We start from the raw sequence: 110,940 nt of genomic DNA on the forward strand, positions 1-110,940 counted from the left end.
ACAGATGGATTGCCAGAGTGGCACCCTTTGTTATTCCTGCAAGTCCCTGTTGTTCTCTGTGCCTTTGTGTGCTCACTCACCCACATCTGCTGACTTCATTCAGAGCTATCACAAGAGCTCTGCTGAATGTCTGAGTCAACAAGAGATCAAAGATAAGGAGCAGTTTTAGAGCACAAAAAGCCAAATGGTATCAGACAAGGGGAATTTAGCTAAATGATCAGGCAGTGGGTTCAGACTAATCTTAAATACTTCTTTTTCACCAACAAATATGCACCACACTTGGTACAAGCTTCCAAAATAATAAAAAACTCTTCCAGAGCTATTAAAACCCAATGTGGTTTATGAGGAAACAGACATGGATCCTTGGAAGTGTCACAGAAGTGTCACTGGATGTGCCTTTCTGAAGGATCTGGAAATAAGAGACTCTCCCATGATTAACCTGTTTCTCACAATTGCCCCCTTCACCCTTTTCCTCTCCTCTTCCCCAGATTAAAGAAGTTCATCTCCCCCCACCTGATGTGCCACAGACCCCTCACCACCTCCATCACCCTGCATTGGATTTTCCAGTTTTTTTCACAGGTATCTCCCAGGAGAGGGGTTGGACATCTACCAGAAGATATCAAAAAGTCAGAGTTGTCTGGGCTAAGTCACCTGACTGACTATTCCCAGCTGGGAGACACCAAACTGTGGGGTATTTGCTATTTAAAGCAGACGAATGCTAACAGGGATATTGGGATTCACTGTGTCACCTCATCCACTGAAACGGCAAAGCAGAATATTTACTGATCTGGTCAAAAAGTGTCTCACCATGACAGGAATGAAAACAGCAATAAAATACTTTTATCAGCAATTCTGATTCCAGTGCCTGATAGTGCAAATATCCCAGGCAGAGGAGAACATGGGATTTGTCTTTCAGATTCCTGGGAAAAAAAAAATAAAACAAGTTAAGATCCTGGAAAGATCTAAAGATCTAAGAGTGTTTCTATCTCGACCCTGATATTTTTTATCAGAACATGCAAAATATTTAATGCAGATTCTCCTTGGCTGTGCCATTGCTTTTACAGACTTTTTATTGCTTATAAACCAAATCATGTCATCGCTGATACTTTCTCTGACCCTTTAGTTAAAATGTTACCCCAAGGACAATCATATCTTTCTGTGCTCAGTTTTTGCTGAGTACTCCAGGATCCTTGGATTTGCATGGGGTGGGAGCAGAGGCCCACCCAGGGATAAGACCAACTCCATCAACACTGCCTGCAATCATTCTGCATTTTTGCCACGAAAAGCATTGAAATTTCCTCCAAAAAAGCTTCATTTGAAATTAGCAAAAACTTCTGTTCTTGTCTTTCCTAGGTGGGGGGAAGTCAGAAATTCACTGATATTAAACAGACAAAAAGAAGGGTGACTGAGCACTGGAATGGACTGCTCAGGCTGTGGAGTCTCCATCCTTGGACACATCCAAAAGTCATCTGGAAATGGTCCTGGGCACTCAGGTCCCAGGGAGGTGGGACTGGATGACCACCAGCATCCCTTTCAACCTCAACCACTCCAGGATTCTGTGAAGAAATGGGTTTGAGCCGTCATATTTTTGTACATTTGAAAGGAAGAAAATTTTTTTGCTGCAAAAACAACTTCTTTTCCTGCTCACCTCAAATGCTGTCTGGATTTATCCCTTTATGGAAAATTAAAAAAAAAAAAAAGGGGAGGAAAAAGCAAGGGTTAACAAACGCTCTGAAATACAGGAAGAATATGGGCAAACCAGGACGTGATAATTGCTGGATGGGTGGGAAGACACAGGTTAATGGGAACAGAAGCAGATAAACACACCATTTCTGGATAGAAGGGATACAGGAGAGAGACTAGAGGGTAATGTGGGTGGGAATTGGAAAGAAATGATGGGATTAGTATTTTAACAGGATCTAAAGCTGGTTGGTTGAGAACACTGGTGGCTAGCCCGCCAACCCTAACCCCTAACCTTAACTTCTGCCCTCCTCCATTGCCACTGCTCTACCACTATTGTCTCCATCCTAGGAAGCACCACGGTGAGATTGCACTGCAAACAGGAGGTCGAGGTCAAGGTCATGCTCAGGCAGGCTGGAAAACACCTTTCTGAGGAGAGAGGTCTTACCACAATGCAATTTTGCATTCTTTCCCAAACTGCATTTGTGGCCTGTCACCATCTTTGGAAGGACAGCTTGACTCGCATGCCCTTGCTGCCCTCTTGAGTGTATCTGTAGGTACTTCTGGCCATGACTGCCATTTTGAGTGTGGCATGATGCAATTTCTGGTAAACGCTTGCCATCTTGAGAGTGGCACTATGAGTTTGTTCCAGGTCCACCATCTTGAGTGTTATGGCACATGGCTTCCCGTCACAGTCGCCATCTTGAGAGTGGACTGATGCCAATTCTTGGCTCCTCTACTGTCTTGAGCATATTGCCACGTGACTTGCTGCAGCCCAAACCCAATGGCACTCGGCAACAACCCTGCTCCTCCTTTGGCTCACTGCAACCCTCGTCCGCCACTGTCACTGCAACTGGGTCCTGCGCTTGGTGCTCCTGCATGCTCCAGGGCCAGCAGGAGGCTGCGGCAGGCATAGAGCGCCACAGTAACACTCCGAAAGATCACTGTGCGTGCCCACATTTTTTAGTTGCAGTACTTGTTTTTAGCTGCAGGTGGCATCAGCAAGTCGTTTAAGTCATGGTACATATGCCCGTTTGTCGTGGGTTGACACTGGTTAGGCACCGGCACCACAAAAAACCTATTCACTTACTTGCCCCTACTGTAGCTAAGCAGAGAAGGGGAAATTGAAACTTCATTTTTATGAGGTGAAATGAGGATTATTGAGGAAAACGGAAAACCTTCAAGGCGAAACAGGCTCAAACATACAGTAGAATAAAGAATATTTATTACTAACAGAATCAAAAGTGGTTAAAAGTTTTTCTTTTGGTTAAAAAGAAGTTAATAGTTACTTGTTATACACAGTTAATAAGTTGATTATTATTGCGAGTGTACGGGTGTAATGCTGCTATGTGATCGCTAGATGGTGACACCAAATGGGGGAAGAGTGGTAGGCCTACAGAAAAGTGGGGAATGTTCTGGAATGTTCTTAAGATGACTTAATGATTTATGATGTAAACATCTTGAAGGATTATTGGTTAGAGGGCAAACCAATCACTCGACGCCCCAGAGATTGATGGAGCTGAACGCCAATGAGGACCCTAGCAACGAGCCACCAGAGGGAGGATCGGAGCTCCACCAATCATAACATCAGAGGGACTATAAAACAGCCCCGGGGGCTGAGCCCCCGCGCGGCGGAGTCTTCCTGAGGAACCTGAGTCTGAAGGAACGCCCTGTGCGCCGTACTGTTGTTTTTTTTTCTGGGTTGCCGAGTGGGACTCGGGCTTATCTCGAGTCTCCGCTCCTGGTTTTTCTTTTTAAATAAACGAGCAGACTTTTGTTTCACCCAAAAAGTCCAGGCTCCGTTTATAACAAAACTGAAAAGAATAATGAGAAACCAAAGCAAGCTTCCAGAACACCTTTCTCTTCCAGTACCTTCCTCTTTCCACCAAACTGCACAAGGGAAAAAAACATGGGGTTTTGGTCAGTGTTTCACTTCTTAAGAGTCTTTATGTTTAAGGAAAAGAGTTTCTCCTGCTGTGCTGTGGGATTCTTCCCACAGAAGATAGTTCTCTGCGAACTTCTCCAGCGTGGTGTCAAAACTTTGTGACAACAGTCCGCCCGAATCTGCTGCAGTGAAAAATATCCCTCCCATGAATCTTGCACTCTTCCCACACTGCCTTCATGGGTCATAACAGTCATGGGGTTTTAAAGGATGAGCTATTCCAGCCTGAAAAAAAAGGCTATCTTCTTCAATCTCTAAAAGCCTTTCACGGCATCTATAAGCTATGGCACCTTCTTTTCACGAGCTGCACGTGGATTTCTGCATCCCCCATGTCCTTCATCTCATGAATTATAGGGGAAACAAATTACTGTATTATAGTCCTCACCACAGCTTGTAAGGAGAATTTCAGCTCCAGTGCTGGGGGTGCCTCCTGTGCCTTCCCCCACTGATCGTGGTGTGGCCATGTTGGGCTCTTCTCACATGATCTCACTTTTCCTTTCTCTCTGACTTTTGGAAGAAAGTTGGTATCAGTTAAGTTGCAGCTGAGAAGTTGACCTTGTCTGGGCTCTGCATCAGGAAAGACTTGTCCTGTCTCTCATTGTCGGCTGCATGGGTTGGTTTTTTTCTTCTGATTCAGCGTGAGCCATGCCGGCTGCGGGGAGAGGCCCACCGGCCCTGCGTGGGCTGTGCCAGCTGCAGAGATTCGGGCTGCGCGGCCGCTCAGGGCTGTTCTTGGCTGCTTGCAGCTCCGGGGTGGTTTTCTCCCGGCAGCCCGGCCCCGAACCGCAGGGCCGGGTGGGGGGGGCGGCCCAGGCCTGCTCCGGGATGGGGCTCGGGGCCCCCTCCCCCGCCACCCCTCGACGGGGGAGCAGGAAAACGGAACTTCTCGCGTTTCCTCGTCTTTAAATAGGTACGTCACGGAGGCATTACCAGCTTATTTAACTGGTCTAACGACCTGTCTATCAACCACAGGCTCTGTGCCGGTCACAGAAGGTTTTTCCAAACGGCTAAACCACCACACCATTTCTTAGTTGCAGTACCGCTTTTAGTCTGCAGGTGACACTACTGAGTGATTGAAGAGCGTATATGCGCAGTATCTCGTGCTTATCACCAGGTGGCAGCAGCGATTTAAGTGCCAACCAAGAGCTCAGCCTTTGTCTTAGAGTGACACAAAAAAGCTCTGAATACGCAGAGCTATTTTCTATTGCCTTCATAGAGATCATCTTTTCACCCGTTCTCAAGCCCTTTATTGTTTAATTTACATATACAAAAGTTACATTTGTATTTTCGAACCCTAAATATCTTGATTTTCTTTTTGAATTTTGAATTTCTTATACTCTAAGATCCTGCATATAAAACGGTAGATACAGGGTTGTATTTGGAAATCAATTTTTATAAAAGTTTATATATATAAATAAAAATTACCATTTTTAACTACCCTAACTACTGCCCTAACAATTTCCCCTTACAAACTACATCTAACCTAGCAATTCAGTGTCTCAGGGGCAGTTCAGAGGCAGCTCCCAGAAGTCCAAAGCCAGCCAGAGCCATAGCTACTGGCAGCTTTCATCTTGTAACAATCCTCCGACATTCACAATTTTAGGAGGCAGAATCCCACTTTTAGCCCCAGGAGCATGACAGCTCTTTTCCACAGGAAGGAAAGCCATGCAACGCACTGTCTCAGGGGCAGTTGCGACACAGTCCCTGGGAGTCCAAGGCCAGGCAGATCCTGGCAGCTTTCATCTGGGAGTAATCCTCCAATGTTCACAAATTTAGGAGGCAGAATCCCACTTTGGGACCAGGACGCCTGACCACGAATGATGGCCCTTTTCCAGAGGAAGGAAAGCCTGGCAATCCAGTATCTCATGGGCAATTGAGTTCCAACCCAAACCACTCCATGATTCTATGATTGGTAGTGCTTCAAGAAGTCCTGTTGAACAGGTTCAGGGATAGAGGTGCCACTGCAGGCCAGTAACTGCACCATCATCCCGGTTCCTGTGGCTGGGCATGGGTCAAAGGGCCCTTCCTAGGTTTGGTGAGAACACCCAGAAAACAAGTTGATCTTTCCTCCTGAACATTCACAGCACAATACAGAAATGAAGTTGACACTAACATAAATGAAGGTTTTATCTGGGTCTGCAGCTGTTATGAGCTCCACCCATTTCCTGATGCTCAGTCTTTTGGTCAGTGCCCGGCCCCAGTCCCCCACACTCTCCTCCCTGCCCACACCCAGCACCATCCAGGATTGAGGGTCACCACTGAACACAGGGCAGCAGGGCAGTTCAATGTGCACAGCATGGGCATAGCCCTGTGAAAAGCCTGCTTGGTCATAAACACCCAGGATGTGTATCTGGAACTGCACACCAGACCCAGAGCCACAGACGTGATGGGCAGACATTGAGCCAATGGTATTGGCCACTGTTTGTTCTAAGGCTACTTTCACCACGTTAGTGTGGGCTCTGGTGACTTTACCATCGTCATCCACACCAAAAACTAAATATCCACTCTCAGTGTTTGCAAAGGCAGAGACATATTTAGGAAGGTTTTTTCTTATTTATTACAAGGTACTCTTTGTACTGTATTCCTTAAATTCAATGTGTGTTGCCTCTGTGAAAGCCAGGACCTCCCCAAACAGCACTTCATCTCTCTTTCTAAACCTGGCCACGGCCTCTTGGGTGTTGTGCTCCTGGATGTTCAGAGGAGTCTCTTTTGCTCCCCCATCAAAACTCAGCTGAGCTCTCTTGGGGCTCAGTCCATTCTCATTGCGGCACTTGGCAGAGTCTTTCCTCCTCAGGAATTCAGGGGCTTCTCTGGAAGTCACAGGATAAACCAAAGTGCCGGACCTATAAAACAAATCAGTGCTCGAGCTGCAGAGGTGCAGCTTTGTGGCTGCAGCTCCCTGTTCCGGGCTCCACAGCTCCATGTTTTAACAAAAAACAGCAGGTGACTCCCCTGCTGCATCCATGCAAAGTATTCAGAGGCCTTTGTTGCTGCCAATGCAACCCTGAGGCTCGTCTCTTATGTTAGTGTCACAAATGCCATGCTCCCAGAAGCAGTAATTCCTGTCCTCACTCTCCATCCTCACTATTCGTCCTCCTGAATTCAGCAATGCACACACTGCTATGGAAAAGACCTTTTGCTCTGTTTTCTGATTGCTATACTTCTTCCTTCTGGAACTCTTTCCTAAAAGAGTTAACTACAATCAATAACCAATAACTACATCACATCAGGATAGCTTGTGTTCAAATCAATCAGCAGCTGCCCCTCCTGGCTGGCCATCCTGATCCTGAAAGGATACATTATTAAAAACACTTCATGATTATCAGAGAATCGTTGGGGTTAGGAAAGCCCTTTGAGACCATCAAGTCCAACTGTTCCCACAGCACTGCCAAGGCCACCACTAACCCATGTCCCCAAGTGCCACATCTACACATCTGTTAAATCCCTCCACAGATGGTGATTCCACCACTGGCCTTGCAGCCAGAGCTGGACAGCCCTTCCACTGAAGAAACTTTTCCCCAGTATTCAACCTAAACCTCTCCTGGGACAACTCGAGACTGTTTCCCCTCATGTCACTCCTTGTTCTGTGGGAGCAGAGCCCAACCCCCACCTTGCTGCACCCTCCTGTCAGGGAGCTGTGCTGAGCGAGAAGGTCCCCCTTGAGCTCCTTTTCTCCAGACTGAGTGCCCCCAGCTTCCTCAGCCGCTCCTTATCAAACGTGCTTCGGACCATTCCCCAGCTCCGTTACCCTTCACTGGACATGCAAAGAAGGGGACAGGCACGGTATCGGGACCAAGAAAACCTGGGAAAAAAGGAAACATTGGAAAATGAAAGTGAAAATGAAAATCATTTATTGCAAGGGCAGTCAGGTCCGAGCGGGCTGGTGCGGAGGCCGCGGGTTAATGATGGGAATTGCTGGGGCGCTCTGGCACTGCCCTGAAGTCACGTCCAAAGCACATCCCCGATCCCCGCAGCCGCGGCCGATTCCTCCCGGCCCCCGCGGCCCCTGAGGACGAGGAGCCCCGCGCCGCGGGCAGAGCCGCCCGGGTGGGCGGGGACGGCTGCGGAGCGGGCAGAGCCCGGGGCCGGGGCCGCGGTGGGAGCCGCTGCACAGGGCGGAGGGGCCGCCCCGCGCTCCCTTCCCACCCGCCCCGAGCCGGCCCCGCCGGGCGCTGCTGCCGCCTCGGCTCGGGGCCGCCCCCGCCCGCTCCGGACAGCGCCGAGCACCGGCAGGGAGGAGAGGGTGGGGAACCGGGACCGGGCGCTGACCGAACTTCCCGGGGGATCGGGCTCCGGGCCGGCTCCGAGTGGCGGCACCGGGCCCCGTTTAGCAGAAACTTCCCTTGCCTTCCCTTCCCTTCTCTTCCCGCACCGCACAGCCCTTCCCCACGCCACCCGGCCCTGCCCGGCCGACATCGTGCTCTGCATCTGTATTTCAAATAGTTTAATTTTAAAAATATTCTATTCAGTGCTAAAATAACTTTCCACTTCCACGCGCGGCCGCGCCTTCGGCTTCACCAGGCTCGATCACGGACTCGGCGGGACATGCAGTGGCGGCGGGGGGAGAGTGGGGCTGGGGGGGGGCAGCGGGTATTGGGGGGCGGCAGAGCCCCAGGGCGGGAGCACTTCCCGGGGTTCCTTCCCCTCCTACCCTGCCGCTTCCTTCCCCGTCCCGGGGATAGCGGGTAACTAGGCCGGGACAAGGACCCCCAGCACAGGGCAGCGGCTCCCCCTGCTCTGCCGGCTCCTGGGGGACTGCAGAACCCACGCGGCTGGAGCTGTGCCCTGTGGCAGAGCCGAGGCCAGCTAGTACCTGCCCTCCGGGAGGGGAAAGCGCTCTCCTCTCTCCCAGCATGAATGGCTTAAACTAGCAGCTTATTGCACAGCGTCCCAGTGGGTCCCTGCTGGCCTCCCCTCACTGCCCCCCACACCCACCACCACCTGCTCCCACAACCGAGTGGACACATCACCTGGAGCAGGTGGAAGGTGGCTCTCCTGTTCCCAGCACCCAGGGGAAGGGCAGGCACGGGAGCCACAAGCAGGCAAACAGCATCTGCCAGTGTCCTGGGGATGCATGGAGGACCATGGAGAGCAGGGAGCCCTGTGGAGAACCCCCCCACGCATGCAGCCCACCCAGCGGAGAACCCCCAGCTCTAGGGCAGGGAGCAGGGAGAGAGGGAGCCAATAAATAGAGGCAAATTTGCAGGTACTGGCAGCAGCCCCATCCGTCGGGCAGGGCAGGGCAGGGCAGGGAAGGGCGCACTGGATGCAAGTGGTGGGAGCCCCAACGCTGGGGAAGGGGCAGGCTGGAAGGAAGCGCCGGTCCTGGGAGGTCCAGGCGGCTCTGCAAGGGGCTGGCGAAGGTGCCGGGCCAGGCAGGTTAGCTCTCCGAGGCCGTGTGGCACACAGAGTTCTGGTCAGCACAAAATCTCTTCAGAGGCGGCGCACCGGAGTCCTCCTCCTCTTCAGTTACCTGCAAGAGCCAGAGGTCACAGGCAGTGACACTGAGCGACGCACACCTAGACAAGGCTGTGACACACCATGGGGACACCCCAGGCTGTCACCTGTGCACAGACCCCAGGGCACCAGGATCGGGAACCCACTCCAGCCCTGGAGCCTGCCAGAATTGTTAACTTTCCCACAGCCTCACATCATTCCCTCACACTTCAACACTTGATCTGAACCAGGGAATAGCTCAGGAAACCAGGAGGTTCCAGGAGCTCCCAGGGGGCACTTCGGGACTGCAGAGCAAGTCCATCCACCAAGACGTTTCTGCTACAAGGAGCAGCAACAAGGGTAAAAGGGCCAAGGGCACATTTAGAAGTGGTTTCAATTCCCCTCCCCTTACCTGAGTCTCAAGGGGGACTGGCTCTTCCTTTGTGAGAGTGGGAGGCTCATCTGCCACTTCCGAGGAAGGCAGGGAGGGCTCTGGGGAAAACAGGTGGGTCAACAAAAATGCAGACCCAGCACCCAGCTCAGTGCTGAGTGAGGACAGAACGTCAAGCAAAAGAAGTCCCCACTGCCCTGTCAGCTTCCAGCAGTGCCAAGTCCACCCACCAGACCACCAAGAGCCCTGCAAGAGCCTTTCCTGAACCCATAAATATACGTCCTCCCTTCCCAGCCCAGCACCCACCTTCCAGAGTCTCCTGCCCCAGGGTGGGAGGCTGCGAGTCGTCCGTGCGGAAGTCAGACGTGTGGGCAGGACTCATGGACTCGCTCTGCTGGGGACTGGGGCTGGAGTTGGGGCTGCTGTCCACCTTGAGCTGGTACACGTCAGACAGGGAGCTCTGGTTGCTGTTCTCATCTGCAGAAACAGCACCTGGTGAAGAAGAGCACCTTGACCCAGGGGCACAAGCAGCTGAGGGCAGCACTGCAAGATGGGGTCTTGCCATGAAGACAGAGCACAGTCAGAGAGTCAAACAGGGAATTCACTGTTCCACATCAGCCCAAGGGCTGTCAGGCACAGGACTGCCCTCCAGAACACAGTGGGAATCACATACACAACTGGCCATGGGAGAGGGAATGCTCCTGCCCTGGGAATGAGAATGAGCACTGCCAAATCGCACATGTGCAGCTTGGGAGGGCCCTGGGCATCCGAGGGCAGGAATCTCCTGCCATGTACCAGGGTTTTGTTCCTCCTCTGTGAAGCAACACCAGGATCAGTGCTCAGCACCTGTCTCCCAATGAGGAGGCAGGCCTGGCACACGCCTTTCCAAACTGCAGACCTGCAACATAACCTCACCGCATCTCCTGGAAATGCCGGCACACTCCCGATTTTCCTTAGCCACACGAAAAGCAGAGGCTGGGCAGAAGTGTACAATCTGCTCCAGCAGTGAGTCCAGCGCTGCCGGAACCTCTCCTGACTGTACAGCGCCTGGACCAAGAGCAAGGCCAGGGACATCCTTTGCCCCTTCACACTAAGGTCCATGAAGGTTAACTGCTGGAAAAGCAAGCTTGGCTGCAGGTGGCTACTGGCCTCTCCCCAGCAGAGACTGGAAAGGGGGGAGCAGGAAACCCCACTCCTTCAGTTGGCTGTGAAGCTTCCCACAGAAGATACCAGAAACAGCCCGTTAAGACTCTCTGATAACAAAAATGAACAGTTTGGGCAGGGACAATCCAGAAGTGGATCAGCCCAACTCCCAGCTGCTGTACAGCCTCGGAGTCTTTCCCCACACTGAAGGCAGCTCAGCCAGACCCACCTTGGAATTCCAGAAGGAGGGAGGAGTTGGCAGAGGTGTCAGCTGGGAAGCCATTGGGTTCTCGGACGGTGCTGCTACTTGATTTGGATTTCTCTTTCTTGAGGACAGAAAGAAAAGCACAAACACAAGGTCAGAGGAACACAGGCTGCTCCAGAGGAGCCATTTCCCTTTCTGTCTCCAGAAGCCCAGAGGGATGTGCTCAAGCTGGCCTTTTCTCTTGGCTTTGGGGGCACATTTCTAAGTGAGAGGCAAAACTCCATCTGTAAAGAGACTGGGAATCAGGAAAGAGAGGAGGAGCTGATGCCCAGGGGGCTCAGCAGGGGCTTTGTAGTTCTGGGGGCCTCAAGTCGGCTGAAGGGGCTCGTTGGGGCTGGGGGGGGGCACGAGGGGGGGGCCAAAAAAGCCTTGACAGGGGCTCCTGGGGCTTCAGAAGGGGCTAGGTGGAGCTTGGGTGGGCTCGGGGGGGCTCAGGGCACCTCGATAGGGCAGGGGGAGCTCGGTGGGGCCTTAAGGGTGCTCAGCAGGGCTGGGAGGGCTCAGCAGGGGCTCGGTGGCTGGCTCGGGGAGGCCTCAGCAGTCGACCTGGAGGGGACTCAGGAGGGTTTGGAGGCGTTCAGCGGAGCTGGGGGGCTTGGAGGTGGCTCGGGGGGCTTCGGTGGTCGGTGGGGCTGGGGGGGCTCGGCAGAGCTGGGGGAGGCTCAGGGGTCAGCTTAAGGGGAGTTGTTAAAGGGGCTAGGCTGGGCTGTGAGCGGTGGCTCCCAGCTCGTCTCCACGCGCGGTACCCACCTCCTTACTGTCCGCCACCGGCACCCACTTGAATATCCGCAGGGACGTATCGCCCACCGTCACCCACTTCTTCTCCCTGCGAGACACAACGCTGACAGGCCAAGCCGGGCCTGCGGCACCGTGGCAACAAACCCCGCCACGTTCCGGTTGGCCCAGAGGAGCATCAATTCAGCAGCCCGCAGCATCGCCCCGCCCGCCGCGCTGTGACGGGCCGCACCACCCGCCCATCACGGCCACTTCCGCCCCCCCGCCCCGCTCCCATTGGCCGCCGCCCCCCCGCCCCCGCCCGCTGGTTGGGCGCGCACTCCCGGGTCGCACCCCGCGGCGCGGTGATTGGCTGCGCGCGGGCTGCGGGGCCCTCCCCCCCGCGGGCCCGCCCTCACCATCTGCGGACGCGCTCGATGGCTGCCATCACCTTCTTGATGTCATCCTTGGCGCGGCTGCGGGTCTCGGCCCGCACCGAGCGCCCCGACATGGCGCGCGCAGCCCCGCAGCACCGGCCCCGCTGCACCCGCCGCCGCACCCGGCCCCGCGCACGCGCCCTGCGCGGCCCGCCCGCGCGCTGCGCGTCCTGCGTCACCACGCCGGACACGCCCCGGCTGCTGCGCCTGCGCAGGCGTACCCGCCCCTCCGCGGGCACGGAAACGACGCGCAGGCGAGGCGACGGTGCGCCGCCATCTTCCTTTGGGGCAAGTCCCGCTCCACGCCCCACTGAGACCACCCTGAGACCCCGGGCCGGGGGAATGGGGCCACCTTGGGTCCGCTGCACCGTTACGGCACCGCCCCGTCCCCTGCAGCAAAAACCCCAGCATTTAGCATCAAAGATTGAGCTTAGGCAGCGCCCCTGGAAAAAAACCTACCCAACCAAAAAACCTACCCTAAATCCACAAAAATCCCATTTCTAAGCTCAGGAAAACTCGTAGGCGCTGCCTTAGCAATCACTCCCATGGGATATTGATGATCCAAGCCCGTGGGAGAAAACAACACAAGACTGTGATACTGTGAGTCCCCACTGTCCCCAGCCCGGCCCTGCCCCGCCCATCACAAGAGCACACAAGGAAGGACCGGGCACTCTTTTATTACTGCTATTCACAGTTATTAAAAAAAACCATCCCCAAATGCAGAGCACAGCTGCTTCCTGCTGTACGGATAGCTTAGTGCTTCTTGCCATAGATGGCAGCCAGCGCTTTGCGAGCGCTGGAGATCTGCTGCTCCAGCCTCTCCCGCGTGGCTTTGTTCCCAGTTTTTTTCAGGATGGCCTCCATCTCCTCCACCACAGCGCGGTGCCCGGCAGTGTTGTGGAAGACACAGATAGCACGGTCCCCACAGGACACGAGATAGCGGCCGGTCGTGTCAAAGGCAAGGTCAGCGATACGGTGGCTGTGCACGCCAAGAAAACGCTCCTCCTCCTCGCCGCGCCGTGTGTTGTACACCACGATGTCTGTGCCGCCTGCCACAGCGACCGTGCGGCTGTCAGGGGACAGGGCAATGCGGCACGGCTCCAGCACTGCACACTGCCCTGTCAGAAGCAGGTATGGGTCCTGCTGCTTCTTGTACTCCACATCTGTGTCCCAGAACTTCCACGTGCCATCCTTTGACACGGTCGCCATCCTGCAGCCACGAGAGAGCACGGTGAGTGCATGGAAAAGGGGCAGCACCTCTTACCCTGCCCTACCCATGAACCAGGAATACTCTGTGGAGAGAGATCTGTTCAGAAGGGTGAGTCTGTACACACGTACAGTCCGCGTTCTCTTCCCAAAGCAAAAAAGCCTTCCACTAGACCAGGCTGCTCCAAGCCCCTTCCAGCCTGGCCTTGAGCACTTCCAGGGATGGGGCAGCCACATCTTCTCTGGACAACCTGTGTCAGGGCCTCACCACCCTCACAACCAAGGCTTTCTTCCCAATATCCCATTTAACCCACCCTCTGTCAGCCTGAAACCATTCCCTTATCTTGTCACTCCAGGCCCTTGTAAATAGTCTCTTTCCCATCTTTCTTGTCAGCTCCCTTCAGGTCTTGGAAAGCCACAATTACATCACCTGAAGCCTTTTTTTTTTTCCAGGTTGAGCAATCCCAACTCTCTCAGCCTTTCCTCACAGCAGAGCTGCTCCATCCCTCTGATCATCTTGGTGCCTCCTCTAGACTCATTCCAGCAGCTCTGTGTCCTTCCTGTGCTGGGACCCAGAGCTGGAGGCAGCTCTGCAGGTGGGGTCTCACCTGAGTGGGGCAGAATTCCCCTCTCCCCTGCTGCCCACGCTGTGGGATCAACCCAGGGCACGGGGAGTTTCTGGGCTGGGTCATGTCCAGCCCTCACCCACTAGCACCCCCAGGCTGCTCTCCATCTGTTCATCCCCAACCTGGATTGATACTCGCAGTTGCCCTGGTCCAGGTACAGCATCAGCATTTGGTCTTGTTAAACCACATGAGATTCCTATGAGCAGGGAATATACAGGTGGCACGAGCCAGATTTGGCTCCCCAGGGTGGTGTTTTACTCCCCACAGCTCAGTGATACAGCTGGTACACCCTGAAAGAGATGAGCTTACATGTCCTGAGGGTAACTCAGAACAGGTAACACACACGTACCTCCTTGAGTCGTTGGAGAAGGAAAAGGATTGTACACCAGCAGTGTGGCCTTTCAACTCAAAAGCCCTGGTCACCTCCCTGAAGTCTCCGTTCTTGCCAAAACACACCTCCCACACCTTCACATCGGGGGTAAAGCCACAGGATGCCACAAACCTGCATGAAGGAACAAGCAGAGACTCTTGAACAAGGAGCTGCCTCTTACACAGGACCTGAGCAAGGCAGGGCTGCAGCTCTGCAAACCTGTCCTGACTCCTGCACTCAAGTCTGGTCAGCTGAATTTCCACTTTTCCCTGAAACCTGGCTGGTAAAGGGAACACTAACGAAGGGCACCAGAACAACTCAGGAATGAGAAACTCTCTGGTCAAAGTAAAGGAGCTAAATGCTTTTGATCCCCAAACTCCTCACACCAGGAGCAAGGCAAATCATCCTGTAGCTGCAAGTGATTTTCCCAATAAACAGATCTCCCAGAAATAAAACCTTTAATTTTATAATTAACCTTTAAGAGGTCACAGACAAGTTCAAAGTGCTGTTTTCTTTGCATAGGCCATTTGCTCTGTCCCACCTCTGCTACCTGAGGCCAAAGCTGTTCTCAGGTTACCAGAACAGCAGCACTGAGGCAGGATGGCAACACAGGAGTGCTTGAGCCCACATCAGCTCCATCTCCCAGGGGGACAAAATACCTTTTTAAACTGTGGAACCCTCAGAAAATTGCATTACAATAAAACTAACTGCCGATGGTCTGAACTGATGCTATCTTGTGCAAAGGAGCAGCCTGGAATCCTGCCTGTCACTCACCTTCCACAGGGTGAAACTGTGGCATAGGCATTGTTCATCTGGTTTGTGTTAATGCTGGCCAGGACTTCTCCCTTTGGGCTCCAGATCAGGATGGTGGTGTCACTGGAAGCTGTCATGATAAACTTCCCTGGGGAAAAAAGGCAAAGATCAGGAGAGCCCCCAGACCTAACACTGCCATAGTCTTAACGAAGCCCCAGGACAACCTCTCCCTGCAGCTGGAGAAAACCAACGGCAGCACCAAAATCCAAGGAGTGTCAGTCTCCTGGGACAGAGTAAAGAGCAGTATCAGAAGACTCAGTTCCTGGTTATGCCTCAGTACTCCCCTGGCTCCCGAGTAGACAGCAGGCACTGAGCCCACGTGTGCCCTGTGCTCAGGACCCTGAGCCCCACGTGCAGAACTCAGCACTGGGCTGTTCCATAAACAGGCACAAAGCACACTCCACCTGACCTGCATGCCCAAAATCAGCTCGAGAATAAGCACCTTTCAAGCTGTGGATTGCAGGCAGGCAACTGAATCCCAGTCACACCACCATGATCCACGGTTGCTGGTTGTGCCCATGCTGGACTCCTGCTTGTTCCCACTTCCCCTTTGCCATCTCAGCCCAGGCAGGGAGTTGCCTGTTTACCTTCCAGCTAAAGGCAAACCTTGTTGCAGGTTTAAGTTTTCACTTTCACAGCTCCAGTCTCAGTTAACATCTTCCCTGCTCTCCTATTACAGAGGTGAACTCGTATCCACCTGCTTCCAACTGCCCACTGGCACATACCTGACAAATTAATCCATCAAGCCCTCACCGCTAACACATAATTTCCACCCACCCACCCCCACCTCTGTTCTAGATGATCCCAGAAGTTCAAGATAGACCATTTGAACTCACTAGAGAGATTTCTGACTGGTTAAAGAGAGACTGGCGGCCCAGAGAACAGCGATCCTCTCAATATTGAGACCAGACCTCTTTGCAACAGCATCCCTGAAAATGTAAATTAAGAAACTGTGCATATCGGGGAGCTGGTTACAGGGACATTATCGGTGTGAAAATGACACCTTTTGGTTCAGTCAGTAGTAAATTAAGTAAAAAAAACCTAAGAGACTACAGAGTTCAGTAGTGGTGCTGTACACAGCCTTGAGAATGCCAAGAACTCCAACACTTTGAATCCAGTAGCTTCACAAGGAAATCAAAGCTGATCTGGAGAGGTGAGCAGCTCATTTCCATACCTGTCTCTGCAATCCCTATGTTAATGACAGGAGCCTTGTGCTTCTTTGGGAAGTCCCCAGAAGTTGCAGTGAAGGTGAAGCTGCCATCATCCTTCTTGGTCATCTTGTAGACACGAATAGTCTCAGCATTGGCCAGCCAGACAATGAAAGCCCTGTGGAGGGACAGGCTCTGAGCCTCAGCTCAGCCCAGGTCACTCAGGGGCACCTGGGAAGAGGGATACGCTGGCAGGTAAAAATATTTACAAGGGCACCAAGTTCTCTCCCTGTGTTGGCTCGACTGCAACACTGAATGAAAAAGAACAGAATTTATTACCCACACCAGGAAACGAGATCACTTCCTCTCTTTCTAAAAGAGGCCACTTCAAAAAGTCAAAACACACTTTTCCACCAAATTTCCCACCCAGTGAGAGCTCCCCCCGACCACTGGAGAGGCTCAGCAGCACATTCCAGCTGCAAAGTCAGCTGGCAGGGACCTCAACAGACACCTTCCATGGGTGCAGCAAGCTTGGGACTGGGATATTTGCCCTGAAAACCATATTAACCCACCAGGAGCTGGACTAGATGATCTCCAGAAGTCCCTTCCAACTTGAACTACTGTGATTCTGTGATTAAGTGCCATCTGCTTTCAGGAAAGGCCACGGATCAGTGATACCGTGATGACCCAGTGAGAGATGCTGCCTGCACCCGTGCCAGAGCAACACCACCGATCCCACCGCAGCTTGGCCGTGAGACTGGTGGCTCTGCAGGACATCCTGGTGCCGGTACGAGGTCCGGCCGTACCGTGAGTCGGGGCTGAGGCGGACGAGCTCGGCGTGGTCCAGCCCCACGTTGGCGCGCAGGCAGCGGTGCTCCCGCCCCACCAGGTCCCGGGTGCTCCACAGCCGCACCGTGCGGTCCTCAGAGCATGACGCCAGGTACTTGCCGTTGCTGCTGAAGTCCAGGCAGGTGACCGGGCTGCTGTGGCCCTGCGGACAGAGAGTGGTCACGGAGGATGAGGGAGGAGGAGAGGGAGAGAGTGGGGTGGGAGGGGGGCGCGGTGGGACACCAGTACGGGGGTAGGAGGCGGACACCAGCACCGGAGGGAGAAGGGGAACACCGGCACAGGCGGGACACCAGTATCGAGAGGGACACCTGCACCGGCCCCGGCAGGACAGCGGCACCGGAGGGGACACGGTCACCGGGGAGACACCAGCCCGGGCATCGAGGGGGACACGGGCATCGAGGGGGACACCGGCCCCGGGCAAACGCGGTACCTTTAGGGCAGCTACCAGCAGCCGGTGTGCGAAGCTGTGCTGCCGCTGCTTCTCCCTGCGAGCCCTCGCCGCCGGCTTCGCCTTCCGAGGCTCCTCCGGCCTGGCATGCCCGTTCGCCCTGGGCCCTGCGGGAGTGGAGGGGCCGGTGGGTCCGGTTCAGCTACGCTCCGCTCCGCGCTGCCCGGCGCCCCACCGTCCGCACGGTACTCACCGTCCTGCGGGGCGACGGGGGTCTCCCGCGGAGCGGAGCGATGCAGCACGGCCGCCAGCAGCAGGACAAGGACGAGGAGGATGAGGACGATAAGGGCGCCCGGCAGCCCCGACCCACCCAGCGCCGCCGCTGCCTCCATGTTCCCGCCGCCGCGTCAGCGACCGGCTCCAGGAGGGGGGGAATTTTCGTGTGCGCATGAGCGGCCCCAGTGATCCACGTAGGGCGGCCCCTAGTGGTGGTACTGCACCCCCCCGCCTCGGCCGTCCCCCTTTCCAGCCACGGACACGCCCCAGCTCCCACCTCCCTTCACACATTCCCCTCCCCAGCCCCGGACCACTCCCTCCCCCCAGCCTCTCCCCTCACTTGCCCCCAACCCCGGTTTCCCTCATCCCCCCCCAGCCCCTGGCCCCCTCCCAGTCCCGGCTCTCACCCCTTCCGGTCTCAATCCCCCTCACGTCCTCGTCCCCTTCCGCCCTTCCCGGCCGTGCCCAGAGCGGCCCCGGGGCTGAAGAACCACGAGGGGTCCGTGGGACAGCAAGTTCTTTATTGCAGGGGGACGGGGGGGGGACAGCCCTCGCGCAGCCCGGGCTCCCCACGCGGGTGCCCGTAGGACACCCTGGAGCAGTCAGGAGGAGGAGGAGGAGGAGGAGGCGCCGGGGCGTCCCAGCGCCGCCACCGCCCGCGCCGCCTGCTCGGGGACACGGGCCGGGTCGCTGAGGATGGAGGTGGAGATGCTCAGCTGCCGCAGGGAGCTCAGGACGGCTGCGGGGACAGGAGACAGGGCTGGAAGGCGTGACCCATTCTGAGGAAGACGGCCCCGCTCCAGCCCCCGGAAATGTGGGACTGTGCGCTCCCGTAGCCCCAGTAGACGAGGTGAAGGGAAACCCACCCTGAGGGGCTTTGGGGAACGCTGAGCCTGCCCTGCCAGGACACGGGGTTAGGGTAGGGCACTGCCGGCTCAACTGGGGCGTGGGTGTGACAGGAGCACGGAAAAGCACTGAGCACGAGCCCCAGGACATTCCACAGATCAGCCCTGCCATCCATCAGGACACCCCTGTCCTTTTCCCCTGTGCCTTTCCCTCAGTCAATGGCCAACCCAACATGCACGGAGTGCCACAGCCAGGCACAGGGCCACCTACTTGGCCGAAGCGCTGGGAGGGAGCAGTGCTGGTCCAGCCAGGCGAGGGATGTTTGGGTGAGGCTCTCCATGCTGGCTGTGGACACCATGCCATTGAAAGACTCAAAGAGGGGCCGGATGATGATACTGAACTGGTGGGATCAGAAGAATTAAGGACCAGCTTTGCCATGACGATGGTCTCACTCCTCCCAGGTGTGGGCATCACCCTCCTATGGCAGCAGGACAGACTTTCTTGTCTGGACATGGAGCAGAACTGCTGGGACTGCAGGACGGGCCATGGAACAGACCTGCTGGGTGCCTTCCCAGCACAGCACCACACCTGGCACTAGCCCCAACTGCTGGGATGATGGCATGAGTGTCACCTGGGTAGTCGGTGGAAGAGATGCAAAACCCCTGTCATGGCTGGGGCTGCCAGAAAAGGTTGCCGAGACAGAAGACATCTCTTCCAGAGCAGGTCAGGGAACCAGCTAGCAAAGTGCTCAGGGGCAAGGCAGGACACCAGTGTGTCCTATAATCTACCAGCCTGCAGGGACCAGCCTGGTGATTTTATGCAGGCAGTAATCCACACAGATATCTCCACCACAAGCATGTCCTGGAGCCCATGTTGGCTTTATGATACCCCATGTCTTGAGGAAGGAGCTCCCCAGCTCTGTGTCGGAAGTCACCTCTGCCAGACATCCTGTGCCGGATGGGACCATGGGCAGCAGTGCCTTTCATCCCTCTGCCACTTGCACTCACAGACCTCACAGGCTCTGCCAGTGAGTCCCAGTATGTCTAATCCCTGCTCACAGAGGAGCAGATCCAGCCCTTTACCCACAGGTTCCTTGGCCCTTGATCCTCTCCACCCCTGTGTTTCCAGGGTATGCCATGCAATCACCAAGACCAAGCCATCATGTCCCTAGCTTTGTGTCTGGACCTTTCCTAATCCATGGCTACTGCCTCTCAGAGCCAGTTCCCATGTCATCAGGGGCAATTCCCTCTGTAAGCTTAGCTCCACTTCCCTTCTCCCTGAGGACCATTTATCCAACTGGTTTTGATCCTTTGTAGCAGAATATCCCTCCTAACCACAGCACCTCAGTGTGTTCCTACCATGTGACCTTGGCTGGGAAACATCTCCCTGTGGTCTCCAAAGCCCTCAAGTCCTCCCGAGCTTGAGGGACCCCAAAGACCCAGTAGCAGCATATGAACCAGAGCACCTTGTGTCTGGTGGAGGGTCAGAGGGAGCAGCGGGCACAGGTCCCAAAGGATACGATCCAGAACTTCCAGTTCTGCAGTGTGGACGAGCGAACGTACTCGTCGAACATTCTGCGCATGTGGTCAAAACGCTGGCGCGTGATGGGCACCCCTGTGGCCGGCAGCTGCTCCTGGCACAGGCTGTGGGGCACAACCAGTGTTGTGGGGCTGTGTTTGGGAGGCTGGGAGCCACGGAGGCTCAGCAGGAGTTGCCAGCCAATGTCCCCCTCCCAGCGCAGGTATTGGGACCTGGCCCCACTCCAGGGGCATCAGCCCTCCCGCAGAGAGGGTTTGAGGAGGGACAGTCAGCTGGGAGGTGCTCCAGGGAGACCTGCTGTGTCCTGCTGCTGTCCTGGCACTGCTGCTTGCCATGCCTGGCAACCCCAAAGCAGGCAGTGCTCCCCTATCTCCCCCCACCACAGCCCCCTTACTTGATGGAGCCATTGAGCTCCTCGATCTGCTCCCGCAGATGCTGCGCTTCGTCCTGCAGAGCTGCCCGCTCCTGCTGCAGCTTGCAGATGTACTCGGCTGTCTTCTGCAGGGTGGTGGCCTTGCTGACCTGGAGGGCCATGGGGTGAGAGGGGAAGGGGGCCCAGACCACCCTGGCACAGCCGCACTGTGTGCCTGCTGTGTGCTCCAGCCTCCCGCACCACAGGCTGGGGTGCAGGAGAGGAGCCCTGTGCTGTGGGTCACAGCAGGGATGCAGTGTCTCCGGGTGATACGCCATGTCCCTGCATGCCCAGGGCTGGCTGTGGGTGCTCACCTTGATGCTGGGCTGAGCACTCAGTGTGCTCACCAGGCTGTGCAGCATGGTGAAGCCCAGCTTGATGTTGAAGCGTCTCTTCTGCTCAGCAGAGATGTGTGTGATGCGGCGGCTCTCCAGCTGCAGGTCAGCACCGTCAGGCACCTCCCAGCAGTGGGGACAGCCATGGGCCACCAGCCCCACTGAGGACAGGCTGGCCCAAAGCTTTCAGTGAGGGTGGATGGTGTCTTGGGGGCAAGGAGGAAAGGGGGGTGCATATGGAGCTGGCAGGTCCTGCCATACCTTGCTGGACTCGGGCCTCCCTGGACGGGACATGGGGTGGTGCAGGGAGATGCTAGTGCCCAGCCTTGCAGTGGGTCCCGGGGAAGCCTGGCTGGGCTTGGGCCAGTCACTGCCTGAAAAAGGGAAGGTGCTGCTATGAAGAGAGGGATGGCAACAGTACTCATGACAAGGTGACACCAGGGTCCTGCACTGGGATGGGCAGAGAGGGGCATCCCACAGTGCTGCCCTCACCCCAGGACAAGCCACCCCACTCAGCTGATGGGGATGCTCCACTTCAGCCTCCAACCACACATTATCCCAAATCCCACTCATTTTACAGCTGCTCAGAAATGGGAAAATCTGGGATTTGACATTTTAAATTCCCATCATTTCTTGGGCTGCAAATCGCCTGGAAAGAGTCATGAGGGTTGTGGTGTTCAGTTCCCAACTGAACTGGGAACAACACCAGAGCCTGGTTTCCAGCAGCCACGCTGGTTTCTGCGGGTGAAAGCGGATGCTTCTTGCTCCAAAACCAGGCTCCGGGGTTTCAAAACCACAGTCTGACATTTTGCTCCATTTTTGTCTTTTCCTGTTCCTGCTTTTGCTGCTGGAGAAAGAGGCAGGTGAAGGGGCACAGAAGGAACCCTCCGTGCCCAACTGCATAAATGGAAATAGCCGGGATTGAAATGAAAATTACCACAATGTTTGGTCCGAGCTCTCTGCAGGAACCCCAGTGCCCTGCGGAGCTCCTTGGGGTGCTCCAGACTCACCACAAGCTGAGGTGGGGGACAGCTGCTCTGCCTTGGGGACTCGCAGGGGGCCCGGCTGCGTGCCCACTGTGTGCAGCACCACTTGGGAAGGGCTGGAGCCAGGAGCCAGTCCTGGGCTCATCTGGGCCATTCTGGAGAAGAAGGTGGCAGGGACTTTGGGGACAGTGCTTTGCTGCTGGGAGAAGGCAGAGGGAAAGGGATTTGGGGGATCAGCAACCAGGTCGGCCATTGCCCAGGCACTGGCAGCCAAACCCCCATGAGGGGATGGAGAAGGGGGATGTGCAGCCCCATGCCACCATCTGCAGGGGCAGCCCCAGCCCCAGGGCCCCAGGAAAGGGGCGTTGCAAGAAGGATGTCACTCACCTCTGCCTTGGTTCTTTTACAGGAGAAAAAACTCAGGCAACTCCTGCCACCCCCAGCCACCCAGCCACGTGCCCCCTCCTTCCTTCCATATCTGTCCAGCCCACAGCAAAGTGTGACCCCCAGAGCCCATCTCCATCCCTTCCCCAGCAGCAAGGAGAAGGCAATTCCCAACCCAGGGGGGTGGTTGAGTGCTTACCGGGGAGACAGGGGCCGGAGGCATGAGTCCTGCATCCATCGGGCGAGGGGTATCCAGTGCCAGGTCCTGCTTGGCTGAGGGGGCAGGGAGCAGATGGGTGCTGCTGCATGGGGCTCTTGGGGCTGGGGTGGCCTTTCCTGCCCCAGGGGACAGCCAGCCCCTCCCTGCACCAGAACTGCTGGATTGCCCCAGAGAACAGGGATGCACCTCTGGAGGGAGGAAGTGCCTGTTCTCTTCGCAACAGGGATGTTCTCAGGAGCCTTGTGCAGGCAGGGAGCCCCAGCCCCTCCTCAAGCAAGCAGAGGGACATGACCGTGCCCAAGGGACCTGTCCCATCACACACCCATGGGCAGCATATCAGGCAGGACACCAGTGACCCTCTAACCCATTGTGCCAACAGGGCCATAGAGACCAGACTGGGGACACAGGAACTTCCCATCTGTGCCAAGTCCTGGGGCTGGGCCTCATCTCCCTCTGAGGCCACTGAAGCCAGGGCGATCCCTCAGGCACGGCTTCACCCCTGGGTTTGGAACTACCCCACTATGGGGACCTCCATGTGCCCTGCCCAGTATTCCCTGTGTCCCAGCCCCAGGGAGAAATGGGGTCCCTGCTCTGATCCCCACAATAGCATGCCCCCCACCTCACCCCTGTGTCCCCCCACAACCCCCCAACCCCATTACCTGCGGTCAGGAGCTGGCTCGGGCAGGGGTTGGGCTCGGGCAGGTGAGACAGGGGTTGTCCTGGCAGCCTCCTTGCCTTGGTGCCACTGGGCTTCGCCTTGGGCCGCCCACCCCCACCCTGGGGCAGCCCCTTGTGGGGGGCAAACTTGGGGTTGCCCAGCAGGGCAGGGGGCAGGAGCTGGGAGGCAGCAGGGCTGGGGTACCCCTGGGTTCCCATGCCTGTGGCACAGCCCAGCCCTGGGATGTAGGGGGTGAAGCAAGGGCTTGAGAGAGGGGAGGCAGGGTGGGTGACAAGCGAGGGGTCAGGTGAACTGGCGTAGGGGAACTTAGAGCGGGGGGCGGAGGCAGGAGAGAAGGGGGGTTCCGGGCTCAGCAGTGGTGCCCGGGGGCATTGGATGGGGGGGACATAGTGGGGTGCTGGCGGCTCCAGGCTGAGGCACTTGCCAGGGAGGTCGTACTGCAGTGTGGGCTTGTGTCGGAACTGGGGGCTGAGGCTGCTGGGTGCCACGTCGGGGGGTTCGGGGGGCAAGGGGGCCAGGGGCCGCTCAGAGCCCAGGAAGGCGCTGTGGAGGCTGAGCTGGGAGGCACCACTGGGCTGCAGAAGACATGGCAGGGTCAGGGCAGGTGACTGGGACACCAGTTAGCCGTGGGCTACAGGCTGGGATCCCACTCACCTGGAGAAGGGTGCCAGGTAGGAGTTGGGCCTCAGGGCTCGCAGGCAGACCCTGAGCACCCATCAGGGATGCCCCACTGCTGAACAGGGGCTCGGCCGTGGGCAAGAAGCAGGATGGATCCTGGTAGCCTGGTTGTGTCTGAGATGGGGGTGGCCGGTGGCCGGTGAACATTTCTGCAGGACCAAGTGGAGACACAGTGACCGGCATAAGCAGACCTGCCCAGAGAGAAGGGGGACACCCTGGGGCACGAGGGGTGGAACCATACCCTGTTACTGGCACTCTGCACTTTCTGGGGCCAGGGCAGCTCCAGCAGATTTGCACCCAGGGCCGGCGTTGCCACATGCACAGGGGCAGGAAAACCCTGGAATGCCACCTGGAAAAACCCTGGAAAAACCTGGAATGCCACCCAAGTGTGGGGACCCCATCCCTGACACCCAGCTGAACTCCACGTGCTCCAGCCCCAGAGCTGTTCCCAGGGGTATGTGTTGCTGTATCAGCCCCAGGCTGGGGCAGGGACTATGACACCCTGGCTGGAGGGGCAGCCACAGCGGAGGGGCCGGACAATCAGGTCACGGCATTCCCAGGCCACGGGGATGGTCCCCTGGAGTGGTGGCAAGTTCTGTGCTGCCTGCTCCAGAGCTGCAGTGCGTGCAGCCTGTGGCTAACCACATCCCATGGCCTTCCCGAAGGCGAGCCGCGTGACCCTGCTGTGACTCCCGCTCCCTTCCTCTCTCCTTCCCACAACCCTGATCCTTCCGCAGGCCCAGACACCACAGCACAAAGGGCTGGCAGCTGTCTCCCTGGGCACATCAGCCCCATGAATGCCTTGGTGCAGTCCCTGCATCAGTGCCGGCTCTGGCATCGCCATAGGGAGGGTTTTTCATGGAGAGGATGACTGTGGGATAGGGATGGCACTGCCAGATGCTTCCCTGTAGGATGGATTCACTGGGTTTGCTGCCTGGCAGCTCCTGGCACAGGCTCAGTGCCTGAGCAGCCACCGGGCACAGGCACTCGCATCTCCTCTGGGAAGCACACAGCTGTGCTCTCTCCAGCCCTTGGCTGGCACTGGCAGTGCCACCTCCAGGCCCTACTGCCAGTTCTGCCTGTTCTGCCTGCCTGGTGTGCACAGCCAAGCTCAGAGCACTATCTGTGGTCCAGGCTCCAGCACCTGGGGTGCCCTGGCTGGGACCCACAAAGGCCTGAGATCCTGCTGAATCAACACCAGAGGAGCAAACATGCCAGCACTGTGGGATGCCATGGGACTGGGCACAGTGATGATTCCAGCATGCCATGCACTGCCATCTGAGGGGAACACTGATGTGAGACAGGACAGGGCCACTGCTGAGATGTCCCAGTCAGCCCTCAGACTGCCCCTTAGCCCTGCCACAGCCATGGTGAATCCCTGACAGCATGGCAGGGCCATCCCTGCCCCTCCACAGGCCAGCACTCTGTGTGTGCTGCAGTACTGCCAGGCAGGAGCTTGGCCTTCCTGGGATGCAGTCCAGCGCCACATTGCCCCCACCTCAGCCATGCCCACACCAGGATGTCCCTGCCACCAGCACTGAAGCTCTGCAGGTATTTATAGGCATTTGTGGTACCTAGCCTGTCAGATTTGATTGTGCCTCCCACTGTGCCTGTCAGACCCTCTTGTGCCTCTCACTGTGTAGCAGGGATGGAAGGTGGCCGGCAGTCCCTGGGAGCCCTGTCCTCCTCCCTTTCTCCTGCCCCTTCCTCAGCCCGTAGCTCTTGCTCATGCTTCTCCTCACTGTCGTATCGCCCCGTTTCGCTCCAGGCAGTGTGGCATGGCCAGGGCACAGCCCTGCTCAAGGGAGAAGAGCCTCTGCATGGTCTGCAAACCACACCTTTGGTGTCCTGTTCAAACCTGGGCGTGCTCTCCAATGTGATTGGGCTTTCCCAACCCAAGGACCCTCCAGCACTGGTCCCAGGCTTTGGGGAGAGCCCTGCAGTGCAGCAGGGCATTGCCACCCCACGGGACGGACAGCCCAGCCCCAGTGCCCAGCACAGATCCTACCTGGAGCATGGTGGCAGCAGGGCACAGGGTCGAGCTGCTCCCTCGCCTCTGCCATCAGGACTTCTCCATCTGCCTCATACCACACTCCAGTACCCGCTACAGACACAAGATGCTTCCTCATTTGGGGATTGGTTTGCAGGCGCTGACTGACAGGCACCGAGCTCTGCCGCACCACCCGACACAATGACAGCCCTGTGACCCCATGCTGCCCACCCCGCATGCCTGCCCTGTGTAGCTCTGCACGAGGCTGCTGGGCGATCCTTGCTCCCAAGCCACAAAAAGCCATTGCCTGCCCTGCTTGTGTGTGACAAAAGTGACTTTTTGGGACATAATTGGGTTGGCTGGCACCCAGCATTCCAGTCTCCTCTCCCCACAGCCCCAGGGGTACATGACGCGCACAGTGCTCAGATGTAACACATCGCCCAGGGAGCTGCTCCGTCCAGGACAAAACTCACACCGACAGGTCTCCAAGCACCCCACGGGATGCTGCTCTGTCCCAGGACACACCAGCCTGGCAGACCAGGAGCCACAGCTGGACTTGGGACCCTCCCCAGCTCCAGTAGTGTCCCCTGGCTGAGGCACTGGACATGGTCAGAGCAGGAAGGGACGTTTCCTTTTGATACTGTAGTCTGCAGTAAAATCCATCCCATTGCCAAGAAGCACCCTGGAGCAAAACGCAGGCCTTTTCCCAGGAAAAAAGCCAGCCTGACTGATGTATGGGTTCAGAGAGGCACCACCGTGCTCCTGCCATCTCCTGCTGAGCATGAGGCCATGCTGGGCCCTCAGAGAGGTGCTGGAACTGCTGCTGTGACACCATACAGGACCTCTTGGGGTAAGAGACACTTATCGAGTGTCAGTTTGACCCACTCGGAGCTGTCACACCTTCCAGCAACCGATGCCTGCTTAGGGCACCAGGGGACAGAAAGTGAAGCACCAGCCATGGCAACAGACCCTCTTCCTAGCACGGCTCACCCTGATGGGGTCTCTGGCTGGAATGAGTTGAGAGGGTGCTGGCAGGAGTCTTCCCACCTCATCCATCCCAAGGGCATCCATGCCACCACCTGCCCTGGCACACAGCGTGCCCAGCCTGCTCCCCGCCAGCATCTGGTCTTGCAACACCCTGCAGCTGTATGGCGCAAGTACCCTTTTTTCCTCCTCCTGGAGGAAGTGGAGACGGGCCATGGAGCTCCAGGGTGCTCACAGAGGGGTCTGGAGATGCTGGTGCTGCCCGAGGCCACTAGCTATAGCTGGGTAGCCACCAACTCCCCACCGGCTCCCACCCTGCACAATGTGCACAGGCCACCAGCTCTGGCATGTTTGAGGGCAAAGCTGGTCCCCAACAGTGCCTTACCCTGGCATATGGGGACACTGCTGGGACCAGGACATGTCCCAGCTGACTGCATGGACACTCACAGCTCAGAGCCTGGCATGGCAGCACGGGGGAGTTTGCCACCGCCCATTTGCTGGTGTTCCCTCAGCAGCCCCCTGCCCTCCAGCTGGACACCAGTGCCAGGTTTGTCTCTGGGCACCCTGGCAGGGACAGTGACTTGTCCCCACGGGATGTAGCACGGCCTAGTGCAGGGTCCCAGCTCCAAACCTACTGCCCAGGCCGTCTGGGCAGTGGGGTGAGGAGGGGACTCAGCAGAACCTACTCTCTAGAGGTTTCCTCTTCCTCTGGGGGACAATTGTCCTTCCTCTGTCTGCAGCTAAAAAGAGGGGCTTTGGCACTCCTGGAAATACCCTCTTTTTGTAGAGCTCCCCTCCCACAGCTCCTGGCCAAGCCCTTTCTGACCTTCTGTGGCTCTGTCCAGGGGCAGGCAGGCACACCAAGGCTCTGCCCTCAGCCCCTGCCCATCCACGCTGCTTTGCCCGTGCCATCAGATGTCAGTTCTTTCTGCCTGCCTCAGCAGCTCCCACTGCTGCCAGGCCAAATCTGTGACCCCCCCCATTTTAGGCAGTCACAGGGTGCAGGGCTGGGTGGGATGTGGTATTGTATCCAGGCTGCCTCTTACCTGATATGTCCATGTCGTCTAGGCTGGGCTGCAGGGGTGCCAAATCCGGCTGTATCATGTCAGCATTCCCGACATACACTGGAAGAGGGCAGAGCTGGAACATCACGGCCCAGCCACAGCATCCCCGAGACCCACCTTGAGTGCTGCTCCCACCACTGCCCTGACACCTGGCTGGCTGCCACACCTCTGTGTCACCCCAGAGTCACCCTGTATCACTGGGCAGGGAGATAAGTGCCTACCCTGTGGAGAGCCAGGGCCATCCCGTCCCACCACTCTGTCTATCAGCACCTCTAGGGCCTCATCCGGTTCCCAGGAACCCCAGTGAAAGGCTGATCCTTGGCACAGGACCTGGCTGCAGCTGCAGATGCCCCAGGGACATGGCCAGGTAGGGACAGCAAAGAGTGGTCATGGAAGCAGGATCTGCCCTGGGGGCTGGGGCAAAGTCCTTCATGATGCCGGTAGTCCCCGGGGAGCTCGGCCCTGGGACAGCGTATGCTGATGCATAGGGAGCCACAGGAGAGGGGGATGATCCCACCCTGCCCAAACACTCCTTAAGCATCCCCTCCTCTGGTGGCTCCTGCTTGGAGCAGGACAGGAACATCCACTCCCCCTGCCCCAGCAGGGCAGATGCCAGGAGACCCTGCCTGCCCAAAAGCTCAAGGCTCTCAGGGGCTCAGCCAAGAGGCAGAATCCAGATTCCTCCTCCACATCCTGATGAAGCATGGTCTGGGGCACCTACCATCCTCGGGGAGTGCCTGGTGAGTGCTGGGCATCTGTGTCATGGTGAAGAGGGTGTCAGATATGTCCGAGAGGAAGGCGTCCAAATCAAAATGCTGCCTGCTCCCGCGCTCCTCCTCCTCCTCATCGCCAAGCAGCATGGGCACTACGTTGCAGAAGAGCTGGTTGCACCATTTCTCCGTTGGCCTCCAGACATCCTCGTCCTGCATGAGGCAGAGCAAAGGAGCTGAGTGGACACCTTTCCGGGGTAGGGCCCATGTCTGGCTCCCCGGCTGCTCCCCCTGGCAGCTCCCATGCTCCCTGCAGTGTTTGCTCCCTCCAAACCTGAACACCTGGCACACTGCTGCTTCCAGAGGGTGAATCCAGCATCCCAGATGCTCAGCATCCCATTCCAGTGGGCTTATCATGCCCTGGGGCTTTTCTTTGCCCTTCTGCCCAGTGCAGGGGTCCAAACTGCGCTCTTTTCTCCCATTTCCCACCCTTTCTCAGCAGACTCACCCGCTTTGGACTGGAGATCTCTCCCTCCCGAGTGGACTTCCGGAGCTGGAAGGAGAAGACAGCCTATGTCACCCCCCAGGCAGGGTGGGCCTGGTCTGGGGAAGGGCAAAGGGGGCAGAGCTCAGGGGGTGAGCTAGCATCCCCCTCCCATGCTGGCAAGAGCCTGTCACGTCCTGCCCTGTCAGCCACGGCTCCAGGTTGGGCACACTGTGTTCCATCCCACTGCTGGCACTGCCACAGGATGGGGAGCAGCACGGGCAGAGCCACTCACCCGCTTCTTATAGTAGATCCTCCACTTGTGGTACTCCCTCATCACCACCTCGATGCGGCGTTTCCAGTAGTTTCCCTCCAGCACAACAGCCTGGGGGGCAGGACAGGAGGTCATGGCTGAGCTCCCCGGCCCCAGCACCCCACAGCCAGGGCTGCTTTCCTTGTACCATATCAGAAACACCTTTTCCAGCAAATCTGTGAAATGCAACGTGTCCCCAGGTCCCCCCTGTGCCACACGGACCTGCTGCTGCCCCAGAAAGCTGCAAGGGACCCTGCCCTACCTCTGGTTTTCGGTGCTCATCAGCCTCCATGCCCTCCAGAGGGGTGATGAAGCCACACACAGGGTTCTTCCTCCGCTCCACATCTGCACAGGGGAGAACACAGCTGGCTGTATCCATGTCCCATCCCTATCTCTGCACCTGTACACGGTCGTTCCACTGCCAGCCCCATCTCACTGGCACAGCCTGGCATCTGGCAGACAGTGGGGTCTGACCCATACTCACACTGGATGTACCATGCTCTCCATATCACGTTGTTGAGTCGAATTTTATCCCAGCAAAGCAGCCGCAGCCCCTTGAAATTCTTCCACTTTGGAGACACTAGCTTCCCACTGAAACACGAAGCAAAGGGAAAGCTGAGGAGCACCACCTTGAAAGATGCCCAGGGGCCACCAGCCTGGTGGCAAGTCAAGAGCAGGTACAGCCACGTGGCTCCGCTGCAGGTGCTTGCCAGGCTCCTGGGGGAGCACCCGCAGGAGCATTCCAAACTCCTGCACACCCTGGGAGCAGCACAGACCTAAACCCTGAGCTTCACAGACCCACAGGAGGCTTCTCAAACCCCTGGATTAAAGCACAGTGCACTGAGGCATTGATTCCTTGATGTTTGAACCCCAGCTCTGAGGTGGGATCCCGCTGCCCCCACCAAGCCAGCTGTGTCCTGCCCCTGGGGGACAGGAAGGCAAGTCTCCTGACCAGGTGAGATGTGTGGTGACACATGCTCTAGTGGCTCTTGCCTCATCACAGTGTTTGGGCAGCTAATTTTGACCCTCCCTTTAATGCCAGGCAAGGCTTGGAAATGCTGCCTTCAGCTGGGGCAGTCAGGGGCAGCCATCGTGGTGTGTCTGGGAAGGCAGGACAACAGTGGAGGATGTTCAGGATGTTAAGGGACATTTGCCTGTGCCCCAAGACAGACAGAGAGTGACACCAGCCCTGCCCTCAGCCAGAGCTTCCCTGGCATCTTCTCAACACCCATCCCTGCAAACCTGCCCCCCCCAGCCCGAGCTGGGCTCCCTTCTTCTCACTTCCCGGTTCCCAGAGGCAGCTGTGTTTGTTCTGCAGCTCATCATGGTGGTGCTGGTGGTGCTGGTGGTGTTGCCCCTGATGGGACCTGCAGTGCAGGTAGCCTCATTTCACTCCTTGTCTTGTTTCTGTCCAGCCAGGGGACACAACACCTCATATGCAGCCCCCTAGGAGGTCCTGAGGGTCCTGCTGCCCCAGGAGCTCTGTGGGGGAGGCCAGGGTCCCCTGCCTTACTTTGGGGTCCATTTTACCTCTCTGGCTCTCCCAACAACATGGCATGGCCTCAGGGCAATGCCAACTGCTCCAGGGGTACCATTGAAAGCCAGCTGCAGGCTGCATGGCCTGGAAGGCCATGTCCCTCTCCAGCAGAGAGTTTGTACCCTAAAGATCTAAGTGCTGCTTTGACTCCAAATTTTCCTTGGTACATGCATGGAGCAGGAAAGGTGGAGGCTGAGCTGGTGTCAGGGTGCTGTATCCTCTCTTCCCAGCCCCTCCAGGTGCCACCAGGTCGTGTCCCCAGGGAGGTGCTGGGGATGAGAGCTTGTGAAACCTCTAAGTGCTCTCAAATAATGATTTTGGTGGGTTCTGTTTTGACCTGCCTTGAAATCTGCTTGTGGCAGAGGGGGAGAACTGGGGACCCCCCCAACTCCAGAGCCTGATGCAGGGATGTGTCTGGGAGCAGGTGCAGGAGTGGATGGGGATGATCTCCCGAGGGAGACCTAGCCTGACACACAGCCCCAGGAGCTGGGGAAGGACCTGTGACTCCAGCCTGCAGAGAGTTAAGCCTGACACTGACCACTCCACTATCACCAGGATTTTGAACTTTCCCCAGGTGCACAAGGCAAACAGCAAGATGGTGCCAGGTGGAGGAGCCAATGGAAGGGACAGGATTCCTGGGCACATGGCCAGATCTTGCTGGTCAAGGCCACGTTCCTCACTCACAGCCAGCTGAGAGGAGCAGCCTGAGCCTGTGGGACACAGGAAGACACCTTGGCCACACATGAGGCCAGTGGGCCATGGCTAGGAGTTGCTGTGGGGCCTGGAGGCAGCAGGGAGATGCCTTTTGGCTTTACCACCAAATGCCTTTTTTCCCCCTTAATGATCCTTTCAGTTTTGGGGCTTAACAGGCTGATCTTTGTTCCCTGTTTTGCCTTGAAAAGGGCCCCACCCTTCCCTGGGAAGACGGATGCAAACTCCACATTGAACCATGGGAAGGGTATAGGGTGCCCCAAACAGGTTTGGGGTCCTGCTGCCCTACACTGTCACAAGGAGGGGGACACAGATCCTGCCACTGGCTACAGGGTGTTTGTGGGATGGGGTGAGGTGGCAACAGGGCCCAGCCTGGGTCCAACACCGGCATGGGTCCAGCAGCACCTTGTTTGGTCTGTGACTCATTGACCCATCCAGCAGTTTCATGTGTTGCAGTCCCTGATCTCATGGCAACACGGGTACTTTACTCTTCATCAGCAGCAAGAGGAGCAGGGAAGAGAGGAGTGATCTGGAGAGATGCAGGGTTGCACAAAGAGAAATGAGCAGCAGCTGAAGGGGAACAGCTGAGCCGAGGGTCTCCTGGCAGGGGTAACCCTGATCATCCCTTCCAAGGAGCAGCATCCCCATGAGGCCATCAGAACCCCGCTTTGTTTCCTGGGCTGTGGGACATGGCTGGCAGAAGAACAGTGTTCCCTGCAAGTCCTGAACACTCATCTTCCATTTCTCAGAAATTTTACTATCAAAAGCATGCCTTTTCTTGAATTTTTATGTTTTGAAATCCAGAGTCCAGCAAAGAAAGTTAAAAATCTCACCACAGTTTTCCTTTAAACTCTCCCTTAAGTGAAAAATGGCTCTCTTCAAATCCACCTTCAAACTCTGCCATCTAAATGAGCTGGATTTTCACCGTGGATGAAACAGCCACTGCTGCAGCTCGGCTGCCTCCTGCGGGAGTTAGCTCAGTCCCAGGGTGATTTGGGGATAGTGTTGAACAAAGGTGTTGATAGACTGTGCTGGGAGTGGGACCCGCTCTGTGTGCGTACTCCCAGCAGGAATGCTCTGCCTCTGGGACAGACATTTATCTACCTCCATGCAAAGACAGCATGAAGTGCCCCAGCTGAGAAGGGAAGGCATTGAAATCCTCTTGTAGAGTTGCCTGGGAAGCCAGAGAGAGCTGCAAGCCAAGCCCCACCTCTACAGCCAGTTATTTTGGTGGTGTCCGGAGGTATGACCCCTCTGTGCATGGGAACACCAGCACACCAGCCCAGCCCCTCTGCACAATCCTTGAACAGGATCAGCCCCAAAACCTTGGAGAATGACAGAAGAAAGGAGCGCAACTCCCTGCCACTAGTGACAGCAGAGCCACAGTGCAGCGTCGGTGGGTTTAGCCTGAGCATGAGCCTTTCCCACTCACCAGACCCCCTAGAACGGAGGTCTTCTGCCAGAAAAAATGAACCGGGCTGGATGATGAACTCCAGTGAGTGCATCCCTCGAGTCTCTGCCTGGTGTTCGCTGCCCCTGTGTGCATTTAAGGCACCGTGAATTAGAGAATCAATAGCAGCAATTCCACCTCTCCCAGGGGAGACAGAGGCTGCCAAGAGGATGAATTAGTATGGAATTGGCACATGAGATGCCTTGTTTTAAATCACAAGAGGGGCTGAGTGGATACTCCAAGTCACTTCCCAGTCTGAAGAGGAGGTTAATCTACATCACACTCTGGGAACAGCTTTGGGAAGCTGCTTCTGGAGCACGAGACAGATGTTGCCAGGTAAGATCACGAGTGACTGCAGTTTGCATTTGCCAATCTGCTCTCAGTTTTCCTTCCTTCAGGAGGAGGTTCCCCAGGTCAGTGATTCCCAACAATAAGTCACAGGAAGGGGTGTGAGCCCACCCAGGACACTGTGCAGGTCACACTGTGGTGATGGAAAGGATGAGCCTTCTCGTGCTAAGGCCAAAGTATGAGCAGCTACTGAAGAAGCTCAGCTCCACCCTCAGCTTTTTTGGGTAATGAGACACAGTCAGGTGGGCTGCAGGCAAAAACAACATTCTAGGGAAGGATTCAAGGAATGCAGGATGTTGCAGGAGAAGGAGTGGAAAAGGATCATTAAGCAGGAAGCTGCTGTAAATGACCTGGAAAATAGGTAGAAAGGAACTGCTTCATCCTAGCCTTAGGAGGAAGACCTCAGAGAGAAGAGTTGCCTCTCTTTGGGGGGTCTGAGGGAACAAGTTATTGCTGGAAGCAAACCTTGATGTGGAGGGAGTATTTCTTTAGCAGCGAGAGGTGATGCCCAGTCCTGACTATGGAGGGAAGATAAGTCATATCCCCAGGATGATTGCTCAGGCTGAGACAAGACTGCTACAATGTCTGTGAAATGCACAGCAGGAATGCTGGAGAGGGGAGGAATTCCAGTTATAGCCATTGAAAGATAATTAGGGAAAGTTTAGTGAGTTGCTTTTGAAATGGTGTGAGCCCAGACAGCAAAGGATGGGTGGCTGCAGTAGTCACAGCTCACCAGGAGACAGGATAGTTTTCTGCTCTTCTCCACACTGTTGTGGCCAAGTCTGGACACTATGTCCAACGGACAAAGAGGGAGGTTCACAAACTGGAGTGATCCTGGAGGAGGATATCGAGGTGGTTGGGGACTAATATACATGACAGAAGAGGAGTGTGAGGGGTGGGTTTGTTCAGCCTGAAGAAAGTGAAGAGGGAATTACTACCATCAGCTGTCCAGAGGAGGAGATGGAGCCAGGCAGTTCTCAAACATGCACTGAGAAAGGCCAAGGGGAAATGGACATGAGAGTCCGAACAGGTAAACTCCAAACTAGAGCCATGGAAGGCTGTGGGAGAGGGGCAGCCCTGGGCAGGCTGGGCAGGTGATGGGCTCACTTCCTAGGGCCCCATCCGTAGGAGTGATGGCCCTGAGCAACCTGACCTGGCTTTGGATCTAGCCCTGACCTGCATGAGGGTTGGACGAGGAACTCCACAGGTGCCCCCCTTACCACACCTTACAGTGTTTTCTCCTTGGTTAGGAAGTTAGTCTGAACTTAACTGTGGGTGCTCTCCTGAGGGCTGGAAAGTATTGGGCTGGTGACCCCAACTGAGGCTGTGCTGCCTCTGGAAACCTGGCTGGGAGGGGAGGTGTGAAATGATAGGTGGTGCAGAGAAGTATCAAATCAGATGTAGAAGTGCACCAAGAGCCTTTAAACTCCATTTTCCCACCCTGATACCTTTGTCCAGCTGCTACCTACAAGTGTGTCAAAAATGTATTAGCAAAGGAAAGGCTGAGAGAGCTGGGGTTGTCCAGCCTAGAGAAGAGAAGACTCATGGGAGACCTTAGAGCCCCTTCCAGTGCTTAAAGAGGGTCCGAGAGAGCTGAAGAAGGACTTTGGTCACAGGCCTGGAGTGACAGGACAAGGGAGAATGATTTCACAGTGCCAGAGGGCAGGGCTAGATGGGATACTGGGAAGAAATTCTTCCCTGTGAGGATGGGCAGGCTCTGGCACAGGTTGCCCAGAGAACCTGTGGCTGCCCCATCCCTGGAGGTGTCCAAGGCCAGGCTGGACAAGGCTTGGGTAAGTGTCCCACTACATAGGAGCCAGTGTCTGCACTGCCATGCTCAGTGCAGGAAGGAAATGAGCCATTGAGAGTCCAAGGGGTAGGGAGAACTGGAGCAATGGAGCCCTGACTGCAGTGGAATGGCCAGTCCCCAGTCACACACTGTACTCCAACTGCCAGAGCCCTTGTACCCTGTCTGTTTCCACTCTGCCTGGGAGCTCCAGAGCCCAGGGGGGCACTGAAGCTGGCCTGCACCTCAGGAGTCAGAGCACTCTGGTGTGACAGTGTCTGCTCCTCGAGCCTCAAAGATGCAGGGCTCAGGTATGGAGAGAATGGGGCTGGGAGAGGAAAAGAGAGCGAGGCCACCAGTGTCTCTATGTCCCCTGTTTGTGGCACTCAGGGGTGCCCTGCCTGACCAGGAAGCATGATCCTCACCTGGGTCACCCCACACTGAGGCTCCCTGTGCTCCCACAGAGCACTGCCTTCCCCAGCCCCTTGGAGCAGAGCTGTGCTATGCTGGCTGCTGGCAAACTGGGATGATCCCAACCACCACCTGGGATATGGTGACAGGTCAGATGTATACAACTATGTGGGAACAGGTACCCTTGGAGTGCTGTTTCTATGTCCAGCATCCCCAAGCATGTCCCGGCAGTGACCATGTTCCCTATTGCATCGAGCGTTCAAGGACTTCAAGGCAAACCTGAGAGATTCTGGATGAGGCAACCTCTTCAAGGCTGCTTTTCCGAGGATTTGCTTTCACATGGTAGGACATCATCATTCTAGGTTTTCACATTTGGACATTTTGGGAAAGCTATGCAAGCAGTTTGGCACTCCAGCAGAGAGCAAGTCATGCTGATGCCATGCTGGAGAGAACTCAAAACCTTGGGGCTTGGCAAAGGAGGGGAGCTGCCTCCAAGAATGTGGACCGTGACTGTAGGGGACACGTTGCAGTCTGTCCTGTTGTCACTAAAGAGCTGTTACTGGTCTTAGACAATTTGGGTGGCAGGGGAACAATGCAGTCACCCATCTGATTTTGCAGGAGAGAAGGAGAAAAGCTTTCAGGAGACCTTGGACAAAACCCATGCAGTCATCCAGTCCCAAGTGCTGCTGCATGCCATGGAATAACCTCAGGACATGGGGACAGAGTCAAGGACAGAAAGCAGGACTCCTGCTCTGGGCTGGATTGCCAAAGAACTGAGTGTTAGCTGTCCACAGGGTCACTGCTGCTCTACAGAGTGTGCTAGGTCTGGCCATGGGGGAAATACAGCCAGGCACAGTGACACCAGATCTCATGGGAAAATGGAGGAGAGTCAAGCTACATGTGAACAGAGGAGAAACTTCTCACCTGGTTCCATAGCCAGCAACCCAACATCAGCTTTTTTTCCCTGAAACTTTCCAGGATGGCAATTTCTGAGCATATGGCACATCACAGCCCATGGAGAAGAGGAGGAGGATGTCAGATGGAAACAAATTCCTGGCTGGGCAACAGGGCTCAGCTAGCCTCCTGCCTTCAGCTAGCTGGGGGTCCGTAAGACACATGCAAGGGCTCTGAGACTCACCTGTACTCCAGGCTCATGCACTCAAAGAGCCGGGTGAGGGTCGGGTCGATACTCCGGGGATCAGCAGGCTCGGGCTCAGCACGGTGGTGCCGCCGCCGGGGCAGTGAGTCGCTGTGCGGGGATGACACCATGAAGTGGCCACTGTGGATGACCTGGGAGGAGTTCTGTGCCCCAGCGCTGGGTCCTGTGCCACCCACAGCTGTGTCCTCTGAGTCAGAGTCAGAGTCAGAGACGGGGCAAGGCCCAACGGGAGGCTCCAGGAAAGGTCCTGGTAGTCCCACCTGAGCTCCTGCCATTCCTAGTGCCTACTGGGGAGCCCTTATGGATCTGACCCAGCACTGTGATCCACGTCCCAGTTGAGCCGAAGCCCTACAGGCACTGCGTTGGCATCGAGCACATGCTGTAGTACAGTACAGGACACCGGCACCACACCTCCTCCTGGGCACCTCCTCCACCCAGCCCACGCCGTCTGCTCCAGGCTTCAGTGATTGGTTTCCCAGGGCGGATTTGCTGCCAGCCCTATTTATAGTGCTGGTGGTTGATCCCGCCCACGGCACACCATCAGCAGGACACGTCCAATGGCCATCAGGCACCAGCCACCTGAGCTTCAGCTCCCGGCCACCGTCCTGCTCCAGTAGTGTCCTGACAACTCCAGCTTTTAAGTGCCCCACACACCTGGGGAGGAGCACTGCGGGTCCCCTGTTCCCCCTTGCTGTGGCCAAGGGTTGGCTGGCAGTCGGCTCTGTTTACCCAGAGTTAATCGCTGATCCCGGGTGCCGGTGGAGTGAGGAGTAGGCAGTATTTACCCAGTGCCTCTGCTTTAATGGATCTCCCTGCACTTTCAAGGGAACAAATACAGATTAAGGGACACAAACAGGTAAAATTATAGCAACGGGCACTCAGCTCAGCACAAAGCAGGCCAAGGCACTGAGCCAAATGCTGAGCTGAGAAACAGCCCCAGGAAAACCTGCTCCAAGGTGTGACCCAGCAGGAGACGGGATGCAAACAGCAAATGTGAGAGAGAACAACTATGAGCTTGGGTATGGTGGGATTTACACACCTTGTGGTCATGCAGTCCTTAAAATCACAGAATCATAAAATTTTACAATGGTTTGGGTTGGAAGGGACCTTTAAACTCACCTCATTTCACTCCTCTTCCACTAGACCTGGGACCCCTTCCACTAGAACAAGTTGCTTAAAGCCCTGTCCAACCTGGCCCGGAATACTTCCAGGGACGGGGAAAACACAGCTTTTCTGGGCAACCAGTGTCACAAGCATTTGCTCACTGACCTGAGCCACAGAGGGACCCAGCGGATATAATTTCAGACTTAAACCACTTTTTTTCTCTCTAGTTCCTGGCAACTTCTTCCCCAGCCCCACATCCTGGATGGAGCACATATGCCTGGAGAGCACCCAGGCACAGATCTTAGGTACCTCCAATGGAGATACAGTATAAATGGATGGGATAAACCCGACATAGATAGCTGCAGGCACTGGAACCCTAATCCAGTTTGTAGATGGAGCTGGATACTTTCCATACCACCTAGGTGGGTCCAAGAAGGGTCAGCAGCTATCCAGGGTGTTTTCCAGAGCTGAAAGAAGAATATGCACAAAAAGCTGTTTTGTACAGCTTCTACACTGGTTGTTGCAAACCTCCCTTTGGAACCGTTTCTTCATTTAAGAACCATTTATTCATTTTCCAGCCAGATTTCTGTGGGTCTGTAGCTTTTTCCCCCCCCCCATCTGTGATTCCTTACAACCACCTCAGCCTGTCCCAAGCTGTCTGTCAAGATGTTGAAGAGAGAAGTAATTTTAAAAGTACTGTCTGCATACATTTTAAAGCAGTAATGGGCATGTGAGTGTCCTGGGAAACTAATAATTAGGCAAGGCACAAGGAAACAAACATGTCAGAGATAAAGATACGGGATGCTCCTAGGGACAGGGTGGGATTTTGGGGGTGTCCTGTGCAGAGCCATGAGTTGGACTTCGATGATCCTTGTGGGTCCCTTCCAACTCGGGATATTCCATGAATCTGTGACTCTATAAATACAATAAACTGAGGAAGAGTCAACACAGTTTTTAGAGGAATGTTGTGACTCAGACATCTGTTCCAGCTGTTGCAAGAAGCGGTGGTGTGTGTGGACAACAGTAACCTGGTCAATATAATGTCATCCAAAAACACTTTGAAGAAGGTCTGTCATAGAATTTTCAGAGACACTGAGCTGTAACAGATCAACAGCTTGCAAAGATAAGGCAAATTGGTAAAAATGCAGAGATTTCCTGTCGGATGCTACAAGCATCTCCACTGGGGCTGGAATTTTCAGCGTATTCATGATATGGAGAAAAGGCTGCAAATTGGATGGTGACAGTGTTTCTGCTACAGAAAATAGTTTAGAACTGACACAGGTAAAGGTGGCTAGAGAGCACTGCAGAAGTATTTCAGGCTACAGAGCAGGTGGGTGATAACATCAGAAATTAGAGTCAATGTTGAGAAGGATAAAGTGAAGCACATCCCTCACTGTACACCGGGGGACTCTAAATTAGATGAATGCCAGTCAAGAGCTAAAGGTGACTGTAAGCAGCTCCCTGAAAACATCAGCTGAAGGCTCAGGAGTGACTAAAAAGTAAAAAAGGCTCCAGATATTGCAAGGAAAATATCGCTTGCCCCAGTATAAAGCAAGCTCACAAGTGTGTGTGGCTTTGGTGCCTGGCTCAGAAAAGATGGAGAAAAACTGGAAAAGGTCACCGTCCTGGTTTGAGACCAAGTCGGAAGAACATCCAAAATGAACATCCTCTGATGGAAGGCAGGTTTCAGCCATTCCTCCCCCACCAGGTTCGGGAAAAAAGTTTTTCCTCGGGGGAGAGTGAAAGGAAAAAAACTATTTATTTAATAGACACAATGCACAACGGGAAAGGAATAATACTGGAAAATAAAACCTCTCGCTGTGGAGAGAACCTGGTAAATTTCCAGAGTCCTTTGTGGGTGTGGCTTTCTCCTCTTCGGAGCTGGGTTGGCTTGGGCCCCTCCGGGCCGAGCTGTAAGGTCTCCCGGTGTGTTCTGGTATTGCTGAACAGTCCAGCAGAGAGGAAGAAGAAACCAAAGCCCCAGGACAACAAAGGAGCTTAACTCTCCATCTCTCTCTTCCAAGAAAAGGAGCCAAGAGCCAGGAAAAGCAGGAAGGTGCTTCCCTCTGCTCTGCAGCAGCAGCAGCAGCTGTCTCTGTGTCCTTGGAGCACAAACTGCTTTGAAAAATTTGTCTGGCTTTTTTTTTTATCTCTCACACCCAGTTTTAAAGGCACAGAAAAGCACAGGAATCACGTCTGGGCATAGAGCGGCGATAAGGGATACACATCGTAGAGTAACCCCAAAAGAGTCACAGAGATGAAGAAAATGGGTGGTCAGAAGTGGGAATGGCACCCCTGCAAGAAAAGGGATCAGGACTGTGTTAGGAAAGAGATGAATGAGGTGACAGGCACTAGCAGTGTAGACATGGATGCAGTAGGAACAGGGAATGGTTAGAGGTGGTCATTCAGCACTTTTCAGAGCTGGAGGTTGGAGTGGATGATCTCCAGAGGTGCCTTTCAACCCTAACTGTTCTGTGATTCTGTGTTTCTAGAGGCAGCAGGCAAAGGAAGGGCTGGCGTGGCATGTTCATCTCAGGATGCTGTGAAACCAGAAGTCTAATCGGTCTTAATAAGGAATTGGATAAACTGATGGAGGACTGGAACTATTAAAATTCTTTGTGTGTCCAAAGCAAAGCTGACTGATGGGAGCTCAGGACACAGGCACAAATTCACCCTTGGCCTCCCATTGCTCAGGTGGGTGTTGTTGGGCACGGAGTGAGATCTTCCAGACCCTCAGGGTGAGAGGCATCCCCAGCTTGTCAGAGCCACCTAGGCATCTGTTCCTCAGGCCCATGCAAGAATGGGCAGAGAAAGTCTTTGTACTTTCCATCTTTCACTGCAGATGAATAAAAGATAAGAAAAAAAGAGCAAATTATACCTTGTGCAAGCTCACCATGTTCCCTAGGAAACAATTCTGAAGTGCTTATTAAATCCTTTTGAGAAAGGTTGAAAAATCCTAGTTTAAGGAAACATGTTGTATTCTCTCTGCCTGGAAAGAAATTTTCTGCTGTGTATTTTCTGCTTGCCCAGAGAAGATGTGGCTGCTGCATGTCTGGAAATGTTCAAGGCCAGGTTGGATGGGGTTTGGAGCAACCTGGCTGTCATAGGTTAGCAAGCATAGTCCCAGAAGGGATGTCCTTGCTAAGGGGTGCTTACAGTTTCCTCTGGGAACTGATAGAACCTATCAGCTGGCCAGTTTGAATATGGACAATTCTTTAAGCCACTTAAAGTTGTGATCACCTCTGTGATCCACATTTAAGAATAGGCAAACTCCCCCTCCAAGCTCTCTCTCGTTTCCGGCGCTGGGACAGGTGGCTGCAGGGCCCTGTGTGGGGCCCAGTGGGCCCGGCCAGGCCCTGCTCGGGCCAGGCCGGGCCGGGCCGCGGCCATCCTGGAGCCATGGACCTGTTCCAGCCGTGGAACCCCCCCCACTGCCTTGCCGTGGGCAGCCGGAGCGGCTTGGCTCTCCCCCCTCTCCCCTTCGATAAGAAAAAATTCAACATTCCAGCTGCAAAGCTGCAAGGCCGAGGTGAGAGTAACCCTTTTATTGCTGTGAAGAGCTGAAAACCTGAGGGAAGAGAGAGAGGAGATGCTTAAAGCTGAAATTCTTTTGTGAAGCTATGATATACCAGAGTATCCTGTTGTAATTTCATGAAGATCTGGGGGGTGGAGTGTTCAACTCGTGAGCAGAAGCACCTGCGCTGAGATAGGCAGATGCTGACGCAGCTGTAATTTCATGAGAAGTTTGGACAGGGAGAGATGGACCAGATGAGGACTTTTGCTCCAAACGGGAAAGGAGAAAACCTCAGTCCCTAGAGATGCTCCCAGAGATAGCCCTAAAGATGAAGATGATGAAGACCCTTTGCTCCCAGGGAAGGAGAAGGGCCTCTGTTTTTGTTTCTGAACGGCTCAACCTTAAAATTGTACCCCAAAAATCTTCAAGAGTGGACCCTCGAAAGCAGTTGCGGGAAAAGCTGCAAGTCGGGGGAAGGGACTCACATGCAGGCAGAGAGACTCCTCTTCCTAAATGGACTGAACAATATTTGGAAGGGGGCGGCTGTCTCGTTGTGATAATGTTTTCATAGCATGAGCAAGAAGAGACTTCTCTTTCTAAATGGACTGAACAAGGTTATTATGGAAGTGGTAACAGACTGAACATCTTAAGGGTTGTCTTTTCACATTGTCAGTGGGAGAAGGGAGGAAGGTGGGGGGAGGAGGAGAGTTCTGAAGGTGGTATAATTTTTTTTTCTTCTTTTAGGTCTGTTAATAAACTTCTTTATATTCTTTCAAGTTTGGTGCCTGTTTTGCATTTCTCCTAATTCTTATCTCACAGCAGATAAACAGTAATGAGTATTTTGGACCAAACCACTACACTGGCCTAGTGGAAGGTGTTCCTGCCCATGGCAGAGGGGTGGAACCAGATGAGCTTTAATATCCCAAACCATTCTGTGAGTCCATGATTCTATATCTATGCAATGAGTTTCTTGGTGCTTTTTTCCTTGGATGGCCTGGCTCTCATTCCCTGTTTGAGCAGCTGGTGCTGGCAGGATCTCAGCACTCCATGCAGTAGCAGGACAGAGAAAGAAACATGGAGAAGAAAACTGCAGCCTGCAGCTAGACTCCTTATAGAATATTTCTGGGCTCTTGTTGTCTGCCAAACTTCCTTTCCATAGGAAGCTGCCTGGCAAACCCTGGGCAAGAGCACCCTCTGGGGACCAGCAGAAATGTAATGGTGAGATTACACTTCTCAAATCCCTTCTTTTCACATTGACGTTGCATTTTAAGTGGGTTTCACGATGGTGATGTGTGCTCAGTGGTTTGCCAAGAAAGCTGGGGAGGGCTGGCTCACCACACCCCGTCTCTGTTACTGTGGGACAAGCTGAGCCTCCCTGGAGAGAGCAAGAGAGGCCTGAGGACACACAGCAGCCTTGGAGCTTGTAGGATAAGTGAGGTATCACTTCAAAAATCACAGAATGGTTTGGGTTGGAAGGGACTTTAAAGATATTTCATTCCAACCCTACTGCCATGGGCAGGGACACCTTCCACTAGACCAGGTTGCTCCAAGCCCTGTCCAGCCTGGCCTGGAACACTTCCCTGGGCAACCTGTGCCAGGGCCTCATCACCCTCACAGGGAATAATTTCTTCTCAATATCCCATCTAGCCCTGCCCTCTGGCACTGGGAAGCCATTCCCCCTTGTCCTGTTACCCTAGGCCCTTGTCCAAAGTCCCTCTCCAGCTCTTCTGGAGCCCCTTTAGGCACTGGAAGGGGCTCTAAGGCCTCCCCGGAGCCTTCTCTTCTCCAGGCTGGACACCTCCAGCTCTCCCAGCCTGTCTCCAGAACAGAGGGGCTCCAGCCCTTGGAGCATCTCAGTGGCCGCCTCTGGACTTGCTTCAACAGCTCCACATCTTTCCTGTGGTCAGGACCCCAGAGCTGGAGGCAGCTCTGCAGGTGGGGTCTCACAAGGGCAGATGGGGACAATCTCTTCCACTCAACAAAAGTCACACTGGTTAAAGATAACGAGGGGACATGGTGCAAAAGAGATTTTTCTGCATCATAAGGAGACTCACCATGAGGATGCAATATCCAATGGAATTGTCTTTCCTGTCATGGAAGGGAATGCTGTGCTGGGAGCCCAGCACAGGTGGGTGGTGCTGCCCCTGAGCTGCCTCTCACACTACCTGGATGCATGGTGGGTGCCCAACCTGGAGGGGAGGCATTAGCAGAGGGTCCCTTTAATGATACATGTCCATGTGTATCCTCAAGGCAAGAGTGTTAGCCAAGAAAAAAACCCAAATGTTTTCTAAATGCAACAAGAAATTCCCAAGTTTGAGAGCCAAGAACATTTTATTTAGGTTATTGTCTCCTACACTGGGTTTAGTCTCCGTTCTGAGCTGACAGATGCCTATTCCTCCTGTCACACACCTCATGACTCACTGCAGAGGGGCAGGAGGCAGTAGGAGGCAGGAGAGAAATCCCATGTTTCAAGGCAGACATGCAGTAAAACCATGGTATAAAAAATTGCACACAAGCATGACAAAGTAATAGAAGAATTGTTTTCAATGATTTTTATTTGCTAGCTCATGCCTCTGTATTGATGAGGAAACAGCTCTCATCTCCCTGAGCCAAAGGCACTCCAGGACTCACATGCCACTGGAGGCAATTTTAGTACATAAATACCGTGGAGGTTGGAAGCTGGAATGGGTGGCATCTGCTGAAGGGTTCTGCCTTCAAAGATGAGGATGTATCATAGAATCATGAGGGTTGGAAAAGCCCTCTAAGATCATCAAGTCCAACTGTTCTACCAGCACTGACTCTGGGAAGTAATCATGGCCCTGGCTCAGGGAAAAGCTGAGCTGCAGTGGTGTAAACCCTCTAATGCATTAACCTCTTCGAGCACTTCAAAGGTCTGAAATAGACTTTCACAATTCAGACAGTTCTTTGAATACCAATTTATTTGACTATTTCACATCTATTAAGCCTTACATGCAGGAGGTTCAGAGTGAGAGGTTGACTGTGCACTTTAGTATCTTAGCAAGATCTTCAGCAAAAATTAGGTAGTTTTCCTGAAATTAAGGATGTAATTTAACTTACAAAGCCACAGAAATCTACTGGGTTGACCATTTCACATGTTATGTGAAGCCCAGTACTGATCTGGAAACTTGTGAGTTTCCAAGAGACTGTTTCTATTATTAATGTAATTTAAATGATCTGACTCTGAACTAGAGGACACAGGCACAGCTGAGAAGTAGGGGAAATCTACAGGAGGAAGAAAAAGTGGAAAATGCCTTATTTTCTTCAGTAGCTACATATGACCAACCTCTGCAAAGACCCCCATGCACATTCCCATGACATACCCGGTTTGGTTTTGCTTTGTTTGAATTCTTTAGAGAGCGAGAATTAGCCCCAGGTTGGACAGCAAAGAAATGAAAATGCAACTAGCAGTAGGTGGTGGGTTTGATGAGGATGGCCGAGGCTCTGCAGTTCCCCTGGCACAGGCTGCCCCATGTCATGCCCCCTTTGAAGTTCAGACGCACAGAATAACACGCCGAGTACCACCACCCACCCCCGGAGCTGGTGGCACAGTTCCCGCTAGAAGTGTCCTGATCCCGATCTTTAGCAGAGAACTTCATGTTGTCGTGCATGGTCGTGGTGCCCTTGGAGGCCATGGCATCCTCTGCTGTCCCCGAGTGCGCTCCCAGCCTCAGCTGGTAGCCCTGGGACTCATCACCCAGGCTGAACAGGTTGTAGTCTGCGAACTTCATGTTATTTGAAGCATCCCAGATGGCAAACCTGACCTGGTAGACCTTCTGCCTGGTGATCTGGTGGATGTACTCAGTGCCCAGCCAGAACTCAGTGTGCACATTCCCAAAGCCGTGTTTGTAGGTGCTCCAGGACTCGTCCCAGCTGACTGGTGTATCTCTGTGGTTCCTCTGGATGACGGTCCAGCCTCCATTCTCTCTGCTCATTTCACAGTAGACCACGATGGTTTGCATTCCTGTGGGCTGGATGATGTAGATGCCACTGGAGCTGCTGGCAGGGAGCTCGCTGCAGTCCTTGGGCCAACCTGGGACATGAGAGAATGTTGGAGGACCAACAGGCACAACACTCCAGTCTGCTGTCCCTGCAACCTGGCATCCACTGCATCCCTGGGGTCAGGAAGGAGGAAATCTCATTCCCTTAGCATTGGACCCTGTGGATGGCTGTGAAAGCCCAGCTTTGCTCGGAAGGGATATCCTCTGTGGACTTGTGGCTTGTGAGTAACGGCCGCAGAGTCCTCTGAGATCACAGAATCCCAGAATGGGTTGGCTTGGAAGTAATCTTAAAGCCCATCTTGTTCCACCCCCCTGCCACGGGCAGGGACACCTTCCACTAGACCAGGTTGCTCCAAGCCCTGTCCAACCTGGCCTTGGACACTTCCTGGGATGGGGCAGCCACAGCTTCTCTGGGCAACCTGTGCCAGATCCTCACCACCCTCATTGTCTGACATTTCTTTCCCATGTTCAAACTGACCCCACCCTCATTCAGTGGCCTTCATGTTTGGAGTAGCACATGGAGTTCTGCTGAGGCGCTGGGCTGGCTGCTCCCCAGGCTGATAGCCAACCTGCCACCACTCTGCCCTCATTCCCTACACCCCTCCCTGTTCCCTGGGGGATGTGGGTACTTACTTCTGTGGCTCTGTGCCTGCCGAGGGTCAGCTGCCTGGTTCTGCTGGATGATCCCTCCAGCTTCATCTGCATCAAGAAAACAAGGAATGAGAAGAGCAGCCCTGTGCCACAGCACAGAGGTAAGTCCAGCCCTCACAGGCTATTATTTCCAGCACTGAGTTTTTTGTAGGACATTTCAATGATGACACTTGGCTCATTTTTCTTTCTGTGTGATAGTTTTTGGTTGGAAAATCTTCAAAAGGATCAGAGACTAGGAACAGGAATTCTGCAGCCATCAAGCAGCTGCATATTTGCTCCTCTCAGCAAGGAGCAGACGGCATACCTGAGTAGAACCACAGAATCGTGAATGATTTAGGTTGGAAGGGACCTTTAAAAGACCACCTAGCCCAATCCCCCTGCTATAAGCAGGGACATCCTCCACTAGAACAAGTTGCTCAGGGTGGTAGTGATGAGTACAAGGATGTACCAGAGAGAGAAGGATCAGGAGGATATAGACCATGGGTGCTCTCAGACCGAGATCAGACTGCTGAGAGCTGTTGCTGTTGAACCTGCTTTTCAGTGATGAAGGATTCATATGTTCATTCAATCCATAAAGAGCTCCAGAAACCTTCAGAGTGTGAAGGTGATGCCATGAAGATTTTTCCCTTTTCTTTTATACCCCTGTTATACCTTTTTACAATTTCTGTATTCCCAGTGCTTTTTCCCTACATTCTTGGACTTGTTTGTCAAGCTGAGAGACTCAACATTTTAGAAGCTTTGTAGCTAGGGATCAGTGTGCCCCAGACCCCAAGGTGCTCTCCAGAACACATACTGTAAACTAAAATAGAACCATCCAGGGAAAGGGTCCTTGGGGACGGGGGCTCACTTGAGCCTCTCATTAGGGAATCTTTAATAGATATGCTAATTAGTAACACTTATAATGTTATACCCGATCTTTTAAGGGGTATTCAGCAGGGTGCATTTCAATGCACATCCTTAAAATAAATACCAAGATAAAATCCCTTTTCCCATTCTAACCATGTATGACTCTTGATTTTAAGACCAAGAAAAGGCATCAAAGGAGCTCACAGCTATGAGAGAACAATTCTCTGTTTAAGAGAAATCCCAGCACCCATCTCAGTAAGAATAGTTCCCTGAGAGCTTCTGGAATTGTGACCTCCATCAGTGGTTTGATGAGGTTTTGGGACTGTTTAGCCATGTGCAAGCTTCAGAAAGCATTCTGGTTAGTCACTTATACAAAGTCTCTCTGAAGTTTCAGGCCTGTGAATGGACTATACAAATATATGTGGGAAGAGAATAGATAAAGGAAGAGAAACAGTCTGTCTAGAAAAAGCTGCCACATGCAATCTTGTCAATAACAAAGAAGGTTGAATTACCAAATCTGGTGATGTTTGGTTAAGATATTAAATTAGAGGAAGATTTGATCAGGATCCTTTTATTTCCACAAGAGTATTTTCCACACCTCCCTTTCTGTGCAGAGGAGAGGGCTCCTGATGTTTGGATGAACAAAGTTTAGGGATGCAAGACAGAAAACACATACCAGGAAGAGGCCCATCAGAATGGATATTAATGATTTCATCCAAATCTGCTTTCAATCTTTCCAGGTTTTCGATGTGGAGAGCAAGAAGCGGGGATACAAGGGCCAGCATGGAGGTGAAGAACAGAGGACTGTAGTGACGAGCAGCTGGAGAAAGAAGATACACAGTGAATCCGGGAATGTGAATCCTCTGGAGGAGAACTGATGTGTTGGGTTGTGGGTATCACTGGTACATAAAGATACTCAGGAGCTAGTACAAGAGGGATAAACAAAGCACAGGGACCTAAGACCTTGGAAAGAAAGGCAGGGATGCCCAGCTGCACACAAAATTCACCCCATCCCATCCCATCCCATCCCACACTCACCCATGCTGTCTCTGTTGGAGTTGGGGAGCTGAGTAGATCTGGTCTGGTGGCAGCATGGCCAACCCTGATGTTATATAGAGCTCATCGGTGAGGTGAAGCAGCTGATCAAATAGCGGTACTCACCCATTCCTGGAAATTTATGGTCTGTTTGTCCTCTGCAGGTACCTCTCATGCACCATCTGTCGTGTTTCTGTGGTAAGGGTTCCTAGCAAATAGCTGCTGGGGTTCACAACAGGATTCCACAACAGGATTCCACAAAACCAAGAAAAGTTCCTGGTAACGGTCCTACCAGGGCCATGGGAGGGGCCCCTGGGGTCAGCCAGCAGGTCAGGGGGAGGACCTGCTGGTGCCACTGAAGCACTGGATGAAAATGGGGACCGAAAGCAGAGGGAAAGAAAGAAGAGACTCCAGCCTGGTGCTGGGGATTTACCAAAACACCCTGCACAGATGTGACCCAACAGCTGCAGCTGCTGCCTGATGCACTGGCTTTCTCTCTCTCAGAAAGCATCCGGGCTGGGGTGATGCCCACACACACATACCATGGGGGAGAGTAGGTGAGCAGGTAAGCAGAGCCCTCCTGAGCCTGTTTCTCCCCCTCAGGACATAGGGGATGAGGGCAGGCAGTGTAGGGGAAGGGGCACTGCATGACCACCAGGTTTTTGCTCAGAGCTGCCACAAAGCATCCAGGGGTCAGGAATGACCCCTGGGAAAGGTTGTTGACCTTTGCCCCAGCCTTTGCTGATGGAGGGCACAAGGTATCTGTGTCTGCAGTCCAGCTCTGTTTATCAGTGAGGTGAGATAGTCAATCCAAACAGCAGAACTCGCCCATTCCTGGAAATTCATGGTTTGTTTGCCTCCTTCCCCACACACCTTTTCTCACGTGCCAGCTGTTCTGCTTCTGTGATAAGAGTTCTCAGCTGCTGATGTTCACACAGAATTCCACAAAACCGACAAAAGCTACTGATAAGGGTTTTTCTTGGGGTTGTTAATACTTATGGGGTTTGAAGCCAAGCCATGTAGGGACATTCTGTCACCTGGCCAGGCCAGAAATCTCTGTTAGACACCCTCCAGGTCTGTCCACCTCACCTGGTGCATCACTCGAGGGGAAACTGTGCTCTGACATTACACATGGGATTCCACACACACAGAGAGCAGCAAAAGGGCCTTGTCCCCAGCCCTGACCCCTGCTTCCAGTGCCATATATAACCTGGGACTGTAGCATTTGTCTTAGACACATTTCCGGCAGCCCAATTTCAAAACAGATGAGAAAGGTCTCCCTAGCCCTTCCAGCAGCCCCCGCCCTATGCTACACAGGAGCAGGGCTGGCTCTCTGCACTCACCTGGGCACCAAGTGCGGCCCCCAAAGCCGAGGTGCCAAGCTGTGCCTGACATCCCAAACTGTTGGCCCTGACTGCTGTTACCCCTCAGTGACATCTTCATCCTACAGCTATAAGGGAGGTCCCTGCAGCTGGGACCGCATGGTGGTCCCCCCCCAAACACTGCTGGCCCTTGAAGAAGCAGTGACAAGGCATGGATGGTCTTGGAAGTGCGAGCCCAGCCAGGGTATCTGGAGGTCATAAGGAGAGCTGAATTATGGAAGGAGGAAGAAGAAGAGACTGAGCCCCCCCCACATGGTGACCTGCATCTGTCCCTTGCTCCTACCCTGCCCTCACTGTGGGACCTGCTGCCCAGGGAACCATCATCTCCCAGCACAGGGAGTGCACTGGAGCCAGATGGACACCCAGCGCTGGTGATGGACACCCAGTTCCACCAGGACCACAGCAGGAGCTGGAGGTCAGACGGCAGCTCAGGGGGGAGGACCTGCTGGTGCCGCCCAAGCACTGGATGAAAATGGGGACTGAAAGCAGAAGGGAAGAAGGAGACAGAGGCTCAGTGCTGAGGATTTACCAAAACACCTTGCACAGATGTGACCCAATAGCTGCTGCCTGATGCACTGGCCACGAGAGAATGGAGATGTTCTCTCAGAGAGTACCTGGGCTGGGGTGATGCCCACCCACACACAATGGGGGAGAGCAGGTTGGCAGAGCCCTCCTGAGACTGTTGTGGAAGGGGTACTGTATAACACATCCTGGCAGAGAGCTCAGAGCTGCCACAAAGCATCTAGGGATTAGGGATGGCCCCTGGGAAAGGTTGTTGACCTCAACCCCAGCCTTTGCTGATGGAGAGCACAAGGCATCTGTGTCTGGAGCCCAGCTCTGGAGCTGATGTCTGGGCAGCTCTGCAGGGAGGAGGCTGAGACAGATCCAGCTGTCACAGAGGTGTTGTGTCATGCCGGGAGCCGGGGACTTTTGACAAACGACTTCCCATAGGTGTTATTCTCTTTGATCTCCAGATGACCCTAGTCTTCCTTCCAGTTCATGCTCCAGCCCATCTGTTTGCCTTTCCCCCTCCTTCAGCGATTTTATTGACCTGCAGCAGTTGGTACATCTCCAGGAAGATTTTAACTCCTGGGCAGGTCAAATGAATTGCAGGTGATAAACGCCCCGCAGCTGGGAGATTTGGATTACTTTATTTTTCCTCAAGATAAAATCTTGAGGCCTCTTAGTATAATCTTGAGCAAAGACAAGCCACCAGATGGGCACACAATGATTAACGATGTGAGACAATGTGCTCACACAGAGGAGGTGTGTGTAGGGACAGACTTGGGAGTGAAGGGGCCCAGCATGGACACGGGAGCAGCAGGACTGGCCAGCAGCACGGTGGTGATGGATGAGTCCTCCTCCTCTTTCTCATGGCTCCTTTCCTGCAGGACTTGCAGCTCCAGGGGATACAAGCAGAAATCCAAGCTGGGGGACAGCCGTGGAGACCAAGGGAGTGGGAACGGATGAATGCGTCCAGCATCCATCCCACTCCTTTCCACCCTGCCATTTCTTTCCGGTTTGCTGCTGCTGCTGGGCTGCTTCCTGCATTCCTGTGAGCTGCATCTTCTGCACCTGGAGCACCAGGTCTTACACAACAAGCTCAAGTGCAGGGCTTTGAACTATTTGCTCTGGATGTCCTTACACAGATTTACTTCTTTCCCATAAAAACATCCTTTTGCCTCTAGACCTATAGAAAAAAACCCCCCCCAAACCACTTTTAGGAGAAACATGAGAAAATGTAAGCACAGGCTGTCCCAAAGCTGCAGCTCCCACTACCCTGGGAGCCCCCTGCTCCTGACTGTGCCCTGGCTCTGCCTTTCCTGCTCAGGCATCCCGAGGGCTGCCCAGGGATCTTGATGGTGATGGGCACTTTCCTCCCCAGGGTTCCAGGCTGGGGCACCCTGGCTTCACCAGGACCTTGTCCTCCTGCCCACCGTGGTGGGTGCCTGGGCCCAGTATGTGCGACCAGTTCCTAGGGTGGTGAGTGTGGGCACTGGGGAACAGCCAGGTTGGGGTGCAGCTACAGGGAGTGGTGGTACAACAGGTGTGAGAACATCCTGCTCAATGCTGTACGGAAAATCACGCTATGCAAAGCCAATGTCCATAAAGGAGACAACTTTATGCAACTTTATTTGAATAAAGGGAGAGAGTCCACTGGGGCACATGCCCACGGGGTTTTCCCTCTCAAGGTTTTGGAGGACGCAGCCTCCTTCAGTCCTAAACTCCCGGCCGCATGTTGCTGTTGCCTGAATGATTTTTGCTTTTATATATTCTCTATATTCTTTACATATATATTCTAGTTCTATTGTTGTATAGTTACACAGTTCCTAGCTAGCCCCAGTACGTTTCCCCACCCTGATAGGCAGAAAGACAAAACACATTCCAAGGCCCCTATCCTATCTTGGTTCTTCCTGGGAACCAAGGTTGAGACCAGCTCTTTGAGACACATTTTCATAAACAACGTTTAGTTCCCATCTGTGGGGGGGGATTTGGAAAGGGGTTGAACTGGGAAGAAATTCCCTCACCACTTACGCTCCTAGTTGGTGATTTTCGTCAGTTATGCTAATTTGCCCCGGAGCTGGTGGCACAGTTCCCGCTAGAAGTGTCCTGACCCCGATCTTTAGCAGAGAACTTCATGTTGTCATGCATGGTCGTGGTGCCCTTGGAGGCCATGGCATCCTCTGCTGTCCCTGAGTGCGCTCCCAGCCACAGCTGGTAGCCCTGGGACTCATCACCCAGGCTGAACAGGTTGTAGTCTGCGAACTTCATGTCATTTGAAGCATCCCAGATGGCAAACCTGACCCAGATGGTAGACCTTCTGCCTGGTGATCTGGTGGATGTACTTGGTGCCCAGCCAAACTCGGTGTGCCCGTTCCCAAAGCTGTACTTGTAGGTGCTCCAAGACTCATTCCAGAGGATTGCTGAGCTCTGATGGTTCCTCTGGGTAACAGCCCTGTCTGCCCCGTTCATCTCAGAGTACACCATGATGGGAGGCAGTCCTGTGGGTTGGATGATGTAGATGCCACTGGGGCTGCCAGCAGGGAGCTTGCTGCAGTCTCTGGGCCAGCCTGGGGCAGGACAGAGGAGGATTGAACAAGCCCAAGGCACAGACAGACCTGTGGCTGACTCTGCAAGACCAAGACATCACCAAGCCCTGCCTGCCCAAAGAGCACAGATCAGGCAAACCCCATCCTCACCTGAGCATAAAACGCCCGCGTCCTCATCGTGCCCACAGTTGCACTCTTCCCCATGCCCGCAATGAGCACTCACTGAGGACTCTCTCCAGCCCATTGCAGTTAATGTCGTCCAGCCAGAGAGTCCCAGATCCTCTCCCAAACTAAACGCTGCCCAGGGCTGATACTGCGTTTCCCCCAGCCAAGCTGCCTACACACCACAGAAGCATCCGTCATGTCCCAGGAGTCATCACACACCGTTGCCCACATGCTGCTGTACCAAACCTCTATCTGTCCCAAGTACTGGTTGGAGCCATTCACCAATCCTGCAAGTCCTCGGAGAAAAAGGCTTCAAGGAGCTGTCAGTGTGCGGACACAGACACCATGAACAGGCTTGAGCAGAGGCAGGTCTGAACACGACTTTAGAAAGACAGAGTCAGCACCAGATTGAGTGTGACAAAGTGGATCAAGGACGGATTTAACAGGAGTTAAATGAAAAATGTTAGCCAAGTTCTCCATCCTTTTTTCTCCCTTATATCCATGTAAGCATGGTGATGAGCTTTGGTACTTACCTTCCTGGTGTCATCAACATCTGCACATCATTGTTCTCCACCTGCACCTGGCCAGGTTTGTGATGTCACCCCTTGGCACAGAAAGCACAAGGTCACTGCAGGGACACAAGGACATTTGAGTTTGCCAGTATTAGTTGTAAAATCCAGTTCTCCAGATGAATCCTTGTTATTCCAAACCCAAGGATGGAAAAAATGAGATGACACAGATGTCTTCCCATCATCCTGGAGACATCTTCCAAATAGGTACTTCTAACACCCTTTAAAGCCAGGGAGTTTTTCATACGCACTCACAGCGAGTGAAGCCCCACGGCAATGCGGATGCCAGGACTCATCAGTTCAGCAGAACAGCACTTGGTTTGTGGTGCTGCAACACTCGACAACAGCATCTTCTTCCCTCTGCCCATAGCTTGGAAATATTTTGAGGTCAAGGCTACTCGTCTCATGAAGTACCTTCCCAGGTGTTAGGCAGCAAAGTGACTTTTCTTCCTACCCTGTCCTAGTAATTTTTCTGTGGCTACAGGCTTGGCAGGTCTCAAACAGCCCCAATGACAGCAATTACTGCCCCTTCCAGTTTCCCACACCACAGGGAAAAGCCTGCAGGTCCTCTCTAAACTTTCCTCAGGAGGAATTCAGCAGTGTCGTGGTCTAGCCCCATGGCCCCACAGTGGCAAGAAGTGATGGGTGGCCTAGGAGAGGCTCTGGTGCCTGGGGAACCTGAAGCAATTCTTCAGCAGCAACCCGGACCCCATGCCAGGAGGATGGGGTCACCAAGCTTCCCCAAAAAGGGAAAACTGATGGAATCGCAGCTTGACACTGTCTCCCCTTGGCCAGCATGGAGTGCTGCAGGGAGAGCTGTGGGATTGGGCCCTTGGATGGGCGTCTCCGGCTTCTCCCAGTTCCCCAGTCACAGAAACACAGCGCATGTGAAGGAGCTTCCCTGCCCATTCCCCAGCCTAAAATAAAATCCTGGTTTTAGGCCGGAGCAATTTCTTACCATGTAGGGGACAGCAAAGAGAGGGGAGAGGACCCTTTCCCAAAGGGATCCTTGGGTACCAAAGGAAAGGTGGTCTGGTCAGATGCAAAGGCCACCTCTAGGCCCAGAAGTGCCCACAGCACCCTACTTGTTGCCCATATGGGTACAAAGGAGCTCCCAGCAGATGGGAGGATGCCCCGTGGCTGTGTCTGACCCAAGGCAGGATTTCCCCTTGAAGACACACAACTGCAAGCGTTTCCTACCAGGAATTTGGGAAGATTGGAGTTGAGCTGCTGAATAGGGTTTGGCTGTTGCACACTCTTGGTGCAGCTGCCTGTGCTGCAGTGCCAGTCCCAAACCCTTGACTCAGGAGCTACCAAAATGTGCTAACAGGGATGGCATTACTGTCTCTGATAGTGAAACTGTGACCGAGAATATATAAGGATGTATATTTACATCTGGGATGACCATGTACTGCCCGAGCAAAACCACCAGCCCAAAAACATGCTTCAGGCTCACAGGTATGGAGTAAAGCTAGAGCCTTTTGGTCCAGTTCAAGTGCTCACTGATGTTGGAAAGAAACAAGATTCCATCCGGCATCTGGATTAACTTCAGGCTGGAGCTGGAGAGCTGACTTGGAGTCACCTGGGGATGTCATCACCCGCAGCAAAGAGCATCTACAGGCGTCCCATGGAATCTGCACCTGTTGTGTGTCCTATGAGCCAGGAGCTGGACAGTGCTCACTACCTCACTGGGAGAGGGTCAGTGATGCTGGGGATGTTTGAGCACATTCCCTGGAAGCCTGTTGTTTTCCCACCCCTGAGAGCTCCTCAGGTGCTGCTCTGCCCACCCCACCAGGGCCTGCCTGGCAGGGACACGATGTCACCTCAGCACCGGGCAGGCAGCCAGTTCCACTGGAGTGATTGACTGAAATCAGTTAGGGAAAACAGTAACAGAAATTTTATCATAGTCTCCTTGGAATATATCGAAGCAGCATCAGGCTTCTAACAGGGTAAGTACCGTAAGCTGTCCTGCACAGGGGAGCAGTAATGGGATATGGCTTTATGCAGAAGATGGTTTGATGTATCTGGGCCACTGCTAACTAAATCCTCCCAGAAGTCCCCTCTCTGTGGCTCTTCCAGATCCTCCAGCATTAATCAGCTCTCCTTTTTCTCTGAAAGACACAAGGCAATAGGCTGCTTGCAGCTCCAAATGCAAAGCCCTGCGGGAGCTCCCCTCTGGGGAGCATCAGTGGGGACAGCAGGTGGCAGCCTCAGCCACCCACCCACAGCTGTGTCCTGCTCCCAAGTCCTGTGTTATTTATGAAGGCCCTTGCCAGCACAATGCCCAGACAGCTGGCACGAAGTCTAGCATTGTGTGGTCTGGCAGGCATTGGGATGAGGGCAATCCCTGGTTTTGGATCCTGGCAGCTACCTCGGGTGAGGGGAGAGGCATGTTATGACCCGCATGGTCAAAGTCACATTTATGATCAAACTGACCTTGGAGCACATGGGGCAGAGTTGGCTTCTGCTGGTTCACTAGCCCAGAGGAGCAGCATGGGGTAACTGGGAAGTCTGGATTGCCATGGGAAGGATGGGGAAACTGAGAAATTGCTTTAAGGTGTAGGAACACATGAGGAAACAGTTTTCAAGCAAAGATCCCAAGAACAGCTGACAGATCAGCAGGACGCTGTGCCAAGAGATTGGGCACACTGACTCCCTCCTGTGTAAGTAGAGAGAGAGTCAATGACCCAGAGAAGGGCTCTGCAAACCACCAGGTCAAACACCTCCAAGTGTGTTCGGAAGCTGCTGAGAAAATCATCAATGCAGCACTTCCTCAGGTGCCCTCAGGCCAGGCAAGCCGGGGCAGGAGCCAGACCAGCAGCATGGCCAGCCTGAACAGACCCATGTGTCACCTCTCCCACCACTCACCATCTCCTCACTCCTCTGGGTCACCAACTCCTCAGTCTTGCTCTCTAAACACGCATGTACCAGACTTGCAAATCTGCTTGTCTCTGAAGAGGGAAAATCTGGGAACATCCCCAGGGACGCAGCTTCATCTCCTACCTGTATTCAATTCATTTGCTCAGATAAATCCCCTTAGCTCCACCAGGGTTTAACAGAAGTGGAAGGTTATTTCAACTGAGTCCAAATGCTTCTCTTTTTCCTCTATGTACACCTTTCAACTTTAGAACAGCTCTTTTAAGTCCCAGTTCTTCTTAACCAGCCTTCAGCCAGAGCCAGGCATCAAAGGAAAGACTGTCCAGCCAGGAGAGCAGGCCACCTTTTCGTCTGTAAGTTTGCAAAAGCATCACAAGACAACAAATTAAATCTCCAACTAATGCAAATATTTCATGCTGAAAGGGTTTTTCTACAGCATCCAGTCTGAGGAAGGTCTCGGGTGTGTGCCTGTACATGGGTTTATCTCTTTGTTCATACTCAGATGGCATCTGGCAGCTGTGATGTAAAGGCACAGGTCTTTTTTTATCCACAAAGAAGTACTTGGAAAGAAGTTCTTAAGGTTGCAAACATTTGAAGAACAACAAAGTTTTCCATCCTTAAGTGACCAAGAAATAACTGACAACTTCAGTTCAGCCTTATACAACCATAAGCATTTGCAAAGTTAAAGATCACAAAGCATATACTAAGGAACAGAATTTCAAGAGGGGCATTTTTAGAATTGCTTATGTGGTTTTAAAGAGAAAAGAGGTTCATTCCCCAAAGAAGTTTATGGCTTTACAGCATGACTACAACCATCAGTTTTTGGAGTGCTGAACAGAGCATTGTGACAGCACTTTTCACTGTGGGACTCTGCTTCTACACTAAAAATAATCCCGAGAAGTTTGCTTTCCTGCTTTTAAGGTCAGACCTTTCCCTAGAAGATTCCCCACTCCAGGGATGTTCTTATTTAAGATGGTCTTTCTGGTTGGATCTCTTTGGGCCCAGCTATCTCCAGATTTAGAAGCTCTGTTAAAGTATATCTAAGACCTGAAGCCTCTCTGCAGGTGCTCTCTGCAGCACCACTTTCCTAACACCAACACTGATGATCATCTTCTGAGTAGAACAGTAAAGGGAAGAACTTTGAAGCTGCAGCCCCAGACGGACACCTGGGAGCTGAGGTACATCAGCTTGTGCTCAAGGAGGTGACATTGACTGATGTGTTTGTTTATGCCTTGTGGAGAGACACCTGAGATGGGTTTAACAATGGATTTCCTTGATGGGTTGGACATTTTGCTTAGCAAACAGATCGTTTCCCAATCATCCCAAGAGTGAAAGCCATTCTAAGTGCCTCCTGCTCTGTAATGGCACAGCCAAGTTTGCAGTAACCCAGATTTAGATCCCAAGTTCTTGCTGATTATCTCCAGTGACCTCTGTGAAGGGCTGAGTATTGCAGATGGCTCCAAGCACCCTTCCAGGAGCTGTGCCCCTTCCTCAGCTCCACTGTTCCTTCTTCAAGCAGAAAAATGTGCCCACTGAGTACATTACCTCCAAAAGACCAAAGGCAAATGAGTGTGGGATGGGAGACGGAGACAGGGCACAGCCCCTGAGCTGGGCCGGGAAGAGGCCAGAGAGCCCCAGGCAGGACAATGATGACTTGGGGAGGCTGGTGAAGGCAAGGGAGGATGGGAGGGGAAGGAAAAGAGCAGTTGACGGCTGTAAGTGAGGAGCAGGGGGTCCAACGGTGATTTCCATCATGCCCTCCCTTCTGGAATGCTAAAGGCACCAGCCATGGCTCGGAAGAGGCAGCCAGTGGTAAGGTTTCATGACAGTGGCCTCCATCCTCACAAAGACCTTTTCACCTGGCTGTGATTAAAGCCTTCACACCTGGAGGAGCTGAAGCTGCATGGACCTTGCATCTCCAGGTCCTCTGTGGTGATAACTCCTTGACAGTGACACCAACCCATTGCTGGAGTTTGCGCCATCAATACGCACCCAGGAACACCTGCCTGCTGAGCAGATACTGTTCTCACAGCTCACCACTCCAGCTTTAGTATCTCCCAGAACAGGACAGACCACCAGACCCTGCAAACGTGGCCATTTCCCTCCCCAGCAGGGCCAAACAAGCAGCCCATGATGGGATTTTCCTCTTCAGCCAATCTCTGGTGCATCTGGAGAACAGCTGCACACACTGTCCAAATGCAGGACTGCCATCTCCTGGGCACTGGGAGACAGTATGCAACAGCCTTGGAAAATCATCCTGGAGTAACTCAGAGGTCTTGAGGCTGAGAAGCCGCTGTGACGGGCAGGTACTGCCCATGAAGAGAAACCTAACCTTTGGGTGCCTCAGCAGCTGCAGGGTCAATGAAAAGCTCTCTGGTCAGTGTATGTTTAACCTGTGCCAGGAATTACACACAATTTCCCAGCCTGAAAAATGACTGGGGGACACCAGACCTTCACCAGTCCTGCACCGACACTGGAAGGTTGCCATACCTCAGATCCCAATGGTTTGCCAAGGAGGAACAGGCACATGGCTCCATGGTGGATGTGCAGGGACAGGCAGCTCACCCTTCCATCCCTCCCTTTGGTCCTGCCTCCCTCAAGTCCCTGCCCTCCCTCCAGCTCTCCGAAGGCTGTTTCCTGCCCAAGGACTAGCCCTGTGCCTGCCACTCCCCAGGGTCAGACCCCTGATGTGTCCCCACAGTGTTGGAGCTGCAGAGGGGCCATATTCACTCAACACTGCCTTTCAGCTGAGCATGCTCTTCTCAAATTATACTGCTCCCCAAATTCTCCCTCAGTTCATTACTCCAGTTTTCCTTCTCCTGCCCCCTTTGCCCTGCAGCCCAGAGAGGCAGACATACACCACGTAGAATTTCAGCTCAGATACTCTAATTTCTGACAAAATGACATGGAATGAAGCCAAGCTCTATGTGAAGTACCACAAGAACCTGTTTCACTGGCTGTGAGCTAACTGTGCTTTCAAGCTACTCCTACAGCACCTTACAGGGGTAACGGGAATCCTCAACAACCATTCTTACACTCACTGATGGATTTATGGCACTAAATATCTGTTCTATCTGTTATCTGGGTACTAAACAGAATCCCAGAATCATGGTATGAGATGGGTTGTGTTGGAAGGGACTTTAAAGATCATCTTGTTCCATCCCCTGTCACTACACCAGTTTGCTCCAAGCCCTGTCCAGCCTAGCCTTGGACACTTCCAGGGATGGGGCATAACTTCACTGGGAACATGTTCCATTGCAGCAAAATACTACTACTACTACTACTACCACCACCACCAACAGCATGAGTGGACACTTACGTTACAGCATTACCATTCTTTCCTGCCTGTTTACAATGCTATGGAAAATACAGTGGATTTTTGACTCCAGCAGACACTGTGCTCTGTGCTCCGTTATGCAACTGGTGTGTTCCAGGGATACTCACAGCACAAACTTCTTCTCAAGATTACACAACACCTCAAATGAGTGTGCACCCAGGGAAGTTAATTGCTTTTAATACTTCACCAGCAGAAATGATGGGATCCTCATTCCCATAAAGCAATCTGGTAAACACACAATAATAATCTGATGATTACATCTACAATCTAGAGAATATTGTGCGAGATCCAGTTACTCTCCTATCTGCTAGGGAAACGAATAACACCATTAATTTTGTTGTTCCAAAGCATAACTGGTCCCGTTCATACATCCCCTTGGGTCAAATCACCCAGCATAAACAGCCCTCCCCATGCAGGGGGGAATCTGAGCATCCATCTGCCTGACACAGGGCACGGTTAGACTGGGTATTGGGAAAAATTCTTCCTTGTGAGAATGGTGAGGCCTTGGCACAGGTTGCCCAGAAAAGCTGTGGCTGACCCATCCATGGAAGTATCCAAGGCAAGGCTGAATGGGACTTGGTGCAACTTGGTCTAGTGGAAGGCATCCCTGCCCATGGCAGGGGTTGGAACAAGATATCTTTAACCTCCCTTCCAACCCAAACCATTCTGGGATTCTATGATTCTAAGCGGTTTGCCAGGGCTGCTGCTTCTCATCCCGAAGCAGCCACAACAGGGCTGTAAAAAGCAGACCTAGTCCTCAGGGCCATGAACAGCAGAAACTCAGGATCCCTGGAACACATTTGCACATTAAACACAAATCCGCTTTCACAATCCCTGGGAAAGAAGTATGAGGTCACAGCTTCTGCTCTGACTGCTTTAGGCAGGCAGTGCTCGAGCTGCTGCCCCTCCAATCCCCGGTAAACGTTCATGCCACAAAACTCCCCAGACAACATTTCTTATAAAGAAAAAAAAAACCACATAAACTCACAAAACCCACTCCACAACTCTCGAATTTTTGTCTTCCCTCCAATCCCAGAAGCAGCACCCACGGCGTGGCTGGGCCTCCCTCCCCACTACCCTACAGTCCCCAGGCCGCGGTTCCCGCCTCCTCCTCCTCACCCGCCCCGGAGGCCGGCCCGCCAGAGCCGCCGCTCCACTTCCCCGCACAGCGGAGAGACCCGGCGCCAAGGGGGCACCGAGGAGACGGTGAAAGGCCGCGCCGGCGGGCCCGGCCCGGGGCTTCCGGAGAGGGAGGCGGCAGCCGCCACACAAACCCCCACAATGCCCCGCGCCAGGCGCGGAGGACAAAGCCCGGCGGGCGGCCCCGCCGCGGTACCCGGATGGGCGCGAGGAGGGGCGGGGGCCGGGACGCACTCTGATTGGCGACCGCGGGGCTGGGGGGGGCGGGGTGCGGTTTGATTGGCCGCCGCGCGGCAGGGGGGGAGGGCGGATAACGGGGGGCCACAAAATGGAGCCGCGCGCTGCGCCGCCACTTACATAACGCGACCTCTCACCCCGCCGCGCCGGCGGGGCGGGGCTAGGCGGTACGATTGGCAGGCCGTGCGACCAATCCGCAGCCGGCGGAGCGGGCGCCCAGCCAATAGACTCCCGGCGCCGCGGCGCGGAGGGTGGGCGCTGCGGGGCGGGGCGGCAGGGCCGGGGCGCGCGCGCGGGGCCGGTCCCGCCGCCCGCCGTGAGGGGGAGCGGAATCTCCCGCCATTTTTCAACCGTCCCGCCCGGGCCCCGCCGGGTCTTACCATGGCGCCGCTACTCGGCCGCAAGCCGTTCCCCCTGGCTAAGCCACTGCCGCCGGGGGAGCCGGGCGAGCGGTTCGTCATCCCCCACACGCAGGAGGCCTTCCGCACCCGCGAGTATCCGCTGCACCGGGGGCGCGGGGGGGCCGGGGCGGGTCCCGGGCCGGTGGGGCCGAACAAAGCGGTGGTGGGGCCGGGCGGGGAGTGGGACCGTAACGGGAGCGCCGCGGGCGCTGCACCGGGCTCGGCGGGGTCGTTGTTCCCTGAGGATCTCCGGAGCAGGTTCCAGGCGGGCGGGGGAAGCGGGACAGCAGCTCCGCGGGCTGGAGCGGACGGGGAGTGGAGCTAACGGGGACCGGGGACCGTCAGAGCGGGCTGTGAGAGCGATTCAGGCACTCCTGGAGCGGGTGCGGACATTGGGGTCCCGAGGGTCAGGAGGACACTGGCACCGGAGGCTTCCGTAGTCCTTAATTTCTAGACAATTAAACAGCGGCAGGAGCTCTCCTTGTGTACATCCCAGGCTTTCATTCTGAGCATATCTCTTCCTCGGCTGCTTTTGCATGAAAACCACTTTTCTCTTTTTTTTTTTATTTCTGCGTGTGACAGCCGTTGATCGCAGGAAGTGGCCGTGGGCCAGGCAGGTGACTGTCACGGAGCTGCGCGGCAGCAGAGCCGCTGTCCGGGTCCCCAGCAGGGCTGAAGGGACAGGACCTCGGCGCTGTAACCTGCAGACTTGCTGCTTCAGAGGCTGGGTTGGTGTTTTCTGTTACAAAGATCAGGATCTGAGTTGAGAACTAAGGAGAGGGAATGCATGGATATAGGAAGGAGGTGTTGGCAGTGTGGAAGACAAAGGGGCTCCGGAACTTCCACAGTCCCTGTGTTGAAGAGTGTCTTGTTTCTGCAGTGAGCAGAACAGGCAGAGAAAGCCCCTAGGAAGGATTAAGTGGCTTTTGAAGAAGAAATGCATCTCTCGAGTGCAGATAGGCATTGTTAATGCAGTCAGCCCAGTAAAACAAGGTTAGGTGGAGTGTTGGAGACTTGCTTTTTAACTGTGTTTCAAATTAAAGCATTCAGTCTGTGATGCCAACCTGCTCTTTTTGGTGTATGCAAACTGAAAGTAGCTCAGTCATCCACCTGACCAGGCAGTTCTTTCCCTGTGAGGAAGAGTTTAAGCCTAAATACTACTTTTGTAAAAGAAGATGTGTCTTTAAGGGTCATCTGCCTTGTCAGAACAGCACAGGGGAGTTCTGGGGTTCCTTCTGAGAGCACCGGTTTTTTGGGTGGCTCCTGTGGATCTTGTGAGTAAGTGGAGGACATGTTTCTGCAAACACTTGGGTGGTATTAAAATTAAGGGGAAAAAAGGATAGTTTCTCATCCTGAGGGGGGGGGTGTTAGCTGTATGATCAGAAGGAAAGAAAAAACAAAGGCAAGCACTGAGGTTCTGGAGAGATGCTCTTCTCTTGGAGGAAGTACTTCATGGGGTGCTGTGGGAGGCAGCCTGGCATGTTCTAGAAAGTTCATCTTGGCAGACAGACGTCATGAAGCTAAAAAGAGAAACCAAGCAATGCTGGGTTTCTGTCTTGCCTTGTTGACTGTGTATAATATATGCTAGGCCAAAAGTGGAACAGAAAATTGCAAATGAGCCAGTAAGCTGGAAGGAGATGTTACCCAAGGAACACTTGGAGGGTTTTTTTGGTCACTTCTATTTATCCTACATAGTGTTGGGGAGGAGTGCCTCTGGAATATGGGAAGGGCCTACTGAGAGTGTGCCAGGAGGTACCTGAGTCTTCACCCAGTGTTACTTATGCCAAGACCTGGCAGAATATATTCTCCTGAATTTTTTTCTATCTTGTGAAATTATTGATCAGCCCCTCCCCTAAAGACTGTGCAGGTTCTTATAACTGCACAACTACAAGCGAGGCATTTGAAAGACACCAAAAGTTCTTAAAGCTTTTTTTTGTCGTTACAATTTGCAGTTCCTGCAGATTGGGTCGCACAAAAAATGGAGACTATGGTGGTGTGCATGAGGAGAGACATCTGCCCCTTGGGTGTGTGTTATGGAAGTGTCTGGCAGCAGTAGGAGTGGAATAAGCTCTGGTCAGCAGAGCTCAGGTGTTTATTTGAGTCTTTTTTTCCTTCATAGCTTTATGTGGCTTCCTTTGACTGCCAAATCCTGCAAAAACCTTCTCAGAGAAGCCCTGCTGTGTAGAGCACTTTGCATCCTGGCAAAGCCTAGGGCCCTGCTAATCGTGTGGGTGTGGGGATGGCGGATTGCTGGGCAGCCAGAGATAGACTCATCCTCGCAGGAGCTCAGTGGGATCTGCTCCGAGCTACCTCAGGTGTCAGGAAAGCGCTTTGCACGTGTACGGTCTTGTCATCAGTGCAGCTGGTGCTGCAGGCTCCCAAATACCCAGTGTGTACCCTAGTGAACAGGTACAGCCCATGCTCAGCTGTGGGCATGTAGGTCTGCTGCAGCATGGTTTGGAAAACTGCTGCTGGATCAGGAGAGATGCTGGGTTCAGAGAGCTCAGCCAGCCTGGGCTGTTCCAGCCAAAGTTTTGCCTTAGCTTCCAGCGCATAGTTTTGGGAAGCTGTATTGTCTCCTCTCCAGATAAAAGCCTGCTGTCTCTCTTTAGCTAATACTTCTGTATGGTGTCAGTGCAGGGAAGAAGAGGGGTTGGGCCGGGTTTGGCAGGTTAAAGGCTGCTGCTCACATCCTCACATGTGTTACTGGCCAGACAAACTCTGCCTGGAAGGTGGCAGCACCAAGGCACTGTTCTGTCACGCTCTCCAGTTGCAGAAGAACTTTGCTGCACATCCAGGGAGTAGTACCTTCTAAATGTACCCACCTTTCTGGCAAGTTTACCTTCCTGGCTAATACGAGTGCAGACAATTCAGATACGAGTAAAACATTTTTGGAGTTGATATTAATGCTCTCCCAGAAATTACTAACTGAGGAAGAAGTAAACTTTTTATCTCCTCAGCAGCTCTTTTGTGCAGTGGATAACTTGGTTACTTTTAAACATCTTTCTTTAAAAGGGTCCCTTGTTTCTACTGTAATTTTGTTTGTACTTTAATTTTGCTGCCTTTCAGCATTAAGTGATCTGCAGTGGGATGCAAACAGATGTGATGTATTAACAGCTATGCAGTGGGTAGTCAGCAGTTTCATTTAAAATACACGTTATTCATAGGTTTTTGGGGAATGTTCACAAGTAGCTGGTGTCCAGGGGTTTTTTTATTTATTCCTGTGTTGGGAATTTTTGGCAATGGCAGCTCCAGCTGTGTAGAGGGATGGGTTGGTTATAGCATACCAGGGGCGTGATGACTTGCAGTCCTGGATCAGACCTGCTTAACAATCGGAAATTTCTTGGGTTTGTTTCCAGTCTGAGTGGAGAAGACAAACAGCGTATATGTAGTGGAAAGTTTGAGCTATAGTAAACTTTGCAAAAACATCCTCCTGCATTTTGGCTTTGTGCTGGCCCCAGGAATTCAAAGCAGGACCTGACCTGGAGGTTCTGGCAGAGCACAAAGGCAGGGTCAGCGCTGTGGGACGAGTCTGGAGCCCTGGGTAAGGAGTGTGTCCAGGGTCAGTGTTAGATGAGCTGACCAGCTGGAGGTGGAATTAAATTGCATGGAAGAGGCAGATCTGAGCTGAACAGGGAATTGCCATTATCTGTTGCTTCTAAATTCCAGGCTGGTCTGGGAAATTTGAGTCCTGATATGCTGAGGTTAAGCCTGTTCTCATAGATGTGTAGAAGGAGGGGAGCATTCATAGGGAAGAGTCTCTTGGATCTCCCATATCTACTGATATGGGAAATGATGCTAGGGGAAAAAAATGTGTCATTCAATTATGTTTCAACTGGAGATCAGCATTTATTTGCTCTCCTTGCTGGAAGGAAGGGAATCTCTTCACAGGTTTAGATAGGAGGAACTTGATAAATGTCGGGGGGAAGTAGACCTTAATTTTATTTTCCAACTGTATATTAAATGTTTGATTGTAGTTAGGTTTTTTCTAAGGCCGTGCTTTGAACCCTTAAGAAGTGTGTCTTTCCTTTAGTACTCATATTGTGGCTACTGTAAGTCCTGCATGTCTAGGTGGTGTCCACAGATGCATGGAAGGAAACCGAGGGGGAAATGCAGAGGGATTGTTGGATGAAGCTGGAGATGACTGCCACTCCTGCATTTAAGCTTCTGTCTGCTGTGAGGATTGGATTTGGTTTTAATGCTGCTCTTTGTGGGAGAGGCACAGGAATAAATAGTATTATGGTTGCAACTTAGTCATTATTAAAATGATTAATTGAATCATAGAATCTCAGAATGGTTTGGGTTGGAAGGGACCTTAAAGCTCATCTCGTTCCACTCCCTGCCATGGGCAGGGACACCTTTCACTTGACAGGTTGCTCCAAGACCTGTCTAACCTGGCCCCAGGGATGGGGCAGCCGCAGCTACTTGGGCAATCTGTGCCAGTCCCAAGTTGCTGTAAATTCAAAGAGGATTCCTAGTTTCTTGTTTGATTTTATTTTTTACAGTTTTTTTCTCTCCTAGCTCAGCATCACTACAACAGGCATCAGAGTGACACTCCTGGGCTGGTCAGTGTGGCTTTGCAGATGAGCTCCCTGTGAGCTGTGGTTTTTCCTTGGCTCTGCTCCACCACCGTGATTACACTTCCTCCCCCCTGCCCCACAGCACCGCTTTTTTATTTGGAAAATTTAGCATCTTTTAAACCCCAAGGAGGGTAGGAATGGACCAGAGAGCTCAAATCATAGTGGGGTGATGACTTGTCAGGTCTGTTCTGCTGAGGAGCAGGAGACTCCACAAGTAGGATGAGCTGGGACACCATGGGATTTCTGCTGGATTTTGCAATGTGCTTCAGGAAAAGGGAGTACTGTGACAGACTCTTCTGGAGTTGGCTCTGTTCCTGGTTAATATCCTTGCATAGTGCTACTTGCTGTGGCTGCAAGTTACTTGTACATCAACATCCATAATGCAGCTGCTGTACCTCGTTGTGCTTTACCTTGGGGCTGTGAGGAAGCATCTAAGGAAATTTGCTTTGCTGGAGTTGTAATTCCTAATAGGAATCTTAAAAAAAGGAATAAACCAGGTTGGTAGCACTAAAACGTTCTTGAAAGACAAAACACGTGTGAGACGCGCTGAGCGCTTTGCTGTGGCTTGTGGCTCTGCTGTGCAAGAGTGTAGAGCAATCTGCTGTTCCCACAAGACTCTGAGAATCGCTGCTGGTGCGGCAGTGGGCTGAGCTGTGGCTGTACCCAGCGTGCCTTATGCTTCATGCTGGCTTTGCCACTGTAGAGCATATGCAGGAGGAGCAAAAGGTGCTTTTCTTGCTTCTCTTAGAATTTCTCCTCTTAACTTCCCATTGGAGGGCATATGGCAACTTGATCACAGGGCAGTTGGTGTGGATTTACACCACACTGATAATTGTGCCTGTGCATCTTCTGTCCATAGGGAGTGTGAAGTAGCTGCTCTCTGTTTACCTTGACCGTTAATCACCACTCAGGTGGAGCAGGGAGAACAGCCAAAGATGCTCACAGCAGAGTGGCTAACCCCTGTGACTTGCCCAGGCACCCTTTAATCATGTAATTCCACCTGGAATAACATAACCTTGAGGCAGGTTGTGGCACAGGAGTGTCAGCACCTGAAGGGAGCCAACAAGAAAGACAGGGACTTTTTACAAGAGCATGAAGTGACAGAACAAGTGGGAATGGATTCAAATTAAAAGAGAGTAGATTTGGATTAGGTATTAGGGAGAAGCTGTTTGCTGTGAAGAGGGTGAGCCCCTGGTACAGGTTGTCTAGAGAAGCTGTGGAAGTGTTCAAGGCCGGGTTGGACAGGGCTTGGAGTAACCTAGTCTACTCCCTGCCCATGACAGGGGGTGTGAAACAAGATGGACTTGTAACGTCCCTTCTGACCCAAGCTATCCTGGGATTCTGTAATTCTATGAAACAGGTGATGGAGTTGGTGAGGGAGATCCTCATGTTGGAATGCAGAAGGCTGCTCTTGTCGGAAACCAAAGGGAAAAATGGCCGTTCCAGGAGTTCCAGTTTCAAATGGTTTAGGTTTTTTCTTCGAAAGATCAGGGGTAATGGGTAGCCTGGTAATTTGCGTCTGGATTTTGTAACACCACCATAAGGCATTGGTAGTAGCAGTGCCCCAACAGTTATTGTCAGGGATTTAGTAGCAATCCCTGCTGTATGTCCTGCATGTGCCTGTGACATTGATTGTACTGTTTTCCAGTGTATCAGACTGGAAAAGCTGAAAAGTAAGTTAGCAGTGCCGTGAAACCTTCAGCCATCTGTGTTCCCCTTGTGCAGTGCAGCTGAGCTATTGGTGGTGTGGAACCTCCTGTGCCAGGATGAGCAGGACAGGCATTTTGGCCTCAGAAAGCACCGGTGCACTGGATTTAGCGCAGCATCCTCATGGTAGTCATAGGGTCAGACTGTACTAAAGCTGTCCTTAGCCTTTGTACACTCCAGTCATAAGAGTTTAATTAAATATTACTGGTTTGTGCTATGGTGATTGTGCTCTCCACTGCATAAATCCTGTTTTCCTGAGCTGCCACTCTTTCAGAGAGTACGAAGCACGTTTAGAGCGATACAGCGAACGGATCTGGACATGCAAGAGCACAGGAAGCAGCCAGCTGACACACAAAGAGGCATGGGAGGAGGAGCAGGAGGTTGCTGAGCTGTAAGTACCAGTGGAATCATGGATTTGTGCCTGTTTTTAGGTGTTGGGCATAAGAGTGGGCTTGGGAATGTGTGTGGCTAGTTTGTGAGGTGAGGTAAGGAGCTGTAAGGAGATCTGGGGATTCTGGAGTTGAAATAGAGTCCAAATTTTATGCCATCACTAATGCAGTTGGGTAATTTACTTATTTAGTGCTGTATCTTGGTATTACTTGAACCAAAATAGTTCAGCATATGGCTCTTGGCATATTTTAAAGCCCCTTGAGTAATGGGAATATTTCAGAGGGGAAAATAACAAATCTTGAGCAATGTAAAGTAAAAATAGAGTAAAAATAGTCTGTTGAAGTGTTTGAGATCAGCCAGGTCCACACCTGTAATTATTTTCTCCAGATCTGCTTTAGAGTTATTGCACTAAATAAAAAAAAGCTATAGTGAGACTTTGGAGAATCTGCTCTACTTGAAACAACAAGAGTCCTTGCTCTGTGCAGATTGTGTTCCTCTGGGCTGCTGTGGCCCTGACCACCTCCTCTAGCCCACAGGAATCCTCGGATGAGATCCAGCATGGCCCTTGTCATGGAAGTGAATTTTCTGTAAAAGTGCAAGTCCTTGTCTCAACCAACACATATAATTTACTGTGTGATTACCAAGTTGCAGGAATTATGCCAAACAAGTGACGTATTTCTCCATTCTGTCAACTGATGACTTGGACTTCTGTGACTTTTTTTCTCCTGGATTTAAACTGCAGAGAGTGTCAGGAGTACCATCTAAGAGGTGGAACTTTCTGCTGCTTCTCTTCTCGTTTCTGATAATTGGTAAAGAGTTCACAGCCTTCTCCTAAGGAGAAATTCACCATCATTTGTGATTACTCACGACCTTAAAGTCAACAAATAAGAAACCCATTTGCTAATAGTCCTAATTTCTTTGAGGGGTGACACACTACTGCCTTCAGGCTTTGCTCCCCGGTGTTCTTGTTTGAGAGGGCAGTGCAGAGCCAGCTCCATAAACTTACAATCCTGAGTCAAAACCCAGTGGTCTAGTGCTACTTTCTTTTGGTTATCCATGTTGGATTGATTGACCACTTCTGGAAACCTTAAGAAATGTCAAAGAAATAGAAATGGGAGATTGCTCAATAACAAATTTAGCTATAGTCTCTCTGAACTGGGGGGCGGGCGGGGGGAGAGCAGGGAAAGATTCTGTGCAATGAGATTTTGGTCTTGTCTCTTTGAAAGAGGATGAAAAGCTTCCCAGGCAGTTTGTCTGCTTTAGTACCTGACACTAAGCTGGATAAAAAAGTTCATTTAGGCAGGTTGCTGAAGGAATACATTTGCTTATGGCAGTTGTAACACAGCACATGTAGCTGAGGGTTCTCAGCCACGGATCCAGGAATCTGGGAAACTGAAAGTGCTTTGGAAAAATGGAGTATTTTGTTCCTCCTTACGGTAACTTGAAACGGACTTCACTTTTTAGCCAGGAGGCTTTATGCAACATATTTCTTAGTACCTCTGTCAGCTACCTGACGTCAGCTTTTAGAAGGGAAAGAAGGGAAGTAATTCCGTCACAGTCCTTTCTCTTCTTGGAATGAGAAAAGTTTGAAGATCATGATGTCGTGAAACACATATGATATTTTTCTCTGGTGAGATAATTCAGTTGTGTAAACCTGCCCCTGTCTTTACTGTGCTGGCAGTCTTGTTGGGGAAAGAAGGAAATGCTTAATCTTCATCAGAATCATGGTGTTACTGGAAACAAACGTTTTGAAGGAACAAGCCTCAGGATAATTGCATCATCTTGATCTATATTTAATATCTAACAGAGAAGCAGAAATAACCATCATGAAAGGGTTCACACTCAGTGCTGCTCTTCCTGAGTGTTTACAGTATTCCTTCTGGGAAGGACCAGGACAATTGGGATTTTCATGCCAGCTAACACCTGGGGGAGTGCTGGGGGAAGGGAGGGCAGCAAAAGAGCCCTTGGATGTTTCCATGCTAATGGGGCATCTGCCTCAAACATTGTTCTGGCTGTTAACAGGAATTCCTGGAACTGGGAAATGGGAGGCTACTTTGCATTTGGGCTTTTATTCCCTGAATAATGAAAATTTCTGTGCTTGCTCAGCTTAAAGGAGGAGTTCCCTATCTGGTATGAGAAACTGGTCCTGGAAATAGTCCACCACAACACTGTGTCATTGGAAAAGTTGGTGGATGCAGCTTGGTTGGAGATCATGACCAAATTTGCAGTGGGAGAAGAGTGTGACTTTGAGGTAAGAATATGTTTTCTATTTTATCCCATGCTTCTGCACAGGGCTAATTCCAGATAGCTAAAGGCAGGAGATGGGAAGAATATGTTGACCACTCAAGTTATTAGAAGGGTGTGAAAATTTATTCTCTATAGAACCCCAATGATAGCACCTGCTTTTGGATGGAAAATGGTTCTGTAAGCCATACTTCTAGTGGAAGGTGTCCCTGTCCATGGCAGGGATTTGGAACTGGATTATCTTTTAAGGACTCTCCAACTCAAGCCATTCCAGGATCCTGGAATATTACCAAGAGAAAAATGACTGTGTGCATGGGAAATAGATAAAATTGTTATGCTGCTTAAATATGTGATGGTCTGTGTATATATAAATACATAATTAAATTCAAAGAAATTAAAAATTATCTGGCATAATCTTTTCACCTGACACATAGCCAGAAGGAGCAGTAGTCTGAAACAAATGGAGCTTGAAGTCAAAGCCTAAAAATCTCTAAGAAGGCTCTGATTTGAAAATTCCCTCCAAAACTGGGAATGTTGATGAAAACTCAAACTTTTTTTTTTTTTTTAGTGTTGTGTGTGAGCAGTGTTTAGGGCATAGTCTCTAAACTGGAGTTGCTGTGAAACACACTTGCACCTTGTGCACATACTGTGTCCTTAGGCTGAGAAAGCAGCATTGGAAAACCCTGTGGGTTGGGAGTTTTGCTTTGAGGTCATCTTAGCTCATATTTTTCTCTTAAGCCCATTAGCTCACCTGTCTTGTTCAGGTTCAGTCTTCACCAATATTTCCATGCAGGTTGGTAAGGAGAAAATGTTACCTGTAAAAGTTGTGAAAATACATCCCCTGGAGAAAGTTGACGAAGAGGCCTCGGAAAAGAAGTCTGAGGAAGCCTGTGATTCTCCGTCCAGTGACAAGGAGAACTCCAGCCAGGCAGCCCAGGACAACCAGAAGGAAGCTATGCTGAAGGAGGATGACAACAGGAGGGACAGTATGAGTAAGTAGTGAGCAGCTTGGCAGTAGGTAGCACCTGGCAGTGAGTATTGGAGTTTATGTGCATGTTGGGGCTGGGCTGTGAATGTTTAAACAGTCTTGTGTGGTAAAAATCCAGAAGTTGTCCTTGTTAGTGGTGAATTTTTGGGGCATCACTGCTGTTGGCTTTCAGCTGTTCTTGCCTGTTCTAAAGCAGAAAATGTGCTGTCATTCTAAGGTGTAATACCAAAAGCAGTGCATGAAATGTGTAAACTTCTAAAGTATAACAAGTGTATTTTAAAAAAAATGAGGGGAACAGCAAAGGTTCATTCAGAATTACAAAGTTCTGCTGCAATGTTCATCCTCAGAGGAAGCCTCCCTAGTTCTAAAGTGTGTTTTTTGGAGTCAAGAGACAAGCTCTAATTCTCTTTGTCCCCAGTAGTTACAAAAAATAAGAGGGTTATTTTCATTTTTAGTTTATTCTCTTTCCAGTTTTCATATGGCAAGACAAAATACTTTTTTTTGGTTAAGAGTTCAAAATAAAGCATCATTTGAAACCTTGTTCCCCTTTCACATGTTCCTCCTTGCTGCAGAGCTAAGTAGTGGTGTCCAAGGCTTTTCTTGACTCTGAGAAGATGTTGTTGAAAGAAAAAAAAAAAACACCAAGCAAACACTATAAGCTTGTCCTGTGCAACTTCTTAAAATGGAATTATAAGATTCTTTAAAACAGATTACAAAAAGTGTTTTCAAACAAACCAACCCCAATCCCACGATATAGTTCTAACCTGGAGAGCTTTATTTTAAAGTCTCATAAATGAATAAACTGTTGGCATTTGTAAATAGTGACTCCAGCATATGGGAAAGTGTGTGTAATCTCCTCTGATGTGGGGAAGAGGAAACTTGGAAAATAGCCCAGCAAGCAAATAGCAAAGTCAGGAGTAGAAAAGAGGTTCTAATAAGGTCTAGTACTGAGCTTAATAATTCAGCTCTTTCTGATGGGTACTGGGAAAAGTTATGAGCTGTTCTGATTTCATTGCAGTGCTCTGTATAATCAGGAAGCAAAAGAAAGGTGTTTCAGAAACAATCTGGCCTTATACACATCATTTGAAGCAGCGGTTGTGCTTGGAGAGGGGCTAATGATGCTTTATTTATTTATAAATGTATTTTTTATTGAGTGGTGGTTATCTCAAGATGCCGCATAAGAGGCATGGGAAGTACCTTTTACTTAAAAATGCTCAGTGACCAAATTTACAGCAGCAGTTTTAGATCTGGGTGTTTGAAAAAGATTTACCACGATCCTTTGTGCATTGGTGTGCGGTATTCCAGCAGCTGTGGGCATTGCCAGTGCAGCACTCCATGATTGGGTACTGCGGGAATGAGGGTTCCTGCTCCTGTTTCAGTCTCTGACTCAGGTGGTTCTGGCCTGTGTGTAGTCAGCTCTGTAAGCTGGGACTGTTCTGCTCTTTCTGGAAAAGATGAACCTCAACATTTTCCAGCTCAAGATGCTGGCAGAGTCATAACCTAAGCAGTAAACACTCATTCTTTTAACTCTTCTACTTATACATATGCTGTTACTAAAACTATATTTTATTGCTAATGCTTTTATATTCTGGGTTATAAGAGAACATAGGCTCACAGTAACATCACTGAAACGAATTATTCCAGAGTGCGCTAATATAGTTACATAGCATTTCTTACAGTTACACAGCAGACTACAGAAGCAGGAAATGCTGGCTTGCTGACTTGCATCCACAGAGGCTGGGGGTTCCCAGCCACACTGACCTGGACTTTTTCTCTCTAATAATGTTCACACGTGGCCACGTGATGTGGGTTGAAGTCACTACACTAGAGTGAGTAACTGAAAGCAGTAACAAGCTCTGTATAACCATTATGTAAGAGCTGTGTGTGCCTGTGTGCACACGAGGGGGCAGAGCAAACCTTGGCAGTTCTGTTAATACTTGTGTCAAACGTGCTGGTTTTGTTGGAGGAGAAATGGGGCAGAGAAAGATGGTTTCAGTCTCTCTGCTTAGGAGTCTACTCTCCTTCAGAAGCTGAAAAAAAGGCTTTATACCAGCTCTGTTGCATCATTTGTGCAGTCCGAAGTGACTTTATATTTTTAGTTGCTTAGGGAATGAACTCTGGATAATCTGCAGGAGCAAGAGGAAAGGCTAGATTGTCCTGAAAATTGATGGTGAACTGAAAGCAGGTTCTGTAGCTTGAGCTGGACTTGAAACCAGTACTGCTCTGGAAAATCCGAAATAAAGTCAATTCAGGAGACAACACAATAATAGATGCTTTAGAAACACAGAATCAACTGTGTTGGAAGGGGCCTTAAAGACCCTCTCATTCCAACCCCCTGCCATGGACAGGGACACCTTTCAGTAGACCATTTTCCTAGGAGCTCCATTTGCCTGGCTTTGAAGGGATAAACGTATGTTTTATTACAATACAAGGCACCAACAAATTGAGTTGGCTTTTTAAAATTAACTTTAGGATGGAATGGATAGTAATTTCTTCTTCCTCACCCAAATATCCACGTGGTGTTTGATGGAATTCCATATAGTCATCCCTATTTGTGGAATCTAGAAAGTAAATCACAAAAGAAGAGGTCTTGGGTTTATACCATGTTAGCTGTAATGGTGCTGGAGCTTCAGTGCTCTATTATGTGATGCTGAGATCTATATATTTAAGTTTTATTTAGGTTTAACATCTGTAGAGGAATTCCTTGTGGAGCGGGGGCATAGGATACCCCAGGAGAGCTTGGGCATCCCAGGGCTGTTGCAGAAGTACCCCTGACGGGGCCTCAGGCTGAAGATAGGCTTGCAAGGCACCTGCTAGCCAGCAGCCTTGAACAGCCTTGGGAAGAGGTATACACTGGTCAGCTCCCCCGCTGCTTAGAGGCTTTCTCTTGGGAAAGAGGCGTGAATTTTGCAAAGTATAACTTGGTGAAGGTAAACAATAAAACTGGAGCACGATGCTCAAATCGTATCGGTGTTCGTGTCGTGAGTCCGGCTGGCTCTCCTGCACCTGGGACACCCCCCCTGCTAAAAACATCTGCTTGTATTCTCTGTATATTTAGTAGATAATTACTCTTATCCCTCATCCTCGCTGTATTGTTTTCTTTGAATCCTAGGAAGAAATTCTTCCCTTGGAGAGTGGTGAGGCTCTGGCACAGGTTGCCCAGAGAAGCTGTGGCTGCCCCATCCCTGGAAGTGTTAAGGCCAGGTTGGACAGGGCTTGGAGTGCACTGGTCTAGTGGAAGGTGTCTCTGGTCTAGTGAAGGGGGGTGGAGTGAGATGAGCTTTAAGGTCCCTTCCAACTCAAACTATTCCATGATTCTATGGTAGCCACAAACGTAAAACATTTGGAGATTGCTTTCTTCTTAAGACAAAATTGAGTCAGCGATTCCTGACATGGAATTATTTCAAAGAAGGCATGGCAGAGGCAGCCTGGGCTGTTGGCAGGAGTTCCCTAACCAGGTTTACTGGTTGGTTTATGGAACCTGTCTCCCCTTCATAAATCTTACAGATATTTTCTACCTTTGCACAGGTGGTTGCAGCTTACTGTCTGCAGAGAGATGAGTTTAAATGAAGATGGTCCTTTGTACTCCCTGAAGACAGGTGTTACCTCCTTAGTTCAGAGCTGGTCAGGGCCTCCATTTCAGCCTGTATCTTCCAGCTATTTCTAAAACCCAGTTTGGGTTATTTTCCTAATGTTCTAGTTCAACCAAACACTGTGTAGATAGCGAGAAGTAGGATGCCCAGTCCAGTGGTGGTCTGGATTTTTGAACTTTTTTTTTTTTTTTTTTTTACTGTAACAATAAGACAGTGTCTTGCCTTCCTTTTTCAGATGATCGAGCACGTAGGTCTCCTCGGAAGCTTCCCGCTTCATTGAAGAAGGAAGAAAGGAAGTGGGTTCCACCTAAATTCCTGCCACACAAATATGATGTCAAACTGAAAAATGAAGATAAGGTAAGTTGTCTGCTTGAGTTCTTTCTCTTACAACATGAATATGGAAGTTTAATTAATCACTGTTGGTGATTATACAGCACAATGTAGTACTTGCTTGCTGGAGTCATGGTGCTGGATGTGGGATAGTTGTCTGAGGCTGAGCAGCCTGGCTGTTTCTATCTGTAATTAGGTTTTGTGCATGGAAACACTTGGTGCCATACACACTGAGTCACAGATCTTTTGTGTGGTTGCTGTTAAGTGCCTCGCCTCTGGTCATGCAGTTAATGAGACCAGTGAAATCATGAGTGGCAGTTGTTGCTCTTGTCCTAACCAAGCTGCTCTGAGTTGGAGGTGGCAGTGCTTTGGGAAGCTCTGGGTAGCTGCAGCACTGCTCTATACTTTTTGTCTGCTCTTCGCTAATTTGACACGTGAGGCAGTGCTGACCTCAGTGAGTACCATGTGCAGAGCTGCTCCTCTGGTCTCAGGAAAAAAATCAAGCACAAATACGTGAAAGCTTTAAAGTCAGTAGCAAGCACAAGCTGGAGGAAGGTCAGAGATAAAACAGTGGGTTTTGGCAAAAAATCTGCATGATACACCCATGGTTTTTACTGTTTTGACTGTCTGATTCTCCTACCAATCTCTGTGTGTCTCAGTTCTGCAAGTTCTGTTCGGTTTGGGTCTTTCCAAGAGAGCTTTGAATGAGCTTAGAGTTTTTGGACATGAAGAAGTACAATGATCCTGGTTCCTTTTAGCCATATGATCTGTATTTATATGTGGGTAGAAGTTAATCATTAACAGTGTGTCTATTATCTCCAAGATCATCAGCAACGTTCCAGCAGATAGCTTAGTCCGTACAGAGCGTCCTCCCAACAAGGAGATCCTGAGGTACTTCATCCGTCACAATGCGCTACGTGCTGGCACGTGTGAGAATGCCCCATGGGTTGTGGAGGATGAGTTAGTGAAGAAATACTCTCTCCCCAGTAAATTCAGTGACTTCTTGCTTGACCCACATAAGGTAAGAATTCCTAAAAGTACCTGGTTTGCTTTCTCACCCGTTCCTTGGGTCTTGGCGGAGACCTCAGTGTGCTGGTTGGGTTTTAGAACCACAAAATCATTGGGGTTGGAAAAGCCCCCAAAGATCATCAAGCCTGTTACCCAGCACCACCAAGGCCACCACTAAACTGTGTCCCCAAGTGCCACTTCCACATATCTGTTAAATCCAGAGGGAAGCAGAACAGGAAAACCTACTCTTTTGAAGGTTGACCTTTTGAGAGGTGACATGGCTTGAACATCTGAAACAGTGGTCTGCTCTGAAAATTTGAGATGCAACTGCCTTTTAGTTTTTCCAGTAGTTTGCATTGCTTGTCTACAAGTAAAGATATGATTTCCTGGTGTAACAGAAATGGGAGAGCCACAGTCCTTATGTGGTAATGTCAGGTATTGGGCACAAGAGCTGGATGCATGTGACTTCATGAGGCCTGGTTCGTGTACAGGGCTGCATTGAGTGATGCCAGATACTACAAATTTAGTATTGAATACGTACGCAGCAGGAATGGGTTCTTCCAGCCTTTTGTGCTAACCAGCCAAATATAATATTAACCAACTAAATGCTGTACTGTGAGATACAGTGTTTTAAAATACATCTTTTGGTGTAGAAAGCACTATTTTATTCATTTAGTAAGCTCATTTTTTCATAGACTCTGTCAAGTGTTGTTCTAAAACTAGAAGATAAATATTTGTTCAGGACAAGGGGGAATGACTTCAAACTCACACAGAGTAGGTTTAAGTTGAATATTGAGAAAAAATTCTTCCCTGTGAGGGTGGTGGGGCCCTGGCACAGGTTGCACAGAGAAGCTGTTGCTGCCCCATCTCTGGAAGTGTCCAAGGCCAGGTTGGACAGGGCTTGGAGCAACCTGGTCTAGAGTGAAGGGTGTCCCTGCCCATGGCAGAGGCTGGAACAAGATGGTCTTTATGGTGCCTTTCAACCCAGGCCATTCTCTGACTCTGATTATGATTGCAGAAGCCTATTACCCTTAATGCAATGAGCAATTTCATTAGAAAAAACATTAAAACATGGGCAAAAATAATTGATAGAGCTAGATAACCTTTATTTACCTTTCAATAGTAATACAAAATCATTCTTTCTTTAATTTTAGTATATGGCTCTCAACCCCTCAACCAAGAGGAAGAGCTCTCGGTCACCTGACAGAAAGCTTCCTAAGAAATCCAAAGCGGATGGGCCTTCCCTGGGACAGCCACTGAGTCCAACCCTGTGGTGCCATGTGCATTTGGAAAAATCTATAATTGGCTCTCCGCTGAAGGTGAAAAACTCTAAGAACTCAAAATGTCCCAAAGAGGAGCTGGAAGAGGTGATGAAAATTGTGTCACCTGCTAAACTTGGTTCTAACTTTCACATTCCAAAGAGGAACCGACTAGGAAAGGGCAACAACAAATCCTTGGACAAAAAGCAAAGAGGCAAAAGGGTTCTGAATGGGCAGAAGTCATCGGGGAAAGCAAAGTCTCCCAGGAAAGGCTTGAAGACCCCGAAGATGAAAATGAAACAAATGACGCTGCTGGACATGGCTAAAGGTACCACTAAGGTGTCCAGGGCTCCCAGGAATTCTGGAGGCACCCCTGGATCTTCCAGGAAACCCCAGAAACACCTGCCTCCTGCAGCGCTCCATCTCATTGCCTATTACAAAGAAAACAAAGACCGGGAAGACAAAAAAAGTGCTCTTTCCTGCATCATCTCCAAAACAGCTCGGCTGCTCTCCAGTGAGGACCGTGCCCGTCTCCCCGAGGATTTGCGGGGGTTGGTACAGAAACGCTATGAGCTCCTGGAGCACAGGAAGAGATGGGCCACCATGACTGAGGAACAGCGGAAGGAGTACATGAAGAAGAAAAGGGAAAAGCTGAAGGAGAAACTGAAGGAAAGAGCCAAGGAGCGGAAGGAGAAGGAGATGAAGGAAAAACTGGAAAAACAGAGGAGATTTGAGGACCAAGATCTGAAAGGGAAGACATTGCCTACTTTTAAACTGGTTGATACTCCAGAGGGACTTCCTAACACACTTTTTGGGGATGTGGCCATGGTGGTGGAGTTCCTGAGCTGTTACTCAGGGTTATTGATGCCAGATGCTCAGTATCCCATCACAGCAGTGTCCCTAATGGAAGCCCTTTGTGCAGAAAAGGGAGGCTTCCTGTACTTGAACAGAGTACTGGTCATTCTCTTGCAGACCCTGCTGCAGGATGAAATTGCTGAGGATTATGCTGAGCTGGGAATGAAACTTTCTGAAATCCCACTTACTCTGCATTCTGCTTCTGAGTTGGTTCGCCTGTGCCTGCGCAAGTCAGATGTGCAAGAGGAAAGTGAGGTCTCTGATAATGTAGATGAAAGTAAGGATTCAGCAGCTTTTGAGGATAATGAGGTACAGGATGAGTTTTTGGAGAAACTGGAGACATCAGAGTTCTTTGAGCTGACTCCTGAAGAGAAATTGCAGATCCTTGGAGCACTGTGTCACCGGATCCTAATGACGTACTCGGTGCAGGACCACGTAGAGGCCAAGCAGCAGGCCTCAGCTGAGCTGTGGAAAGAGCGCCTGGCTGTCCTGAAGGAGGAGAACGACAAGAAGAGGGCAGAGAAACAGAAGCGAAAAGAAATGGTGGCCAAGATCAAGGAAAACGGGAAAGAAGAGCATATGATGGGAAGAAATGAAAAGAAAAAGCACGAGATGATGAAAATAGAGCACCGGGTGGAAATCGAAGCTGATGATATGATCAGTGCTGTGAAGAGCAGGCGCCTTCTTGCCATCCAAGCCAAGAAAGAGAGGGAGCAACAAGAAATACAAATGAGAGGTAAGAAAAATTACCTGGTGAGTAGAGTGTTTGTGTGTTGTGGAATAACTTCATGGCAAAAATGACAGCCTGTTTTCAGAAGCATTTTCTGGTTTTAAGGGATTTGCTCACTGGAGATTTATAATTCAGCTGCTGCGGTTCCTACGGCAGCTTAAAATTAGTACATTTAAGAAAAAAGAATACCTACTTCTAGTTTTCTATCTGTGGGTGTCTTTTGTTCAGTACCTTTCTAACTATGGCAGGCCCACAGAGGTTGGACAACACTATCTGTTTTGGTACAGAAAACAACCAAGAATTTCTTATGTCCAAACATCATCTAGTTCTTGGGTACAGAGGAGATATTCCTGCCTAAAAGCAGTTCCTATTGCTGCTGCTGGCTCTGCTGCTGTGCCCATGGTCAGGTTGTTGCCAGCAGCCCTTCTCCCAGACCAGGATGTGGGCAGTAAATCTCAGTTTACTGTTTCTTGCTTTAAAGAATTAGTTATGGAGCTGTATAAACTGTCCACTCAAACCTCTCTAAATCATGAATTGCAACACCAGACTTTAAGTAGTGCTGTTTGAGGAGTATGGATGTAAAGAGAGAATGCTTCAGAATTACAGTTAAGGGAGTTTATTGGTTGTAAATGTGGGTACTGGGCAGACAGAAGTAGACAGTGTAGCTCATCTAGGTTGTTATTTCCCTTCTGAAACAAGTGAGGGATAAGCATCCCTCGTGAAGCCTGGCTTTTGCACCTTAGCTGGAATGTGGGAGTATCTGTTCTGGGAGACCAAGAATCACAGAATGGTTTGGGTTGGAAGGGACCTTAAAGTTGATCGTGTTCCAACCCCCCCTTCATGGACAAGGACACCTTCCACTAGACCAGGTTGCTCCAAGCCCCGTCCAGCCTGGCCTGGCACAGGTTGCCCAGAGAACCTGTGGCTGCCCCATCCCTGGAAGTGTCCAAGGCCAGGTTGGACAAGGCTTGGAGCAACCTGGTCTAGTGGAAGGCATCCCTGACCATGGCAGTAGGGTTGGAACAAGATGATCTTTAAGGTCTCTTCCACCCCAAACCATTCCGTGATTCTGTGATATGATGGTTTTTATCCAGGATTTCTTCAGCCCTGTTCGTCCTTGCACCTTGAGTTCTTCATTCTTTTTATTTATATATATATATATATATTTTTTTTTTTTTTTTTTTTTAAAGAATGGTGGGCAGAAGGTAAACTGAAGAGTGTAAGGTTGTAAAGAATGTTAACTAAAATCCCTGATAAAACTATTTTTTTTTTACTCCCGTGGTCTAGTAAAATAAAAGACAATATTGATACCTGGATGCAATAAAGGAAAGCTAATGCTACTCTGTGCTGATTCCAACAGTGAGGATGGAGAAAGAAGCAGAGGAAGAAAGAATTCGGAGGCATAAAGCTGCTGCTGAGAAAACTTTCCAGGATGGAATTGCCAAAGCCAAGCTGGTGATGCGCAGGACCCCAATTGGCACTGATAGGAATCATAACAGGTGGGAAAGGAAATGACCGTGGGCTTTCATCTCTGCCCTGAGAGAGGCACTGTGTCAGATATGATCCCCCAGGAAGGGATTGATAGGGAGGGTGCATGGAATTGCGGAGGAGAGAGAAGGGGAAGGTGTTTGTGTATATGGAGTGTAGTGGCTGGTTACATGCCCGGCTTTTTGAGGCCTTCCCATGGAGGTCAGGACCAGTGGAGGTTCAGGTGCTGGCACTGGGTGCTCAGGAACCTCGTTAGCATTTTTTCTTTTTTTTTTCATGTTTGTTGCACAGGAATGCTCTTGGAATGGATTCTAAGCAAAGCTTTTCCTCTTTCTCAGCTGTGCTAATATAAAGATATGCATGCATTCAGCTTTTAGTGAGTTGAGCACACACAAGCTTCTCCCCTTGATTCAAAAAAAAATGTGTGTGTATGTGTGTGTAACTAGCCAGAAAAGGAGACAGATACCTATTAACACACATTTCTTACAGGTACTGGCTGTTTTCAGATGAGGTTCCTGGCTTGTTTATTGAGAAAGGCTGGGTACATGACAGTATAGACTACAGATTTACCCTTCCCCACCAGAAAAAGGAAGATTCGAAGAAGGACTGCAGCCCTGGAGGTATGGTCTCTTGAGGGTATTTCCTCTGCTCTATCTGATTGTTCAAATGGAGTCATGAGTGTGAAAGAACTGTCTAGTCCAAGTGTCCTCATGGGGATACTCTGATTTAAGCCTTCTTTTAACTCTAGAAGCCTGCACACAGGAGGTGCTGGTGATAACTTCCCTTCTGCTGCTGCAGGTCTGGAGACTTGCCTGCAGTGTTCCACCTAAGGACTGTGGGATGTAGTCTCTCCTAGAAGTAGCGAGGTTGTTGTCAGTTGATACCATCCCTCTGGTTCACCCTGACCCTGCTGAGTTGCAGCATGCCAGACCCTTGCACAATTAGCCTGTTGTGCTGCAGAGTGCGGATGTCCATCACAGTGCTGATACTCCACTGGTGCCAAGACTCCCAGATCAGCCTGTGGAATAGTAACAAGCAGGGCAGTCTGTTAGATATGCACAGCTTTGCTGATAGAGGTTGTTTTGGCAAACATCCCTCTTGCACTTCCTCTCAGCCTGCTCTTCACCTTTGCTGAATGTACAGGTGAGGTGCAAGGGACTTGCTGAACTTGTAGTGCTTCCTCTGTGATTTTGCCTGGCTGACGTGGAGCCTGGGTCCTGGAGCCTTGCAAGCTTGGACATGCACAAAAATCCATCTGTACAGAGGGAAACTTAACAGTTCTGTGTGGAAGTAATTCTTGGGACAGAAGACCCTGCAATAATCTGATTCAGCTGAGTTTCAGTTGCGATCATTTCTTTCTTTTGGAACGTCATATTCTGGCACTGAGTCCATCTGCAGCAGTCCTGCATGGGAGAGCTTACGGAGTTAGATCCAAGCCCTCACCTGGTAGGATCGTCTTAGACAAGGGACAGACTTGTAGAGGAATGGAACAGGGCAAATCTACAGTGAGATCCTTCATCCAGGTGTAACTTTACAGCCACCTGTGTCTTGGTGACTGATTGAGCTGGAGGTGCATCATTCCAAGCTCTTCCATGGGTATATTTTCTTACGTGAACTCTTTCAAATACTGACCAGCTGTTTTCATCTCTCAGCTGCTACCCCAGCCAATGGGCAGAATTTCAGCATGTTCGTTTGGAAACATAACAATCAAAGGCGTAAATGAGCAGAGGCTTAAATTCATGTCAGAGTGTTCATCTCATGTCTGTGATGCTCAGAAATAAAAACTCAGGCTGCTTACACCTCCTTTGGTTCTCAAAGTGCTTTGTCAGTATACAGCTAAAAAGTGAAACTAGTTTTATCCATTTGGAATGGTAGGAATGCTGCTCAGAAATCTACCTGAGGCTTGTGCATCTCTTTTGCAGAGAAGCGGAAGAGCACAGGCAGTGACGGCCGAGGGAACAAGCTGCCCCGCTCCATGCCCACCACGGACCTGCCTGCTGAGACCACCACTCCCAAGCAGGGCCAGAACTTATGGTAACACACACTTTCATGGCTGCAAAGTACTTCAAGTGTAGAGGTCAAGGAATCTAGACAGATTTCTTTTGCTAAACCCTGCTACAAACCTGTTTCTCTTTCAGTGCTGAGCAGTTGGGTTGGTTCAGCAGCTCACCAGGCCTCTGTTGCTGATATTATTACTGCCCTGCTAACAGGGCAGCCAGTCCAAGAGCCAGTGGAACCATTTTTCAACCTAATCAATCATACAAAGCCACTATAAATTTAGCTGTTAAGATCCTTCTTTAATGTATTGCTTTTTAAATATTTTATTCTTCCATGTTGACAACCTGTTATCCCTTTAATGCTTCCCAATTCCAAGCAGTGTCTTCTAAGTGAATCAAATCTACCCTTGAGCATGTTTGATTGTAACTTGCTCCAGTAATTAGCCCTACCAGCGTCCTTAAATTCTCCTGTGTTGAATGTTGCTCTGTGTCGTAAGGAATGCTCAGCAGTGTCCCCATGCTAGAAAACCCTGGCTGAGCTTTACCTGTTAGCTGCTGTGGATCACTGTGTATTTTTTTAGATAACCCTGAGGATAACTGTCACAAACTATATGCTCCTGCAGCTCCCGTCTTAGCAGTGCCCGTCCCCCAGAGTTCCACTGCTGACACACAGAGTGGGATTGCTTGGTCTTTGATAGATAAGAGTTCAACTCGTCTCCAAAGAATAGTTGCCAGTCAGAACTACTTTACTAAATGTGTACCTGCTCCCCCACCAGGAATTGTAAAAGAGGCTGAAATTGTGGGTGTCTTGATTTATCTGAGCCATCAGCATTGAGTGCTGACTCTTGGTATTGCTCTGCCGCTTCTTTGTCACGGCAGCAGGTCATAGGAGATTACAGAGTTCCTGTGCTTTCCTTCACTGCCCCATCCTCCCATGACAAATCCCCACCCTGTTACTAGTCTGGGCCTTGACACATCTTGCCATGTGGCCAAAATTCAGGCAATTGGGCTTTCCTAGGGAATGGGTGCTGCACAGGGAGTGTGATCCACACGGAAGTCCTCTGCTCTTCCTAACTGCCTCCTCTAACACCTGATCTTCATTGAGCAGAGATGGCAAGGTGTGTTCCAGGAGAAGGACCAATTCCATAAGGAAAACAGTACCTTAAATTTAGAGCACATATTGCTGACACTGAGGGCAGCATAGAGCCAAATTGGATGAGTTAATTAACACAGAATTCCTTCAACTTGTGACTTCAGGCTGAACTTGAAAAAGCACAGTATTTGATCTGCTCAATCAGGTTGGCAACTCCCAACAGCATTCTGAGGAAGATCGGTGTGGTGACAGAGACAGGAGTGCTGTATGGTGTAACCAGTCACAGCCTGGGAGGAGCAGCTCTTAGAACCAGGTCCTGCATGCACTCAGTGCTGAATTACATTCTGTCAGAAGAGCTGCTTTGTATGGAGTGACCATAATGGATGGTATTCTCCTTTTATAAAAGAAAGCAACAAAAAAAATTAAGAAGCTGCTTTTAAAAAAAGCTTACAGTGGCAGCCAGAAGCCCAAAACGCTTTCAAAGAGATTTGCCTTAGAGTTTCCATACTAAATGGTCAGAGCAAGTGCTGCCTCTTACCTTTGGAAAAAAAAAAAAAAGGGTTGAGGAACTTGGAAACAAAACTGTAGCAGCAATAACAACATTCTGAGTGTGGTTCACATCAGGATAAGGAAGCTGTTAAAAGTAAGAAAGCCTACTTAAAACCTGTGGTGAATCTAAGTGAAAGATATAAAAAGAATGATAAAGTGAAGTACAGACTAAGGGCAAAACAATTTTCTTTTCCCCTTGGGGAACAATCCTTCTTCACAGAATCTATTGTTACAGTGTCTGTCTTAGGAGAAGAGGGAAGCTCTTTGCATGAGAGAATAATTGGCTGAGAAATACTAAATAAATTACAGAAATACTCCAGATTTGTATATTCAGCAGGGAGATGGAGAGCAATGCTAGAGGGAACTGGGGAAATCTCGTAAAGAGGTTTTCTTTGATAGAGAAAGGAGGGATCAGGAAATAAAACTGGCAAATGGCTGTTATGAAGTAGAGAGGAAAGTGCTGCAGCTGAGGTGTACAACTGGCTGCTACCAACTGCTGTGGATCTGTGAGTTGCACCTGTTCGAAGCACTAGTGGACAAATTGCTGACACAGGAGTTCACTGAGGAGTAGGAAGCGCAAAGGTAATTGTCCTGGCACACGGCAGAGTCCTCAAACCAGCAGATGCTGCAGTCTGAAGGGGTAGGTTGATGAACTGTCACTGCATACCTGCTCTGCCTTTTGGCCACTTGGACATCAGACACTGAGCCGGGGGCGAGGGGCGGGTTGGGTTTTGGCCTGGCTGTTATGCCACAGTGTCCTCAATGTCCATCCTTTCTCGTCCCTGCTAGGAAGGACTTTTAAGTGCTGACAGTCACAGCACTTGCTGGTTTTTCATGAGGGTCTCATGCCTGTGTGCACTGTTCTGCCAGGCAGGGGCAGCAGTGCAGGTGGATCTGAGCCAGGCATGGGCCTGGAGCAGGGGCACAGAGGAAGCTTCTCAAAGGACACATAACCCCTTCTATTTGAGTGCTGTGCTGGCTGCCTCTCACTGACTGACAGAGCACCCAAAGCCATGCCTGCAGCTAAGCAATAAGGTCTCTCAGCTGAAAGGCTTTTCCTTAAGGGTCTGGAACTGCTTAGAGTTTGTTTGCTAAGTACCTGTCTGACAGCTGCCACCATCTACATGTAAGCTTCCACAGAAAGCCAAGTGACAGGCTGGGAGCTGTTATTTCAGAGGATAGCCAGGAACTAGAACTTCCCTCTGAGGAAATCCATATTGCTATTCCTGTGTTTTCCTTTGGGGCCATTGCCATTGATCTCAAGGACTGCTCTGAGTATAAATGGTTATGGAAGAGTCTCCTCTTTGGCTGCTTTTTGCACATTGTCCTTGGACACCCTGGGGAGCCCCGAGTCCACACTGAAGTCCTTGGGTATCTGTATGTCCTGTTGTTTAGATACAAGGACTTGTCCAGCTGTAACTCATAATTTTGGCACATGCATAGGAAGTTTCATTTCTTTGTGTTCTGCTTTAAGTCCTGCTGTCTGTTGGTATGTGGGATTGAGTAGCCTCACAGTGCACATAGAGCATCTTTAGCTTTACCCTTTTATGCTTTAGAGTGATGAGACGTTGCAATTAAACACCAAATTAACTCTGAATAGTTGTATTTCACAGTCCTGCCCATTTTTCTCTTGAGGATGGGAGCTGGTAGGGCACTGATAAAGGGAGAAACAGATTTATTCTTCTATCAAGAGTTACACAAACAATATCTCAAGGAAGTGGTTCTGCTTTCAGTACTTTGTCCCCAAAAAGAAGACAGTCCAGTGTTCTGTCCTAAAAGTGCAGAATCATAAACACTTGGTTACTTCTGTCTTCTCCAGACAGATGGATCGCTCCTCTCTTCACCTTGCGCTCCACTTGCACAGATGTTGATCCTTATTAAAAATCTCCTTGTTCTGGGCACATGGGCTCTGAAGAAGTCACTGTCCATACCGTAGTGCTTGTGCGCTGTGTACTGCTTGGTCTTTCCTGCAAGAACCATGGGGGAATCACAGCCTTGGCAGGATATTAGCATGCAGGAGACTTCTTGCTCATCCTGGTCAGAAAGGAGTTGAATTTTGGACACAGTGGCATCTCTGCAGAGTAACTGCCATTGTTCTTCATCTGTTAGGAATTCAGCATGGTATGGCGGGTCCCCTCAGCAGACAATTTGAGTTAACCATGAGTGGGTGCTGACAGACTCCATTCTCAAGCCTATACTCTACAGATGGAGTTCCCTTGTTTCCACCAACCCTTCAGAGCAGGTACTGGTCCTGGGCTCCTCTAGATGTTGTCCTCTTAATTTCGTCGTTCCTTAGTCCAGGTTTTAGACCTTTCTCTGTCCCTTTCAGCCTGTAGCCTGAGAACAGGTAGGAGTATTCAGCCTGAGTGAATACTGGGAGCTCCTTTTGACTTGATGCTTGTGCCATTTGTCCCTTCTATTCTGGTTGCTGACCAGCCTGTTGGCTTGTGCTGCCGGAAATGTCAGGAGAGAATCTAGGCTGTTCTTCAGGAATGCAGGACACCCTTACACCAGTCAGGATTTCCCCCTTGTAGATCACTTTGAAGAGCCCTACCTGGTCTTGACTTTCCCAAAGGGATCTTTCCCATCTCCCTCTGGAGTGTGTGATTAAGCTGTGTCAGGCCACATGAAGGGCACCAGCTGTCTTACTGTAAGACTCTGTAAGACTCACTTTTGCCTTCCCCATTTAAAATGCCAGCCCTGTCTTACCATGTCCATGCTCCCAGCCTGGAGGTGGTTGAGCTCCAGTTGGAGGTGCAGGGAGTTCCTACAGGTAGGGAGTGCCCGGAGCTAGTTTGGGAAGCAGGAGCTGTGGCTGCAATAGAGCAGCAAGGGGTCACTAATCAAACTAACATGATATCTCTGATGTGTTTGTATTTTGCAGATCAGGCTTTGAGTTCAGGCTTAAGTAGATCAGTTCCCTCTCCCAGAAATCCCAGTCCTTACTCTCAGGGTGAATTGGGAAGACTTAAGTACCTGTTGCAGATGTTCTTCCTTCCCTGTCCTGTGTCCTTTTCAGCAGGAACGAAGTTGTGCCAGGGCTGAACTCTGGCCTTCTTCAAAGGGTGGGAGCTGCTTTCTGCAGCTGCCCAGCATCCTGTGTTGTCTTCCCACCAAAATACTGGAGTATGCAGTAGCTACATGATGACTGTTTTCAGTGCCCTTTCCTTTTTACAGTGTGATGAAACAGTGCAGTGAGTTCCCCCCCTTTGATTTGTCTCCATGGGAGAAAACAGGGAAGGCTCAGGCAAGGTCATCTTGGACATTTTTCTAGCTGGATTCCATGGTGTATCACCAACAGTGTCTGATGTTTCATCGCAACCTGGGCAGCCCATCTCAAGGTGTCTGGGAAATACTCCTGTGCTGGGTATCTGTAGGGCAGGTGGTTTGGAGTGTGATTTGTGCCATTCCCAGGTGGTGACAGATTCTAGTGGGTGAAGGATATCTGAAGCTGCTGTGTCCTGTTCCACAGGGAGGGGTGCAGAGAGTAGTGGTGCCCAAAGGTTTTGATCTCAGTGCAGAGTGAGGATGCTCTGCAGGGTCAGATGTACTGAAGAAGGTGACTGGCTAAAAAACATTTTCCTTCTGTTGTTGAGCAATCAATCCTATGTTTTATTAGAGTAATGAGTTTCCTAGCTGAATGCAAATTGTGAGGCCATTGCCCTAGTAGTAGAACCATACTAGAATGATGAAATATTTTCAGATATGGTATTTAGTAAGTATTTCTGCTAGAAAAATAAGCATTGTGGAGACGGGTATTCAAGAGGAGCCACAACAGTATCTTTCTCTAGTTGTTGCTTGGCTCATCTGAGCTTGTGCCCAAGAAGAAAGATTAGATCTGGAATCTTCTGGTAAGGATCACAGAGTGGTCTTTTGCAGTTGTTTCCATATAAGGTTGATTCTCCTATCTCCTGTCTTCCCTCTTCGAATGAGCAATCCTTTTATAGAAGATAGGGAATTAGTCATATTTTCTGTAAACGACCTCTGAAGCTCAGGTTGAATCCCCATCCCATCAGGTGAGGAGGCTCCATGGCTTCCTGAAAGAAAAGAAGGAAGGCACGGAATTTCAGGCTGTCTTAAAACTCATTTAAATGTACAACCCAGCATGCAAACGTGATTGTGCTCCGGAACTGCAGAGAGAATACCTGATTTAGAGAACTCTGCAAAAGTATTCCCTTTTTAGATTGGACTAACTGTTGATGGCCATAGCTGTCCTCAAGGACTCCTGAGCAGGAAGGTTTCAAGTTAATGAATATGGTTTTCAGATTGTGCACTTGAGCTTTCAAGTTTGGGCAAACTTAGAGAGCAGGGCGTGTGCACTTGAAGAGACAGAGCCTGCACAGGCACACAGCTCCAGCAGCAGCAGTTGTGGGATCAGCCAGGACATCCCCTTTTTAATCTGGGGACTTCCAGTTAATGAAAGAAAGTATGATTAAATTGCCATGCTCTCAGTGTGTAGTGTGTTAGTCTTTTCTAGTACATCTAACACGACATTCAGATGACTTAAATGAACTGCAGAGTAGTGAATGGAATCACTGGGGTAGACAACTAAATTCAAATGCCAACATTTTAATAAATTTAATGGGGAAATTACATCTGTAAACCAGTTCTGTGTTTATTTTGATTCTGTTTTTCTTACCCCGGAATTGGCTACATTTGGGAACCTTGAAACGAGGCCAACCTGAGTCAGAATTCTTCTACTAGCATTCCTGGAAGTGTTTCACCTTGCTCCATGGGGTCAGGATATAGGTTACCTCTTATCCCTGCCTACTGATCCTTGGGAACTACTTAGAAGAAGAAATTGTATTCTCACAGAGATACCTTAGGTGATCTTGGTACATTTTTCTATCTTTCAGGTTTCTCTGTGACAGTCAGAAGGATTTGGATGAGCTGCTGGATTGCCTGCACCCCCAAGGAGTAAGGGAGAGCCAACTCAAGGAGCGCTTGGAGAAAAAGTGAGCCTGCTCTTTGTTTTTCTGTGTGTGCCTTCTCCGAGTCAGAGCATGTCCTCAGCACAGAAATCCCTGCCATTCCTGGGGCAGCATCCCAGGCTGGGCTTTGATTGTTTCTGTGCTGAAGAGGGGAAGACGTTGAGGTTGAGTAATTGCTGGTTTTTCTTGGGCAGTTTCTTGATAAATAACACTCTGAACGGTGAGGAGGTTCTGTCAGTCTTCAAATTGCTCCTTGAAACTAGGAACAAAGGCAGTGCCAGTTGCTCTGAGCCAGAACTGCCACGTGCCTTCATGTGTCTTTCAAAGAACGTTCTGCACTGGTGGAGCTCATAGCTCCTGGTGGAGACCATTGTCCCAGAGCCTGCCCAGCTTCCAGGGCAGTGCTCTGCCTGTACTCAAAGGTTGGTTTGATTTTCCAGGTATCAGGACATCACACATTCCATCCATTTGGCTCGGAAACAGAACTTGGGCCTCAAATCTTGTGATGGCAGCCAGGAGCTGCTGAACTATCTCCGGAGTGATCTGATTGAGGTTGCAACGCGGCTGCAGAAGGGAGGCCTGGGATATGTTGATGTGACACCAGAATATGAAGCAAAAGTGAGTGAACAGGCAAAGTACTGAACAGGACAAGTGTGAGATGATAATTTCTGTGGAAGGTCTTCAGTCTTTTTTTCTCCTCAGACAGGAGGAGCAGGAGATCAGTTTTCTTGTTTGTCCTTTAAACAATTATTTCAAGATTACACAGCGGATGGCTTGAGGTGTAGGTGGGTCATAGTGTTGGAGCTGAGTGTCCATTTCCATATTCTCATGACAGGCTTCTCTATGGAGCAGAACTCCATAGCTGATTTTTGTCTTCTATATCAAAGCCAAGCATGTCTTGTTGAGACAGCAGCAATAGGCTGATTCCATAACCAAGTGTGGCAGGTAACCACACTGCATTAGATACCACAAGTGTCCATTTGCAGGCCCACTTCAAGCAGCAGAGAGAGTAATATCCAGCTGTTACAGGGTCGTATCCTCTTCCCAACAGGTGTACTCGCTGGAGAGCCTAAAGGATTTTGGAGAGTGTGTGATTGCGCTCCAGGCTGGTGTTGTTAAGAAGTTTCTGCAAGGTTTCATGGCCCCCAAGCAGAAGAGAAGGAAACACCAAGGAGAGGATTACATTGCCAAGGCTGAGGAGATAGATGAAGACAAGAAAATGGCAGAAGAAGCCAAGGTATTGTTCACCTCAGGGCTCTGTTTCGGTCTTGCAGTAGAACTCTTTCAGCAGTAGCAGTACATTTCGTGGGGTACTAAATCTTGAGCAGCTTCCTCCCATTTCAGATTTATAGTTGAGTGGGTTTGATGTTTATGAGGCCAGCTGTTTCCTGTTTATTTTGAGGAGTAAATGTATGGGGAAAATAAAAATCATAGTGAGGAGTTACTTAATTTTCTCTCTGGGAATAGGAAATGGGTCAAGTTCCCTCCATACAGTTCCTCTTAAATAAAAGTACATTATGGAGTGTTTTCACAGAACTTAACAAGAGTCATATCTGTCAGAGAGGACTGATGGTGCTTTGGTCCACAAAGAGAAGGAGAGACATGTTGAGGTTCTGGTGACTGCAAGGGAGTGAGATTCAGGTAAATACCACATTAGGCAGAGGAAGATGCAAGTTGTTGTATGTGTGGGGGCACTTGGAGAGATGTCTGGGCAAACAAGCTGCATGTGCCTCCAGAAGAAAAGTGGTATTGTGGGTCTAAATACATATCCCTCCTAATCAAAGGGATGGAGAAGGGCTGCAGAGGATTGGGAAGGGTACTGCAGGCAGTTCTGCTGCACCAGTGTTTCACCCTAACAGAGGTACTTGTGTTCAGGGGTAGTTTCTGTGCACTAAGTTGAACAGGACATGAATGCCCCATGAGAAGACTTTTCCCACTGCCCTCAGCTCTGCCCTGACTGATCACTGACTTCAGCAGAAGCAACAATACCAGAATTGGATCAGCAGAAGTACTTGAAAGCCCCGGCTTAAAAAAAAAGAAATATTAGGTGTTTACCTGAAAGAGTAGGTGGACAAGAAGGGTGGAGAGAGACTAATTTACAAGACCACATAATGACAGGACAAGGGGGAATGACTTCACACTGATAGAGAGTGGGGTTAGAGTGGATATTGGGAAGAAATTCTTCCCTGTAAGAGCGGTGAGGCCCTGGTACAGGTTGCCCAGAGAAGCTGTGGCTGCCCCTGGATCCTTGGAAGTGTTCCAGGCCAGGTTGGACGGGGCTTGGAGCAACCTAATCTAGTGGTAAGTATCCTTGCCTATGGCAGGGGGTTGGAACAAGATGATCTTTAAAGTCCCTTCCAACACAAACTATTCTGGGATTCTATGACTGATGCTGGGGGTAGTTTTTTTGGTGTGGGTCTGTGGGGTTTTTTTTAAAGCTTCTCTCAGTACATGCTGAACCCTCGTTTGAAAATCAGGTCTTTGCTAGGCTGTGCCGTTGCTGTGTTAGCAGGATAATTTGGGTAGGCAGTAGAAATTTTCGCATTCCTCAGTTCTCCTGAAGTATTTAAACTTTGCTAAATTTGAATCTTCCATCCTAAGTGCAAGGGCAATGGGAGGAGGCTGTATCCTGAAAGCTCTCAGCAGAATGGAGTGCTGTAAAAACTCGCTGAGGTCTGAGGCAGAAAGGGCCTGGATCAGCACACTTCCTGTTTCTACAGCAGCGCTGTGTTGTGCCGTACTCCTGTCTGCCTTGCACCTGTAACCATGAGGGCTGTACCTGTAGGGCGCACTCAGGGTAGCATCAGATTTACTACAACACAGTCCCAGTGTGTGATTGTGCAGGTCTCCCCCCTCTGAACACTGGCTTTAGTGTCATGCCAATGCCTCTGGAGCATTTATTTATGTAGTGTGGTGCTTACTTTATCTCATTCAGACTTTTCTAGACCTTTGTGGTAGTACAAGCAATGTTCAACTTTTCTGGGGTTGTTCGTTGGTTTGTTTGGTTTGGCAATTCTTTTTTCCCCTCAGTTTATCTGGAATAAGCTTTCTTTTTGCCAAAGCAGAAAACCTTTACAGATAACCTTGAAAGAGCAGCCTAGTTTTTAGATACAGTTATCTGATGAAAATCCCAGACTGCCAGGCAGACTGTTCTGAAGAAGAATCTCTTGCATAGGCCAAGAATTATGAAACCTTTTGAGCACTGCACTGTGACCACATAGCAGGTAAAATACAGCATAGCCGCACTGGAAAAACACAGTCAATGTACGTCCAGACTATAGAGGAAGAATTGCAGCCCTGTGGTATGGGTATTTCTCATTTTCCCTGTGAGAAACAAGTTATGGCTTAGCAGGCACCCGTTTGCTGACATAATTGTCTGTACTAAGGGTTCCTGCTGGCTCAGCTGCATTGCTGGAGCTCACATTGCTGAGTGGCAGAGGATTGCTGTGAGACCTGGCTTGTGGCTGCTCCTGAAAATCAGGCTGGTGCCTCTGTTGATGCAAACATTCCCGTTTCCAGTGGCAGTAGCATGCTGGACTATCCCAGAGCAGGACAGGGAATATGTGACCTCTTTGCAGCATGGCATTGCATCACAGCAGTCTGAGCAGAGTGAAGAACATGGGTGGGTTACAGGTAGATTATTGCCCCTGTGACCCGAGTCCAGCAGTGTATGCCAGGGCAGAGTCAGTCTGCACTTGCAGGCAATCCCTCAAAGAGTGGCTTCAAAACCAAGCAATTCCAGTTTCAGCTGTTCCGAGGGATTTCAGCTCAGGTTGCCAGATGAGAGCCTTTCTATCCAGAGGCTTGTCCACCTTTACCAAAGAAGGTGTTTTCTGTTACTCTGATGTTGACATGTGACGGAGGACTTCTTTTATTTTGGGGGTTGTTTTGTTTTCCCTGCTAGATTGCTCCTATCCATCAGGAGGGGATTTAAGTAACTTCTTCCAGTCTCCTATTTTGCCTTGTTGGCAGCTGGAACTCCCTTGGTACTGGTGCTGCTCAAATGCCACAGTCTCCTGATGCTTGGGAAGCAAGGCTAGAAATCTGTTAAATTCCACAGACTTGGGGAGAAATATCTCAGCAAAACTTGCCAACAGCTTTTGCAGATTTATCTTGGCCCAGCAGTTATCCAGTATGTTAACAGCAAAACCCATGGAACAGTTCCTTGGAAAATCAATTACACAGTATGCGAAGCACCTCAACAATGTTCTGCAAAAAAATAGTACAGAGCTGTGTAACCTCCACAGTAGGCTGGGCAGCTTTCTGTTTGTCTCCGGTGGTTCTCCAGGATCCACACCAGCAACAACACCAGGGATGTTGGCATTTCAGAACAGTTTGTGTGTTTTTCCAAGCATCTAATGTATGCTGTGCTTCCTCAAATTCAGTCAGAGGAGAATGTGCAACTCTGCAAAACTCCCGGGTTTTGTTTGGCTCCCAAATTGCTGTCAGCTGCAGAGTTTAGATTTTCCCATCTGACACTTCACTGTTTGTTTTTTCATTCTCCTGGGGTAGAACATTAACTTGAATCCTATTATGTCCCTGTCATGTCTGACCTGTCGCCTCATTGTTGCAGAGCACAGAATTACCATTGGAGTGGGATATCACTGTGGATAACTTTTGTCCTGCTGCATTTCCGATTTATTAAAATGGTATTTCCAAACCTCCTGAGCTGGGTGTGTGGTTTCCCAATGGCCTTGCTCTGTGCAGACCCTGGCAGCTGCCCTGGTGCAAAGCGCAGCTTTGATGCTGTCATCCTCATTCCCAGTTTCTGGGATTTCAGGTGAACTGAGGCCATCTTGTCTCAGGGAGCAGCTGGTTTCATATTTGAGGGGTCCAAATGCCTGTGCAGTGTGATTGTAGCTGGTGGCACAGGGTCCCCTCTGCCACCTGAGCAGCTTGGGGACCACGAGGGTGTTGCTGAAGTCCAGGTGCCTCTGTGGTACCCACTGGAGGGCAGCACAGGCCACTTCAATCCTCCTTCCACTGTGGTTGCCAGCTGTTCCCTAACTTTCATCCCACATTTTACAGTGCTAGATTTCTGCCTTTTATTTTCTTAGCCTGCCGATTATTTGTGTTAGACCTTCAGAGCAAGAATTTAGTGGAGTTCGCGTAGGTTGATTCAGCCTGACCATGAAATGCAAAACGGTTGACTCTTACAAACAAACTGTCTGATCCAGGGAGACTGGATATGGATAAACCACAACCAGGGCTGCTGAGGTGACACAGAAGGAAAGAAATATCAGAGTTGAGCTTTGGTTATGAAGGGCCCCAGCTAAGGGATATAAAAACATCTTTAGACTCAAGTGAGCTGTGTCTGTGCATCGTTGTAAGCTGTTAGGTCTGTCTGCAGGTTGCTTCAGCCATGGAGAAGTGGAAGACAGCAATCCGTGAGGCCCAGACCTTCTCCCGTATGCATGTACTGCTGGGGATGCTGGATGCCTGTATCAAGTGGGATATGTCAGCAGAGAATGCCAGATGCAAAGTGTGTCGCAAGAAAGGTACGCATTCCTGCCCCACGGAATTCCTGCCTGTGCAACAGTTGGATGCTGTCACCTCTCTGCTCTGCTTAGGCAACGTGTCCTTGTAGTCTGTCACTCTGACTGTGGCTTTATTTTAAGTTCTGAATGTCAGGAGTTACAGTCAGCAGTACTGATCTCTCAGAAACATTTGGCCCCGACTCCAGTGAACCATTCTTACGTAACCAGTACGCAGTATTGCAGAGCATTGCAGAGCTGCTATCCCCTTGGATGTTTAGGGTACTTGGACAGAAGTCATCTACAAATCCTTCCGGGAATACTTGTGCCACTGTCCATTCCCTAGTTTCATTTTTGGAATGATCTTTGGGTCTCTGAGCCTTGTCAGTTAATCCTGTCTTTTAGAGAAGGAGCAAGCAAGGAGACATTGGGAAGGTTATTATGGGGCAAATGAGGGGGGATGTTACTGCTCTGAGGCCAGAGTGGGAGCAGAACTGTTCAATGAGCTGGGGAAGTCACCAAACCGGTGACGAGGGAATACTTTCTCTGTGTGCACTGTAGAATGAAGGGCTTTAGAGTCTTCCAGGTGGAGGGGGAAGTAGAAGGTGTGCCAGCATAGACGGGGTGCTGGTATTTGTTCTGCCATAACCTCTCCTGTTGGATGGGAGCCTGGAGGAAAGAGCCTGGTGGTGCATTCTGCCTCACCACTTTTATATTTGCTGAAACTGTAGTGGGAAATGAGGGCGGGCAGAGCTCGGGGTACTGTTGGGCAACTTTTGTTTACCAAAAGGCTTTGCCATCCACCCCTTCAGAAAAATAAGGGCTTAACCAGTGCAAAATTTGCCTTCACTGCGGAATCCCGGGTATTCCAAGCCAGTGCCAAAACTATCCTACCTGCCATTGAGAGGAGTTTCTAGGCAGAAGTAAAGGGGGGGGGGGGGCACGCTCACCTGAGACTAACACGATAGTTTCACAGAAACTAAGAGCTGAGATGTTAGAGAAAGACATGCTGGCAAAGTCCTCTGCACTTTCTTTTTCCACTTCAGTAAAAGAAAGCTGGCTCGGGACTGTCTCCCTGTTTCCCTTCATCAGTGGGAAGCACAGAGAGAGACTAGTCCTGCTGCATACTGATTTTCAGTGTAGCCTTGTTACCCTGAGTAGAAAGAAGATACGGTGTAGGTTAACCAGACTGAACATAGAACAAGTATAGCTGCATTTTTAGCTTACAGCTCTGGGGCATATTTGTAGCAAACTTCTCTTTCCCCATGTTTGTCTGGGTGAAACCTCTTTGGTAGGTTTCTATCTTTGCCTCCAACGAAATCTTCACAGGGTGAGGGACTTCACACTGGTTTTGTTCGTTTTTAAGTGCTGCTCTTCATAAATACAGTGGTTGGACAGAAGGAAGGATCCCCAAGGAAGGCCATCAGAGAAAGGGTCCCTGCCCTCAGAGGGGACTCTGCATCTTTCCTTTGCTTAGTCTTGCCCTCCAGCATTGCAGCAGCTTCTGCCTCTCAGGTTGAGTGAGGCCTTGTTACAAGTCAGCTGCACTTTCCTAGGTGAGGATGACAAGCTGATCCTGTGTGATGAGTGTAACAAGGCCTTCCACCTGTTCTGCCTGCGGCCAGCACTCTATGAGATCCCAGATGGGGAATGGCAATGCCCAGCGTGCCAGCCTTCGACAGCCCGGCGCAGCTCACGAGGCAGGTGAGTGACCCTCCTGCCCTTAGCCTTGTCACAGCACAGTCCCCGCCCTGTTTTCACAAGACCCAAACCAGCCTGGAGCAAAGCCCCTTAAAAAGGTTTGAAATCACCCAGTTAAAGCAGCACTGGAACAAAAGAAAAGCAGTTTTTTCAGGATGTAAGTTTAGCACACTTGTGTTGTACAAGTTCATGAGTTTTAATAAATAACTCAGGTTTGGAAATGAAAACATGTGCAAAACACCCACCAAAATTAGCTTCACTAAAGATTGTTGTTTCCTTTGAGCAGCTGGTTGGGTTGTTTCTTCATGTAGTTCGTGGCTCTGCAGTTCTGTGGGTCCCTGGGCTGGGTTACTGGGGTGTTCCTGTAAGCTAGAGCAGACATTACTCCGGGCTGCAGCTCAGTCCCTACTCTGCTACTACAAATCAGGCTACAAAATGCCATTCTAATGGTTTTCTGGACCTGATAACCGTAGCAAGACAGGAGCACCTTATGATGTGACAAAGGGAACATGATTTGAGGAGGTGTGGCAGATATGACTAGTTGCCTCCTGACAGCAAGGGGTTGGATTGGTTTATTTGAGTTGCAAACTGGAACTTAAGCATTTTACAGTGAGTGTCCTGTGCTGGTGGTGACTGTGCTGCATCTCCCCATGTGTCAGTGATGTGAGGCTGTCGCGTGGCACCTGATGCAGAAGCAGCCAACAGATCCTCCCTGGCAGAGCAGCAGCACAATAAAGGTGTGCCAGCCAGTACTGTGCAGGTGGTATATGGCCTTAAAAGTATTAGTTACTCCCTGGACACCATTTAAGAGTTCTTCAGGCTTGTACAGAAATGACAGGGCTGCAAGGCAGCTGTTCTGGCCTGAGTTCATAGTTACTTTGATGTGGCAGAGTCACCTGCAAGCTGCTCAGCTCCTGGCCCAGAGCCATCAGGTGGGGAACACCTCTCCTGTTATCTGCTTCTGCTCTTGTCTTCCTGGCTGAGGTAGGAAAAGAATGTCAGCCTGGCAGATCTTTTACCCCCTGTGCTGTGGAAGTTTTATTCCTTCTATTGCTCAAGATCCTCTTTCTCTAGGGTATTTAGACTCCCACAGCAGCTTTGCCTGTGTCCCCTTTTGCCTGTGCATGCTGGCTTTTAATGGTCTGAATGAGACCCCACCTGCAGTGCTGCTTCCAGCTCAGGGATCCCCAGCACAGAAGGGACATTGACCTGTTGGAGCAAGTCCAGAGGAGGCCACCTAGTTGGTATGAGGGATGGAGCACCTCTTCAACGAGGGAAGGCTGAGACAGTTGGGATTGTTCAGCCTGGAAAATAGGAGGCTTTGGGGTGACCTAATTGCAGCCTTCCGGTACCTGAAGGGAGCCCACAAAAAAGATGAAGAGAGACTATTTACAAGGGGGAATGGCTTCCTTGACATTCTTCCTTGACAGAAGGCAGGGTTAAATTGGATATTGGGAAGAGATTATTCCCTGTGAGGGTGGTGAGGCCCTGGCACAGGTTGCCCAAAGAAGCTGTGACTGCACTGTTCCTGGAAGTGATGGAGCTTGGAGCAACCTGGTCTAGTGAAAGGTGTCCCTTCCCATGACAGGGGGACTGAAGCAAGATGGGCTTTAAGGGCCCTTCTAACCCAAACCATTCTATGATTCTATGAATGATTGAACAGATACAGGTGAGAAGCCAGAATGTGCTGGGCAGGGAGTCTGGGTGGCTTCTGACTTCAGAACATGAGGAGCCTGATGTTCTGTTCACCAATCTGTTTCCCATAGTATAAGGAAACCAGTCTGTTTCCTTTAGTATAGGGGAAATAGTCCAGCAGGAAGAAGACTCCCTGTTGAAACTCTTTAGGCCTGGCCTGCAGACCTGGGTAAATAGCAGATCATCCTCTCAGGGAGGAGTAATTACTCAGCAGTCACAGTCTTAAAATCCGCTGCCCCATGGTCATGGTGTCTAGAATACCAAAAAATACCCAGATTCAGCTGTTGGGAATTTTCAGCCCAGATATTTAGCCAGGGAAGTGCCCTTTGAGCTGTAGCTTACAACTTGTTACTCTGGAATACAGCTAATTGCCTTGGGCTGAGCCTGGTGTTTGTTGTACAGCCCAAACAGTACCAGGGGCCTGGGGCCACCGGTGCCCAGGCTCTTGTACTACAAACATGTACACCTGCCTTTCTGTAGGAACTATGCAGAGGATTCTGCTGAAGATGAAGGTGAAGAAGGTGAGGAAGCTTCTGATGAACCAGATGCTGAGGAGGAAGAGGAGGAGGAAGAAGACTATGAAGTTGCTGGACTAAAATGTAAGGGTTTGACCATGTAGGGAAATAACAGAAAATAGTAACCCTCTGCTTTCAGCATCTGAAATACGGATCCTATTTGGGACTTGTGCTTTTCCTCATGCAGACCAGGTATAAGACTGGGAGGTGTCACAGGCGAAGGCTGTGGCTGTGCTGTGGTTACCTGGGGAGCTGGAGTGAACCCGTGGCCATTTGTGATGGAGTCAGCACTAGCAAAGATTGAAACTGCTTGCTGCCCAGTCACTCCCTGGGAATACTGATGACACTGTCCCAAGGGCTGAGAAGGGTCAGCAGAGATTGCAGTGGGGTGGGGAGGTCAGCAGAGCCAGGGCAGCACCAGCAGTTCCTGGGATTGGCAGTCTCTGCGCCTACAGGATTTGTTGTACACTGGAAGCTGTTTAAATGCTTATGGAGCTCTCACCACAGCCCTGTCTCCTTGCTTTTCTTTTTCCCACCAGTTCATAACTCCTTGAGTGCAGGACTTCTATAGTGATTTGGCAAGGAAGCATTTTGAAATAGGAGGACTGGCACTTCGTCTCTTTATTCCAGTGGGAAGGCACAATGCTCCTGGTGTAGTGTGGCCTGGACCACCAGCACCCTTTGGTTGCGTACAGAGACCACTTGGGATTCATAACTGGAGCATTCCTGGGCAACTGGGAGGAATTAAAGACTATTTTCTAGACTCCTCAATGCCTGCTTCTTCACCTAAACATATTTAGTATGTGTATCCATTTTGGTTTTAGGGGAGTTTGATTCAGTCTCAATTGGGCAACTTGCTGCACTGAAAAGCTCAGTCTGAGAATGGCACACTGCCAGCATTTGCTTTCTGTCAAACTGTCCTTGACTGACATAACGTTAACTGCAGGTTGTCTTAAACAGGGCAGATGGAATCCAGGGACTGGGACCCAGAGGATTATCCCATGTTCTTTTGCGGGTTTCCATCCAGGCCTGAGCCTTTATTCCCTTGCTTTATTCTGGTTTCAGGCTCACAGATACTACGGCTATGCACACTGCTTGTTGTCCTGTGGCATATCCATGTCCACACTTGGAATGTGTTCAGCCTGTGTTGCATGGCCAAGGCAGGAGCTGAGCCAAGCTTTCCAAACAATAGCAAAAGAGGGTTACAGTCACTAAAAATAAAGTGCTAAATGCAACCCCTGGCTTTAAAGAGCATTAGCATGGAAAGGTCACTGTGGAAAACTTTTGTTTTAATAGAGAAGTCACATTGATCCTCATGGCGTTTATCCTGAGGGATCTAACCTAGAATGTTGGATTGTCAGACATTTAGCACGTGCTGCATGCTTAACACACAAGCGGAGTGACAGCAGGCGGACGTCCTGAGGTCCCGCCACACGCCCAGCACGGGGGGCCCAGCACGGTGATTTATGGGACAGGGCTGGATCAGAGGCTGCAGCTGAGGTATCCAGTGTGCTGGATACAGCTTGCTCAAGGGTTTGGGATCAGGTGGAAGGGGTTTGACTTAGGAAGGCAAACATATTCTCCTCATACAGAGGGTCATGGGAGAAACTTAAGACAAGGGAGTGCGTCAGCATGCTTGCATTGCCACCGGTGTGGAGCTCTGACAGGCAGACTCACACAGGCAAGTGCCTTTCTGTAGGATGTAATGTGGCAGCCCCAGTCTTGGGGAATAAAATCCCATTGTTTCCCACTTGCAGCACGTGGAGCAGCTCCCAGCTGCAGTAACTCGACACTCCCCCTGCACACAGTTCCCTTCTCAGAGGCCTTACCCTTACCAGCTGGCTTATCCCACTGTGTGGGCTACTTGGAAAAGTACCCATCCCAAAAACAGTGAGGAGCAAAGGGGCAGCAGGAAACGGGAAATTCCAGGTTTCTGCTCCTGGTGCTTTCAGAGGGTGTGTTGCAGTGCTGTTTTGACACAGCTGGCTGTCCTTGCATTGCTTCCCTGTCTCTCCCTCAAGCCTTGATGTTGTTGGGGTTTCTTGGTGCTGCAGGCAGAGGGGTTTGCTGTGACCTGCAGTGGATGATCCCAGAGCTCCCAGGTCTCCCTCGGAGCTTGAGGATCTGCTGTGTGTGAGTACTCTTTAGCAGCAGGCTTTTGCTAGCCATGGCCTCTTCGGGCAGGAGGTGATGACCCACAGATCCCCTCTGGAGAAGGTGTGAGAGCACAGCTGGCATGAGGCCGGGTGGTCCCTGGGCTCACCAGCCTGAGTGAGGCTCAGCCTGGTGTGGGAGGCAAAGGGCTGGTGGTGTCTGCTTCCAGAGGCACCCAGTCCTCTAAGCCCATGGCTTATCTGTTTCAGTGAGGCCCAGGAAGGCAGCCCGGGCCAAGCAGGGCTCCATGTACCCCTCGAGGCAGGGAAGGCACCAGAGGAAGAAGCAGGCACTACACCCTGTGCGGGGACCACGGCAGCGCACAGCACCTGTCAACGGCGCAGACATCGATGAGCTGGTAAGAGCCAAATTGCTCCCTGGAGACTGCTCACATCATGAGTTATAAACCAAACAGGTGGCACGCTTCCTCCCTCCCCTTTGCAGAGAAATACCCTGAGTCCTGGTGGAAGCCCAGGCTGGGCTGGGTTAACAAAGAAGACATATCCTTAAGGGCCCGCTGCAGATGGAGTACAGATATGCCAGGCATCCCTCCCCAGCCACTTTCACACATTGTCCCCTTGAGCAGCAGGCAGCCTGCAGCTTGTTAAAGGGTTTTAAATAGTATCCATATGTCTGCGGAGAGGTGGGGGAACTGAGGGGGGTCCTGGATGGCCAGGGAATGCCAGAAATGCTGGACCCTTGCTCCCCAGCCTTGGCTGTTTTCTGACAGTTGTTGTCCGTATGGTCACTCCCCAACTTTCAGGACATAATTTGGCTGGTTTAGGTTTCACTTGACATTTAAAGAATAAAACCATAGGCTCCTGCACAGAGCAGTCTGTGCATGCTGGGCGGGGGGAACTGCAGCGACTGTCTCTGGGGAGCAGCATGCGATGGGGGATACGTGAGGATACTCCAGCCCCACAGCCACATCACAACACCCTGCAGATCTGCTGTCTGTCCCGTGACAAGCACTAGCGGTGCTGGTGTGTCCTGTCACTCCCCTTTTTCATGGTCTGTGGGCTCACTGCTGTTCATGCTAGGTCTGGGGGACTGGCTTGTGGTCTGTGTTAACACACTGTAGGGCAAGCAAGCCAGCACAGAGGGATATTCCAGTGGGGAAAATCTTACTGGAACAGCTGGGTCAGGGTCTCTGACAGCACACTGGCTCAGAGAAGAGGACTCTGCCAGGATTTATCATTTGTCCTGGGAAGAGACCAGAGCTGGGTCAGAATAGTGAGTGCCCTGTGCTGGGGAGCCTTCCTGTCATTCAAGGTTTCCTCGGCAGTGATGGCCCACGAGCTGTGCTCTGCGAGCTGAGGGGATGTCCCCATGCTGGGCGTGACCTGTGCTGGGTCCCTGGGCACACAGCTGACCTTGTGCTGAGCCTGCACAGGGACAGCAGCACTTGGGGCACCAGCTGCTCCCTGGGATTCGAAATGGCACAGCCAACTCTGCCAGGGCAGAACAGCAGCACAAGTGCTTCTCCCTATGCCTCGGGTGCTGCCTGCCACAAGCACAAGAGAAGGCAGGGAGAGGGAATTCACATTCTCCATTTGCTGGTATTTATTTTTTGGCTGCTTGTTGTGGCCATATTGTCTTTGAACTTACTTTGAAAAAGCCGCCTGCCACCAGAGGAGAGCTGGGCAGTTCGTGAGCCATTCCCACCAAGCTCCTGAATGGGGCTCCTGTCCTGAACCCAAGCGGCTGCTGCATGTCATAATCACAGAATGGCCTGGCTTGGAAGAAGCCCCTAAATGCATCTCATTCCAACCCCTCTGCCATGGGCAGGGACACTTTCCACTAGACCAGGTTGTTCCAAGCCCTGTCCAGCCTGGCATTGAACACTTCCAGGGATGGGGCAGCCACAGGTTCTCTGGGGAGCCAGTGACAGCCCCCTCACCATGCTCACAGGGAAGAAATGTCCTGGCTGTGCTAAGAACCAGCTCCTCTGGCCTCAGGGCTGTTTGCTGAACCCCAAAGCCTGTAGCGGTTCCCTCTTTTTACCAACACCCTTTGTGTGGGCAGGTCCTTCAGACAAAGAGGACAGCGCGTCGCCAGAACCTCGAGCTGCAGAAGTGTGAGGAAATCCTCGGCAAGCTGATCAAGTACCGCTTCAGCTGGCCCTTCAGGTGAGGGCAAGTGGCGTCCTCCTCCTCTGTGGGCAGGACTGGCCGCAGGCAGTGTGGGGCTGTGGGCTGGCTGTGACACAGTCCTGCCAGATCCACCTGGGAGACTTAGGCTTCCAAAAGCAAGTCATGTGTGGGAAGAAGCTGCTCCAGAAGAAGCCACCATGTTCTCAGTCTTCAGCTGGACTGAAGACGTGATGCCCTTCTGAGGTGGCAGGCAAGGGGCAAGGAGGTAGGTGTTCTCTGCCGCCTCCAGGATGTTTGGAGCACTGAGGTGCTATGACTGAGGGAAGGTATGGACCTTCCCCATGCCTGAATCGGCTCCCTGGGCTCCTGTCCTTCCCATTCCTGTGCCGTAGGGCTGATGTGCCTGTAACACATCATGTTGAGGTACTGCTTGGGCTTGTTGCACCACCGTGGGGCTGCAGGTCAGGGGTGTCACAGGAGTGAAGGGTTGGGGGGACCCCACTTCTCTGCAGTGGTGCTGGGGTCGGCATTCCCTTCCTATCCCTGTGGCTCTTCCTTTGGCAGGGAGCCAGTGACCACAGAGGAAGCTGAAGACTACTTTCAGGTTATCAGCAACCCCATGGACTTCCAGACTATGCAGAGCAAGTGCTCTTGCGGCAATTACCGCTCCGTGCAGGAGTTCCTCTCCGACATGAAGCAGGTGTTCTCCAATGCCGAGCGCTACAACCAGAACGGGAGTCATGTACTGTCCTGCCTGGAGAAGACAGAGCAGTGTTTGATTGACATGGTGCACAAACACCTGCCAGGCCACACGTATGTGCGCAGGAAGCGCAAGAAGCTCTCTGCCAGGTGCCAGGGACTGGAGGAGCAGGAAGGGGACAGTGAGTCAGAGCCCCTTGAACATTCCCGGGGGCGAAAAAGGAAGAAATGAGGGATGGGGAGGCTAGGGGGAGAGCCAGAGCTGGAGCAGGCCTTCTGGTGCTGCCAGGCAGTCGGATGGGTTGTCTGGAGGGAGTTGAGAAGCAGCGGGCACTTCTCTATTAATCCAGCCTTCCCTTGGGCCCATCCTAGTTTTAATTTTTCTGCAATTTCCTCAAATATTTCGTCATCCATTAAGTGGCGATGACTTAATGCTTCCTCCAAAATCCACAAAGCTCTTCACGAGTCTGTCCTGCCAGGAGGGGAAGGTGGGAGGGCAGGGGGAGGGCCTGGCCAAGCTTGGCTGAGCAGAGGAACACCAAGCCTGCTCCAGCTCAGGCACTGTCGGTTTCCTGGAATGAATCGCTTCCTCCCCTCTGCAAGCAGCTGGAGCGCCATGGGACCGTCTGCTGCCAGTCATGTGAGCACACCAGCCTCAAGCTGGTGCAGGGGTGGGGTCGTGTTGCTCCACAGAAGGACTGGGTGCCATCAGGCCAATGGGCTACTTGGGCTTGTATGTATATATTTATATGGTGTTAATTCTGAGCCCTGATGCCGGGCTGCGTGGGGCGAGCAAGCACTTAGGTGTACCGCGGTCCGGCTTTCACCAGCATCCCAACACCACTGCTCCAGGGTGCTCCTGCTTTCCCTTGGGGAGCAATCCCTGGAAGTCTCAGTCCAAGGAGGGCTCTGAGCTCAGCTCCCCACCTGTACATGCCACCTGGACCTGCATGCCGTCATGCAGCCCTTTGGATGCCCCGAGTGCCAGCAGCAGACTGGAGAGTGTGACTGTCTGCACAGCCCAAGGAGAGCTCCAAGGCCAGGGGAGCAGCAGAAACATGTGCTATGTAACTTTTTAAATTAATTTTTTAGTTGAAAGTGGCTTGTTTCTAGCTGTGATCTTGTACAAAGAACACCTGTAAGATACCCTTGTCTTGCTTTGGCACATGTACAGTTTATATAAAATCGTGTTTGCTTTATATTTTCCCCCTCTTTAAAACTCATTTTCCTACCAGTAGCAGGAGTTACATCAGGGACTTTGGGGGGAGGAGAGGGGGATCCCAGTCCCTCTCAGCCACAATCTCACGACATTTTCTAGTAACACCCTCGTTCCTGTGCCACAGCCCAGCACCAGCTCCTGCTGTCCCACATGCTGACTTTTTCCCTAAGAAAGAGGTTTGTTTTCTCATTCTCTCTTCCTCTCCATCATGACCGGTTTGGATCATACAATCAGGGCTTGAACTTCTTATCCCAGAATTGTTTGATTTGGAATAAATGGGCTACGGGGCTGTTCAGTGCTGGTTTTATAAGAGCAGAAGCAGCTGCTGTAGCTCCTGGGATTTGAGAAGAAAAGAATCATTGATTACAAATTGCAGCCTAGTTTTGTGAACTCTTTAGGTTTGGGGTTTTTTTTAAACAGGTATTTGTTTTCAGTTCTGGACTGTCGATGACTGCAGATGAGGCAGGTTTCCAGCCCCTTCCCTCTCCCCAGCCTCACACCCTGCCCCACAGAATAGCACTGATGTTTGTATCTCGCACGTCCCTTCAGAGGCTGTTTTGTCCTGTTTCCTAGAGAACATTTCCTGCAGGTCCTATATGGTGGAACCTTTGGAACTGCACGTTTTCTAAAAATCAGTGTCATTTGGGGGGAGGGGGTTTCTGCGAAGGGCTGTACTTGTAATAAATTGGAAACTTAAGAATAAACATTATGTACTTGTGTTTGTAAACCTGGCTTGTGTGAGTTCTTTGTGGGTCCCTGTGTTGGTGTGGGATTGTCTGAGACGGCTTGCCTGTGCCTTCCCAGAGCTGCCATTGGACATTTCTGGAGGGCAAATTGAGCTGTGGAGTGAGGGAATGGTGAGTCAGGATCAGGTCAGCTTCTGAGACTGTGCTGGTGTGTTCTCACCCTCCCCAGGGACAAGGGAACAAGGCTGTGCTCTGCCTGTCCCTGGAGTGGGGAGTAGTCCTTCTTGGTCTTTGTCCCTTGCATGGTGCCAGTGTGCCAGTTGTCCTCCTGTTCCATTCAGGGTGGCACTGGGTACCCCTGGAGGGACTATGAAGGGTGATGGGGAGTTGGGATGTCTGTTCTTTCACCTCCCAAAGCCTCTTCCCTCCTCTTGGGGTGTGTTTTGCAACCAGAGCCATTCTTGCAGTAAGGATTATTGCTGCTGTGTCCCAGGCCCCCATCCTGACCTCCGGCAGCCCAGCAGGGACACTTGGAACTCCAAGGGCAGCACGGCTGGAGCAGTGATGCCCCAGTGCTCGTGACAGCTCGCAGCTGTGACACAATGGGTTTGGCCAAAGCTTTTCTTGTTTCTGCCAGGAGGATGAGGGTTCCTGGGTGTCTTCATCCTCGTTCTCACTCGATCTGAGTTGGGAGTGCTCCACCACGCCCCATACTGCTCAGCAGGGGAAATCCTGATGGGTTTGAGGGCTTGAAGGCTCTCGGCAATGGACAGATGCTGTTTTCCCTGGAGAAGCCTCATCCCTTCTCCACAGGAGGTGGTTTGGCTTGCTGTCCATGCAACAGGACCTGGGTGAATCTGAGTGACTGGGACATTTCCAGGCCTCAGCACGGAGATCTCGCAGCAGCATCTGCTCCAAGACCTTTTTGGAGACTTGCTTTTTATAGCAGTCCCTCCATGGCATCAGTGTCCTGTGCAGGGCTATAAATAGCTGTCCTCACACCTGGCAGGGCACTGTGGGGGCTTGGCGGGCAGCCGGGGCCCTGCTACCACCATCACCAGCCCTGCTGCACCCACTGCCTGCAACAAACACTGGGGGCTCCTATGATTGCTGGAGTTCCAGCGTGGCCTTGAGAAAATGAGGCCCAACTTTGGCCCCCTGGGTTTCCTCATAGCTTAATTCTCAATAATTAATTAATAGTCTGGGTAATGGGGTTTTGAGCACATTCCCAGAGCACAGTGGCTTTCCTTTTGCTACTCAAACTTGGAGGGAGTGTCTATCTATGTGAGGGTGGATAACCTCCATGGCTCAGCCAGGAGTGACGAGACTCCTCTATGCTGAGCTGGACCAGGACCTCAGGGTATCCTGGGCCCATTCTCACCCAGCTGGCAGCCCCAGCTCTGCCTCTGTAGCCATCCCATCCCACCCTCTGCACCCATCCCACCTCAGTCTCCACAGCCACCCCAAGCCAGGGGCTGCCCTGTGGGGCCTGGGCAGGGCTGAACCCCACTTGTCTCTTGCTGGGGGGCTTCACTGGAGGCAGGTGCTTGGTGCCCTTGGGGCTGCTCTGAGGAGGATGGAGATGGGATGCAGGGAAGAGCTTGGGGGGGGGGAGGGGGCGGGGGTTCAGAGGGAGGCTGAGCCCCACAGCACGGGGTTGAATGAAGCTGTGACTAGGAGCCAGTGGTGTTCCTGGGCCAGTCCTTCCATGTGACAGCTCCGCTTTGCAACAGGTTCTGTGGAACTGTGTCCCGGCCATGCTCAGCTCTCAGGACTGGCAGCCTTCGGTGGAGCCAGCTGGGCTGCCGAGGCCGATAGTGGGCAGTGGTGGGTGCCGCTGGCCCCCCTCGGGCCCGATAGCAGGGGCCTGTTGGGACGGGTTATCTGGGTGAGCGCTCCAGAGGCAGCCGCTCCTTGGCAAGCGCTGGATGCTCAAGGGCAGCCTTGTCACCAGGGGTGCCGCCAGCCGGGCACCAGCACTGGGCCGCGTGCCTGGCGCACAAGGTGAGCCGAGCTGGCTCTGAGCTTAGCACCCGGGGCAGAACACAGGGAGAACATGTGGCCCTGTGCCCCCTTCCCAGGCAGCCCCCACCCAGAGCCATGCCCAGCTCCCCAGCTGGACTTTGGAGCCTGTCCCGCAGCCAATATTGACTCTCCTGCCCCAGGTCACAGCCCTTTTCTCTGCCCAAAACAAACCTTCCTGTGGCAGTCAAGGGAGCTCCAGAGGCTGCAGCCCACCAGTGCTGGGGACAGGTGGAGTCCTTGCCTTGGCACCATCATCACCACCAGCCTGGGGAAGGGGCTGGATGCCCACCAACACAGCCAGGGGTACCCAAACCTGGTGAGAGACCCTCGGTGTCCCCCCAGTGACACCACATGGGCACTGGGGACTCCTTTGCACCTTCACACCAGCTCATGGGGGAGGAAAAGTCTTTTCTCAGCTCAGTGACGTGACTTTTCCTGCCTTCCTGGCATGCTGGGGGTGGCAGGGAGAAGATTAAAGGTGCTTCACCGCATCAGTCCCCGCAGCACAAAGCCCTGGCACAGCTCGATGGTGGGTGAGGGGCCCCTACTCCAGCCCCTGCCCCCACTCCAGCCCTGGGGCGGAGTCTCGCCCCTGTCCTCCAGCCACAGTTTGATAGTCTGAGCCCTAAGGGCTTCGTCAGAACGGGGGCCGAGGGCTGTTGGGGTGAGCAGTGAGTGCCAGGTTGAATGCTGGAGAGAGGGTCTGTTGCTGGGTTGTTGCTACCTGGGCAAGGGTCGACCCTCCCTGGGGCCCAGCGCTGCCCAGATTGCAGGCTGGCTAATTAACAGGTAATGAGATGATGGACAAGTCTGCGCCTCACTAGAGCTGTGTTGCCCCTACAGCTCCTGCCTGCCACAGGCGCTGCGCTGCCTATGCCCCTGTCACAGCCCTCTGCCTGCTTCTCTTCCCCAGCACTGGGAACCCCCGGCACATCCCTGGGGACAGCCGGGCAAAACAGCCCCACCAAACCCCTGCAGAGACGAGCTGGCCCCTGCCAGCACCTCAGGATGTCTCGGGGAAGGGTGGGCAGTTCCCCTTCTCCGAGCCCCAGCAGAGTCACCCTCCTGTCTGCCCTGTGCCCGCCAGCCCCGGCTCCCCCCGCCAGCCCCGCCAGCACCAGCTGAGGCTTGAATTTCCCTCCGGACAATGGGGAAGGCGAGCTGGGATTGTAACCAGAGCGGGGGATAAATAAAGCTGCCCAGAAGTTTCCATTACCCGCACCTCGGGCTTCTGCGGGGGACATCAAAGCTGAGCCCTCTCTGCCCCAAGGTCCCGTGCCCCCAGCCCATCTCCCTGGCCCCTGGCCTGCCCCCTCAAAGCCCCTCAGCCGGGCACCGAGGCTCCGGCAGCCGATGGCACCGACACAAATCACCTTCAGAGCATGGAGTGGAAAAGATGATTCGTAAGTGTGACAGCACAGGAAAACCCTCCTCCTCCTCCTCTTCCTCCTCCTTCTTGCCGGGAGGTAGAACCGGCCCCAGGGAAGCCACGGAGGGGAACTGGATGGAGGCACTCGCTGGTACCATGCTCCTGCCAGAGACAGAGGCATGGCCCGGTATAGCTTGGCCCGACCCGAAAGCCCCTAAACTGGGGGGGGGAGGCTCTTGGGGGAGCTCTTGACCCCCTGGAATCCCCACAAACAGCACCAGGCTCGGATCAAATAACACATCCAGGGTTTATTGTTTTTTCCATTCCTCGCAGCTAATGATCAAAAAAAAAAAATTTAAAATAAATTACAGAATTAAATAAACACGGATGGATTATTCCTCTCCCTGCCCCATCCCCACCATCCCCCAAAGAAAGCGTTAGAAGAGTCACTGGATTTGGCAACAGCAACAACAAAACAACCTCTAGGAAAAAGCAGCTACTTGTCAGTGAGTGGTGCTGGGAGGGGTCCCTCAGCCTCGCCCCCCTAAACCTGGGAGTGTCCCTCCTGCCCCCACACAGCCCTTGCCCTTGCCCCTTACCCGTGAGACCACTTCCCCTGGCGTGGGAGGCAGCCCTCCCCTCTAGACGTGAGTCGGGTTGTCCAGGTACAGGTCCGTCTTGGTCATGTGCAGCATGACTGTGGGGGCTTTGTAGTGGCAGTGGCCCCCGCCACAGCTGACCCCGCTGCAGGGCTTGCCCCGCGTCCTCATGCCCAGCCGCCTGTTGCACAGGCTCTGCCAGGTCTGCAGCGTTTTAGAGCTCCACACCCACACCCCACTGGTGATGCCCACCACCAGCGACATGAAAATCTTTAGCATGAAGACAGCCACAGTGGGCACCGAGGCCTCAAGGGAGCAGTTGGCGGCACGGCGGCCGGGCAGGCGCAGGCAACCGCGCTCCAGCGCCCGCAGCGTCCAGTAATCCATGTTCAGCCGCTCATAGAAATAGCAGACAATGACACAGGTGGCGGGGACAGTGTAGAGGATGGAGAAGACCCCGATCTTCACCATCAGTTTCTCCAGCTTCTCTGTGTTGGTGCCGCCCGTCTTCATGATCTTCCGGATGTGGAAGAGGGCAACGAAGCCAGTGAGAATGAAGGAGGTGCCGATGACTAGGTAGCAGGAGAGGGGGATGAGGACAAAGCCGGTCAGGGCGCTGACGTCCATGCTCCCCACATAGCACAGCCCCGTGAGCTCATCCCCTGCTACCTTCCGCATGGTGAGGATGACAATGGTCTTCATGGCTGGGATGCCCCAGGCGGCCATGTGGAAGTAGCTGCTGTGGGCCTCGATGGCCTCATGTCCCCACTTCTTCCCGGCAGCCAGGAACCAGGTGAGGGTGAGGACAACCCACCAGAGAGAGCTAGCCATGCCGAAATAGTAGAGGATGAGGAAGACAATGGTGCAGCCTGTGCTCTCCAGCCCCTCCTGGATGATGTAGAGCTCACCATTCTCCCGGTCGCAGGCGATGTTCTCGGCCCCGGCCACAGAGCGGATGATGAAGGCCACAGAGTAGACGTTGTAGCACATGGAGAGGAAAATGATGGGCCTCTCAGGGTACTGGAAGCGGTGGGGGTCAAGCAGAAAAGTGAGGACGGTGAAGGCAGTGGAGACAAAGCAGAGGGTGGACCAGACAGCCATCCAGATGAAGGCGAAGTCCTTGTCCTCCCGGGACCAGTACACATCCACCCCGGGGGAGCACCTGGGTGCACACGAGAGGCTCTTCTCCACGTACTGGAACTTCTCAGGGTTGTCACAGGCCCCCAGTCCATTGGGTCCCTGTCCCTCAGTAGCTGTGCCAGGTGGCCAGGGCCGGGGGGCCACGGGCAGCATCCCCTGTCCCTTATGTGGCTCGGCAGCCGAGGCATTTTCAGGGGCCTCCATGCAGAGGGCATTGGGGTCGTTCTTGGTGGGCAACCTGCCGCAGTCAAGTGACTCAGGCCAGCCGAAATTGAACTGTTCCATGATGGGGACGCACTTGTGGCGGGCCTGCTCACACATGGGGCGGCAGGCAGGGATGCTGGCGCTCACCTGGTCAGTGCACATGGGTGCGTAGAGGGAACAGAGGAAGAAGCGCAGGTGAACGTGGCAGCCGTACTCCACCAGCGGGGCGAACTCATGCAGCTTCAGGGCGGCCTCACGCTGGCTCTCGTGCCCCAGCAGGTTGGGCATGCGGGTCAGGTTGTACCCGATCCCCCGGCACATCGGGATGTCCACGGGCTGGCACCGCGCCGCACGCCCCCGCGGGCCCTCCAGCCCCGCCAGCTCCAACCCGCGACCGCCCACCCCAAAATGCCACAGCACCCACAGGGCCACCCGCAGCCGCGCCGCCGCCATCGCCCGCCGCCCGCACCGGCCCCGCGGCTGCTACAGCTCCGCCATCGCCCGGCCACGCTGCCCTTGCCGCCACGGGGCCGATCGCTGCGGTGCTGGAGGCGCCGCGCCGGGGCAGCCCCCGGCCCCGGCCCGCGC

The 110,940-nt window shown here is 51.7% G+C and overlaps 8 protein-coding genes across 24 annotated transcripts; 1 reads left to right on the top strand and 7 right to left on the bottom strand.

Annotated features, from left to right (window-relative positions):
- Positions 1–2,145: 2,145 nt before the first annotated feature.
- LOC121663838 (schlafen family member 12-like) lies at positions 2,146–7,226 on the bottom strand. The gene is given in 2 exon segments (XM_042026575.1): positions 2,146–6,549; positions 6,843–7,226. Coding segments are annotated over 2 exon segments (981 nt in total). The 5' UTR covers positions 6,923–7,226; the 3' UTR covers positions 2,146–5,648.
- A 230-nt stretch (positions 7,227–7,456) lies between these two features.
- Positions 7,457–12,138, bottom strand: BCL7B (BAF chromatin remodeling complex subunit BCL7B). Of its 3 annotated transcripts, none has more exons than XM_042025793.1 (6): positions 11,991–12,138; positions 11,608–11,683; positions 10,822–10,918; positions 9,756–9,926; positions 9,471–9,550; positions 7,457–9,095 (listed from the first exon to the last, which is right to left on the bottom strand). In XM_042025793.1, the coding sequence occupies exons 1-6, from the start codon at positions 12,080–12,082 to the stop codon at positions 9,003–9,005; spliced, it is 609 nt and encodes a 202-aa protein (XP_041881727.1). In that variant the 5' UTR covers positions 12,083–12,138; the 3' UTR covers positions 7,457–9,002. The 3 variants fall into 3 exon arrangements, with proteins under 3 accessions (XP_041881727.1, XP_041881726.1, XP_041881728.1); XM_042025792.1 differs by having other exon boundaries at positions 9,756–9,941; XM_042025794.1 differs by having other exon boundaries at positions 9,756–9,941; positions 12,023–12,125.
- A 531-nt stretch (positions 12,139–12,669) lies between these two features.
- Positions 12,670–17,908, bottom strand: TBL2 (transducin beta like 2). Of its 3 annotated transcripts, XM_042025799.1 has the most exons (8): positions 17,662–17,870; positions 17,451–17,575; positions 16,978–17,162; positions 16,441–16,482; positions 16,198–16,349; positions 14,985–15,111; positions 14,190–14,342; positions 12,670–13,218 (listed from the first exon to the last, which is right to left on the bottom strand). In XM_042025799.1, the coding sequence occupies exons 1-8, from the start codon at positions 17,798–17,800 to the stop codon at positions 12,762–12,764; spliced, it is 1,380 nt and encodes a 459-aa protein (XP_041881733.1). In that variant the 5' UTR covers positions 17,801–17,870; the 3' UTR covers positions 12,670–12,761. The 3 variants fall into 3 exon arrangements, with proteins under 3 accessions (XP_041881733.1, XP_041881734.1, XP_041881735.1); XM_042025800.1 differs by lacking the exon at positions 16,441–16,482 and having other exon boundaries at positions 17,662–17,908; XM_042025801.1 differs by lacking the exons at positions 16,441–16,482; positions 16,978–17,162; positions 17,451–17,575; positions 17,662–17,870 and adding an exon at positions 16,744–16,970.
- A 276-nt stretch (positions 17,909–18,184) lies between these two features.
- On the bottom strand, positions 18,185–37,121 carry MLXIPL (MLX interacting protein like). 8 transcript variants are annotated; one of them, XM_042025809.1, is made up of 19 exons: positions 36,971–37,121; positions 36,690–36,800; positions 29,793–29,899; positions 29,571–29,653; positions 29,291–29,380; positions 29,020–29,064; positions 28,523–28,724; positions 27,784–27,861; positions 25,772–25,867; positions 23,740–23,912; positions 23,066–23,660; positions 22,386–22,459; positions 21,827–22,001; positions 21,078–21,190; positions 20,796–20,915; positions 20,464–20,591; positions 20,050–20,173; positions 18,801–18,930; positions 18,185–18,423 (listed from the first exon to the last, which is right to left on the bottom strand). In XM_042025809.1, exons 2-19 carry the CDS (start codon positions 36,704–36,706, stop codon positions 18,287–18,289), a joined length of 2,487 nt encoding a protein of 828 aa, XP_041881743.1. In that variant the 5' UTR covers positions 36,707–36,800; positions 36,971–37,121; the 3' UTR covers positions 18,185–18,286. The 8 variants fall into 8 exon arrangements, with proteins under 8 accessions (XP_041881743.1, XP_041881741.1, XP_041881737.1 ...); XM_042025807.1 differs by having other exon boundaries at positions 36,690–36,897; XM_042025803.1 differs by having other exon boundaries at positions 36,690–37,004; positions 37,037–37,107.
- Positions 37,122–43,857: 6,736 nt separating this feature from the next.
- LOC121663498 (fibrinogen-like protein 1-like protein) lies at positions 43,858–60,568 on the bottom strand. 6 transcript variants are annotated; one of them, XM_042025811.1, is made up of 6 exons: positions 60,379–60,568; positions 53,010–53,104; positions 47,883–48,011; positions 47,521–47,664; positions 45,981–46,046; positions 43,858–45,379 (listed from the first exon to the last, which is right to left on the bottom strand). In XM_042025811.1, exons 3-6 carry the CDS (start codon positions 47,884–47,886, stop codon positions 44,751–44,753), a joined length of 843 nt encoding a protein of 280 aa, XP_041881745.1. In that variant the 5' UTR covers positions 47,887–48,011; positions 53,010–53,104; positions 60,379–60,568; the 3' UTR covers positions 43,858–44,750. The 6 variants fall into 6 exon arrangements, with proteins under 6 accessions (XP_041881745.1, XP_041881747.1, XP_041881746.1 ...); XM_042025813.1 differs by having other exon boundaries at positions 60,248–60,568; XM_042025812.1 differs by having other exon boundaries at positions 58,413–60,568.
- Positions 48,030–52,515, bottom strand: LOC121663839 (fibrinogen-like protein 1-like protein). Its single transcript, XM_042026576.1, is given in 4 exon segments — positions 48,030–52,066; positions 52,068–52,123; positions 52,126–52,408; positions 52,462–52,515. Coding segments are annotated over 4 exon segments (633 nt in total). The 3' UTR covers positions 48,030–51,826.
- Positions 60,569–60,899: 331 nt separating the features above from the next.
- On the top strand, positions 60,900–105,056 carry BAZ1B (bromodomain adjacent to zinc finger domain 1B). The gene is made up of 19 exons (XM_042025817.1): positions 60,900–61,130; positions 67,599–67,715; positions 69,821–69,965; positions 70,752–70,950; positions 74,775–74,896; positions 75,693–75,890; positions 77,032–78,727; positions 80,082–80,220; positions 80,699–80,829; positions 82,132–82,243; positions 88,705–88,803; positions 89,220–89,397; positions 89,831–90,016; positions 94,130–94,277; positions 95,810–95,957; positions 98,130–98,248; positions 100,528–100,676; positions 102,344–102,447; positions 102,976–105,056. The coding sequence occupies exons 1-19, from the start codon at positions 61,018–61,020 to the stop codon at positions 103,340–103,342; spliced, it is 4,470 nt and encodes a 1,489-aa protein (XP_041881751.1). The 5' UTR covers positions 60,900–61,017; the 3' UTR covers positions 103,343–105,056.
- Positions 105,057–108,697: 3,641 nt separating this feature from the next.
- Positions 108,698–110,917, bottom strand: FZD9 (frizzled class receptor 9). The gene has a single exon (XM_042025819.1). It carries the CDS (start codon positions 110,803–110,805, stop codon positions 109,051–109,053), a length of 1,755 nt encoding a protein of 584 aa, XP_041881753.1. The 5' UTR covers positions 110,806–110,917; the 3' UTR covers positions 108,698–109,050.
- Positions 110,918–110,940: the final 23 nt, after the last annotated feature.

This window comes from Corvus kubaryi, unplaced genomic scaffold, assembly GCF_017639235.1.
Source record: "Corvus kubaryi isolate FWS band 111438036 unplaced genomic scaffold, C.kubaryi_AGA036_p1.0 37284, whole genome shotgun sequence".
NCBI lineage: Eukaryota > Metazoa > Chordata > Aves > Passeriformes > Corvidae > Corvus > Corvus kubaryi.

Bases quoted from the DNA above. Each gene is read 5' to 3' on its own strand.
- BCL7B (XM_042025792.1), bottom strand. From the start codon at position 12,082: ATGTCGGGGCGCTCGGTGCGGGCCGAGACCCGCAGCCGCGCCAAGGAT. The intron at 11,684-11,990 runs GTGAGGGCGGGC...TGTGTCTCGCAG, and splicing joins ATCGAGCGCGTCCGCAGATG to GGAGAAGAAGTGGGTGACGG. The intron at 10,919-11,607 runs GTGGGTACCGCG...TCTGTCCTCAAG, and splicing joins CGGTGGCGGACAGTAAGGAG to AAAGAGAAATCCAAATCAAG.
- MLXIPL (XM_042025802.1), bottom strand. From the start codon at position 36,985: ATGGCAGGAGCTCAGGTGGGACTACCAGGACCTTTCCTGGAGCCTCCC. The intron at 29,654-29,792 runs GTGAGTATGGGT...TCCCCTGTGCAG, and splicing joins GAGAGCATGGTACATCCAGT to ATGTGGAGCGGAGGAAGAAC. The intron at 29,381-29,570 runs GTAGGGCAGGGT...CCTGCCCCCCAG, and splicing joins ATGAGCACCGAAAACCAGAG to GCTGTTGTGCTGGAGGGAAA.
- LOC121663498 (XM_042025814.1), bottom strand. The intron at 46,047-47,520 runs GTATGTGTTTTC...TTCTTGATGCAG, and splicing joins TTCTGATGGGCCTCTTCCTG to ATGAAGCTGGAGGGATCATC. The intron at 45,380-45,980 runs GTAAGTACCCAC...CTCATGTCCCAG, and splicing joins GCAGGCACAGAGCCACAGAA to GTTGGCCCAAGGACTGCAGC.
- FZD9 (XM_042025819.1), bottom strand. From the start codon at position 110,805: ATGGCGGCGGCGCGGCTGCGGGTGGCCCTGTGGGTGCTGTGGCATTTT.
- TBL2 (XM_042025799.1), bottom strand. From the start codon at position 17,800: ATGGAGGCAGCGGCGGCGCTGGGTGGGTCGGGGCTGCCGGGCGCCCTT. The intron at 17,576-17,661 runs GTGAGTACCGTG...CCACTCCCGCAG, and splicing joins CCCCGTCGCCCCGCAGGACG to GGCCCAGGGCGAACGGGCAT. The intron at 13,219-14,189 runs GTACGTGTGTGT...TCGTGGCTGCAG, and splicing joins TTCTCCAACGACTCAAGGAG to GATGGCGACCGTGTCAAAGG.
- BAZ1B (XM_042025817.1), top strand. From the start codon at position 61,018: ATGGCGCCGCTACTCGGCCGCAAGCCGTTCCCCCTGGCTAAGCCACTG. The intron at 89,398-89,830 runs GTGAGTGAACAG...TCTTCCCAACAG, and splicing joins CACCAGAATATGAAGCAAAA to GTGTACTCGCTGGAGAGCCT. The intron at 95,958-98,129 runs GTGAGTGACCCT...GCCTTTCTGTAG, and splicing joins CGGCGCAGCTCACGAGGCAG to GAACTATGCAGAGGATTCTG.